Raw genomic sequence first — 120,376 nt, forward strand, 5'->3', positions numbered from 1 at the left:
TATATATATTTCTTTTTTACCAGAAAGCCAACCTGGTATTTCTGGAATGCATGCTACCCTAGTTGGTCATGGATTAATGTTCCTGTAATATACGGTTGGTGTTGATTTGTTCATATTTCTTTTAAACTTTTGAACCTCTTATTCTTACTTTCTTTGACAATTTTTGGTACTGGGTTCATGCTATCTGTATAAAATGAATGTTTTTTCCTACATTCTGGGCTAGTTTAAATAGCTTTAAATAGTTCCTCTTTGAAATGTTAAAACAATTCACCTGCAAAACATCTGGAATTAATGTCATTTTAAAAATTAATTTTCACGCTTCTGTAAGACTTAAATGATTTTCTGTTGCAGATTTCTTGAGGCAATTCTGAAAGTTTGTCTTTTTCTAGAAAACTGTCCATTACATCCAGATTTTCAAATTTATCAACATAGGGCAGTACGGAATTTATTCGTAATTTTAAAAATCTCCCTTACTTATCCTAAATATATATTTTTATTCTTCACATGTTGCTGGCTTTCTATGTTTTGCCATGTCTGTATACATATTTTAGTTTTCAGTTAAAAGCAATCTCTTCTGCTTTTAATAGTGGTTACTCTGACATTTTCCAAAAGCCTTCTTTATCCTTCATTCTTCTGTCGAAGTCAATACTGAGATGGACGGTGAAAATGCAGAAAGCTGCTTTTTACTAGAGCTCCCGCTCTCCACCTAGATCCCAGGGCCCCCGTTAATTCTGTTTTTGACATCGATTAATAGAGTCTCATCCAAACACTCTTAACTATTGCTTTCCCCATTATTTACCCTTTTGAGGAATTTAACATTTCACTCCATTTTATACACAAATTACACCAAAACTTTAAACCTATTTACATTTCAGTGGTTCCAGAGCCCACTACAGTCTTTCGGTACGAGGTTGAGTTAGTAAACTCAATTTTAAGTTGGTTACAGTAATCTGTGCAGTTTCTTTTCTCAGGAATGGTACGTAAGTGGATAACTTCTGAACACCTGTAAATCTGAAAACACCAACGCCAGGCATGTTCACTAGGTGTGAGTCCTCCCGATTGACCTCTGGCACCGCAGGAGCTGGCTTGCTTTTCTCCTCCTGCAGGTAGCGGCCCATCACGCCTGGCATGCGCTCACGGGCCTTCAGTCCCCACTCGACTCGGGCTCTCAGCTCGGCTTCTGCTCGGCCTGTGCCCCGTGGCCCCTTCGGAAGGAAGCGCCAGCCCCACTGCCGTGCGCCCGCCGCCCTCTCCCGGGACCTCCCCTGCCCCCCAGCACTGGCTCCGCCTCCTCAAGCACTGGTGATGGGTTTGTTTCTCGCGTTCACTGTCGCTTCTGCATTTTTAAGTGCCTGTAAGCCTCACCATCACATTAGCCAGCTCTTTATGGGTTTGTTTCTGCTTCACAAACAGCACAGTCTCTTACATTCTTTTGAAGGGGCCCAAGTTTCCTGAGACTTTCTTCCAGATCCTGAAAATGAGATTAAATGCTGATAGAGGATAATCTCTGTGAGTCTTCAGGATGATTTCTTCTGTGTATCAGTTTTCTGTCCTACGCCCCGAGCTCTACCCAGACCTCTGGCTACGTCACTCACCTTTGATGGCAAGAGAGCTCTCTGGGTGCGGGAACTATGGCAGCTGAAGTGTGTGTACATACGCTTCTAGAAGGGGGACTTTTAACATATTAAGAAAACAGAACGATGACACGCTCTAACCTTGTTCCCACATGAACGCCAATTTATTCCAAAGAATTTTCCTAAAACATTTTTACAAAACGTAACTCCAGGCTCATTAACCCTGAAAATTCCATCGTGTACATTAGTACCACCTTAGCTGAATGGAAAAAATCCACATTCCACAGCTTCTACAGGTTCCATTTTAAAGGTTAAAAAATTTTTCCATCTTTCATGATAAATGATGCTACTCGTAACTTTACTTGGTCGTTACTTTGGTGATTTTTACAATCTTACAAGTAGCAACACATAGGTAATACCTATAAATAATAATGAGCCAGCCTAAGGGTTTGTACTGGCGGTCAGGGAGTTGCATTTTGTTAAACCCAAATTGAACAGAGTTGAATTCAGGTTAATACAGAGAAATGCATGCTCTGGATGTGTCGTCCTTTGTATTTCTTGAAGCATCAGATGAACTGTAAAGAGTTCAAAGAGCTTCTTATTACTCCTGTAAGAGAATGAGCACATTAATTTAATTACACACACTTAGGAACAGTGAGAGATACGTTATGTGTAAGTGTGGGGAAATGGCACCTGTTTTTAAAAATAATGGAGGAAATGGATAACTAAAGGATTAACATGCCAAGACAAACAACATAGCTTGTATGAAATGGCCTAAAGTGGAAAAGTATTCAAGGAGAAAAGAGAATATTTTATCATCCTGAAACGTGCACCCTATTCACTACTGGAGCGGACTTTTCCCTCACAGCCGGAAAGAGTGAAATACTTGACCACCTTATTTTAAGTAAGCTGGGCTTTCTAATGCAGCAGAGTATTACCTGGCCTCTTGACTTGGCTCCAAAATACCTTTGCAACCATCCTCTGTATAGTAACCACTCAGTAACTTCACTTTCGATCAGTGAGAATGACACCTGGTAGCATATTTCCCATTTCCTTGTGTACATCTATCTGTTTGCCTCTCCAGTAACCCACGTGACCACCACCCGATACAGAAGGGTTTACAGATTTACCCTGAGACTTGCTTGAGCGTCAACTTCTCCCAACTCCTCATTCAAGCTTCGTTCTAGTTCTTCATCTACGTCTGAAATGAACACGGACTACAAAACACATTGCCAGCCGTAAAGCACTCTGGCCCAAGGACACAGCTGCACTGGGCACTACTTCAACAAAGCCCAGGGATTAAAAGCTGAGAAGGAATTAAACCTAAGTGACGCCACTGCAGCCTTGTGCCACCACAGAGGGTAAACGGCAACAGGCCTCCTCGAGAATTTACTGATTACAAATCGAGACAATCACAGCCAGTCGGCCTGCAGGCAAAGGAAGACAATGAACTGACAAGTTTAGCTGATACCAGAGCTAAACTCCTAAGTTGGTGAGTTGCGTATGAGGTTACAATTTGACAATAATTCCCTACAGTGCAGTACGGTGTGCGACACCAAACAGAAGAGACGGACCTGCGGTCACACAACCACAAGGAATTTCAGGATGCGTTGTATTCACCATCCCTGCATGCTGAGGCGTGGCGAGACACCCAGGTTCGCTGCCATGGAAGCCACAGGCGAGGGGACGGGGGCGGGGCGGGCAGAGGAGCTGAACCAGCCCAGCGCTGCACTGTCATAAAAACGCAACGGACAGAAGGTGCTCAGAGGTGCCTCAAGGGAAACACTGGCATATACAAGACTCCAGGAAAACACGGCTTAAAGCCTATGTCCTTTTTTTATAATTTATAAACTGGTTTTACCGATGTGTGCATTGGGGAAAGAAGAAATATGAAAAGAAAGCCCTCAATTCTTGCAATAAAACCAAACCAGTGGCAGGAGCATGCCCATAAGAGTTTGTTACCAGCAACATTTAAAATCTTTTCTGCCTGATTCATTCTCTTCCCTAAACTCACTGCAGTCAATAATAAGGATCTACAAAATAGTGTTTTATTCTCTCCCTTATTTTCACCTGTTGCATCACAGAATACCAGTGTGCAGGAAGCTGTTCGAGGGTTCACTCTGTCCCTAAGCGTGTGGTCTTGGATCAGTGTTAATATTCTACACACTTATTGGAAACTTTGATTTAGTCATCACAGTTGAGCCACTACAGGATTCGGAAACATCTAAATGATCACAGTAAGATACGTCCTAACAAAAAATGTTAGAAACACGAAATTCTTACTTGATTTTGGACAGTTTCTGTAGGATGATGCTGAGCTTCTCTAGGACGTGGAGGTCGAGCTTCGGGCCCCGGAGCAGCACCGAGCAGGTTCGGAAGAAGAGGGAGCAGCTGCACACCTGCAGGAAGGGCTGCAGGAACCCTGCGAGACAGGCGGGTCCGCGGTGAGGGGCCAGCGCGCCTGCGGACGGGGCTCACCAACACTGAATTGGGTGTTCATTCTTTCCCCTCCTAAACTATGGGGAAAAGTACCATCATCTGAAGAATTAAAATACTACTGGCTCTTGTTGAATGATGCAAACCGAAGGTAAGACCATTTCCCCTGGTGTCAAACTTCCATTAAGCGGAATCTAGAAGAAAGTCCGTAAGAGGAGGCTGTTTAAATACTTAGCGGTAAGAAATTCTGTTGGGGTAGTAATTTTTTAAAAACCCTAAATTTAAGAATTTCATTTACGTGCTAATGACAACTTACATAATCGCTGAATAGGAAAAAAATTTTAAAGCATAAAAGCAAAAGTGGGAAAGATTCATAAAAGAAAAGATTGAAAAATTTTATAAGGTAAAAAACTTTAAATGTCTATGTAAAAGAAATGAGAACAAATTAAAAGGCGAAACTCTAAAAAACAAAACAAAAGGGAAATGCCAAACTTGGTGAGGCGGGAGTTGGGGGCAGAAATCTCCTCGTAATATATTTGCCAGAAGAATTGATATTTTACTATAAAAAGAGCTCCTATAAATCACTAAGAAAAAGATGGACCTAATATTTTTAGAAATGAGCAAAGGGTGCAAGCAAGCAACTCACAACAGAACAAAAGCAGTAAAAATATTCAGCTCAGTACTGATGTAATGAAATAACTGGAATTTGCCAGATTCGTATGAAAAGACTTAAGTGTGTATATCCTTTGACTCTGACAGAGACGTATACAAAGGTGTATGAAAAAGAGTCCCTGTAAAGTCTGTAACCGTGAAAACTGAAAGCTCCACTGAACAAAACAATGTGTAAAAATGCTTTCCAAGGTGTAAATCACTTACATTTGTAATTAGGGAAGCTTGGACAGAAACAAAAATCATACAATAACATTAAACTGTGGCCTTTAAAATAGTTAAATTCCCCTGTAAAACTCAGGGGCTCCCAAAATGGAGACAGAACTTTATTTCAAGCACAAATCAGTGACTAAAGGACGTAAGAATAAGAGAAGTCTGCGCTCATCATTCTTTTTGAGCACATAAGCACAGCCGGAAAGACTCTATGTCAGTATTTTGATGGTGAACTGAGGAAAATAAACTATTAAGTAGTGAAACTGGCAAACCCCAAAATAACAGTCGGAGGAATGTTTTGGTAACAGGAAGTGAAAGCTGGTGCATGGAAACAAGGTTGTGCCCTTTGCACGGGACCCCGCGGTGAGAAGCTGGAGGGGAAATGCACACCTCCCCACGGGAGCCCACCAAGTGTCTACATGTGTTTCGATCTCAGACACACAGACTCTTTCTGAAGAATGAACTTTAGGTTATGAGTATGGTGCACATAATCTGCAAACAGATTAAAAATACACCCAGAGTTCAAGCAGCTTCGTTAAGCAATTGTATACCTTCCTCGGTTCAGATCCTGAGACCCGTGGTGCAAGTCACTCTCAACTGGAAGGCTGACCACTGCACGGCTGACGAGTGAGGTCCGGGCAGAGGGACAGCCCCCAGTCACTGCCGGAGCCACCTCGGGGGGTTCTCAGCACTGCTACAGGCCACAGTATCAATGCTTTCCATTTAAAAGCCCGCAGAACACCTAAGCAAGGTATGATAGTTGTTTGTAAATTGCAGAAGTGTGAGAGAGTGCATCTCCCTTTATTTTGCTTTACTTTATGTGTAAATCAGGTCCTGGCATGAATAAAACACAGATATTTACAAGTAAGCACTTCCAAATAAAAGTGAACTTCCTTGTATGACCTCTGTAATGGAAAAAGGCCAAGACCATGCAAAGAGTTTAATATACCTGCATATTTTAAAAGTAACGCTTATAAAGGTCTTTTAGAAGCAGAAGAGGTTCACTGGCCTGACTTCCAATCTCTCTTCTGACCTGTGAGACAGACGTCAAACAAGAGAAAGGAAACGCAAAGATTCATATATGCATTCGGTTAGGTTTACCTATAAAGGTGAAACATTATAGTCAACATTTTCTTCAGTACTACCGTGTTTAAATTAATTATATATTTTTTAAGCTTAGAAGAATTTCAATTTGAATACACGTGGCCCGTACGAGAGAGGAAAAGAAGAACCAAAGGCCCAAAAGGCCAGGTGACTCCTCTTCTAAACTTCACTGATGTCTTCACTGATTAAAATGGGAAGATAAAAGTGCTTGAGAGAATTTCTCTCCCCAACACCTAGTCGTATGGATCAAAAATTGTAAAACAAATGAAACAAAAAACCTCATTTACAAAAACCAAACCCACACACAGACACAGGAAGGGCAGAAGTCCTCATCACAACCTTAAAACTGGCAGCAGGCAGCCCAGGACAGAAGCACGAAGTTCCAGAGCAGGGCCTGAGCCCACCTCGACGCCCCTCTTCCGCAAGACACGGGGGAGGGGACACAACCTCGGGAATTCTCACCACCACCCCCCCCCCCCTCCGCAAACCCGCAGGGGAGCCACTGCCGCCTCTTCACTCCTCTGACAGGGAATCAACTGAAAACAAAGTCCCAGAGCGAACTGTACTGGGAACCAGCTGAAGCCAAGAGAATTTCTCTCTGGGAACAGGACACCCACGCCTCCCACTAACTAGGTTAAATGAACCCAAACGAGATAGTTTAGCAGAATCTGAGAAGTGAGAACACAGCCCTGAGAATCTGGCAAAGAGCACGTCACCACCAGAGCCACCGGCTACAGGAAAGAATGGATACGTTAGGAAAAAGGGCTTTCAAACTGTGGCACGGAAGGGAGAGAAAACCTGGACTGGGACGAATGGTAGGCCCGCCCCGTCCACAAGGACAGGGAACCAGAGTCATCAGAGACAGATGAACCGGTTTGCAAGGCAGAAATAGAGACACATGTAGAGAACAAATGTATGGACACCAAGCGGGGGGCGGGGGGGGGGATGAATTGGGAGATTGGGATTGACATATATACAGTAATATGTATAAAATAGATTTAAAAAGAGACAGCACGTCAACTCGGTGAGCATGTTATAGCAATCAATCAACCAATCAATCAGAAAGGGATATAGCACACACAAGGCAGAGTCAAACCTAAAAGAAAACACAAAGAACAGAACAGTTTTCCATAAGAGTTCTGAGGTCTCAGTTAACCTAATAACAGGGCTAGTCAATAAAATAAGAAAGAAAAGATGATAAACAGGATTTAAGAAAGAGAGAATCAAAACACCACCATTAAAGAAGTAATAAATTAAAACATCAAGAAACCGAAAGGACAGAGCTGAAAATTAGATTACTGTCATAACAATCCGATCATCACAGAGAATGAAAACAAAAATGAAAGGACCAGAAAGAAGCCAAGATATGGAAAACCATCAAAAAAGATCCATGAGGACAACTGGTGTTCCTAACGATATAAAGTTAATAAAAGAAAAATATTACATATTATGTTATATGTGAAATGCTAAGTGGACACAGAACAGCAACCCAGGCAACATCCAAGGGCTACACCGTGGGCTTGAGGGAGGAAGCAGCTATCAACCACCCAGGAGAGCAGCGGGGCACCACTGCTGGGAAGGCCAGGCTGCCCTCTGGCCTCTCGAGACAGCCGCGAAGCACCACGTGCGACCCAGCATGAGCACTCAGACGGGACCTCCTTGAGTGTAGGCGCCCCGGCAGCGCTTCCAACGCAACACGAAGCAGCCTCCACAGCACCTCCTAAACTGGGGGGTGCACACAGGCGAGGGAGCAAGATTAAGAGATCGTTCAGGGACTTCCCTGGTGGCCCAGTGGCTAATAATCCGCCTGCCGGTGCAGGGGACACGGGTTCGAGCCCTGGTCCGGGAAGATCCCACGTGCCGCGGAGAAACTGAGCCCATGCGCCACAACTACTGAGCCTGCGCTGTAGAGCCCGTGAGCCACAACTACTGAGCCCGCGAGCCACAACTACTGAAGCCTGCGCGCCTAGAGCCCATGCTCTGCAACGAGAAGCCCGCACACCGCAACGAAGAGTAGCCCCCGCTCGCCGCAACTAGAGAAAGCCCGCGTGCAACAACAAAGACCCAATGCAGCCAAAAAGAAATAAATAAAATTAATTTTAAAAAAAGAGATCATTGAGGATTAAGAACAGAAATGCAGAGGTTGCAGTCAAAGGACTAATCCTGAGCGCTGAATGTGACTAAATGTAAAACTAACATAAAGCAAATAAGAAGAAGACGCTAGCATGAAGCATGTGCAGATTCTGCCGTCACAGGAAAGATACAAACTAAACAGCCGGGAAGTGGAGGTGGGGAGAAGGAAAGAGCGGTGGTGCCAGTGCCCCACCTTCCACGGCTGGGTGTCAGCACTGCCTAAACCGAGCGGTGCAACCAACAGGGCACACTTAAAATGGGAGATTTTATGTTGTATATAGTTTACAATAAAAAAGGTAAAAATAGACTCGATGTTTTTCACCTTCTTTCTTTTTTTTTTTTTTTTTTTGTGGTACGCAGGCCTCTCACTGTTGTGGCCTCTCCCGTTGCGGAGCACAGGCTCCAGATGCGCAGGCTCAGCGGCCATGGCTCACGGGCCCAGCCGCTCCGTGGCATGTGGGATCTTCCCGGACCGGGACACGAACCCATGTCCCCTGCATCGGCAGGCGGACTCTCAACCACTGCGCCACCAGGGAAGCCCTCACCTTATTTCTTAACAGAAGGAGCTTGTGATCATTTTTGACTCAACTCTGCTTCATTTTTCCTGTTAGATTAAGCACGTCTCACTAAATAACGTGTGTAATGAGCCCCCTGTGTTACAGCATCTCCACCTGCCACCCACTCACCCGCCCCCCTCCTCCAAGGACACACGCACAGGACGGTGTCTGCAATTATATCCACCGAACACTGTTGATGGGTATTTCCAAATGACAAGGTTTCCGGGGATTTTTTTGGAAAAAACACTTAATGCTCTCTACAGTTCTGCCTTGCTTGAATGGTTTTTTTTTTTTTTTTTTGAGTACTAAAAGTTCATTGATGTTTAATTTTCAAATTGTGGTTAAACATGCATAACATAAAATTTACCATTTTGACCATTTATAGAAGTGTAGTCTTTGTTAGTGTGAAGTGCATTCACGCCGTTGGGCAAACATCCCCCCCACCCCCCCCCCCCCCGAGCTCTTCATCTTCCCCAGCTGACTCTGTCCCCGTGAAACACCAGCCACCCCTCCAGCCTCTGCCCCCACCATCCTACTTCCTGTCTCTATACATCTGATGATTCTAGGGCTCTCACATGAGTGGAATCATACAGGATTTATCCTTCTGTATCTGGCTTATTGCACTGAGCACAATGTCCTCAAGGCTCATCCAAGGTGTGGCAGGTGCCAGCATTTCCTTCCTTTTTAAGGCTGAGTAATATTCCATTGTGTGCAGACCACACTTTCTCTTGCTGCCTTCAAGATTCTCTGTCTTTGACTTTTGACAGTTTAACATCATGTGTCTCCGTGTGGGTCTGTCTCTCTGGGTTTATCCTGAACTTCACTGAGCTCTGGAATTTGGTTAGCTTCTTAGATTTGTAAAACCATGTCTTTCCTCAAATTGGTAAGCCTTCAGCCCTAGTTTTTCATATCACCTTCATGAATTCTCTTAGCTGGATCTTCTGGATAACTTGCTGCAGCTTCTACACCAGCACTTGCTGCTTCCTCTTGCTCTTTTATGTTACGGAGGCAGCTTCTTTCCCGAAACCTCATGAACCGACCTCGCCGGCTTCAGACTTTTCTCCTGCAGCTTCCTCACGTCTCTCAGCCTTCAAGAACTGAAGAGTCAGGGCCTTGCTCTGGATTAGACTTTGGCTTAAGGGAACGTTGTGGCTGGTTTCATCTTCTGTCCAGACACCAAGACTCTCTGCAATCAGCAAGAAGGCTATTTTGCTTTCTTATCATTCCTGTGTCCACTGAAGCAGCACTTTTAATTTCCTTCAAGAGCTTTTCCTTTGCACTCACAGCTCGGCTAAGTGTTTGTTGCAAGAAGCCTGCCTTTAGGCCTATCTTGGCTTCCGACATGCCTTCCTCACTAAGCTTCATCACTTCTAGCTTTTGATTTAAAGTGAGAGACATGTGAGTCTTCCTTTCACTTGAACACTTTGAGCCACTGTAGGGTATTAACTGGCCTAACTTCAATACTGTTGTGTGTCAGGGAACAGAGGCCAGCAGAGCAGTCAGAACACACACATTATTAAGTTCACCATCTTCTAAGGGTGCAGTTCATGACCCCCCCCCCAAACCATTACAAGAGTAACATCAAAGACCACTGATCACAGATCACCACAACAAATATAATAATAATGAAAAAGTTTGAAACACTGTGAGAATTACCAAAATGTGACACAGAGACAGGAAGTGAGCAAATGCTGGGGGAAAAATGGTGCCAACCGGCTTGCTCAAGGCAGGGTTGCCACAAACCTTCAGTATGTTTAAAAAAAAAAAAGTACTTGGAAAAAGCACAATAGAGCAGGGTGTGCTTGCAAATGTACATATTTTTGGATACTAAGACTTTTTGGTTTTTTGCCAGTTTCCAAATTTCTATTACTTTTATAATAAAAGTAAATTATACTTGAAAAAAACAAGGTGTGCAAAATGTACTCAAATACATTGTTGCCATTCAGGTGTGTCACCTTGGACAAGATGGTTTCTGGGGCACACAAGAGAATAAACTAACAATACAAACACAAACTTCAATGTTCTATTCAAACTACGTCTGACGAGAAAAGGAATGTATTCTTTAAAATAAAACTACATCTGACAAGAGAAGGAAAGTATTCTTTAAAATAAAGTAAGACTCATGTCCTTACACAGCTAAACCTAGATAAGTAACAGCTTTTACCACTGACAGGAAGAAAAAAAACCACCGAGTAGTTTTCTAAAAGCACATTGCTCAATTATTGTATGATTTACATTCACGCCCAAAACAGATAATCAGAAGCCCTCAATCTAAAAATAACTGTGTGCTCACAATACGTATGTTCAGGTAAATCAACGCACAGACCTCAATTTACACTCAAGGAAATGCGTCACAGCAGCTTTCAAAGAACTCTGCCTGCGCAGCTAAGGGCAGCCCTCACGCCTGGGGAGCAGCGGGGCTGGGCAGAGAAGGGACCCTGCGGCCGCAGGGGCCCAGGACGGACGGAGCTCCTACCACTTCTCCACCTCCGCAACAAGGATCAGTCTTCTTGAACTTGCCACCCAGTGCCAGGAACCCAGTACACTTTCCCCAAATACTGTCACGACAGTCAGTAAACAAGGCGGCCACCAGAATAGGTGGCTCCAGTCCCCCCAGGTCACAGCCCACCAGACAGAGCAGAACCCAACCAGAATCTGAGAAACCGAACTCAAGAACAACGATCCTAACAGCCAAATAAGGCAAACATTATATTAGACACAAATACACAGGTGCTTCGCTTTGCTTCTGTGTCTTGCCTACAAACCCCCTGCCCGAGGCCGGCCACCGGGCACCCGGCCTCGCGCACTCACTCCCAGGCTGAGCTCCCGTCTGTGGGCTCCGCTTCCTGAAAGGCATAATCAGAAATGCAACACAGGGAAAAGGAGCAGCTCCACGTGAAAAGGAATGACCGAAGCTAAATGGCTGCTTCTTACAAGTCGAGAGCTCACCTGGGGTCCAAACAACAAGGCAGCCAAAGCGAACCAGAGCACCCGGGCTCGGCAACGCCGTCCGTATCCGGGCTAGGTGAGGGGCCACCGCCCGCAAGTCAGAAGAGCGCGTTACCCCAGCACGACCGCCGGAGGAAACCGGGTCCCCACCCCCCCTGCAGGTGAGGACGTGTCTGAGGGCCGCGCTCCCTCCCAGCCTCAGGGACAACACGGGACACAGAGCGCAGAGAGAGGCTCGAGGACGGGAGTGACGCCGCAGAACGAATCCACACAACCGGGGCCCCCTGGAAACTGCACCGAGTTCGTGGAAATGTGGACGAAGGGTCAGGGGTGGGACTAAAGACGCTACCACACAGCATTTAGGGTATAAGAGGCACCAGGGCCTGACCCGCAGAGTCACACTGTCAGAAGAGATGTGACACTCACTGGATTCCACTGTCGTCTGCGGCAGGCTGTCGACGACGCAGGACAGGAGCCCTTTGCTGGGAACCTTCAGGTGGCTCAGCACCACCGGGACAGCCTGGTACTCCAAGAACAGGCTCTTCCCTTCATCCGCCTTCAAGTCCAGACACAGAGAGTCAAACGCCTGCGCCAGGTAGTCGGCTGAAAGACGGCGTCAAACAGCGGCTGCGTCAGTGGTCCAGCTGGTAACAGACGCAGACGGCAGGAAGGGAACACCGCCACTTCCATGGATCCAAGAGGAAAGGAAAAACTGAACGACCAGAGGCGACAGGCTGAAGGCCAACGGGGAGGGACATTACATTATGACAGGGCAAAAGTCGTTCAGAATTTCCCTACTGTAACACTTAAGTCACAATAAACACCATTCCTTCTTTACATCAAGAAAGAAAACAATGGATGCTTAATAGTAAACACCACAAGTAATGTTAGTCCCCATATCTGACTGTAACTACCACATGCTTCCACAGATCTCAACAGCATTAGTACCGTGATCTTGACAAGGCTCCTGAGATTACATTTTCTTGCTACTGCTGCCACACGGTCACCTGTTTCAAAATGCAAGTTCATACAAACGTGCTCAATGGGTTTTAAACCAGGGTTTCTGCCCTCTGATCCAGACCAAACAGGAGGCCCTCAAAGAGCCTCAGGAGACTGACCCGCCCGGAGTCTCCTGCGATGCCTCCACCGTGACGAATGGCTGGAGATCCGACCACAGCCGACGCAGGGACGGCACCCTGTGGTCAGGAGCCCTGGAACGTTCTCCAAGATGTTCCACGGGTGACTGGGAAGCACTGATGTGACCGGGATCAACGCAGATGAGTTAAGATACTTCAATGGCTACAACAGTTTACACCGTGCTTTCAAATGTGCAAGAACATTCCGGTTCTCTAAAACTCTTTCAACACACTATTCGAAGCAACAGAAACTGTTCATGCTGTTCACGCACTAGTGAGTTAATTTTTCTGCTGAAAGTTCTGTTTAAAGAAGGCTCAGAAGTGTTCTGAAACACACTGAAAATATGACAGGATCACCACTAAATTCCTGTCCTCTGGCCTCAGGTTTTGTCTCTTCTTTGCTGTCCATGCTACGTAAACCAAAGAAATAATTAGAGCCCTAATTACTAAGAATGAGAAGCTGCTGGGACTTCCCTGATGGCGCAGTGGTTAAGAATCCGCCTGCCAATGCAGGGGACACGGGTTCGAGCACTGGTCCGGGAAGATCCCATATGCCGCAGAGCAGCTAAGCCTGTGCGCCACAACTACTGAGCCTGCGCCCTAGAGCCCGCGTGCCACAACTACTGAAGCCCACGCGCCTAGAGCCTGTGCTCCACAACAAGAGAAGCCACCGCACCACACCGCAACGAAAGTGGCCCCCGCTCACCGCAACTAGAGAAAGCCTGCGCGCAGCAACGAAGACCCAACACAGCCAAAAATAAATAAATAAATAAATAAATTTATTAAGAAAGAAGAATGAGAAGCTGGGAATAACCTGTGTGAAATTAAAACACATGTGAAAGCATTTTTAGAACTTAAGATCTGTGCCTCTGCGTCAATTTATAACACACTTCATCTTTACTTCTGGTAGCATCTAGCCCAAGGCACACTGCTGCACTTAACTTCTGAGCTTCGCAGAGCACTGCAAAGCGGCCGTGTATCTAGGTCGGCAAAGCTGCAGCCGCTCTCCGGAGCTGCCTTGCTGAGGCAGGAGAGCGCTGACGGCCGCTCCCGGGTACAAGCACCACTATGGGCGCTGCCCTGCTGCATCTGACACCAAGTCCTCTCCCTTCTCACTCGGCATTGCCTCAGATTAAACAGGCCGAAGGCTGCACGATACAGCAGGTTTGCAAACTTAAAAAGTAGTCCTTTATTAATTTGGAGGGGATACAAAGATGGTATTTGGTTATTTTATTTTTATTTTTTATTTTTTCGGTACGCAGGCCTCTCACTGCTGTGGCCTCTCCCGTTGCGGAGCACAGACTCTGGACGCGCAGGCTCAGCGGCCATGGCTCACGGGCCCAGCCGCTCCGCGAAATGTGGGATCCTCCCAGACCGGGGCACAAACCCGTGTCCCCTGCATCGGCAGGCGGACTCCCAATCACTGCGCCACCAGGGAAGCCCTGGTTATTTTTTTAAAGTGGTCTAATCTTTCGAGGGGAAATTAAAAGTTACCTCCTTACTTTAATTTCCCTAATAATGAAGATTTCCTAAAAACCAATTTAACCTCTAAAAGAGTATTCTAAAAAAGTTTAGTTACCAACTGTGCCAAACCTGGTTTCTTTCTATACACATGCCGTACTACTGAGTGTCTAAGAAACGTCCCGACGTTCAACAAGACCACCTTTTAGTCCTGATCAGAGGCCACCGGTGGGCGACGGCCGGCTCGAGGATCGGATCGAGTCTCGGCAGTGACTCCGCCTCTGCGGCCGGGCCCACCTGGGACTGTGACCGCAGAAGGCGGCAGAGACCTCCAGCCCGGCAGCCCCTGGTGCGGTGTAGACAGGTGCAGGCGAGGGGCCGCATGGGGGAGGAGCCCAGCCCAGCCCAGCCTCCCAGCAGAGCTGAGCCCAAAGAACCACGTGTTTACGTGGTCCATTTGAGCAGCGACAGAAACCCAACGGCATCCAACAGATCGATTCTGTCTCAGGGAAAAACAACCCTGAGCGGTTTAATAACAGCAAACAGTAATGACGGCCACAAGGAGAGTGGTTAGCGTACTGCTTAGGGGCCTGCTGGATGCCAGAACGCCGCGGTGCAAACACAGAAAAGGGAGGGGCCCACGCTGCACACCACTGACGGGGCTGAGCCTGTGGCTGCAGAGCTGAGCTCTCACCTGCCGGTCACGCTGCCGCCTCCCCAGGCCAAGCCTTTCTGCCCCTGAGCACGGCAGTCACACCCCGCACCCCTCTAAGCCTGAGGGGTGACAGCATAATCACAAGCACACAAACCTGTGTAGGTCGAGGGCCGAGAGCGGGTAGGGCAGGACTACAGAACAAGCCCTGACGCACACATTAAGTCAAACAGGAGAAGGCTGCCCCTTAGACAGGTAATCCCATCAGGTAAGATTCTTATCACTTCTTCTAATCCTCGTATCTTTACACGGATCAAGTGTAAAGATCAAGTGTGCATGCACAGAGAGCTGTATTAAAATGTTTCACGCTGATTCCCACATCTATGCAGTATCATTGTTGATGACGCATGACATTTCTCTGTCCTCGAGAAAGATCTGGCTCCCTTACAGTTTGTTCTTCTGTAAAAATGACAACCCCACATCCTTCCTCAGGTTCCTGTGGGGAGGGACCCTGAAACCACCGAGTGTGGCTAGAAAAAGACCGGCAACAGCACGAGAACCCACCCACTTTCTCCACCAGTGCAGACAGCACACCAGCAACCTGGGACTTCCTTCCCTTTTGAACTGTTTCCTTACAATAAGTCTTATTAAACGTTAGGATACATCTTGGTGGCTCCTGAAACCAGAATGCACTTCAAAAGTGATCATAAACTACAGTGCAATCAAAGCTGTACATGTCCCCTCCGGTGGCACATCCCCCGATCACTTAGCTTTGTGTGACAGGTCTGAGGTCGCAGCTCACAGTGAATGTCGGAGAGCTGCACAGCAGTGATGGAGGGCGCAGGCCTAGCCTCCACGTATCACCTGCAGGACGGAGGTGAGAGAATGCTGACCCCTCGCCACCCTGCTGGAAGGGTCAGAGCAGCCAGTATGCAGCGCTTAGCCCAGGACAGCAGGCACTGTGTAGGTGTTTGCTATTACTACCTCTTTGATGGTCTCGGGGAGTCACACTGGAGGGTCAAGAGGTGGGCTTTAGAAACAGAGCTGAGCTGAACCACGCTGTCAAACACTGCTGTGTGGCCCTGGCACAAAGGTCTAGGCTCTGTGACCTAATAACCACTCAAATGGGGATAAACCATGTTCAGACAACATACAAAGGGCTTGACATGACAGTGTCAAATCCACACCAAGGATCACTACCTGCGTCGATTCTCAGCAACAATCTACCCGCACTGTCCAGTCAATGCAACAGGGAATCACCTTACAGACCCACATATTTTTGGGTTATTAAGCATTTAATATTATGTGTATCATCCAACCCATCTATTCTCCATTGTTTCTACGAAATTTACCGATCTTGTAACAGACACTTCTATTTCATAAGTAGGAAATGTCCTCTCACCAAGTCTACTGTTTAATTTAAGAGCTTTTCTTACGTTTACTTTTTTACTTCTCCCGGAACTTGCTGCAGCGCGTGGCAAGACAGCGTGTGCCTCAATCCCCTTTCCCCACACTTGCACCACCGCCCCTAAGGGCGCTTCCTAGATGCCCTCCCTGCTCTCCTGGCTCTTCCTCGGCTTTCTGGCTGAGACCCAACGGCCCCCTTCCTGCCCTCAGGACCTCTCTGGGGCACCTGACAAGTGAAGGCTGACAGGGGACCAGGGGACCAGCTCCACAGGGACTGGCTTATGATTCTACGTTCTTAAAAAACTGACTTGGACCAGGAAGCAATCAAATTCATTAATTCAGTAAGTCCACATGAAGTGCCAGTTGTGTGTCAATTCTGGACTATTTTCCTATTATAATGTTTTATATCAGTATTACTCATTTTTATTATTACACATCACAGTTGTTTTACAATCTGCGAAGGCAAAGCCTCCGCCCCAGGGCTGCTATCTCACTTGTTTCCTTTAAATTAGCACACTCACTGCAAATATTTTTTCAAATAAACTTTTCTACTACTCTCTCAACTTACACAAACCATATTGGAATTTTAATTGGTACCATTAGATGCAGCCACCTGGGGTGTCTTATAGATTCTAATAATACTCTTGGTCTTCCCGGGTAAGAAGAACGAAAGTCCTTTATTGCTGCCCTTTAACTTCGGCGATAATCTTTATCAACCTGTTCATTCACCCATTATTTACCAAATCTTTACTTATGTCCTGTTATATTCCACAACAGATGAGGTTTTACAGATCCCATGTTAGATTAATATCCACATTTTTTACATTATTTTGTTTTGCTTACATGAACAAGATCTCTTTTTTTCACACATTACAGCTGCTTGTTACTGATGGTCACGGTAGTTACGCTCTAGGCACGACAGTAGTCAAAATCAACGGACTTTTGTGAATTTCCTCTGGAGCCCGTTTTCTGAAACCCAGATTAGGCCTTAGACCACTCGGGCTGCTGTAACACAATGCCAGAGACTGGACGGCTGGGAAAGGACAGAAGGTCCTGCTCGCAGCTCTGGGAGTCTGGGGTCGAGGTGCTGCCGGTTTGGCGTCTGGCGAGGGCCCTCCTCCCCCTTCACGGTCTTCTTGCTGTGTCCTCGCGTGGTGGAGGCCCGAGGGAGCTCTGTGGGGTCTTGTTCATCTGGGCACCACCCTCACGACCTGAGCGCCTCCCAAAGGCCCATCTCCTGACACCACCTCCCTGGGGATTAGGGTCTCCTCAGGTGAACTTTGAGGGGGACACACACTCAGACCACAGCACACTGATCTCTCAGCCAGTTTCTCTGACTGTCTGACTTACACAGAGTACCCATGAGTTGCCAGTTTTCTCTATTCCTTTCCAATGTTCATTCCCACTTGTTTAAGGTCACCACAGGTGGTCAGCACGGCCAATACTGTGCTGCACAGAAGGGGGACGGGAGGCACCGAATCCCTTCCTGCTTATTTCTCCTTTCCATTCGTTCCATCGGTAATGAATATCACTTTGTATCAAATGACCCTATCATGTATGCTGACATGTGGTGGACTCTGGCTTGGCTAATAGCCCTTCTCACAAACAACCTTTCAGGCAGATACCACCCTATCTGTTAAGAAAATAAGAGTCACAGTTTGGTTTTTCCCTTAAATTCCTTATAATCAGGAGAATATACTTCAGAGAAAGTAGTCAAAATAATTTACCACCACTGTGCACTTAAAAAAACAACCAACCAGACTGAGTTATATAATTTAACAGGGAAGGAAGAAAGATGGTCTATTTATTGTTTGACTACATTGGTATCACTCACCTTAACACAAATTCTCATATTTAATAATCCAAAAAAGATAACTACTTATAGCTGTATATCAAAACTGTACTAAAAACGGCCAACTTCGATGGAAACTTTTTTTTTTTTTTTTTTTTGGCTGTGCGGCATGCAGGACCTTAGTTCCCCGACCAGGGACCGAACCTGCGCCCCCTGCAGTGGAAGCACGGGGACTTAACCACTGGACCACCAGGGAAGTCCCTGAAGGAAACATTTTTAATGCATTCATTTCCTCGTTCCCTCGCATACATCAAGCACCAGGCTGGGTGCGGGGTGTACAGTGGGCAACAAGGCAGTAAACTTACACACGAGTGTGGGGGCTGAGAAACTTTTTCTGTGAAGGGCCACGTAACAACTTTATAGGCTCTGGAGGGCAGGCTGTCTCCGTTGCCAGCTACTCAGCTCTGTTGTTATACAGCAAAAACAGAGACAACAGGAAACTAATGAACATAACTGTGTTCAAATAAAACTTTATTGACAAAACAGGTGGTGGGCCACATTTGGCCCATGGGCTCTAGTCCGCCAAGCCCTGCTCTAGTGGGGATCAGTAAACTATTAACAGCAATCTCAATACCACGCGGGAAACGCAAGGGCAGCGGCAGCAAAGGTTGCTACGGGCACGTGATCTAAGAGCATCAACAAGGGCCTCTGGGAGGGGCAACAAGGCCAACCCACCACTCATTTTTCTCAAATTCAGCAATTAAAGTAGTTTTTAACAATGGGTCACCAGTATAAAACAACTTAAAAGCGCATTCTGAAAATGTAAAATATATTCAACTATGTAAGAACTGCTCCACTACAGAGGATTCTCTTCTGGTTACTGACAAGAAATTATAGCACAAGCACATCTGAAAGCTTACCTTGTGTGACTGTTTTGAGAACAATTAAAGTCGAAAAAAATCTCAGTGGTAAACTGGAGCTCTTAAAGAAAGCAGCTGTCTTTGGTTTACTCTCCACAGAATGCTCCAAAGAATTACCCTGAAGGCCCTTGGTCACTACTCCTTTGAATATGTCTTCACCCAGTCGCCTCAATGTTGACGTCATAGTCGAATGCTGTTAAAAACACGTACTGTCTTAGTACACTTACTCATGTTCAGAAAATATGTATTTTAAATACTACAATCCAATATATGAACTAAAAATAAGCCAATCTTTTGCTAACTAAAAACAGATCAAATGGAGCTGAAAATATGCAAGACTGGAAAGCAGTAATTTCATAATCAACTTTAAAAAATTATTTATACTACATATTCCTCTAAAAGAAATGGGTACAACTAAGAAATGAGAAACAGTAATTTCCAAAGAATTAAATTAGGAGAAGCACTATGACAAAATTCCATTTCAAAACATCTAAGAGCAGATCGTGAGAGATCTCTGGCACAGAGCAGCCAAAGAAACAAGGGGAGGCTTGTGGGGTCTGTGCTGCCCGCCTCCACCACTGCCGGTGAAGAGCCCAGCATCCCCCAGTGCCCGCTCACACGCGATCATCTAGCGCCTCGCTGCTTCACAGCCCAGTCAGATGGTAAATGTCACCACGATTGCAATACATTTTATCCATTTCAGAAGAAAAAAATGCTGGGTTAGAATCACGGACAATTCTCAGGGCGAATCAACTCAAACAAGAAAATGAGCAAAACAGAAATGATGGCATATTAACTCCCTCTAAAACAACACAGGCTCTGATGGTTTTCCACAAACGCGGTAAGAAGCCAACACAGGAAAAGCGTTCAACCTGCTGCAGACGGGAGTGCCGAAGCCACACTCAGAAATAACTGAAAATTCCCTTTGTTATAAACCCATATCACTGACTTTTGTAACGGCTTCCCCCATCTTCTGGGGATTTCTGACCCATCTGTACCCAGATAAGCACTGATCTTGCAATGTGGATAAAAAGCATCAGCTCTAGAATTTCTGCACATAAAATCAGAGACAGATATACTGAGATTTTATGAGTGTCAGAGGCCAAATGATTTGGTGGTGAGTCGCACAAGCAGTGCCATCTAATTCACATATATTATCAATAAGCTTTTTGATATCATTAGGAAGAGATAATACATTTGTGCTTTAAAGCCTCAGTGTGAAAAGGTAACAGAAGAAAATATTTCAAAATCCTACTCAGAATAATGCATTAGGAAGACAGGATTAAGGGAATTTTGCTTATGTCTAAAAATAAGCTTCTTGTTTTCTTAAACGTGTGTTGATACTACTTCCCTCTAAGTGGAAACAGAAGAGAAACCAAAGTCTCTGCTGAAGAACGTGGTGTCTCACGCATCTGTGCTCAGTGCGGCCCAGGACCCGCCTACGGGGGTCGCTCGTCTCAGAACTTCAACCATATTTTGTAGGACAGGTTGCCTTCTCTACTATAAGGCAAAAAACATGTCAAAAACAACTTTGACCCCCCCCCCCCGCCAGGTTAACAAATTTTTTTTAATAGAAAATAAGATTTCTGGCCACAAGACTGAGCAGGTATTACCTCCCCCCAGTCTTCCTGCTCTGAAGACAACTAAACCCCCTGGACATTGTACAGAAAACAAACACCAGATGACTGAAAGGCGGACAGAAGAAAGCAGGCTGGCTGGGGCCCCAAACACCCAATACGGCTTCAGACTTCCCAGATCTGGAGCCGAAAAAGCGGCCACCAAAGGATAGAGAATGCCCACCCTAACGCCAAGCGCTGATCTCTGGCCACAGGGCGGGAAAGGGCAGACCTGCGAGACAAAAAACGTGCAGACAAAACTGCGCTCCAGCCAAACACCACAGAACAGCCCGTGGCCCAGCCCCCCAAAGCCAGCAAGGTCGTCAGGAAGGCGGGGACTCCCACCCCCGCCAGGCGGAACGGCAGCGTCAGCGGAGGCCACGTGGGAGCAGTGAGGCGCCCCCAGCCCCACCCCGGGTAGGGAGGGGCCCAGACCCCGCCCCCCCACCGCCTCCCATGGCCACACAGGCTGGCGGGGAACCAGGGCTTTGACTGAGGAGGCCCCTCGTCTGCAGAGCAGCGCCAGCCAGGCGAGACAAAATGTTTACTAACATCCGGAGTCTCGTGACACAGTGCCGGGATGTCCAGTTTCCAACAGAGAATCACTAGTCACACCAGAAGGACCTCAAACTGAATGAAAAAGGAAAACCAGTACTTGCCAACACCAACATGACAAACACGCTAGAGGAGCTGTGACGAAATGAGAAATTATAGACATTTTTGAAACAAATGAAAAAAACAGAAAATCTCATCAAAGAAAAAGAAAGTCTAACCAAAGAAAATGTAAAGAACCAAACAGAAATTTCCTGACTGAAAACACGACGACCAAAACTAACCCCTCAGTGAACAGCCTGAACAGCAGAACAGAGAGAACAGAGGGAAGAGTCAGCTAAGTGGGAAATACAACAACAGAGATTACCCAATCTGAGCAGAAAGGAGAACAAAATAAGAGACTCAAGAAGCTGAGGGACCGTCACAAAAGCTGTGACAGCAACGACAATCAGAGCCCTGAAAGGAGCAGAAAGCCAAGCAGGGCCAAAGGAACAGCTGAAGGGACGGCGGCTGGAAGCCATCTGCAGAGGCTGAGGCAGCTGAGCAAGCCCCAAGGAGGACAGACCCAGAGATCAAGGAGACACAGCGCAGCCAAGCTCATGAAAACTGAAGAAAGGGAACAAAACCAAAAGCAGTGTCAGAGAAATGAACATATACGGGAAAGCAATTCAAATTGCAGCAGACTTAACAGAAACCACAGAAACTGACTAAAAGGAATTGGCACAACATTTTTCAAACGCTGCAAGAAGAGAACTGTCATGCCCAAATCTGATATCCAGTGAAAATATGCTTTAGAAATGATGGGGAAATCAGAGCATTCTAAGATGAAGGAAAAGCTTCTGCACAGCAACGGAAACTGTAAACAAGATGAAAAGACAACCCTCAGAATGTGAGAAAATATTTGCAAACGAAGCAACCCACAAGGGATTAACCTCCAAAATATATAGACAGCTCAGCAACTCAATAGCAAAAAAACAAACAACCCAATCAAAAAATGGACAGAAGATGTGAATAGACATTTCTCCAAAGAAGACATACAGATGGCCAAAAGACACACGAAAAGATGCCCAACATCGTTAATTATTAGAGAAATGCAAATCAAAACTACAATGAGGTATCACGTCACACCGGTCAAAATGACCATCCTCAAAAAATCTACAAACAATAAATGCTGGAGAGGGTGTGGAGAAAAGGGAACCCTCTAACACTGTTGGTGGGAATGTAAATTGGTACAGCCACTGTGGAGAACAGTATGGAGGTTCCTTAAAAAACTAAAAATAGAGCTACCATATGACCCAGCAATCCCACTACTGGGTATATATCCCGAGAAAACCACAATTCAAAAAGACACATGCACCCCAGTCTTCACTGCAGCACTATCTACAATAGCCAGCACATGGAAACAACCTAAATGCCCACTGACAGAAGAATGGATAAAGAAGATGTGGTGCATATATACACAATGGAATACTGCTCAGCCATAAAAAGGGATGAAATAATGCCATTTGTAACAACATGGGTGGACCTGGAGATCACCACACTACGTGAAGTAAGTCAGACAAAGAAGAACAAATATCATGTGGAATCTAAAAAAAAAAATGGTTGCCAAAGGGGAAAGGCTGGGGGAATAAACTGGGAGTTTGGGATTAGCATATACACACTACTACATATAAAACAGATAAACAATAAGGACCTACTGTATAGCACAGGGAACTCTGCTCAATATTCTGTAATAACCTAAATGGGAAAAGAATTTTAAAAGGAACAGATACATGTATACGTAGAACTGAATCACTATGCTGTACACATGACAATAACACAACACTGTCAATCAACTATACTCCAACATAAAATAAAAATTACATTAAAAAAAAAAAAAAGAAAAGACAGTTTGTCATCAGACTGCCTAAGGGAAGTTCTCCAAATAGGAGAGACGGAAGAAGGAGCCTTGAGACATCGGGAAGGAAGAGCACGGTGAGCTCAAACACAGGTGAGCAGACAGACTTCCCTGCTTATCTTGAGGCATGTTCGACAGCTGAAGCAAAAGTGGTAACACTGTCCAGTGTTAGATTTGTCCTCAAGAAAACTACTTTACCAGAGCCTAACCTACTGGAGTTTTATCGGAGTCCAATCAGCCTAGGGGAAGGGAAATGACACCCAACTCCAGTGAACTCTACACTCCTGCCCCACCTCAGGGGCAGAAGACCCGAGAAGCACCTGTGAAGTTCACAGGCCAGGGACACGCGCTCCCTGGAAGACTGAGACCTGCTCACACAGCCAGAGCACTCCCCTCCACACACCTGCCACCACAGCACTGAAGGCCTATCTGCAGCAGCTCCAGGGCCCAGTGCAGCACGTCCAGGTAGCAAGGAAGACACTAGGCACACAAAAGGCAAAGCACAGTTTGAAAAGCCAGAGCAAGCAACAGAATCAGACCCGAATACGGTAGGAATGCTGGAATAATCAGCCTGGGAATTTGAAACAACTATGATTAACATGCCAAGAGCTCTAATGGAAAAAGGAGACAACACAAAAGAACAGATGGATAAAATAGGCAGAGAGATGAAATTCTGAGAAAGAACCAAAAGGAACACTAGAGATGAAAACCACTGAGAATGGAGAAGAGCTTTGCTGGGCTCATTAGTGGAATCTACGGGGCTCCAGAAACAACCTCTGAGCTTGATGATACCTTCTACAGAAACTTCAGAAACTAAAAAGCAAAGAGAGGGACTTCCCTGGTGGCGCAGTGGTTGAGAATCTGCCTGCCAATGCAGGGGACATAGGTTCGAGCCCTGGTCCGGGAAGATCCCACATGCTGCGGAGCAACTAAGCCCGTGTGCCACAACTACTGAGCCTGTGCTCTAGAGCCCGCGAGCCACAACTACTGAGCCCGTGTGCCACAACTACAGAAGCTCACGCGCCCAGAGCCTGTGCTCCGCAATGAGAGAAGCCACCGCAATAAGAAGCCCGTGCACCGCAACGAAGAGCAGACACTGCTCACCGCAACTAGAGAAAGCGCGTGCAGCAACTAAGACTCAACGCAGCCACCCCTGCCAAAAAAAAAAAAAAAAGCAAAGAGAAAAAAAAAAAGACTGAAGAAATGGAACAGACTATACAAAAATTATGGGACAACTACAAAAGGTGTGACATACAGGTAAGGGGAATACCAGAAGGAAAAGAGAAAAAGAAACAGAATACTTGAAGCAATAATGACTTGAGAATCTCCCTCAAATTAATGTCAGAAACAAAAACACAGAACCAGGAAGCTCAGAGAACACCAACTAGGATAAGTAGCAAAAGAAAAAATAAAACAAAACACTACACCAAAGTGTAACATAAACTACAGAAAATAAAAGCTAGGGACTTCGCTGGTGATGCAGTGGTTAAGACTCTGCACTTCCACCGCAGGGGGCACAGATTCAATCCCAGGTGGGGGAAGTAAGATCCCGAATGTCGCGCAGCTGGAAAAAAGAAAGAAAAGAAAAGCTAATGAAAAGAATCCTAATAGAAGCCAGAGGAGAAAACAGCTCACCTATAGCAGAGCAAAGATAAGAATTACATCGAGGTTCTCTTCAAAAACCACATAAGCACGAAGAGAGCAGAAGGAAATATCTAAACTGTTGAGGGAAAAAACCCCGCCAACTTAGAATTCTATATACTGCAAAATTATCCACCAGAAATGAAGCGGAAATAAAGATTTTCTCAGATCAACAAAAACTGAAGGAATTTGTTACCAGTAGACCTGTCTTGCAAGAAATACTAACAAAAATTCTTTAGAGAGAAGGAGATTATATATCTTGGGAAACTTGGATGTACATAAAGTAAGAGCATTAGGGAAGGAAGAAGTGCAGGTAAAATAAAAACACTTATTTTTCTTATTCTTAATTGGTCTAACAGATAAGAGTTTGTTGAAAATAATAGCAACAATGTATTTGATTATGTATGCATGTGTGTGTTTATATGTGCATGTGTGTATAACATATATACACACGTGTGTGTGCTTATGTATAGGGGTAATGAATGACAGCAATGATACAAAGGAATAAAACACAGAAGGAAAGAATTAGGAATATTTTGTTCTAATAAGGTACTCAACCACTAAAAAAAGTTAAAAAAGTAGTACAATTGACATGCTAAAAAGGATGGAAAGTAGACTATCATATGTCCAGTTAAAGCCACAAAAGAAAGGAAAAGAGTAGAAGAACAAAGAACAATGTCAACAAACAGAAAACTGACACCTTGGGTAAATATTAACCGAACAGTATCAATAATCACTCTAAATAACAACAGTCAAAACACACCAAATACAAGAGACTGTAACAGAAGATCCCTATACACTGTGTACAAGAAACCCACTTGAAATCTAAAGACACATACAGATTAAAAGTATTCAACAAATGGATAAAGAAAGATACACCATGCTGACAGTAATCACAAGGAAGCTGAACAGCTTTGAGATCTTACTTTCAGACAAAACAGGCTTCGGAGCAGGGAAAGTTACCAGGGACAGGAGGGGCATCACATAGTGATGAATGGGTCAATTCTCCAAGAGGGTGTAACAACACCTTGGGCACGGTGATCACTTTTTAGATACAACACCAAAGGCACGATCCGTGACAAATAACTGATAGGCTGGACTTATGCAAAAGTGTGTGCAAAAGACACATCTGATACAAGACTGTTATCCAAATATACAAAGAATTCTAAAAACTCAGCAATAAGAGAATACACAACCCAATCAGGAAGTGCACAAAGGACCTGGACACCTCACCAAAGAAGATGTACAGACGTCAGGCAAACATAAGATGCTCCACATCATACGTCATCAGGGAGACGCAAATTAAAACCACGTGAGATACTGCTACACACTATTAGAAGGGCCAAAACCCAGAACACAAACAACACTGAGTGCCGGCGAGGATGCGAAGCAACAGGAACTCTCATCACTGCTGGTGGGAATGCAGAATAGCGCAGCCACTTTGGAAGACAGCTTGTAGTTGCTTAAAACAAAAAAAAGAGTATATTCTTACCATACTATCCAATAATCATGCTCCTTGATATTTACCCAAAGGAGTTGAAAACTTATATCCACACAGAAACCTGCACATGGATGTGACAGCAACTTTATTCATAATTGCCAAAACTTGGAAGCAACCAACATATCTGTCAGTAGGTGATGGACAGATAAACTGTGGTCTATCCAGGCAATGGGATATTATTCAGGGCTAAAAAGAAAAGGGTTATCAAGCCATGAAAAGACAGGGAGGAACCTTAAACACATATGACTAGGTGAAAGAAGCCAATCTGAAAAGGGTACACACTGGATGGTTCCAGCTCTATGACATTCTGGAAAAGGCAAAACTCTGCAGACAGTAAATGGACTGGTGGTTTCCAGGAGTCAGGGGTTGGGGGAAGGCAAGAATAGGCACAACACAGAGGATTTTTAGGGCAAACGATTTTTTGTATCAAATTATTCTGTACAATGACGGTTACATGCCCTGATACATCTGTCAAAACCCAAAGAACGTACAACACCGAGACTGACCCTGATGTGAACCTCACACTGTGGGTGATGATGACGTGCACGTGCAGGACCATCGACTGTGACAAAGGTCCCATCTGGTGGGACGCTGGTAGTGAGGAGGCTGTGCACGTGTGGGGCAGGGGTTTACGGAAACCCTCTGTGCTCCATTTCGCTGTGAACCTAAATTCGCTCTAAAAAATAAAGTCTATATATTAAAAAAGCAACATAAGAAACCTTCATGGTGATGAAACTGTTCTGTTACCTTGACTATAGCCATGTCAGTATCATGGTTGTGGTACTGCAACTAGTTTTGGAGTATGTCACCTTTGCGGGAATGGAAACAAGTGATCGCTCTATTATTTCTTATGAATACAAGTGAATCTACAACTATCTCAAAATAAAAAGCTTAATTTTTAAAAAAGTACTTGCAATTAGACAATTGTTAAAACTAAAATGTTAAAAACCCATCAGTAAATGTTGACCAAACGAACGGGAGAGTGGCAAGAATGCTACTTTTCACTAGAAAGTGGGTGCAGGCTGGCAGTGCACACAGAGTGGTGCTGGGTGGTGATCTGAAGACAAGAACAGAGTACAAATTATCTGAAGAAAAATGAGAAGACTCTTCTGGAAGGAAGATAAAACAAAGTTTCACTCAATTCTGCGAGTCTAGCCTTTTGCGGCTGAAAGCAAGCATTCAGCCAACCTTTCTCAGAAACCATCACATGAACAGCAAAGTCAACAGTGACATTAACCGACCAGATAATTTATATAACTTTGGTGAGACACACAGTTAAGGTCAACTGTGTGTATATTATGTATGTGCTTGCACGTGTGCGCGCACACACATGCTCACGTACTCACTCACGTGCGCCACGAATATTTAGGAAATCCTCAGAAAGCCATTTTCCCTAAACCTCAGCCATCCCACTACTTAACCACCAGTCCTGCACTCAGCAGGTTAGCCGTGTGCTTCCTGAGCTCCACAGGACCAAGAGTAAGCTACCCGAGCACTAATCTGTTTTTCTCCATTTTTAACCAAATGAAAGCTGTAACAGCATTTATCAATACTAACTGGGAAAGTAACATTTTACAAACCTACTACAACTCATAGCACAATTGGTTATATATGCACGTCATATTTGGATTAAATAACCCTTACATGAGCTGGTAACACCTAGCCTTCATTTTATAAGATGCTGGAATAATTTTCCCTCTTTGATTAGGTTATCCTAATAATCACTGTTCCATTTAGCTAGTGTGTGTTTACCGGCATAAAGACAAAAAACCAATTTCTGTTACCTTCAGAAGAATATGAAAAACTATAAAATAAATAATGAGGCGGGGGGGGGGAGCAGTTGGTTTCAACAATAACCTAACACAATGAAACTCCTTATTACACAATTCTGAAACTCAAAAACAATGTTACACCTTGAATCCGATCTACAGCATTGAGAAATAGGATAGTAAAAGGGGAAAGAAGAGAAAGTGGTGAACAAAGCAAGGGAGGTGAGGAAAAGTCCCAAAGCAGAACAGGACGTGTGGGGAAAGCTGTGAGAGAGTAAGATCAAGAGCAAAAGGGTTTTACTTGCAGACAGACTCCCGTTCACCAATGACCTGTGTTCCCGCATCGAGCTGCCTTAGAGACCAATATATAAACTTTACAAAAGGCTCGTGAAGCTTGGCATTCACAAAAGGCATCCACTGTAGCTGCTCTGTCATCACAGGCAAAAGCTAAAGATAAAATGATGGAAAATACAAACACACACTATTTTTAGAAGCCTGAAATCAATTACCACAATTTTCCAAAAATGATCTTTTTCCAAAAGAAAAAAAAGAATTCTCTAACAAAAAATCTTCACTTTAAAACCGTATGTAACACAATAAGGAAATATGTGTTTGAAACATTACATATCTATTCCCTTGACCCAGCAATGGCACATCTAGGATTTTAAGATTAACCTATAAAAACACACTCTGAATCTTAAATGGTTAAATAAACTTATGGTGCATATATAACCATTAAAAATGATAATGGCATCTATATTTATTGCCTTGGCATATTCTGAGGTTATAAAAGCAGGTTACAAAAAGTGTAATAAGATTCCACTTACATAAAATATGTCTGTATGAATTTATATTGAAAAAGAGATAAGATATTTTTTAGAAATATTAACAGTGAGATTTCAGTAACTGGAGTGATATTTACTTTCCTCTTTATATGTCTGTCTTTCATAAATATCTTAATTAATGTCAACTTATAAAAATAATGCAAATCTTTAAAAAAGGTATTTATGAACGCTGCTTCAACAGTATGTCATTTTGCTGAAAGATTAAGACCATAGCGGTACATTCTAGTTCTGTGAAAAATGCCAGTGGTAGTTTGATAGGGATTGCATTGAATCTGTAGATTGCTTTGGGTAGTAGAGTCATTCTCACAATGTTGATTCTTCCAATCCAAGAACATGGTATATCTCTCCATCTACTTGTATCATCTTTAATTTATTTCATCAGTCTTATAATTTTCTGCGTACAGGTCTTTTGTCTCCTTAGGTAGGTTTATTCCTAGGTATTTTATTCTTCTTGTTGCAATGGTAAATGGGAGTGTTTCCTTAATTTCTCTTTCAGATTTTTCATCATTAGTGTATAGGAATGCTAGAGATTTCTGTGCATTAATTTTGTGTCCTGCTACTTTACCAAATTCGTTGATTAGCTCTAGTAGTTTTCTGGTGGCATCTTCAGGATTCTCTATGTATATAGTATCATGTCATCTGCAAACAGTGACAGCTTTACTTCTTCTTTTCCGATTTGGATTCCTTTTTTTTCTTTTCCTTCTCTGATTGCTGTGGCTAAAACTTCCAGAACTATGTTGAATAATAGTGGTGAGAGTGGGGAACCTCATCTTGTTCCTGATCTTAGTGGAAATGGTTTCAGTTTTTCACCATTGAGGACGATGCTGGCTGTGGGTTTGTCATATATGGCCTTTATTATGTTGAGGAAAGTTCCCCCTATGCCTACTTTCTGCAGGGTTTTTAAATTGAGTTATTTGTAGTGAGGTTGATGGACCTAGAGTCTGTCATACAGAGTGAAGTAAGTCAGAAAGAGAAAGACAAATACCACAGGCTAACACATATATATGGAATCTAAGGGGGAAAAAATGTCATGAAGAACCTAGGGTAAGACGGGAATAAAGACACAGACCTACTAGAGAATAGACTTGAGGATATGGGGAGGGGGAAGGGTAAGCTGTGACAAAGTGAGAGAGTGGCATGGACATATATACACTACCAAACGTAAAACAGGTAGCTAGTGGGAAGCAGCTGCATAGCACAGGGAGATCAGCTCGGTGCTTTGTGACCACCTAGAGGGGTGGGATAGGGAGGGTGGGAGGGAGGGAGACGCAAGAGGGAAGAGATATGGGAACATATGTATATGTATAACTGAGTCACTCTGTTATAAAGCAGAAACTAGCACACCACTGTAAAGCAATTATACTCCAATAAAGATGTAAAAAAAACATGCCAAGAAAAGAATGTTTGAAAAAAATTAATAAAAGCTAGGATATAGAACCATATGTAATTGGACCCCAGATGTGATAAATAAGGTATAAAGATAAACCTCTGAGTCTGGAAGGACATATATGACCTACGCACTCCTCCGGAAACACCCCACCCTGGCTTCTGTGTCACCAACTTCTCCCGCGACACCCAGCTCTCCCCTACTTCTCGCGCCACTACCATTCTCTCCTGCTGGCTGGTCCTCATTCACCTGACCATTAAATACCGGAGTTCCTCGACTCAGCGCTAGCCAGTCCGGACTCACAACCCCCACGTCCACACGCCCAGCTCAGGCCTCTCCGCAGAGCCCCAGCCCCCAGAGCCACACCTACACCCACACCCACACCCACACACGCACTCCAGTGTCTGCAACTCAACTCGTCTAAAACTACCTTACCAACAGTGGAAGCTCAAACCCAGATCTCGTGTAGTATTTCCTACTTGCAGTGAACGCGACCAACGTTCATCCCGGTGCAAAGTCAGGAGCCTGGGTGCCAACCCTGAGAGCCCACCTTTTATACGGGATCCATCACCAGTCTCGTCAATCTTCCCCCCTAAACATTCTCTAGATGGCCCATTTCCAGCTCACAGCCACACTGTCCTTCCCCTGAACCACCTGCGTTTCCTAAGTGTCCTCCAGACCCACTCTTGCATCTCTTCGACCCTCTTGCCGCATCACAGAAGACACGACCCTTTCAAAGCATAAACCTGACGCTATTTTCTCCTGAAAGCTCTTCATTAATTTCCTCCTAGTCTTAGTTATTTTCTAGAATGAAATTTCAAGCAAAACTGAAAACTTACAGACACCCGAAATTGAGTACTTTTGTGGATGAACAGAATTTGATAACCACCTACTCTGTTAAGGTCATAATCACAGGAACATTTTGTATTCTTAATTCCACCACCCTTAAATTACAGTATTTAAAACTGGTAAGGAAGGAAAGTCTTCCGTTGCAGAGAGAAATCTTTCAACTGGGACCACACATAGGTATACAAGATAAAGTACACAGAACTATGTATAAAGTGCTTCTGTCACAAACAAGGTACATAACACGAGGAAGCACGCAGGAAAATCAGAAGTGTGAGATATTCAGTAAGTTCGCCAGGTTACCAGCATGAAGCTGGGGAGGGGAAGCGAGGGGAGGGGGAGGAGGCAGGCGGAGTGTCCCAGGTCTAAGGACCCAGGGGACGCCAGGAGCAAGAGCGCCTCCTGCGGACCTGGTGTCTTTCCCGCCTTTCACGGCGGCGGTGGTGAATTTGCTGGTAATCGTTTTAGTGAGATATAATTCACACACCATACGAGTCACCCATGTAAAGGGTACAACTCAGTGATTTTCAGTATATTCAGCGAGCTGTGAAACCATCGTGAGAATCCGTTTGAGAACATTTCCATCACCCTCCCCCCCAAGAACCCCAACCGTTAGCAGGCATCTCAGCATCCTGTCCTCACAACCACTCGGCTACTTTCTCTACACTGATTTACACGGTTCCAGGATTTTCATATAAATGGAATCACACAATATGTGGTCTTTTGTGACTTGCTTCTTTCACTCCCAATATTTTCAAAGTTCACTCACGCTGTAGTATGCATGGATACATCATCCCCTTTTACCACCAAATTATATTCCACAATCTACATACACCATTTTACTGAGCCATCTGTCAGCTGATGGGCATCTGGGTTGTCTCCACGTGTTGGCTATCGTGCGTCATGTTGCCATGAACATTCACGTATGAATCTATGTGCGCACACGTCTGCGTTTCTCTTGAGTACACACCTCAGAGTGGAACAGCTGACTCGTCTGGTAAATCCACGTTTCATCTTCTCAGGAACTGCCAGGCTATTTTCCGAAGTTCCTACTACACCTTTTTACATCTTCACCAGCAGCGCACGAGAGTTCCGATTTCTTCACATCTTGGTCAATGCTTGAGAATCTCTGGCTTTTTTACTTTAGCCATCCCAGGGGGTGTGAAGTGACAAAACAAAGTGACTCGGATTTGCATTCCCCAAATTACTAACGTTGCTGAGCATCGTCGGACACGCTTATCGACCACTTGGGTGAGTGTTAGAGAACCGTCTGTTCAGATGCACTGAGCATTTTCAATTAGGCTGTCTTTAATTACTAAGTTGTAAGGTGTTTTTGTTTAAATACTCAAGATGGAAGTCCCTTATCAGATCTGATTTGAAAAATATTTTTTCCATTCATTGGGTTGCCTTTGACTCTCAAGATAGTATAGTTTGAAGCATAAAAGTTTAAAAAAATGTTTTGACTCAAACTTCACTTTTTTTTTTTTTTTTTTTTTGCGGTACGCGGGCCTCTCACTGTTGTGGCCCCTCCCATTGCGGAGCACAGGCTCCGGACGCGCAGGCTCAGCGGCCATGGCTCACGGGCCCAGCCGCTCCGTGGCATGTGGGATCTTCCCGGACCGGGGCACGAACCCGCGTCCCCCGCATTGGCAGGCGGACTCTCAACCACTGCGCCACCAGGGAAGCCCCCTCTTCCTCATCTTCAAAGCCACTGAGGATGCAAGGATGCACCGAGTGTCTCACCTACTCTTCTGCCTCTTTCGTCTGGCCTGAAGTGCGCACGTGATGACTGGACCCACCCAGATCATCCTGATTAATCTCTGCTCCAGGGTCAGCTGATTAGTAACCTTAACTTACTTTTTCCTTGTAAACGTGACACACTGACAGGTTCCAGGGCTTAGGTTATGAACGTCTCCGGGGCCATTATCCTGCCTAGCACAAAAAGCATTTAGAAGAAACTTTTTAGGTAAGGATGAAAACCGGAAATAATTTCCTCAAATGAAACCCTGGCCTGTATTTATTAATTCGTTAAACCAAACAAACAACTTTAGATATCCACTCTTCAGGGTTCTAATGTATTTCTTGTAGAATGCAACCGTCAACCTCTAATGACAATTTATACTGACTGAAAATCCTGAGTATCAACATCCAAATTAATGTCTGTAATTTAAGAAAATGGTCATTGCTCTTTGTTAATGAGAAGCCCCTTGAAAATACTATTTAACCCTTCATGACAAAAGGCAAAATAAAATTATTTTAGTGGGATTTGGATCCTAAAATGATGTGTATCAGGAATTGTTCCTATCACTGATTATCTGCCTAACTCTGATACACAACTATTTTGCCATTTTTGGAGTAGGTTTTCAATTTCTGGTCTGCCTTTAAAAAGAAATTCCCATCATGTTACAAAAAATATAAGTATGAATTAATTTGAATTAAGTCTGAAATGAATCTTTTTAGAACTGACTATTGGTATAATCAACTTTCTATCAAAAATACTTTCAATATTTTTTCTCTTGTAAAATGTACCACTTTTTCAATTTTCGTGTCTACTGAGTCATATATTTCAAATTAAAAAACAAATCTTCACACACTTCTCCTGAATATCATTTCTCTGAGAAGCAAATGTGGGTAGTGCCTTTTCACCATCCATTCTAGATTCTTCATGTTTCAATTTGCTAAGGTGATGATCTGAAATCCAGTCCATGAAGACAGTTAAAAGTTCATAAGCTTGTCCATTAAGTGGTACCTATATGCAAAAAAACTAAATCAAGCACTTCTTTCAATTCACAGCCTCCTAAAACTTCAAAGGCAAGTTTTAAATTTGGTAGGTGATTATGGCATCATTTATCTAAAACACTAAAACATGTATTGGATGACAAATCTTCTACAAATGAAAGAAATTCCAAATCAAATCTCTCTAATTAATATTAGAAACATGTTAAATGCTGGTTGACAGAAGGGGAGAAACCCACCATAACAAGGAAATTGAAAGAACTGCACCTTGTAACCAAAAGAGAGAATTTTCATTAAAATTCTTTACCCAAGTTTGATAATGGAGAAGAGTAAAATTGGCCTTAACTCAAGAGCATGAGCCACCATAACTAATAGATTTTAACAAATTTAAAGGTCTCAAAAGCCAAACCATTTCCACCATGAAACTTCATATCTTCTTTTTCCTTTACACCGTAACATTCTACAAATAGGGTATGAAAATGTTTCCTGGAAATCCTGTTCTCTGAGAGTCCACCAAAATGGGAGGAAAACAAGAGCAAACTGCCATAAGAAACTATAAATTCAACTAAGCTGATTTCCGTGTTCCTTCAAATCACTTTCAGTCACTTCAATTCAACATTTATCACACATGTTCCTTCAACGGGAGCTACGCTAGATTTAATTTTAGACAGAGAAATACAAAAGCAAATTAATAAAAGGCAAAATTAAGCAGACAGCGATCCACAAAAACAGAATCAGATGAATGAAAACAAAGTTATACTATTCTGACCAAGAGTCACTTTTAACCTTCTCAATTTTCCTCAAATAGGAACTTTTGATGAAAACTGCAATCATCTTGACTAACCTGAGTATAAATCTCCACTTTTTCCAATTTACTTTATTATTTGTTTTTAATTAAAAAATGTTTTTCATGGCACTTCCCTGGTGGTGCAGTGGTTGGGAATCTGCCTGCCAATGCAGGGGACACGGGTTTGAGCCCTGGTCTGGGAAGATCCTACATGCCGCGGAACAACTAAGCCTGTGCGCCACAACTACTGAGCCTGCGTGCCACAACTACTGAAGCCCGCATGCCTAGAGCCTGTGCTCCGCAACAACAGAAGCCACTGCAGTGAGAAGCCTGCACTCCGCAACAAAGAGTAGCCCCTGCTCGCCGCAACTAGAGAAAGCCCGCGCGCAGCAACAAAGACCCAATGCAGCCAAAAATAAACTAATTAATTAAAAAAAAAATTTCTTTTTCACAGCCAGCATCCATGACAGGAAAAAGGAGGCGGGGGAGTTAAATACGATCTTTTCCAACCACTAAACCCTCTGTGCACAGCTGGGGCCTGGTAGAGGTGAGGGCAGGCGGGGCGGCCACAGGCTAGGGCAGCCCCGTTGGGAGCACAACGTGGGGCCCAGGAGGGGTCCCTGCAGGTCAGAAGGGGGCCCTGGGACTGGAGCCCCCGGGAGAGCCATGCGGCCGGTGCTGCCACCCTTGCTGTGATTGCCGTGCTCCTCCTGGACGAGACGCGGAGGCCGGGCCAGCGATGCTGTGGGCTTGGCTCCCTATCCGCCCCACGTTGACAGCCCGCCCCGAGCTGACCTCCCACCGCAGGTGCCGGAGGGGACACAGGCCGGGTCCCCTGTGCTCTCGGCAGCACGGCCCAGAGCCGCGGCACCTCCCTGCTGACACCCTGCAGCACCGCCAAGCGAGGGCCCCGAGAGCTTGGCACAAGCAGCTCCCCCAGGCCTGGCCCTGTGGACGGACGAGGTCCCCGGCCTTCCGTCGATGAGGTCCCGTGCGTGGACCCCTGCGCAGGGCTAGGAGCGCGGTGGCTCCTGCTTGATCCGCGCCGGCCCGTCACAGGCCAGACGTTGCCCGTCCCACGGCAGCTCCTGCCTCTGCTGCTGGGGCTCCCGTTGCCATCCTTAAACAAGGCCATCCGCCCAGTTCACTTTTTGAAAAACTACAGCATTTATCAAAACCACTGAAGCCCAGTGAGGTATCACTACCCACCCACTGGAAAGGTCAAAATAAAAAAGACTGAAAACACCAAATGTTTTTTGGTGCCATAGAACCTGACAGCAAACTTTTTAGCCAAGTTGTCATACACACATTGCTAGCAGGAGTATGAATGGTAAAACCACTTTGGAAAACTGGCAGCTGCCCCCCAAATTAAATATACCTCTACCTTATGACCCAGAAATTCCAGTCTTGGCTATATTTCCAAGAGGAATGAAAATACATGTCCCCAAAAAGCCTTATACATGAATATTCTTAGCAGCTAAACGTTCTGTTTTTGCAAACAAAAGCATATCTGAAATATTATAGCAATACTTTTCTACAAGGAAATTATCACAGTGAATCCTTTCACACTAAGAAGAATGTTTGCTAAAGGGAAAAAAAAATAAGGAAGAGAAAAATGTCCTGGTTTTCCAATGGAGAAATCATATCATGCCTTGTGAGGTTTTGAAACTGGTACTTTTTCCTGTTTTAAACTTTTTGCTTCGTGAGCGGCGTGGGGATTTCCTTTCAATCTCTGTATTGTCATAAACTCATACTTCCTCTGTGACAGTACATCTCCGTGAATTAAAAGAAAATTATATTAAAAGTGAGAAAGTCCAAAGGCAGTCATTTTAAATTTCACTTGTGTCTCAAGAGAAGAGCAGGTACCTTACCTGTAAATTATCTAAACGAGCTTGAACTCTCTTAGCCTGAACCTCCAACTTCCTGTTTTCTTCACTTACTTCATTTAACTAAGGTAGGAAAACATTAGATATTTCAATAGAAACCTCAAGCCGATTTCCTACTGAAGTTTTCCCAGTGTACCATCTTATCTAGTCTGTGTTACCAAGCAACATAACGTAACAGACAGAAGTAGCGTCCATGATTAAAGATCACAGCTAAAACCACCATTTGGTCCTAAAACATTAAGAGCTTCTAAGAAAGTTTACTTCATTCTATGAAAAATGTGCAAGTCTCCTAACATCTTACACGTATGCATTTTAATAGGAAACGTCTTTTAGTTGAACTTTTTATTGAAGTATAATGTATGTACAGAAAAGTGTACCAATCATTAAATATCACCATAACGAATTACTGCGATTGGAGTAAATGTATCTGTTAATTTAGGAAAACTGACATCTTTACCATATTGAGTCTTCTCATCCCTGAACATAACATAGCCTTCAACTTATTTTGGTCCTCTTTAGTTGCTTTTAATTAACATTTTGCACTCCTCAGTATGCATGTTTTATACATGTATAATCTTTCTTTAGATTTATTCCTGGATAGCCAATGCTTTTTGATGCTACTACCCATAGTAGCTTTCAATAAACATTCACTACTTGATTATTGTTGATATACAGAAATACACTTGATATTTTATATACTGAACTTATACCCAAAGATTCTCCTAAATTTGTTTAATAACTTGTCTGTATGCTCACTTGGTTACTTACTACATCTGTGCGTAATCATGTCATCGGAGGATAATTCTTATTTCTTCCTTCCCGACCCTGACTTTCCTCTCCTCACTGCACTGACCAGGACTTCAGCACAAAGTTCAACAAAACAGTAACAGTGAGCACCTTTATCTTGTTCTGATCTCAAGGGAAAAGATTTCAATAACTTACATAAAGTGTGATTCAGAAGTTGGTTTTTTTTTTTTTTTTTTTGTAGGTACTCTATGAGAATTAAGTTCTCTTCTATTACTAGTTATTATCTTTGGGCTCGTGCTGAATTTTAAATCAAGGAATTATACGATTTTTCTCCTTTTATCAGATGATGTGTTAATTTTCAAATGATAAATGACCCTGTATTCCTGGACCAAGTCCATTGAGTTGTACTATACTTTTTGTGTACTTCTGGATTCAATTTGCTGATATTAAAAATTTTTGCATCTGTACTCATGGGAGACTGGCTTGCATTTTTTTTTTCTTGTAATGTTCTTGACAGGTTTCGTTTCAAGGTTATGCTGGCCTCATACAACAAGAAAGGGAGCATTTCTCTTTTTCTGTTTATGTAAATAAGGTACATGATATTTCCTCCTTAAAAGTTAGCCAAAAGTTAGCCAAAAGTTAGTTACTGCTCCTTCTTTGAAGGTAAGGTGTCTTATTTTTCTCTGATTTTATCTTTATCTAAAATCTTCGTGTCTTAAAATAGCGTGCCTATATGGTTTTCCTCAATATTTACCCTGCTTAGGGTTAACAGAATTTCTTAGAATCTACAGGTTGGCATCTTTCACCAGTTTTGGACATCACCTCTTCACATATTACATTTTTGCCTTATTAACTACTTTTGGAACTCCCGTGTTAAACTTCTTCATTATGTCCCACATGCCTCTCTTGTGAATTTTCCAACCTTTCCCCACTCCTATCAATAGGTTCAAACTCGTAATAATGCACACTTCCCGTCTCCACACACTCATCAAACACACGCAAGATTATCAAGGGTTATATCCACCTAAGAGACAGGTATGGGCAACAATGCACCTATACTAGCAGTTAAAGAAACCCTTCTCAAAAAAGAGTGCTCGCCTGAGGCTGTGATGGGAAAAGGCAGTCTCTCCAGGATAAGGAGGCTTCCAGACAACAGTGAGTCAAGTTCACACGCTAATTGTGGGAGGTTAGACCTGATTCAGAGAAGCCAGGTCATCAGGTGAAGTGAGAAATGGGGGACCTAGTTGTCACTGCCAAGGGGAAAGGTCGTAACAAGTAGTGAAGAGCACACAGCTAGCCAAGGGATTCCAGGAGCCCAGTTCTCTCTCAGAGTACGAGCTCACCAACATGTTGGAACCCACGAAGTTCCCCAGCCCAAGGCCTTAACCACTAAAGTGACGAGCTTCACCTGCTTCTGCTCATCTATGCGTCCCTCCCCACGAACACACACAATCACTCTCCTGTCCCTCTTCCACAGAGCCCGTCACTTTCACGTCTTTCAGGCAAAAACTGGCAAAGGGAAGTGAAAAAAAAAAGTACAACTCCTAAGAATTTGGTGCAACTTGAGTATTATTAAGCACGGAGCTAAACCACAGTACTTACAAACGTAAGGGTAGTGCACCGTGACACAGTGGGCGTGAGCTCACACTCCACTTACACACGTAAGGGCAGCGCACCGTGACACAGTGGGCATGAGCTCACACTCCCCAGCACAGGATCAACACATCACAGACACTCCAAAAACAAAGAGTGGTGTGTAACAGCAGGTGCAAGAACAGCACAAAGCTACAAACCAGCGCCTAAAGTACCCAGGTTAGCAGCTTTTCTTTTGCTTGTTTTTAATCTCGTCATTGCTATTAATAGTTTAAAAAATTTCAAGTTGTCAAACGTCTCAGCTGGTTGTCAGAATAGATGATGAGAAACCAAAAGCTTAATAATACTTTATTTATGTTTGGAAGTATTTTATAATAAAGGTAACAAATAAAGGTAATCCAGGTTTTCTCTAGCCAGAATATGTTCTAAGATTTTGACCTACAATTTGTTAATCTATATAGTTCTAAGAATGTCTTAGAATCTAATATAGATAAAATAGGTCTTACCTGTTTTTTTAAGCTATCATTCAATTCTTTCAATGCATCAAAAGAGGACCTTAGCCTCCTGCTTTCTTTATTTCTTTCCTTAAGAACTTCAGTTAAGTGCTCAACTTCTGCATCATGTTGCTAGGAGGGAAAAAGTACAGATTCTACGTCACTAATGCCACTGAACATAAATTAATTAAAAATTAAAACTCCTTGAATCACATGGACTTTAATCAGTGTATTTAAGCATAACGACTAATAATGCAAATGATTTATAAAAACTGTATAATCAACCAAACTAATAACAAAGCATTAAAAGCACATGTTAAATACCTATTAAAACATATTACACAAATTAATTAGCAATAAGGCTACTTTCTGTTTCTGCTCAGAAAAATCCACAACAGAAACACACTGAAATAATTTCTATTTGACATCATGGAATGATAAAACAATGAAGGATTTCTGATCCTTTTCAGAGACTAGCTATTCATAGCTTTGTGAATTAAAATTTAAGGTTTAAATTACCCTTGTGGAGTAGAAGTAATATTCCACAGACAGAACAAACTAATTTCTTGTTCTCAGAAATTAGCTAAAATTGTACATCTCAAGAAACTTAAATACATAATAAAATTTCCTGAGCCCCAAACTATTCGACTTTCCTTAACCAGTTTTATAAATGATTAAAATCAATTTCCCCTCTAATTCCATTTAAATGAGAGCACTTTTAGATTTAAATTGTGAATACTTATATAGTTTCTTTCACCTTTTACTCTCAAATTTATGCGTAATGTATTAAAACAAGCAAGTTTCCACAGGAAATCAAGAAACTGAGTTAATTTCCTTCTTTCAAGTAATCATCTAGTTCCCATTAAAATAAAGCAGTTAGATTTATACTTATTACAAGTAGCATACAAATCCAAAGAGAAAAATATCAAGGCTAAAACTGGGATGGAGAGCGCTGAGAATCCAAGCATTCATTCTTTTGCCCTGTTTAAAAATCCAAGCTTGTGAAAAAAATTAGCTTTATGCAACTTTATTATTACATTAAATGACTCCTTAAATAACTTAGGATATGGTCACATATACTATATGTATTTTAAAAATTAGATTAACATTCTCACTGTACAAATCTTCCACCTCCAGAAGAGATTAAAAATGTATGACGTGGGTTCCATTTCCGGATAAGCCCCAGTGCACTCTGCCTCTCTTACCGATTACAACTAATTACAACTAAAAACCGTACACAAAACACAAAAAAGCAACTACCTAAGGAATGTCAAAGGGAAACAAAAGCAGGGAATAGTAGAAAGGAGGGAAAACCTGGAGAAGAAACCATCAAGGGGCTGAAGTTTCCTGGGTTTCGTTTTCCCTTGCAGTCTTGCCCCAGGGCAGGCCCCAGACACTGCTAATTGGAGAGAAACTGCTTTTCAGGGCTGGGAAACCAGGAAGAGGGGACCCCAGGAGCCAAGGAATGTGCTCAAATCTGGATCAGCCCTGAGTCGGCGAAAGCAGCAGAGCAAAGGGGCAGAGACAGGAGTTCAGTTTAAAAACAGCCCCACTGTGTGTAGGCACCTTAAAGACCCAGAGCATCACAGCAAAGGCTGAGAACCCCCAGCGGTGCCTGCATGACAGGCTCCAGAGCAACAGCACAGGCTTTGGAAACCGAGCGAGGGGGGCACAGCCCACACGGTGAGAAAACACTCAGCCTCAACCCACCGGGCTCACTGCTTAAGAAATGAACACATACAACCAACATTCTCCAGAGTGTTATGAAAGGATCCAGAATCTATACAAAATTAATAATATCCAAAAGGTCCCAAAGACAATCCCAAACTCACTGCACATACAAAAAACCAGAAGAATGTGATTAGGTTTCAAGAAAAATGCCAACCCTTAGGTGATCTAGAGTGGGATTTTTAACTGAATTCCAAATGCCAATGAATGCAAATGGAAAGACAGAAATTCTCATGAGAAAAATTAAAAATAATTGGAAAATTTAGAACTTTAAAATGCCAGAAATAAAACAATTCTCTAGACAAGATCAACTGCAACATGGAAATGAAAGAAGAAACTGTGATCCCGTGATCAAATCTGAAGGGCGCACAAGAAAAGGACTGGAGAGAGGAACAGACTCAGAAACCTGCGGGGTGACAGCAAAGTGGGAGGGGGGGGAGGGTGCTTGCTGGGGGGTGCGAGGAGGTGGGGGGGACGGATGGCTACGAGGAGCACGTGGGAACCCTGGGGGCCGGGACTACTCTTTTTCTTGATCACGGCGCCCATCGCGAGACTGCATGCGCTTTCAAAACAAATAGTAAATTCTCCTCTATATAAGTTGCACGTATAGTAACCCATCTCTCGATAGGAAACAAAAAACAATACCGTACAACCTACCTGACAGTCTCGATAAAAATATTTAATCTGAATATAAACATTAGGAAACAATCAGGCAAATACAGAATAAGACACACTCTTTAAGACTACAGGCCAAAAGTCTTCAAAGAAAAGCCTCAGAAAAAGCAAAAATGGTGATGTGGATTGCTCTAGATCCAGAGAAATCAATGAGATTTGCCTGCATTTTGTCTAGTTCCTTGATCAGAGAACAAAACAAAAAGCAATAAAAGACAATTTGGGGACCCACTGGGAAAGTGAGCGTGGACTGTGTATGTATTTTAAGTTAAATTATATAATTAGCATGCATTTCCTGTTCAACAGTGGTGTGGAGAACACCCTCATTCTGAGGCAATTCACAGCACGGAAGAAGGACTTAGGGTGCTGGGTCTTGATTTTTGCAACCCACCTTCAACTGGTCCAGGAAAAATGTGAGGGCGGGAAGGCTGAGCAAATGTGCAAATGCGAACGAGCAGGGAGCCCAAGCCAGAGGAGGAGGGCCCTGCCCGCTAAAGTCAGCGCCATGCGCTTACCTCCTTCAAGATCTGGAACCTTGTAAGAACCTCTTCTTTGACACCTTTAAGTTTATTCAAGGCACTTTCATGTCTGAAAAGCAGCTCTTCTCTCTCAGCCAGAAAACGTTCTCGCTTTTGAAGCTCTTCAGCAAACTCCTGCTGTGCTGCAGTTCCACACTGTATAGAAAGGGCAGTTTAGTGTTTTTCAGAAGCACACGTACCAGCGGTACAAGTGAGAGTCTCATTCATTGAGATGGCAGCTCAATCGAACGGTGTTCCGGACGCATGGGAACCAAGTGAGCGCAGATGCAGCAACAACCAGACCGGCATGCAGGTAACCCTGTACTTTGCAGGATCCACCAGTGAGATTCTACTGTGAGGACTCGAGAGAATTTGGGGTGCAAGCAAGGTGAGCACCGCGGAGCTCCCCGTGCCCGCTGGGATGCCCACCACCCCTCCCCTTCCCATCGCCTGGGATGCCCTCCAGCCACCTTCCCTGCCCCGACGCCAGCTGAGCTCCCCTGGAGAAGAAAGCCTCATACTTGAAGAGGTGCTCCCGTGCGGCCCAGAAATCCTCTCCCACCTCCCCGCATTCCCCACGGTGCCTATGCAAACCTTCTCCACCCTCCACCCTGAATCCATCACCTCCTCCAGCCTCTGTGCAGGTAGCCTGGTCTCTGCCTTCATGGGGGAACAGAAGACAGCGCGAGGACGCAGCCTTACAAAGGGAGGCCAGCCTCCCACTGCCTCTGCCTCCTGGGGAGACTGCTGCCACTCAGTGCTCTATTATTTCCAACACTCCCGTCGCGCCAGAAATGAAATCTCTCTGGATCCTGCCCACTGGCCGCCCCTCCTCACAAACTTCTTTAAAATGTTGTCTACGTTTGCTGAGCCCTCTTGACATCCCAGTCACTCCTCGATGTACTGATACTTTCATCTGGCCTCAACCCACGTCCCCTAATGAACCAGCTGCCCAATCACTGAACCCGCAGGTCCCGCTCCAGTCCTGGTTTCACGCATCGCACACTCTGGTCCCTTCCTTCCTCGCCTCCCTGACACCACCTCCTCCGGGTCCCCCTTCCCCACCACGGGCTCTACTCCCTCCACTGCCCTTCAATTACTGCTGCTCCTCAAGACTGGGGATTAAGCTGCTTTCTTCCTCCATACTTTCTCTGCTTGGTTCCATCCACCCAGGGGCTAAAAGCACTGCGCACGCAACTCACTGTTTCCAAACTGCGGTGCTCAGCTCTTTCTCCCAAGCTCCAGACTCAAGTCCAAACTGCCTATTAACATCTCCACCTGTGTGCTTTCAGGTGGCACAAAATACTCATGTCCAAAATTGAAATCAATTAGCCATCAGGGGAATGCAAATCAAAACCACAAGACAGCACTTCACATCCACTAGGATGGCTAGAATCAAAAAGACAGAGAAAAACTGGAACCCCTGTGCAGCACTGGTGGGATGTAAAATGGTGCAGTCGCTTTGGAAAACAGTTTGACGGGTGCTCAAAAAGTGAGACATGGGCTTCCCTGGTGGCACATGGTTGAGAGTCTGCCTGCCGATGCAGGGGACGCGGGTCCATGCCCCGGTCCAGGAGGATCCTACATGCCGCAGAGCGGCTGGGCCCGTGAGCCATGGCCGCTGAGCCTGTGCTCTGCAATGGGAGAGTCCACAACAGTGAGAGGCCCGCGTACTGAAAAAAAAAAAAAAATATATATATATATATATATACATATATATATATATAATATATATATATATATATATTTCCAACTAGAAGAATTTCAAACACAAATTGTCATTACATATACTTCTGCTTCCTTCTGTACTCCCACATAGAGGATGCTGGAGAAAGACGTGAATTACATCCTTTAGAGACAAAGAAGATAAAGGCCACTGTTCTGAACTGAATTCTGGTGAGAGCTGACAGGAGAACTTTTTACATATAGGTATTTAAAACAATGAATCTAGAACACCTACTTCAAAAAGCATACTTTACTAGCAAATTCTGTTTTATTTCTTCAGTAAGGATGGGATGGAAATAAACACTTAACTAACACAAAATGAAACAACTGTGTTCGTGTTTCCTCAATGTTCGGCGCTGACAACATCAACATTTCTGGACGCTCGGTTCGGCCTGAGGGCTCACCTGCAGTTTCTGGTATATCTGGAGTAACTCATCGTAGATCTGGTTGACCTGACGTGGAAGCACACCCTGCTTGTTTGAGGCTCTGGATGCTGGGGAGCTGACACGTTTCGAAGGAGACTCACTAGCGTCATTGCAACAGTCAGTCCAGTTCCTTGAATCTGAGGCCAAATTAGTTCGTTCAGCAACTGCTAAGAAAATTAAACTTAAATTAAAAACTTAATTTATAGTTTTAAGTATCCTCATAGTATTGTTAAAAAGTTTCAAGGACTGTATGCAGAGAGAAAGAATGATATAGCAAACAGTGAACATTTAGAAAATTTGGATGAAGGCCACACAGGAATTCTTTGTGGTCTTTTTGCAATTTCTCTGTAAATCTGAGATTACTCCAAAAATGAGTGCGCGAAAGCACTTATGGATTAACTACCTAGGCCAAGAAATGGAAAGTTACCTCAGAAACTCCAGAGCACATTCCCTTCTCTCCCTTACACCAAATTAACCGCTAACCCAAATACAGTGCTCATCATTGTTTCACTTCTTTTTAATTTTTACTACTTATGTTTAAAAAATTATTTGTTTTGCCTGTCTTTAAACTTTATATAACATCTGTAGTTAAATAATCATATAATTACATAACCTCTATAACCTCCCCCGTTAAATAACACGTTCCTGTATTAACGATGGCGGCAGGTTCACCACCCTCCACTGCTTCACCTGTGCTGTGTTTTTTGCGCACGGACACCTGAGCGGTGCTGCCTGCACAGAGGCCAGGCGGCCCTGCACCTGGCTCCTGGCGCCCACGGTGAGCGCTCCCCTGGGTCACACGATCAGCAGCAACGCTGCAGGGTTGCTGGGTACACGTGCAGAGTCAACTGCACGGTGCCCAAAGCTAGCCAGCTCCCCTGACAGCAGTGGAGGGCGAGGTCCTCCTGCTTCGCTCCTCCTGCTTCGCTCCTCGCCAGCACTGAGCTATCAGAACTCACGCTCTGCTAATCCTGAGCACGCTGGTTTTCCCTTGCATTGGCCTCCAGCTGGGGCAGCGCCCCGGCTTTAAGATGGGCTCTCCCACAGTACTCCCCATCGTGGACAGACTGGGGAGCCAAGACAAAAAGTAGGCACGTTTAGAAAGGAAAACGTCTCCCTTCCCTCACTCAGCAGACGCCCTTCAAGGGGAGACATCCTCTTCGGGCTCCCTTCCCCCCAGCACCAGCCTGAAGACGCCTTAGTTCTGTCAGCCTTTACACACACTCAGCACTTGTTCAATGGTCATCCGTGGGAAAATCCACCGCACAGCAGGAAACACAAGCCGGCAGTATTCTTCATGCTCCTCGCACACTGAGACGAACGATGAAAAGGACGGAGCAGCGAGTGTACTGTGTGTGCGGGAGACGCAGAGGCTCCCAGGGGCAGCTGGGTCCTGCAGCCAAGAGGGGAGGGCACCACCCCAGCTGCCTCTTTTCCTGAAAGCCTGGCAAAACTAGGATAGGCAGCCAGGTACATAAAGAGCAACTACTGGCTCAGGGCCAAAGGAAGCCAAACCTCAAGTGATCTGGACCATTCTCCTAAAATGTTTAAGGAATAGCTACCTACTACCATAATTTTACTCACTTCCTAACAAATACTGACATGAAAAATAACTGAAGAAATTATAAAAATATTCAGTTGATTATTAAGCGCTTTTGATAAACTTTGAGAGTGTACAAATTCTACTGGAAAATCATGAAGTTTATTTTTTCTTCTCCTTTAGCTTAATGACAAGCACAGTAACCATCTCATGGCTTACAAAAATCCAGGACACAGAAATACAGACCCCTGAGAACCAGGGTTATTACTATGGGGTAAGCTTTATGTGCCCTACTTGACAGAGTTACTGTTTAAATGACTGTTCCAAAATGAGTATTTCTCTTACCTTTGTTTATCTGTTTAAAAGACTGCTTGTTTATTTCGGAGGTACTAACCCTATGATCATTCCCAATGAACTCTTCTTCTGTTTCCTGTTGTTTTAAATCTTGAAGAGAATCCAGTTCCTCATCTAGGCTTTAAAAAAAATTCTATCACAGCATTCTGGAAGATTTCTATAGCATTTAAAGCAGGTGAGACTGCTTTTCAAATATTAACAGCGTAACAACTGTGAAAAACGTAACAAGTAAACACGTTTAAAAAAGCAAAAGGAAAAAATGTAAAGTACCAATCACTGATGCTGAAAACTCACTACAAAGATCCTTCTACACATTCAAACAGGCTCAACTGCAAACTGCACACCCTGTGGATGCTCCACACTCCTCCTTCTGACCCTGGATGCTGCTGTGTGGCAGATCTGACAGGCACTGCTTTCTCTAATTGTAACTAAGAGAAATAGTGTTTAAGGTGAGAAAACGGAACCCTGAAGTTCAATTAACTGACAGGTGATATAACCAGCAAAAGGTGAAGCAGAACTAGAATCCCAGGTATTCTCTCCAAAAAGATCATCTGAACGTTGACATTTCCAGATCAGTGCTGTTCAAAGAGAATATACTGCAAGTCACAAAAGATAATTTAAAATTTGGGGGAATTCCCTGGCAGTCCAGTGGTTAAGACTCTGTGCTCTCACTGCCAACAGCCCGGGGTTCAATCCCCAGTCGGGGAACTAAGATCTCGCAAGCCCCTCGGTGCCACAAGAAGAAAAAACAAAATTCTAACAGCCACATTGAAAACATAAAAAGACATGAAATTTTAACAATATGCTATATTTAACCCAGTATATCTAAAACACTGTCATTTTAACATACAATCGATATATATATATATATATATATATTTTTTTTTTTTTTTTTTTTTTTTTTTTTTTTGCGGTACACGGGCCTCTCACTGCTGTGGCCTCTCCCGTTGAGGAGCACAGGCTCCGGACATGCAGGCTCAGCGGCCATGGCTCACGGGCCCAGCCACTCCACGGCATGTGGGATCCTCCCGAACCGGGGCACGAACCCGCGTCCCCTGCATCAGCAGGCGAACTCTCAACCACTGCGCCACCAGGGAAGCCCAATCAATATTTTAAAATAAGACGTTTTACAATCTTTTATCCATCTTTAAAATCAGCTGTGTATTTTATACTCACAGCACATCTCAATTCAGACCAGCCCCATCTCAAGAATTCAAAAGACACCTGCAGCCTGTGCTGGGCAGCTCTACGACTCCACCCTAGATCACAACTAGGGACTGTGGAAAAACTGTCCAATGTTAGAAACATTCACAGTCCACAAGCTTCAACTTGTAACTTGAAATTACACCCAGACTGCTTACCTTAAAGATGATAAAACCATCAGTTAAATATATGAAAATAATTTCCATGAATTCATAATTAACTTCCAGCAATTTTCTCTTTCCTTCCTCTATATTCGATCAACCCCATGTCCAAATCTTGACTCCAGATCAACTAGGTGACTTTGTGAGTGCCAAAGGAAACAGCAGTAACAGTAATGATGATAAATAGCGGTGCATCTGAGTGCTTCTCTACGTACTGAACACTGTTCTAAGTCCTTTACATGGATTAATTCGTTTAATCAGAGAATGAAGCAATTCAAGCTCCAAAATATCAATCACGTTAACAGATACTTTAGGCACAACTTTCTTTTTTTCTCTCCACAATACGCCAACGTTTCATTTTGTATACATACACATCTTTATGGTTTAAGGTTATTTCAAAATGTCTGCTCCCTCTCCAAACCTAAGCACTTCCTTCTGCCACATATTTTTGGCATTAATAGTATTCAACTTAGAACTTTATTTCACCTTAGCTTCCATTGTTTTTACAGTGGTTTTACCCAGAGTAAAATCTCTTCTGCAAAACTGCTGACCCCTCACAGCCCAGCACCACATCATACATATACTGTAGGCATTGATACCAGCTCCCTGGGCTGACTTCTTCCATCTCTCTCTCTGCTACCTGGAACACAGTGCTCACCGCACCAGGAGACACACGACACAGACTGAGTTAATACCGCCGCCTAACAAACTTATACTCGTTTTTACCCTAATTCCTTATTTAATAAAAAAAAAAAAAAAAAAAAAAAAAAAGGGGGAGCTTGCCTGGTGGCGCAGTGGTTGAGAGTCCGCCTGCCGAGGCAGGGTACACGGGTTCGTGCCCCGGTCCGGGAAGATCCCACATGCCGCTGAGCGGCTGGGCCCGTGAGCCATGGCCGCTGAGCCTGCGCGTCCGGAGCCTGTGCTCCGCAACGGGAGAGGCCGCAACCAAGAGCGAGAGGCCCGCGTACCGCAAAAAAAAAAAAAAAAAAAAAAAGGGAGGTGGGGAGCAAGGTCTTCATTTGGGTCCTGGATGAAGAGCCATCTATCACACAGTGTAAGTAACTTTGCATTATGCCAGCAAACACGATGCTAGGTTTGTGCTTTTATCAAATTCTCAGTAACAATCACTCAGTTTCTCCAACCACTCAGCAGGCTCCTCTCAGAGAAAAGCAAACACACAGGCAGCCCCTGACCCTCCTTAGTTTCCCGAGATGCCCAGGGGAGGCCCGAGCAGGACTCGGGCTACCTTGCCAACTGACGGTCCCACGCTTGAGGGCACCACGGGGGGATGCGGGGCCGCGCCTCCTCTCATCAGAGTAACATCTCAGCGACGGACCAGCTTCATCTCCACGTGAGCAGAAACCGAAGTCCTCTGTGAACAGGAAAGACGACTGCAGAGGCTGCTCACTAAGGTTAGATATCAACGACCTCATTCTCGACCCCGAAACGTAGGAGAACAAAGCTACGTACCGATTTCCTGTCTGTCTCCCTAATGCAGACTTCCAGAAAACAGGCATCGAGTCAGCTCTTCAACAAGCACTGACGTTCATCACCGCCCCCCACCCCAGCACGTGACGCCGGCAACGACGCGGGGAAGCAAGCAGAGCAGGTGCCTCTAACCCCTGTTCTATGGGTCGGTACCTAAGGACCGCAGGCGGTAGGCGAACTCCCCGAACGTTCAGAATCCGCCCTCCTTCCACCTCGTCACGACATCCCGCCAGTGCCGAAACGTTCAACACTTTATTTCTCCCCTTTATGCACTTCAAGCATTAAACGCTGCGCAATAAACTACATCTGCTGCGGTGAAAAAAGGAGCGAGCGCCTCCCCAGCCGCGCGGACACCCGGCCCGCCGCCCTACCTGGGGTGCGAGGAGGCCGCCGTCGCCGCTCCGCCACGTCCGGCCGCCGGCGCCCGGGCTGAAAGAGAGCGACGGAGCGGTGACCGGGGCTGGCCGGGCCGCCCGGCGCCCCCGCCCCGCACAACCGGCCTGATCCCGGGTCCCCGGCCCGGCGCAGCGCCCCCTGCCTGCCGCCCCGACACGCGCGCCGGGTCCGCGCACAGAGGCGGCCACCGCGGATCCACCAGGCCGCGCGCCCGCACCTTTCGGCTTGAAACCGGCTCGGACTCGCCGCTATGGGGCGGGACCGAGGCGGTTCCAACCCGCACGCAAGTCACAGCCGGGAACGCCTGCCACGCATCTGCGCGCTGACGCGCACGGCCCCTCCCGCTCCCGGTGCCCGCCGAGAGCACCCTCCTCACAAGTGCATGCCCGCCGCCGCCGCCAGGGGCCCTGCCTCGCGCCCACGCTCCGACCCGCAGATCCGGCGACCCGCGGACTTGGCATGGGCCGACAGGCAGGGCAGGACCTCACCTCGGCGGGGCAGCCGCCCCCTACGCCGTAGCGGCTTTTGAGGCGCTCCACCATCAGGTCCTGCCCGAGCGGCCTCACCACCCTCGGCTCCATGGCGGCCGCCGTCGTCTCCCTGGCAACGGCGCGCGGCCGGGCGGGGCGGGCGCAGCGGATTTGCGCCGTGACGCACGGCGCGCCGCGCCCCTGTCGTCTCCCCGGCAAAAGCGCGGCCGCTGGCGCAGGTCCGTACTCGCGGGCCGTGGGGGCGCGTTGCGGGCCGGAGCACGGGTCTCTCCTGTTTTCCTTTCCTTCCCGAGGGTCGCGCCGAGGGGCAGCCCGCGCGGGTCCGTCTCATAAGCGCTCGAGCCCATCGGAAGCAGCTGTGAGACACTAATCTTGGAGAAGTCGGTTTCGGCCAAAGCATTCGTTACCAAGCTTGTGAGTCCACAGTTGTAATCTTCAGGGCGCCTCCGAGTGCCTCCCGCAGCCTGGAATCCCTCGGGAGGCGCCCGGAAACGTGACAGGCACCAGTGTCCCCGCCAGGCAGCCGCGCGCGGGGACCCGCATGCATCCACCCACCCACTCCCCGCCCCCCGCATACACACGCAAACACCCCCACACTCGGAGGGTCGGGGCCGTCCGCCGCTCCCGGCACACGGACCCCACATGACCCCCGCACTACAGGCGGTCAGCAGGTGCTGTCCCAGGACTGCCTGTTTCCAAACCCCAAATGGAATGGCGCGACAGCCCCACTGCCTCACTACCCGAAATGAGGCGGCTCCGCTGGAAAGAACCCCGGAGGGCAGAAGGCACCGCCGGCAGTGGTTGGAATACGCAAAACGTGCTCTCCCGGGGTGCTCTGTGGTGCCACACGAGTAAGCTGATGAGAACGTGCCCCCTTTTTCTGTCGAACTTTTGACACTAGCCATTTCCAAGTAAGTTTTCAGTGTATGCCCAACTGGAAAACAGTCCTCTCCTTGGGAGCTCTGGAAATTAGGTGGCAGTTTAAGTTTACGGATCTTTATCTCCTTACTTTGGTTCCAGAATGAAAAAACAACTAGATGCACAAGTAATGAATATTTTAAATGTCATGGCTGTTAACAATTGTCACTTTATTTTTGCTACAAAATTCACCAGAAAAAGGTACTGCAACAATCTAGTATAAACCAAATCTTTAACCAAAGAACATGGTATAGACCTTTTTAAAATACTCATACTTTATCACAATAACTGCAAGGAAAAATTCAAGTTCTATCAGAACCAAATGCAGTTTGAGGTAGTAGAAACAGATGACAGGTTTTTTAAAAAGTCTAAATACTCAACTTACTTAAAATGTAAAAATTAATTTAATACCTTGGGAAGAGCACAGGAAGCTACATAACATTTTAAGGAAAGGTACTCTGTTAGCTATACAGGAGGTGCAAGAATTTATAGAAGAGCACTTTGGTTAAGTCTCTACCCTCTGGCTCTACCCACTCACAAGTGAATCTTTATTCATAAATGAGCACACCAATAGTGAAAATTACCAAATATATTCCAAATCTGAAATAAAAACTATCCAAGTCATGGTCCCTTTATCCAAACAGTAAGTATATCCATGCAGGAAGTCTAATATCTTAGAAGAAACTAAAATTGCATATATCGTATTTCTTCAATAGTTTGAGAAGGTCTATTGCTTTTAACAAGATTAGTATTACTCCATTTTAATACAAATATGTCAGGAGTACATAAACACAAGTACACCTGAAATACACCAGTGTTTAAACTTTTATTTCACACCATGCAAGGTCAATTGTAACACATTAAAAAGTGACAACAGCTATAAGCTGCAATTTTATATTTATACATTGGAAATGTCCATTTTCAAAAGCTGAACATAATTACCATGTTGTCATAACAGCTAGGCTTCAATTCAACTGTTTATACAGGTAAAATCTACTATGAAAAACAATGAGTTTATATCTGTCCACATTCTGTGATAACAATTCTTCGACTAACAGACCCCTCAGGAGAACCAAAGGATTCAATCTTTTTCACAGTATCCATGCCATCTTTAACAAACCCAAATACTACATGCTTAAAGTCCAAATGCTCTGCTTTTTTCAGTGTTATGAAAAATTGAGAATTATTGGTATCCTGGCCTCGATTGGCCATGGATAGTAAGCCAGGTCTGGTATGTTTCACGTCAAAATTTTCATCTTCAAATTTATCTCCATAAATGGACCGTCCTCCTGTTCCATCGTGTTTGGTGATATCTCCCCCCTGAAAAAAGATTTCAATTAACAGGAATCCCAAATAAAATGTTACAAATACATACAGAACTAGCCACTAAAGGGTAGGTCCTCAACACCCAGCTTCTTTGAGAACGCAGTCTGAAAACTAAGAAACACCCACTTGTGAAAGAAGACAAACAACGAAAAGATCTTTTTCCCACCCTTGATTTCCAGCAGGTTCAAGGCATTAAAAATATGAACCGTTTTAGGCTGAAAGTTCTTGTGGGGACAGAAGCTGGGGCTGTGGAAATGCTAAAGAAGTCTAAAGAAAATCATAAGTAAGGAGAAACACCCAAACTCCCCAAGTTGGTGTGCTGCACTTTTCTAGACACCCATTGTGATGTACACTTAAGACTTACTTGGCAAACAAAATCTGGAATCACCCTGTGAAAAGTGGAGTTCTTGAAGCCAAAGCCCTTCTCCCCAGTGCACAGCGCTCTGAAGTTCTCAGCGGTCTGAGGAACGACGTTTGAAAATAGTTCCATGGTTATGCGTCCCAGAGGCTCATCATCTGCGCAGACATCAAGAAACACCACAGGGTTCGTCTCCTTTGCTCTCAGTCCTTCCTGGGCTTTCAATAAATTCTGCTGACATTCTTCAAATTTTTTCTTAAAACCATCAGCCATTTCTTTAGTTTTAAATCTCACTGCAAGCTGTTCCACTTTGGCTTCTCCATCTATTAAACAACAAACAACACAGTGACCTTTGTGTTGTAATAACTGTTACAAATTGTTTTATGTATTTGCTACCAATTTTAGAAAAATCCCCAAACCGGAAAGTAGCATTTGAGTGTAGAGCTCACCAGCATAATCTGAGGCAGTCCAAACTAAAGCATTGTTGGAAACATTCAAGGGTTTCAGTTCCATTGTTTTGGTGATGACGTGGTTTGCACACACTTTGAGCACCTGGTCTCTTCTCATCAGGACCCGGTAGTAATTCTTCATCGTGTGCCAGAGGATCTTCATGTCTCCAACCCCACGCTCCTTCCACTGACTGGCCTCTCGATCCCACCTGTAAAGTTTGGCTCTCTCTTTAAATACAATTTCTTCATCTTCTTCTCCAGATTTTACTTCTACCTGTGACAGGACATGAAATTATCTCTAAGATGCTGCTTATAAAATATTCCATAACAAATTCCAAGATCCAAATTCCTTAAGACACTGGCATGAACAGAATTTGAAAACAGTTAACATCCTAGGGTTACAAATACATCTGATTTGGATGAGGCAGGAAAAATCTGTCATTACACATTTTCCCCTTATGTAACATTCTTCCTCATTTTGGAAACTAAATACTTTCTTTTACAAGAGAGGTTTCAAAAAAATGCTTGTTCTTAAATATTATCTACTGATTGAGGTTGAAACTGATAAAAGTAATTTGCCTAAAACAACATTCTTGTCCAGAAAAGGTACAGTTTACTTTTTATTGAAAGGACTGTGGCAAATATGAGATTAGATGTTGGTTGGGTTTTTTTCTTTTGCCCCTAGAATTACGTTACTGAAAACAAACATGAAAAAATTAAGTTCTTCCCAAGGATTTCATATAGAATTTACCAAATAACATTTGTATGTAAATTTCTTTAAAAAGACTTTGAGGGCTTCCCTGGTGGTGCAGTGGTTGAGAGTCCGCCTGCCGATGCAGGGGACACGGGTTCATGCCCGGGTCCGGGAGGATCCCACATGCTGCAAAGCAGCTGGGCCCCGTAAGCCGTGGCTGCTGAGCCTGCGCGTCCGGAGCCTGTGCTCCGCAACGGGAGAGGCCACAGCAGTGAGAGGCCCGCGTACCGCAAAAAAAAAAAAAAAAAGACTATTTGAACTTAAAGGCTGAACTTCTAATAAAGAGCTTCCATTTGAAACGGTCAATGTTCTGAAAGAAATGCAAACAAGGCCAGCCCTACAAATCAAGCCCATGTCAAGTTTTAAACTTAAAATGTGAAGTTATTAGTAAGGTTTTCACTCTTTAATATTTACCTCTGGTAATGACACTATTGGTTCAAAATGGATATCTTCATTATGAACTACCTCTTCATCACTACCATCTTCATCTTCGCCAACTTTACTGGTTGACTGTGCTCCGAACACAGCTGCTCCAGTATTTGCCCACTGGAAATTTTTATCTGATGAATAAATTAGGATACTTAAACAGTGGTATCTTTTTAATAAGCTCTTAATCCCAGTTAGAATGAATCTAATTTCCAATGAATCTAATTTCCAATGATGTAACATACTTCTAATGAAAATGTTTAAACTTGTACTATTCTGGCATATTAAACTCACGTGGTGAGTACACAGGACTTTTAGTAACATTTATGCCTGGATATACAGATAGGGTCTAGGATCGTCTGAGCCTTAGGTCTTCATGATACTGAACTACAGAAGAACTTTCAGTAATGAAGCAGGTTCTTAATTAAAAGTATATACTTTGAAACTCTGAAAACCCAGCTCAGCTCCAAAGGTAGTTCATTTCATAAAACATTCTATCACATGAAAAATATAACTTTTGAACCTAAAAATGTTCTCAAAGAAGCCAAATCTGCTACTTCCATATTAGCCGAAGCAGACTAAACATGTTTATAACTTCTCTACCTCAACTTCCTCCTAAGGTAACTAGAGCTGGAGCTTAAACTTCTTGGCCAGGTGGCACTGGCAGCCTTGGGAGAAGCTGACCCCCACTGTCTTCAAGCAATACTAGGCTTAACTTAGTTAAGGGGTGAAAAGGCTTCCCACTCCCACGCAGAGGAACAAAGACTTTTACTCCCCCTCACAGGGAGAAGGTGAAAACTAAAAGCTTCTTCATCCACATCTCAAATGTGAGGACCCAGCCTGCTAATATATTCCCCACTATCTTAGAGGAAAGAAACCTCTCAACTCTTCATCACTTGCTGACAAAATCACTGCTCTCTAAACCTACATCTGATGCAAAAACTCAGGAGAAGGCAAAAATGTCACGGATCAGTTAAAAACAGCACCCTGAAGAAAGAACAAAATTAGTGTCTAAAGCAGTAACTCCTAAGTGAGGTTTAATGGGGAGAAAAAAAACAGGAAAAAAGAAAAAAGAAAAAAATTCTTAAGAAGATAAAGCAAAAGAATGCTCTGAAACAAGAAGAGCACAATCTCAGGTTGTGTGGGGGGCTTCCTGAGAACAGTAACCACAGATCTACATGATACACAGGCGTAGGGCTCAAAAATAGCTGGCTCAGGAACTCCCAAGCAGAAAAAATTTTTAAATTACCCCAATACCCTGAGAGGTATGGCAGAAAGTCTCAAAATTCCTCTGAAGCAATGGTTCTTAACACTGGGTGCATATTAAAATCACACCAACAGCTTCTGTAAAATACCAATGCCTGGGCCGCAGGCCCAGAGAGCCCAACATAACTATCAGGTGTTTCTTTTTTCTTTAAAAAGCTCCCAAGAAATTCTAATATGAAGCCAAGAGTTGAAAACCACTGTTCTAAAGGGACAGGAGAAAGAACTTATACAGTAAGAGTATAAAGATGTGCACGTCAGTAATATCAACTTAACAACAACTGTGTTCTAGATAATAGTACCTAGGAAGCTTCCACTCTGAGTCCGGGTTTAATGAAAACATTACAGAATCTCAAGGAAATAAGATAAAACGTCAAATCACGGACAAAGGGGAGCAGCAGATAAACATGTGTTCCTTGCGTTCTCTTAGTTTCCATATGAAATATTACACAAAAGACAGGGAGTGACTGACAGACCTGCCTGTGAAGAGGACTTTCAGGAGAAGACAGGAAAAAAAAGGAACAAAAGAAAACGTGAAACAAAAATAAAATGAACAGATGAAGAAAAAGTAATCACCACAGAAATAACACATAACAGAAAAGGAGGAAAGGATTAAAAAAAAAAAAGACTCCTCGTAGCTTAAAACCAACCAAAACAAAAAGTTTAAGATCAAAAAGGTCCACACAATGCCAGAAATAAGTTTAAAAAACAAAAAAACATTCTGGTGAAACTGATTACCTTAAAAAAAAAAAAATTAAATCCCACAAGCTCTTAATCAAAGAAGGCAAGGTGAAATTCTAAAATATTAAAAAAACTTACAGTAGTGTGAAAATTCCCCATGAAAAGCTATGAAATTGATTCCAGGGGAATTTAGTTTCAAAATGCTATTCTGTGCTTACTAGCACAATCTAAATTAAATAAAGCAGGCATTCAACACGCAAGAAAACCAATGATAATTTAAAGGAAAGTAATGACAAAATCTGAAGATAAATAAAAAACATAAACAAAAGAACTGATAAAACCAAAAGCTACTTCTTTGAAAAGACAAAGCACAAATTCCTGTGAGATCTAAGAACAAAACAAGAAATGTAGTTTAAAAAAGAGCTTGGTAAATAATCTCATGGAAAAAGGAGTGAACGTCAGCAAATAATAGGGCGAGCCTCCCACGTGGCATGAGTCTTGCCTGCCTCACACTTGATTGTACAGTACTGATGGAGTACTTTGAAAAAGGTATACCAAGTATCAAGCAACCTAACACATCAATTTTTATTTGGCTTTTTATTTGTGGATAATTATACCCACTATACACTGTTGTATCTGTTGACCTATGACCCTGTGACTTCAGGCTACTTATTAATAAATTAAAAATAAAGCAACCTGACATCAGTGAAGCTATGAATTCCAACATAACGTAGCATCTGAAGGTAATTTCTAAAAGTTTTATATGTGTTTCCATAAATGACAGGAACTGTTCTGTTTTTGTTTTTTTTTTTGCTGATTGGCTAAACCCAGTGTTAGTGAAACAAGTAAAAATATGAGAGGGAATTCTGAATTAGATTAATCATGTAAGTATGTATCTTCAATAAAATTTATTCGACAATTCAAGCATCTTGTTCAATTTAGGTGGTGCTATAATCAGATACATGAAAGCTACCTCAAGAATAAGAAAACATGCTAATTTTTTCAAGCTTCTGAAACAAGGAAAAGGATTATTTTCTACAAATGATACCCAAATGGACCAAAAATAGAAAAAAATCACTGGAAAAGGTGGGAAAGCTCACCAGTTATAAATGAGCACAACCCTTATATTAAAAAGCACAATTAAGGATATTGCAAAAATAAAAAACTGCAAAATCATCTCCTTAAAAATTACTGATGCACAAATCTTGAAATATTAGTAAATCAAAAGTATAACTAAAAGAACAATGTGCCAATCCCAAGCTTATTCCAAAACTGGAGTGACGGTTCTGCATTTCAGGATGGGGAAGACTAGCACCATGAGTTACAATGAATGACGAGAAAATTCTTATGGTTATATTAATAATAGCAAAAATAACAATAAAACAGAAGCCCTTCCTTTATTACAACACTAGATAGCTGGAGGGCAGGGCTGGGGAAACAAATGGCCAGGTGAGTGACAAAGGGCTTGCTCCCCCCAGGTGTGCATATTTCTGTAATACAATCATTAAAACGGCTCCTCCTGATCTTACCTTTGGACCCAAAAGCAAAATCCCCAGAATTACTGGAAGCCAAGTCTGCAAATGACAGCCCTGTGCTACTTCCAAATCCAAATGAAACTGTTTTGCTTTCCACTGGCAAAAGGAAAAGAGCAATTTAATATTTCATTTAATACATATTGAACATCAAAGCTTTACTCAGGACCCAAAGAGAATGGGGGTAGGACCTGCTGTACTACTGAGAGGGATGGGGTGGGATGGGGTGTGCAACATTTATAATCTGGTTATCTCTCTGAAGAAAACTTATAAAAGACATCCAAGTTCTGAGCTTCTTCATTGTTACTACGTTTTCAGGTACTATTCTCAATGAAGAATATACCAAAAGCATACCCAAAATCATTTTTTAAAAATGAGATGTAGATCTATACTAAATCAGATAGAGAGCTATACAGTTTCTGCTTTACACAATCTAATATAATCTAAAATATTCATTCAAAGGCAGGATTTCAGGAAATATCTATAGATTTTTTGTATTCTCAATTGTAAAAAATTAGCTCATAAAAGCGAAATATTTCATGCCCCTTTATAAATCTCAAATTTTGTTTTAAGAAAGGGAGTTTCTGGATCTGCATTTAAAAGTCTATCGTCTCAAAATCACAGGTGTACCTTATGTAGTAATGCATGCCTAGAAGGTTTTTATAAACATGTATCAAATTGTACCTTGGCTTGTAGAATCTGCATCATTTTCCTTTCTAGTACATAAATCCACAGGTTTATCGACAGTTTCAGAAGAAATAGGTGGTGAACTAATACATTTGGTAGCAAACTCTGGTTCTTCAGATTTACACAAAAATGGTAGGGTCACTTTACTGCCATCTGTACACACACTGTCAGCCGTGCTAGTTATGTCCTCATTCTGGGATTTCTGCAAAGAGGAAGTAACAAATAACTATGACATTAAGTACTGACTGACAAAAAGGATCATATACCCTATTTTAAAAGAAATTGAGGACTTGGAGTTCTGGACAAAATGGAATAAGCATACTTTTCTCTCTCCCATTCCACCTTTCATCCTACCTCTCCCAGCACCTACAGCTGAATTGGACTGAAACAGATAAAGCGACTAGAAAAAGCCTCTGAAAAGTGGATGAAAGCAGAAGGATTAAAAATCTCAAGACATGGGACTTCCCTGGTGGCACAGTGGTTAAGAATCCACCTGCCAATGCAGGAGACACGGGTTCGAGCCCTGGTCTGGGAAGATCCCACGTGCCACGGAGCAACTAAGCCCATGCACCACAACTACTGAGCCTGTGCTCTGGAGCCCGTGAGACACAACTGCTGAGCCCACATGCCACAACTACTGAAGCCCTAGCGCCTAGAGCCTGTGCTCCGCAAGCCACCGCAATGAGAAGCCCGCGCACCACAAGGAAGAGTAGCCCCTGCTCACCGCAACTAGAGAAAGCCCGTGCGCAGCAATAAAGACCCAACACAGCCAAAAATATATATATATATGTATATATTTATATATGGCCCACTGGTGAGGAGCAATGGCTGAGATGCAGGTGGCAGCCAGGCCTGGTGATGAGACCACGGACAACTTGGCCTCCACGGGCCAGCCTGTCGGGGTCCCCGCACCACAGCCGGAACCCAAGGAAGTGCTGGCCTGAGCCACGTGCCCCCGTGCACACTGCTGGGGCGTGGGGGCACCTCCAGGCCACATGGCCCATCATCCACAGCTGCCTGCCCCCAGCCAATGAGGGCAGTCCCTGCCTCCTGGACACAACCTCCTCCCAAACCCCTGCGGCAACCATGGGTTCCGGAAATGGACTAGGCTGAGCCGACGAGGTCGTGCCTGGGCCCCTTTCCTGACCTGCTTCCTACCTGCCTACAGCGGGTGTCACAACAAGAAAGTACTAAACCTGGAGGAAGAGGGTTTCTGGCCCGAACTGCTGGATGGTGGCAAGAGATTTGAGATTTTCTCTGACTGTCCCCCAGTTTTACAGAAAAAGAAAGCCCCTCACTATGGTAGATGGTCCCCAGGTGTAAAGACTACTGGAGAGACAGGCAAAGTGACCATCTGAAATTCTGGCCTTACCAAATTCACTTCCCATCAAGACACCACAAACATCCCCCCTCCTAAGAGCCATCTCATTAGAAGATGTATGTATAGTAAACTTCTGTTTTTTACTTAGGAAAAAGAGAAAGAAAAAAGAACAAAAAAGACTCTCAAGACCTGAGGGGTAATCTTGGTGAGAACCCTGTGGGAAATTTTTCCTGCCCCCACCCACTAACCCACATCCCAGGCAGGGTAACACAGCTGTCCAAAACTGCAGCTGCCGACGGCACAGATGGAAAAGGGTCCAAGAAAAGTCAACTCTCCTTGGCCGAGGGTGGGGAATGTCATGAAATGATCCGTGTGCTGAATGATCAGAAAAACTTTGAAAAGCTGTTCTAACCATGTTCCAAAAAAGGACAAATACTCTTAAGACAAATGAAAAGATAGGTGTCAGGCAAAAAAATATAAAGCACAAAAGAAAATCAAATGGGACTTCACAACTGAAAAATACAATAACAGAAATAAAAAAATTTACAGAATGCTCCATCCAACTGCAGCAGTATACATGTTCCTCTCAAGCACGCATGAACATTTATGAAGAAAGACCACATTCTAGGCCATAAAACAAACTTCAGAAAGTTCAAGAGAACAGAAACCATACAAAGTATATTCTCAGTCCATAGTGGAATTAAACTAGAAATCACTAACAGAAATATAGCTGAAAAAAACTCTCCAAATATCTGGAGATCAAACAACACATTTTTAATACACATGTCAAAGTCTCTGGACACATTAAAAATACTATGAACTAAATAGAAGTGAAACTACAGCTTACCAAAATTTGTGGAATGCCAACAAAAGCAAGGAAGGGGAACTTTGTAGCACTAAATGCATACATTAAAAAGAAGATCTAAAATCGATAAACTTTCACCTTAAAAAACTAGAGAAAGAAGAGCAGTATAAACGGAAGGCACAAAGAACTAAAGAAATAATGAAAAGCAGAGCAGAAATCAATAAAACAGAGAAAAATTAACAAGATAAAAAATGGATTCTTTGAAAAGGTCAATAAAATTTGATAAGCCTCTAGTCAAGCTCACCAAGAAAACAAAACAGATGACATAAATTGCTAATATCAGAAATGAAACAGGAGCTATCAACACTGATCCATGGACATTAAACGGGTAATAAATTTCAATGAACTTCACACACTTCACAAACACTGTTATGCCCACAAATTTGATAATGTAGAGGAAATGGACCAACCAATTCCTCAAAAGACACAACCTACCAAAACTGACATAAGAAATAGATAATATGAATAGGCCTATATTTATTAAAGAAAATGTACCATCAATTAATGTCCTTCCAAAAAAAAATAAGTACCAGGCCCAGATGGTTTCAGTAGTAAATTCTATCAAACATTTAAGAAAGAAATATTACCAATTCCTACACTGTGTTCCAGAAAACAGAAGCAGAGGGAATACTCCCTAACAAAGTACGTGAAGCAAAAACTGAGAGGAGAAAAACAAACATGCTCAGCAACACTCCTCTCAATAATCAACAGAACGAGCAGAAAAAAATTAGCAAGGATAGACTGGACTTGTACAACACAGCATCAACTGATTCGATCTATTTAGAAACCTGTTTTCCCTGCAGAAACAATAAGGAATGAACTGTGGTACGTCCTCACAAGGGAATACCACCCAGTGACAGAAAGAAACACACTAACACTACACACAGTAACTGGGCCAAATCTCAAAGGCATTATGCTTTTGAGCCTAATGAGTGAGTGTAAAAAGCTAGTATCAAAGGTTACACAAAGTATGATTCCATTCATGCTAGTCTGGAAAAGGCAAAAACGTAGAAACAGAAAACAGATCAGCAGTTACCAGAGGTTCCGAGTGGGGGAGGATCTGAACCGAAAGGGACAGTAGGAAGGAATTCTTTGGGCTGTTGGAACGGTTCTGTACACTGCCCGCCTGTGGTGGGGATTACAAGAAGCCAGGCATGTGTAAGAACTCACACAAAACACACACACAGGGAAAAGTGAATTTTCCTTATGTAAAATTTAAAAATTAATACAAATGAAAAAATCATTATTTCTTAATGACTGAAGCACAAGAAGACAGTCCATTCTGTTCGTGTCAAATGATTTAGGCTAACACAGCAGTATTATTCATAATAGCCAAGAAGAAGAAACAACCCAAATGACCATCAACAGATGAATGGGTAAACAAAATGTGGTATGTTCATACACTGGAATATTATTCGGCCATAAAAAGGAACGAAATACAGATAAATGCTACAATGTGGATATACCTCAAAAACTTACTAAGTAAAAGAAGACAGACACAAAGGACCACACATTATTATTTGTTTATATGAAACGTCAGAATAGGCAAATCTATTTTGTACAAAGTACATCACTGGTTATTCCGGGCCTAGAGAAGACGGGTGGAGATGGGGAAGGCTGGTGACTGCTAGAGGTTAACAGGGCTTCTTTTGGGGATGATGAAAATGTTCTAAAACTGACTGTGGTAAATATACAAAAACCCACTGAGTTGTACATTTTAAAATGGGTGAATTATATCACAATTAATGTTACCCAAAAAATGTAGGCTAGATTACTTGGGGGAGGGGAGTGTGTAATCCAGCGCCTAATACATTCACCACCTAGGAGTCCATGGATGAACAACTCTTGTACACAAATCAAATACCGTATCCCCAATGCTGAGCACAGTGCCAGCTCATACTAAGCACTTACACATACAGTGTATGTGTACACTTAGGTGTTTTATGCAAGGGATGCCTATCTGAAGATCTCGCATAGTCCAAGATGAATCTGAGTGTAAAACAGGAAGGGTGCATCCTAAGAAGATGTATATCTACACCCATTACACAGCACATTTCAGCTTTAATGGTTGTTAGTTCTCTGTTTCGTCTCTGTGTATTAAAGGGTGCTCTCCAAAATTACAATTCATCTTGGCAATTTTTTTCCAACCCTTATAATGACTTATCACGTTTAATTTCTGTACCAAAGGTATTTCTGAACAGCTCTTAGGACCGCTATTTAATGAACATTATGAGAGTGTTACAGAATATTTTACAAAAAGATTTTAAGTTATAACAATGATAACACAATAGTCACTCAAATAAGCCATTTCAACGTCTATAAACAGCACAGTTCACAAAAAACTGACAGAAGATACCAAGTCCTGTGTGCACCACAGGTGGGAAAAGAATAAACAATGTACAATTCAGTCGGTGCATCAGCATAGAGATTATTTTTCAGTGTTCTAAGTTTTGAAAAACATAAATTTTAAATAAATAATTATTTTTAAGTTTTGCACACGAAAGAGTGAGGCCAAATTTAAAATGCATTGTTTCAATTTGCATAACCCAACTTTATATTATGACTGTCCTGTATTTGCTGAATGAAAGACTGGATGCTAAAGCCTCCAGCAGGGAATTCCCTGGTGGCGCAGTGGTTAAGAATCTGCCTGCCAATGCAGGGGACAAGAGTTCGAGCCCTGGTCCGGGAAGATCCCACATGCTGCAGAGCAACTAAGCCCGTGCGCCACAACTACGGAGCCTGCGCGCCCAGAGCCCAGGCTCCACAACGAGAAGCCACCACAATGAGAAGCCCGCGCACCGCAATGAAGAGTAGCCCCCACTCGCTGAAACTAGAGGAAGCCCGTGCGCAGCAATAAAGACCAAACGCAGCCAAAAAAATTTTTTTAATAAATAAATTTTTAAATAAATAAATAAAGCCTCCAGCAGCAGCAATTAGAGAAGATGATTAAGAGAAATCGCATATTGTGTACTTCCACTGAGTCCAGGGAAACTGCTGAGGGATTTAAAATATACTTCAGATTTAGTATAGCAAGGCCGCTGATGGAAAAACTTCAGATAGGGCTTCCACAAATCTACTTGGTTATAAAAAAGGAAGTAATGTCTCTACATCAGCTGATGGCCACTAGCTATACGTGCACCGATGAATAAGCTGAAGCCTGTGGAACAGGCGGCATATCCTAGGTGGACAGCTAAAAAAACAGGCCACCTAGACTCCTCAGAGTCAGACAGACGGTGAAGGGTAGTAAGTCTCCTACAGACTCAGGCCACGTGTTGGGCCACGTCCCTCTCTACCCACGTATCCTTTAAATAAAACACTGCATTCATAACTAACTCCAGGACTCTGTTTCATTTTAACCATCTTTCCAACAATTTTTAAAAAATAGTATTTCTTGAGAGGCAAGGAACCATTCTGAATATGTCAAAATTAAGATTGTAAACAATTACAAGACAGGGACCTTGTCTTCTAGTTTCTGTGGAATACAAATTAAGACATCAAGGTGTTGATAGCTGCTAAAATGACTACACCTAAGCTAAGAAAGTAACCAAATCACAAAGTTATTGGCAAAGCAAGGTATACAGGTCAGGGGAACTAAGTTTCAAATGCTGCTATTTCCTATCCACTCTGCCCACTCCACAATCAGTTAACTTGCACAGAAAATGAACTACTTAACACCGTTCTTTGCAGGGCGTAGACCTTCTTAGGGACATCTGCACCGCCATGCTGCCGCCCTGACTCCCCAAGCCCAGCACACGCACCGGTTGCAGGGGTGCCTCCGGTCCTCCGGGCAGAACACAAGTCCTCCTCCTCTGGGCCAGAGTTGCCCGAGGTGTCCGACCGCTTGCCAGACACACCCCATTATTACCACGTGGTGAGGACCTTCTAGCTTATTGCGTCAACAGAGGCAACTGGGCCAGAAGGAGCACACAGAGACGGTCTTACTTGAGCTTCCTGAACTTTGTGAAGCTCCGATTGAAAGTCTTCCCCACTTCCATTGTCCTCATCAGTGTCACTGCAGACTCCACAAAAAAATGTAGGTGGAAGCTTTAACGTATCTGCTTTTGCCTTTTCTTCAACTGTTGGTTTCTTTTCCCAAACAATAATACATTCTTTCTCATTATCTGAAAATCCCATACAACACAAGGAAAAGAAAGTTAAGACAAAAGTAGATGAAGTCCAACTACTCTACAAACAATGGCCCTCAGTGTCATCTACAGATTATAGACCCAAATAACAAGACCTTGGATGCTGATGGAGAACCACCACCACCGGGAGCACAATGTTTTTCACTTCACGTTATTTTTAAATATTTTAAGTCACCAAGGCAAAACTGGTAATTACAGAGGTGACCAGATTGCAAGATTCCTTTTAAACAGAAGATTTTTAAAAAACATTGTAACTAGTAATTTTACTGTTACATACCTGTTAGATTTTCTTCTAAGAGTCTACGTTTTTCTGAGTCATCCAAATACAGTTTTCCATTAAGCTTCTTGACAGCTGTGTCGAAATCTTCATCTTAAAGTATAATTTGATTAAATAAAAGAACTTCCAGTAAATTTCAGATTTTCCAGCCAGGAATCTAGGAAAATTATCTCCAACTTCACACTTTCCCTTACTCCCCACATCCAAATAGCAACCAACTTTGCCTATTCCACACCCCGAACGCCTTGTCTGAGCTGCGCTGGCATTCTGGCTCCCCTTCCCATCTCCACTTCCCACAACCCAGTCCTCCACACCACTGCCCAACTGTCCTGCTGAGATTATTCTGAGCACGTAACTCCCCTGCTTGAAAACTTGGACAGGGCCCACAGAGCTTTCCCCAATAAGACCCTGTCTCTGCCTCACAGTTCACCCACCCCTCGGAGACCCCAGGGAAATGAGAATTGCTTTCAGTCCCCTCAAAATGCCTGCCCTGTTCACGGCAGCCACCCAGGGAATGCTAATAAATGAATGCAGCTCTTTCAGTCGTGACGTCCACTGACTGCTCACACATACATTTAGGCTCAATACCGGCCTGCAGGGCAGCAGGGGTGGGCTCCAGGAAGCAGGCTGAAAGCAATTTCATCACCCCACTCACTACGAGGACCGTGAGCAGAACGCTTTAAAGCAACAGGAGGCTTACCGTCCTCCTCCTCTTCGCTGACGTAGTCTGGCCTGTTTTTGTAACAGAAGAAAGTGGGAGGAAGCTGAAGTTCGCTTGCAAGAGCTTTTTGCTCAGGGGTCGGAGTCAGCTCATACACAATGAGAACATCGTCATCTGAGGGAAGATCTTCAGGCTTTTTCTTCTCTTCCACTGTAAGACAAGTCAAAAAAATTTATAAAGACAAGGTGTTAAGTAATTAATTAATGTCAATATTCTAACTGAAAATAAAAATCATGGAACTTAATCTTTAGGTTAAAACAGCATGCTGATAAAAACACACATACTTTGATTTGGACACAGCTCATAATAACCATGAATTAGAATTAGAAGCCCGAGGTAATGTTCTATCAAAAACCCTTAGAGGACACAGAATCTACTTAATAACCGAAAAAAAAAAAAAATCCTGCTTTTACTTACTGATCATTGAAAAAACTACTATTAACAACTATAAATTAAAAAGGTATTTAAAAAGTGCAGCCACAATCATACTTGGAATACTAAACGGTTTAGCAAAATATCCATACATTTGCGATAACTGAAACATTAAAGAAATCATAAGCAAAGATTAGTATAAATACAAAACTAAAGCAAAGCCAACCTCGATGAGACCCTACAAGGAAAGTTAACAATTGCCAAGGATGGTGGGTGATTAGAATTACATCCAATTTTCTGTATTTCCAAGCATAATAGATAAAATTAAATTAAACCCGTTATCCTCTGGGTAAATAATCCTGTAGGAACCTAAGACAATTTCTATTAGCTGAAAGACCAAAAACAACAAAAAGACAAAAGATGGAAAGAAAAGGAACTCTTCGTACAATATGTTCTGGTCTATAAAGAAGAATTTCTGGCTAAAGGAACTGATAAGAGTAAGCAAACCATGAAGCATGCTCTGTACCAACTGGCACTGTCCAATATAGCCGCCTGACCACACTTGGCTATGAAGCACCTGCAGTGCAACCAGTCCAAAGTGAGATGTGCTGCAGGTGTAAAAATACACACTGGGTTTTGAAGATTGATAAAAACAAAAAACAAACCAAAAAAACCCCACCAAAAACAAGGGGGAAAATATCTCATTATTAATTTTTTATACTGATTAGAAGTTGAAATGGTATTTTGGACATAATGCGTTAAGCTGAAGAGAGTAATAAAATTAATTTCATCTGTTTCTCTTTTTAGTTTTAAATGTGACTACTAGAAGCTTTCTCATTACACACAGGTTGCATTTTATTTCTACTGGATGATGCTGATCCAGAGAACAGCCCTTTTGCAATACTGAACTTGCCTTTCACCCTCCTTTGTTACAAAATCGTAGCATTAATTCCTAGCCAAGGACCACAAAAAGACACTGTGAGATAGAGATTCTTGTTTATCAGACAGCCTCAAGTCTTCATCTCTACGGTCCTTTGAAACCATGACATTCTCAGACTTGAAACAGAACAGGACTCTTTGTCCTGCAGCAGTATTTTGGTAAATTTGCTCTCAGCCCAAGGACTCTTCACCTAGGGCCCACAGAGTCTGTGTACAAGTATGTACCCTTTATAGAAAAAAGTCCACACTATTCACATAATTTTTCAAAGAATGAATCCTTAAGAATAAAGGCTAAGAGCTGCTGTAGCCAGCAGTACGACTGATGTACTTTAAAACTGAGGGTCCCAGAACTCACAGGTTGTCATGTGGTCATTGTAGTTGTTTGACAACTTGTAACTCAGCTGTGTTGCTCAAGATACATTATTAAACCCTAACAGTGAGTTTTCCTCTCCACAACCTACTCCTGACCGTCTCTAACAGAGCCAGCTGCCAAGTATTCCATTACAGCACCAACGCTTTCTCCCACAAGTAGTCTGTACTACACCGGGAACCACCAGGATATAATGGTAGCTCTTATACGTGGGGCCTACTTTCAGACACAGCATCTTCCATGTCCAAAAAGAAAGCGCTAAAAGAAACACTCGGTTCCCTGTGGTACATACGCTGCTGCCATCATGTTTGGACACTGGCAGACGATCAAGGTTAGGTAACATACAGGTCTTCATTAATCACAGTTGAAAACAGCATCTGATGTGCAAAACAGAGAAAGGGGAAGACCACACGGATCTACCTCAAAACAACGTTGTAGTAAAGCAATTATACCCCAATAAAGATGTTAAAAAAAAAACAAAAACAACGCTGTACAACATGTGAGAAAGCATGACATCCAAGTACACGAGAGCAGCATTAAGGGGTCACGCCGGCATTCTGTCACATGCATGCTGCAGTGTTAAGCCCTTAACTGCACACAGCCAGTTACTCTGCTGAGGACCAGCAGCTGCTGAAAGACCGATGTCCTCTCACACTGCCAGTGCCAGCTCTGTACCTTTATTCTCAGGCTGGGAGGAAGGAGTGCTGCTCCAAAATGCCATTGGATTAGATTTAAAAAGGCTAAAATTAAATCCTAGAAAATAAAGAGTATTTCATTTTTGAACATACGGAGAATCAAAATGAATATAATTTTAAAATATAAAAGCCAGAGTCCATCCATTTACACCAATGTGGCCGTCTCACGTACCCATTTATCCCGAGGGCTTCATTCTTTGCTCATTTAACAAGTGGTGGCAAGACTGCCTTACATAAAATGTGAACATCTCAGTACCATGCTCTCTGAGTGACAAGAACATAAGGATAATAATCTGAAGAACGAACCTGCTCATGATTCATGCTCAAGGCCCTAAGCTGGACCCAGTCCTGAGCTGAGTCCTTGTGCTCTGCTCGGACAGATGCATCTCCCAGGAACCAACATCTCCTAAACAACTTACACACAAGCTCTCTGCTGCTGTTTGAACATTTGAACACTCACCAGTAAACTGCTTTAGGGAGGAAAAAATCCTGCACAAGTGTTTTTTGGCTGTTCACAGAGCACTGTGTTTATGAGCCGACTTTTACTAAAACATTAGCCTGCTATAAAGAGTCCACACCAAGATAAACGTTAAAAAAAAAAAAATGAGGGAAGAAGAGAGGGAGGGAGAGAGGGAGGGAGGGCGAGAGAGAAAAAAAGAAAGAAAGAAGAAGGAAGGAACGGAGGGAGGGAGGAAGGAAAGAGACAAATTCTGCTTAATCTAAAAGCTAAGTGCTTACCCTTTTCCGGTGTTTTAAACGTGTGACTGGTTGAGGACTGCTCCTTTGGAAAAGCAGGAGAGGGGTTTTTGACTTTGCTGTTGGAAGATGGTGTGAGATCAGAGCTCTGCGACTCTTGGTGACCACCAGGCTCCGCTCTTTTTTCAGATCCACTCTGGGCTGCTGAACTGGCCTCACTACTGTTATTTTTCAAAGGTGCATTAAAACTAAATCCAAACAAAGACCCGGTAGCTGAACTGTTGCCAAATGCAAATGGTTTTGACTTTTCACTGCTAAAAATGCTTTTAACAGACTCAGAACCAAATACAAACTTTGGAGGTGAAACCACTGCTTTTGTTGTTGTTTCAGGTGTGCCAGACACCCCGCCAACTTCTGAGGTTGCACCTGCCACATCATCACCCTGTGCCGAATCCGTCCGTTCTCTGGTGGTTTCCTCTAGCACAGCTACGGCGACTTTGCCGCATGGTGACTCTCTGGGAGTAGTCGAACGAGAAACATGAGGTGTTATCAAAAAATCTTTTTCTTGGGCTAGTTTTGCTTCATCAAATATTTTCTTAAACGAGTCTGCAACATCCTGTAGTTTAAAACGGACAGCTAAATGCTCTACTTTTCTTTCTCCGTCTGCAAAATCACATGCGGTCCACACCCACACTCTTTCTGTCCCTTTCATATTTTGCAAAGTCATGTCTGGAGTTATTCTGTGGTTGGCACAAAGCTTTAATACCTGGTCCCTTCTCATCACTATGCGAACTTGCTTATTATCATAATTCTGTAAAATCTTTATGTCGCCAATGCCTCTTTCTTTCCACTGCCCAGCATCTTTATCATACCTATAGAGTTTGGCTCTGTGACTAAAAACAACTTGTTCATTTTCCTCACCACTGGACACCTCGACTAGATCAGGCAAAGGGACGACAGGTTCGAAGTGCTGTCCATCTCTCTCCTCCTCCTGAGTGACATCAGAGTCTTCATCTGTGCCCACTGAGGCCCCACTGTGATTTAACTTGGCAGGAGACTTAGACGGGCTCAAAGCAGATTTAAAACTGAAGTTAAACCCGGTGGTTGACTCACCAAAGCGGAAGAGATTTTTCCTCACGGGGCTGCTGGCCAGCGGGGAGGCGTGCACTGAGCTGCTACTCACGCTGTCGTCCAGAGCGTCTTCCCTTAGGTCATAGCTGTCCCACTCGAGGGTGGGCCCGGCGGCCTCAGGACTTGGCATGCCGCTCACGGCCGCAGCACTGGCAGCTCCTGCTCCTGAGCTCTTACTCTCTTCGTCAGTGACTTTTGCTTGATCATTCGTCAAAAACGTCTTGAAATCTTTCAGTCCGCTCTTCATCTCTTCCGCCCTCTGGATTAGCTTGGCAGCTCTGCCAGTATCCACAAGCTTATGGGGAGTCTGCAGTGGAATATCTAACAGAAGTCGCTGGCATTCCTCAAATTTCTGTTTGAATTCTTCAGCCAGCTCGGGTGTTTTGAATTTTGCTGCCAGCTGCTCTAGTTTGGCATCGCCATCAGAAAAATCACTAGCCAACCACATCCAGGCCCTGTCCGACCCGGAGAGGGGCTTCAGGTGCATGGTGGTGGTGATCCAGTGGTTGGCACACACCTTCAGCACCTGCTCTCTCCGCATCAGCATTCTCAGTTTACCGTTAACTTCATTTTTGAGAATTTTTAAGTTCCCCAAACCCCTTTCTTTCCACTGACTTATCTCAGCATCAAACCTAAACAATTTTACCCGCTGTGAGTAAAGAACTTTCTCATCTTCTTCTCCTGTGACAAGCTCCACTTTCTCAGGCATCTGGACGACTGGTTCAAAATGGATATCGTCACTGTCCTCAGTCTTATAGGCGTCATCATCTTTCTCAAGGTCAGCGCAGGTGTCGGCTTTATCAGCCACTTTACTACTTTGTGAGGAGAATAACTTCTCTCCAGCACCCGAAAAGCCCTTGAAATTGGGGTCTTTTTTGCCAAACTGAAACCCTTCTCCTGAATTTGATTTTGCAAGATCTGCAAAGGTAAAAGTGCTGCCAGTTTGACCAAGAACCACAGCACTCCCGTCTTTCTGACCGCCAGCATCCTGAGCCTGACATCCAGCGTCATCTCCAAAGGGCTTTTCACTCTGACTTCCCGGCTCCTGAATGCCAAATTTAAACCCGTCAGCAGACACAGGGACAGAAAAACTAAATCCTTCTTTTGTTGACTTAGAGTCTGTATTAGAAGAACTCTGAAATGTAAATGAAGGTGTATTTTCTTGATCCACACGCCCAAATTTAAATCCTTGTTCTGTACTGCCAAACTTAAAGGCTTTTTCTGAAAAGCTACTTTTAAATCCTGTTCCCACCTGACTTCCAGAAGAGTCATTTGCCTTAGCTGTTGAGCCCAAAGTGAAAGCTGAAGGTTCTTCTGCAACAGGTTTATGAGCTGGTTTAGAGACATCACAAGCCACACATTTTAAGGAAGAACTCTCATTTCGCACAAAGCAAACGCTGCAATCCCACTGTCCTTCCTTCTTGGTGAATATCCCTTCTAGACCACTCTTTGGAGCCTTGCTTGTCTCTGAGGCGCCGAACTTGAAAGAGGCAGGTGCTGGGACAGCAGAAGCAGGTAAACTCTGTTTTCTTGGATTCTGACAAGCCACACATTTTGTAGAACTTCCTTCATTTCGTACCCAACAAACGCTGCAATCCCACTGTCCTTCCTTCTTGGTGAACATCCCTTCAAGTCCACTGTTTGGAGCCTTGCTTGTCTCTGAAGACGCAGGTGCTGAAGCAGCAGAAGTGGGTGGATTCTGACAAGCCACACACGCGGCCGCACTTGCCTCATTTCGCACTAAGCACAGACTGCAATCCCACTGTCCTTCCTTCTTGGCGAAAACTCCTTCAAATCCACTCTTTGGAGCCCTGCTTGTCTCTGAAGCACCAAACTTAAAAGAGGCAGGTGCTGGGACAGCAGAAGCAGGAAAACTCTGTTTTCTTGGATTCTGACAAGCCATACATTTTGCAGAACTTCCTTCATTTTGTACTAAGCAAACACTGCAATCCCACTGTCCTTCCTTTATTGAAAAAACAGATCTGAAATCACTGCTGGCAGATTTAGGAAGATCTCCCTGGCCAAATTTAAAGGAAGGCTGCTGAACAAATGAAGATCCACTTTTGTTAGCAGATTTTGTATTCTGACACGCAATGCATCTAGATACAGTGGGTTCATTTCTTACTAAACAAATACTACAATCCCAGTGACCTTCTTTCTTTGGAGTAATCAATGTAAATCTATCTGGAGTATTTTCTGAGCCAGATTTAGGAGTGGAAACAGTTTCAACTAATGATGAGCCAAGGAGCTCTTTACTGCTTGGGTTTAGATTTTGGCAGGATACACATTTCTCAGCAGTTGCGGCATTCTTTAATGAGCAGCTGTTACAATGCCACCAAGACCCTTCTTTCTTTGCAACCTGAAATTCAAAGTTCATGTTTCCGGCAGCAGATTTGCCAATATCCTTGTCATGACCCGTGGGTTCTTTTATAGTTCTCGTAGACTGACTGGAAGTTGTGGCTCTGTTTGTTCCTGAGGCTTTTAACATGCTCTGGGCCTCTTCAAACTTGCACTTAAAAAGTGCTGCCTCCTCGGGTGTCTTGAATCTAATAGCAAGCTGTTCTGGTTTGGGCGACTCGTCTGCATAGTCCAGAGCGTACCACACAAAGGACCTGTCCGAGCCGGCGTTGGGCGCCAGGGCCATGTCTGGGCTGATGTAGTGATTCGCACAGATTTTCAACACTTGCTCACGTCTCATCAGTAGGCGGATTTTACCGGAGGTTTTGTGCCTTAGTATCTTTACGTTCCCAATTCCACGCTCCTTCCATTCTCTTGATCCCGCATCAAAACGATACAACTTGGCACGATTGCAGAAGAACTCTTCCTCGTCCTCCTCACCAGTTCTCACTTCAATCTTATCAGGAAGAGGCACCACCGGCTCAAAGTGAGGGCCGTCGTCATCCTCGTCCCCATGCGCACTGCCCCCATCAGTATCATGACTCTTGTTGGCCGGCTCTGCGGCAGGAGTTCCAAACACTGATTTCCCTGGACCATGGAAAGTAAACATATCATCACTGCGTCGAAAACCAGAATTCTTCTGCTGATTTGGGCCCATGTTTTCAGTAAATGAAATTCCAGGCACATTTTTGCTTCCAAAATTGAATGTATTTCGAGGTCCAATGGTCTGAGCAGCTTTTGTTCCACCGTAGCTATCTCCTTGCAATGGTTTGTCTGAAGTCAGGAGACCTAAAAGGCTTTCACTATTAGTGTAAGTCGTAGAAGGGGGCTGTGCCACAACCTGTGGTGAGGAAAATGTGAAGTCGCCATCATTTGATTTGAAATTTGAATTAAATTTAAAAGGAGTTGGCTGTGATGTACGCACAGGTGCTGCCAAAGATGGCCCCATGCCTTCACCTGGCACGGGCTGGACAAAATTGGTTTTTCCAAATTCCATACCCTTAGATTCTGCAGATCTTGAAGCATGAGCTGCAACTGGAGGTTTTGTAAAATAACCTGGTTCTGGTAAAGGTGGATTTGTGCTTGTCTGTTGAACATTGTAATTAAAGTAATCATCACCCCTAGGTGACAGAATTCCTGTTGCAGGAGACTCAAAACGCAATGGGGGACCATACATCTCTTGAGAGAACATACAAGCAGACGAACTCTGCACTGGTGGTGTGTGCATCTGCTGTGAGTAGGCGTAGATATGCTGCTGAGGTGGAAGCCTATTCATGCCATAAACTGGTCCCTAGGAAAAAAAATAAAGAGCACATTTTTGTAGGTTGTCTATAAAACTATAGCTTAACTAGATACAACCCAACTCTCATAAACCTCAAGCATGAGTACAGGGTAAATACATCACTAGGGCATACAGTGCATCCTTAAGAGAAGACACTTCTACATTACTGCAAAGATACTTACAGCTCTAGTCCTCCTTGGAATATAATGAAAATTGCCTTAACTAATGACAGCACCTTAAAAACCTAATTCTCCTACAACAGATCCATAGAATAAATACCCTCCTCACTCCTAAACAAGGGGTCCAATGATGTTAACAATGATGATGATGACAATGAGGACTAACGTTTGTTAACGTGCCAACTGGGCACAGTTCTAAGCACTGTACATATGTTATCTCATCTTAATATCCTCGAACACCCTATGAATTAAGGCATTATTAACCCCATTTTACATATGAGGCAACTAATGCATAGAGAAGTTAAGAACTGAAGAGCTAGAGGCACCCAAGCCCGGTGTCTCTGCCCGGCTCTGCTGGATGCCGGTCTCCGTGGACACCTGGTCACAGCGCCCCAGGCCTGCAAGTTACACACAGCACTCCAGTGAGGATATCACAGTCCTGCTTCTGTCACGACCGAATGACGAAGGACCCACCACCACCCCAATTTAAAAATATTCTAGATGTTCACATTTATTGTAACATAGAAATTAACTAACTGAGAAACATACTTCTATATCTGAGAGAAATTTAAAATATCTGTTATCTGGTGGGACATTTAAGTTTTAATGCTGAACTACTTCTTGAATTTCTCTGTAGGAAGCCTGGACAGTTAAAAAGGAGATACTTATAAATGTATAAATTATTCCTTTGTTACCTTTGTGGGAGTAACATTAGCTGCTGGTCTGAGTAGATACTGGGAATTATATGCTGGTGACTGACTATAATACATTGAATGGCCAGTAGTTGCAACTAAAAAAAAAAAAAAAGAAAAGAAAAAAAAAGAAAGAAAACACTGTTAAAAAAAGTCTATGCTGCAGTTAGGACTATCTAGGCAAGAACTATAAATACAAAAGCAGTAGAAATCAGAGAGAGATTTAACTACATATTTTTTTTTTAAATTTCTATACATCAAAATACATCATCATAAAGATTACCAAATGACAAACTAGGAATGACCGCTAGGTGTGACACAGGAGGAGTGAGAGCAGCAGCAGGGTGTCAGCAAGAGCAGTCCCCACAACAAGCACCACAAGGAGCCAAGACGAGCGGTGGGGCCGCGCCCTGAGAAAGAGGGGCACGACGGGGAGGCACAGTCATGCCGCGTCAGAGACACAGGGGATACACTAGCCACAGGAAGGACTTAAGGAACCAAAACGCACGTCATGGCCTCAGGGCCACATTTTTGAAGTGAGCCTTGAAAATCTGCAGAATGACATGGCTGCATTTTTTAAACTCAACTGAGAACGTTCAGGTCAAAAATCACCTAACAAATTCATGCAAAGGATCTCACAAGTAACACAAAATGTGTTCCCTGGCTAATAAAAAGGGCACAGCATGACTGACACTCATGCTGGTGTCCAAACTATCTGCTCCATCTGTTTTGTGTGCGTGTTATCAGGAAACAGCAACTAGAAGACACTCCTGTTGATGGTAAGAACAACCAACAATCATTTACTTGATCTGTTTTAAGAAAGTTTTAACAGAAAACAAAACAACTTAAAGATCATTTATACCTTTACACAGAAGAGGAAGCAGAAATTGTGACCCAAGAGGTGCTGGGCAGCTGATTGTAGAAAGCCCTGAAAAAGACCCAGTAAAGGCGAGCCAGGCTGTCTGTCCTCTATGCAGTTACCAGAGAAACAGAGCCACTGCAGAGGCCCAAGCCTGAGCGTGGAAAACTAACGGGCTGCCTCATGATGGCTACCATGACATATTCTGGGGAGAAAACAGGCAAAGAACACAGAACAAGATGATGGATATAAGCCAAGAATCATAAAGTCTGAAACTTAACTGGTGACTTTATCAGGGATAGTGAAAAAAAGTACTAAAAACATCCTATAGAAAAAAGGCACCCAATGAACAGATAACTCATGAAATATAAAGGATTATAAAGTGTTGAGCATGCCTAGTACTAAAAAAACAAAAACTTAAAAGCTGGTATTATTTTTGTTTTTAAAAATAGGCAAGGTTTTTATAAACTGGTAATAGCAAACACTTGGCAAGAGTGCAAAGAGACAGGCACTACCAGATACTGGTGGTAAGAGTGTAAAACCGGCACAGCTTCTCAGGAAAGCAATTTCCCAACACAAGAAATTTTACAAAACCCTAAAATCCTAGGACTGTGTTCACAGCATTATTTACAATAGCAACAACTGGAAATTTAAAAATAAGGAAATAAAATCTGCAGAGCTTCCACTCTGCAAAAAAACGTTGAGTAGAAAACTGCTCAGAACTTAAATATTTAAAAACAGGCTACTCGTCTCCATACAACGTGATAAAGTTCTCTAATATACAAAGAGAAAGGACCAGAAGGAAATGCTCCAAAATGTTAGCAGAACTCTGTGTGATATGGTTAGTGTTTACTTTTCTTTACACTGGTCAGTACTTCTGAATATTTTATTATAAGCTTATTGTTTTTTAATCATCTTCTTTTAAAAAGACAATGACTATCTTGGCACATCTGCACCTTCATTAAGAAAAACAGTCTGTGAACACAGGAATGGGAATCAGGAGACCTGAGCTCTCCTCTCAGGGCCACAAAGCTGCCTGCGACTTTGTCAAATAGTCACTTGGGGTCTCCATTTTTCTCACTTGTAAAATGAGGATGTGCTGCTTCTACCTATTTCATAGAGTAACTGCAAGAATAAAATGAGACAATGTGAATGTTATGCTTATATGTGTGTGTAACAAACAGAAGACCTGTTATGCCTGTACAAAGAAGAAGAAAACAGAAGTTGTGACCCACAGGTGCCAAATGATGACTCCACACATCACTCGGAGAGCCAAGGAGAAAGCCAGCCAGCTTGCCTATCTTCTGTAGTCAAGGCTCTACGCAGTGCACAGGGTTTAGGTAAACAATGTTTAAACTCTGACTTCTCATGTATTTATCTGTGACTTACATACGACATTTAGTGAGTTTGACTTCACAAAGATTTTTCTATTACTTTGCGCGCACTTGGAGGACACTGTTACGAGAGGACCATGAGTTTGCCTTAAGTATGGCCCTATGGACCATCACACAAATGTGTGAAACTAGGCCACACCATTCTGAATCAAAACCAATTAATCTAATTACCAACATTTCAGGAATCTGTCTCATGTGAAAGAAGCCTATTTTCCCCATCACTCTGGCTGCCTGGGGACAAGTGGCTTTAGCGCTAGAGTTTGAACCCCGGCTCTACCAATAACTATCTGTACAGTAATGGGTAAGTTACCTATAACCCTTCCAAACCCATTTCCTCATCTAAAAAATGTGGATTCATGATGGTACCCACCACTCTGGGTCACTGTCAGTAAATAAAATTACATACACAAGCACCTTGGCACACAGACAACCACAGGAGACACAGTCCGTACCCTTTGGTTCATTAGGTGTTTAATGCATATTCTAAGTAAATGCCTAATGCACACCACCCACACACAAATGCTCACAATAATCATGTGATGCCAAGTATTAGTTCCAGGTTTCAAACAAACTGGCTCAGAGAGGTAAGTTAAGAGAGCACAACCGAAAACTCCAGTATGCTCTAGCTCCACACTCTTTCCTTCTACATATGACCACAGTATTTCAAAATAAAAAGTTTCCCAGGACTGTCATACCTCTCAGTATGTCATCAAAATAATTCCCAAGACGTTTAAGTTCTTAACTAGCCATCTCTTAATGAATAACGCTGTCAGTTAACATTTTTTCAATCATAAGGCATAGCTCCAACTCAGTCTCAGCTCCTCTGAGATGTGCATTAAAAGGTTCTTTAAGCCTTTAGCCTTTATATAAACAGGATCAGATAAAGCTTGTTTTGTTTCTGCTTAGAGTTATAGAAATCCTGGTAATACCAAATACAGCTTAAGTAACATACAGGCAGACACAGACAGACATGTATATAGATAAATGTATACAGACAAGGTGATTTCACAAGTTACCTGTTCAAAGGAGGAGAAAGTACAGACTTCACTAATACCTGGGAGTATCCAGTTGCCAACTCACCTGTTAGTGGGGCCCCATGAAAATTCTGTGACCCCTGATATCCATCAGGCACTGAATCTGGTCCATAATTCTCTGTAGGCCAACGATGAGGGGACCCTGAGTTACCACTATTTAGTTTCAACTCCTGCATTTCTTTCTGTTGGAAGAGGAAACAATTTTAAGCAATTATATCATGGCAGACACCGTGCTAGAGCAAACTTAATACTTGATGATGCCTTTTAAGAGATTCTATACTCCAGTAGGATCTGAGTACCAGGTGCTGATTTAAAACATGATCCTTAATTTGTCAAAGCTTGTTATTTGCTCCCATTCTTTCACTCCTTAGCACCATTACCTAATTCATTCATTCTAGAGTCAGCTCTAACCTAACAATGGCCTCATCTCCCTTTCCATTCTGCATTAGCTTAAAGTAATCTTTCTAAAGTTCAGCTCTAGCCAAGACACTTACCTGCTCAAAATAACAAGTACCTACGAAATGAACTTCTTTCTCTGACACTGCCAGTGCTCAGCTGCATCGCCCCAAACGCCCTTCCAGAGCCTCACTGCACCTGCTCTGCTCTTCAGTCCACCTGGACTGCTCTACACCCCACATTCCCTCCCAGACTAGCCTCCCACTCAGCCGCATACGCGGTGCCAAACACTGCCAACCTCTCAAGGTAAAGCTCAAATGCTCTACTGGGAAAGGGAAAACTGCTAACACTTGCTCGGAATATATTACCTATAGTATACTGTATATATTATGTGTATACAATGACACATTCCAGACAATTTACTTACGCTCTTAGCTCTTAATTCTTACAAAGTTCCAAACCGGCAGACATAATGCCTTCCAATGACAGCTAGTGGTCAGCAATCAGATCCATCACTTTGTAGACAACCAAATGACGACGCCCTCCCCAACCCAGAACCTACAAAGCAGGCACTTTTCAGGAATAGTAAAATTAACAAATGAGGTCAGAGACAAATCCAGAATGTCTGCTCTCTTCTCCTAGAAGTATTTTAGAGGGAATTCCCTGGCAGTCCACTGGTTAAGACTCAGCGCTTTCACTGCCGTGGCCCCGGGGTTCAATCCCTGTTCGGAAAACCAAGATCCCACAAGCCGCACAGTGCGGCCAAAAAAACAAGTGTTTTAGGAAAAGAAATTGTCTGAAAACTGTAACTCTTGAGGTGAAAAATATCTTGAATTTTCAAACTAAAATTTTCCCCGTTCGTCTATCTACTGTGTCTAGTCCAGATGCTACACATCCAAAAATAAGAAACTGATGGAATCAACTGGAAAACTTTATTGGTCACTACTGGTATCTGGACCATAGATTTAAATATGCAATTAAAGCTATAAACATAATTTTAAAAATTCAAACAACTAGAACATATGATGAAAACCGGTTTCAACAATTCTCACTCAACTTTACAGATGAGAAGCCAGACAGACAGAAAGATAAGGAACTCCCTGATCTGAGATCATTCATCAATGGCAGTTAGTACTAGAACTCAGCTTTCTAGGCACACGGACTAGACCTCCACTACTAGTGCTTCCAAGAATACAATGTTGGGTACCAGAAGCCTACATGGTAAGTATGCAATATCATAACAAGCCACGATTATAAAAAATTAACATACAAAATCTTTGTGCAGGGACTTCCCTAGTGGCACAGTGATTAAGAATCCGCCTGCCGATGCGGGAGACATGGGTTCAATCCCTGGTCCGAGGAGATGCCACATGCCGTGGAGCAGCTAGGCCCGTGTGCCACAACTACTGAGCCTGTGCTCTAGAGCCCTTGCGCCACAATTACTGAAGCCCATGCGCCCTAGAGCTCACGCGCTGCAACTACTGAGCCCATGAGCTGCAACTACTGAAGCCTGTGCGCTCCGGGGCCTGTGTGCTGCAACTACTGAGACCAAGTGCTGCCACTACTGAAGCCGACACACCTAGAGCCCGTGCTCCGCAACAAAAGAAGCCACTGCAATGAGAAGCCCGCGCACCGCAACGAAGAGTAGCCCCTGCTCGCCACAACTAGAGAAAGCCCGCAGGCAGAAACGAAGACCCAACACAGCCAAAAATAAGTTTAAAAATTAAGACAAAAAAACTGTGCAAAATCACAAGTGCAAAAAATACAAATAGTATTAAGTCTCACAAATTGCTGACAGCAGTGCAATAGTCACACACATAGCAATACTTCCTTGCTGTAACTTTAGAAGTATGAATGACTTAGTTCTTGTCAATGAGCGTGAAACAACTTACCTGTACTTCCAACTTCAAAGAAGTAAAGCTCCTTTGAGTGTTATGGTTAAGGTCACTTCCATAAAGTTAAAATAAAATCATATTCACGTAACTATTTCTTTACATAATTAAGTCAAATTCATATGAAATATTAAAAAGATAAAGAGACCTTTTGAAGTTTAGACCACTTGTGAAGTCCTTAAACTTAACATACAACCACAGTCAGTCTGAGACAAACTCACAGACCAAGGTATGAAGAGTATATTTCACTAGTTCAATTCAATCACCTGGGAACCTCCTCTATGCCAGAAACAAGGCTATGTTTTGGATATAGGAGTCTCTACCTTTGAAAGATTCATATCTAGTGGAGGACGCAGACACTTAAGTAGTTTCAAAAATATGCTAAGTGTAGGGCTTCCCTGGTGGCACAGTGGTTGAGAGTCTGCCTGCTGATGCAGGGGACGCAGGTTCGTGCCCCGGTCCAAGAAGATCCCACGTGCCGCGGAGCGGCTGGGCCCGTAAGCCATGGCCGCTGAGCCTGCGTTTCCGGAGCCTGTGCTCCGCAACGGGAGAGGCCCGCTTACCGTAAAAAAAAAAAAAAAAAAAAATGCTAAGCGTCAAGATGAAAGCACGTAAAACACAGTACGATTCTACAGTCACATGGCAAAGGAACATTTTGAACAGTTTTAGAAATAAGTGAGAAAGTGGACAAGGAAGGAATCTAGGAATAAGAGAGGCACAGTTTAGAGAAATCAAGTGATTTACCTTAATGGCCTCTACTTGTTGGCAGATCATTTTCAATAAAGAATTTTGATCTTCTGCCCATGGAGGTGGTGTTTTGGGAGAATACTGAAAAAATAACAACAAAAAAGTACTTAAAACATTTAGAACAGAAATGTATTCCACAGTAGAGTGACTCATTTCTTCCCCACTTACCTTGTAACTTTTATTTGGTGATAGAGAGTATTTGGTGGGAGACGGTGTAGAATGTTTTATTTCTGAATCTGCATTTCGCAAAGAACCATTTCTATAAAGAGGCCCTCCTTCACTGAAGTCATCGAGCTCCTGCATGACTAAATTAAGCATCTCTTTTACAGATTCCAGGGGCACGGGCAACTAAAAACAAAAGGCATGAATCAATGGCTTTAGCCTGCAAATTTACCAAAGTAGAACTCTCTCTAAAATAAACACAGATTTTTTTTTCTTACTAATTTACATTTTTCACTTTTATGTAACAAGCACATTATACTTTAGGTAACAACAAACATGAAACTGCTGTGTAATCAAAGGCTTCCAACCCTCAAGTCCATGTTGTTTCTATCCCTCGTTAGCCACAGTAATGGCAGAGCAATGTTAACTGGGGAAGCTTTTCCACGTGAACAAAATTAAGTTACTGACGTTTACTAACTGATTTTTTTTTTTTTTTTTCGGTACGCGTGGGCCTGTCACTGTCGTGGCCTCTCCCATTGTGGAGCACAGGCTCCCGACGCGCAGGCTCAGCAGCCATGGCTCACGGGCCCAGCCGCTCCACGGCATGTGGGATCTTCCCGGACCGGGGCACGAACCCGTGTCCCCTGCATCGGTAGGCAGACTCTCAACCACTGCGCCACCAGGGAAACCCTAACTGATTTTGAATATGAGGAGAAACACAGATGTTGGAATGCACCAAACATAAATCCTAATCCAAGAGCAGCAACACAAACTAATCAACAAAACAGGTGGAAGGTTGAATGTAGTTAAGGTTAATACCATCACAACAGCCTCAAACTGCTGACAGGTGGAAAAAGGTAGTCACATCAGATGGTCATGATGAGAGAAACGCTCTCAAGTAGTCAGCAAACCACCTTTGATTTCAGTGACATGTTTAACTGTGAAGTCCATGCAGAAATAGTCCTTAGGTGGCAATATTTGTTGATTTCATTGCCAAGATAACAAAAATAAATGCGTACCTTGGAAACCTTTTCTAATTCCCTAACAAGCATTTTTTGTAAGAGTATAAACTTAAATGCCCAAGTTTAAAAAAAACACACACACCCCACCTCCCCAAACCTAAGGCAAAACAATGCTAATTAAATATTTAAACACTCTCCATTTTCCGCATTAATAAGGCACCACTAAGCATTTCTGAAATTACCAAAATATAAAACCAAGGCAAAAGTACTTATCAAAATAATAAGAAAGTACAAACAACCTGCAACTTACTTTCTTAACCACTGAGAGATCTGAATCACTGTCATCTAAAATCTTTATCAGGTAGTCTCTGGTCTTTCTCAGGTAATTTTTGCATTCTTCTTGTTCTTCAGAAGAAAGTGCATCATTTTCAATGTCTTCTGCTTTTCTGTGAAAAATCTATACACAGAGTGCTTTTATGAAACAATTATGTTTTAAAACAAAAACCTTTTAATTCAAGTACCACACTACTTACCAGTGCAAGATTCCAATAAGAAACGACATTATTAATAGATTCAAAAGCAGCCACAGCATCGTCTATATTTCCATTAACTGCATCCAATATAGCACATGTTATGTGTGCTTCCTCTTCATATTCACCCATTTCAGATGCCTAAACATATTGGATAACTTTTAGTCAAATTGCCTCTACCCAGAATATCAAACCCAAATGATTTCCCAAAGATTTTACACGATCTAATGAGATTAGCATCTCAGTACTCTTTTCTGCCATACTGTATTTGTGACAGCTAGTGGACTTAGAAAACAAGACTTCCATGAAATAGCCAAGCAACAAATTTAAGCAGTTTATACTCCCACTTCTTTGTTTATAAATTGGAAATCCACATTTCCAGTTAGTTCACAAAGGGATCCTCCATTACCTGAATGTCTGCACTATGAAAATGTTTAAACAGAGGGTCAATAGGTTCAGGGATACTGCTCTTCTTTTTAAGTATCTTCAACAATGGCAAAACCTTCTTCCAGTAATGAACACTTCTGCCTATGTATTCTCGTTGATCATAAAAAGAATTAAGACCACTGCCCTAAAAAAATACAAAGTCAGAAGAGACACAAACAATCAGATCCAAAAATTCATTTATAGATGGTCTGAACAACCGGTTAAAATTTCAAATCAAGGCAAAATAGAATCTCAAAAGCCATACGCTCACCTTTCCAAATACTGGAATAACTAACCACTTTAATACCAGTGATCATTCTAGAACCAACTTTTACACACTTTCAATGACACTAACTAATCAGGCAGCCCACTTTATTTTTTTAAAGTTGCTATTTTTAGACAGCCGAAATCTGCCACTCTTATAGGTGCCACAGTTTGGTCAAGGGGCTAAACTAATCTAATCTTGCCACAGAACAGACCTCAACTACTTAGCAAGAGATAATGCCCTTACCTACAGAGCCTTGTGCCACCAAACACGTAAAAAAATCTTCAGGCTGGACAATATTTATCGTAAGGTAATTATAAGTAATAATAACAATGACTAATACTTATGGAACATTTACTGTGCCAGGCACTGTTCTAAGCACTTATGTATTAACTAGACTAACCACTCTGTGGCAAGATTAAGAAAATACGTTTCACCCGACATAATATGAATAAGCTGTTTTTAAAACTGAAAGGCTTTCAATGTAAAGTCTGTGATTTTAAAAAATGACAGTAATGTTCTTAAAAACTGCTTCCACTTCAGTGAACTCACCGTTTTCTGAAGGCACTTTGCCCAGTGCACAAGTAGAGCAGGCTGAAGGCCATGTTTTTCCTGGCCCCTTAGAGTGTTTATGTCATGCTGAACTAGAAGTCGCAATTTTGCTGAGGTTCCAGGTCTAAAAAAAGTTGTATTTAATAAAATTGATTTATAAACATGCAGTTCAACACCTACACGTATGTAAATCATCACATGATAATTAAAAATTAAAACTTCACATGAGAATTAAAGTCCCTAGGCAATAAGTCAAAGGAGTATTCTTATTTGACTACTTACATTGCTTTTCTGTGGATTAGATTACAAACTGCATCCCACCAAGATTTCTGTCTTTCTGTGCAAAGCTGTTTACACACAGGAAGTGGCAAGCACAGAGGCTGATAGAAGCTGTAGTGAGAATTACACTTCTCCTTTAATTGTAAGTGGCTGGTATATATTACTCCAAGTAGAAATACCTGTTTTTATTTAAAGAAAAATCAATTTAAGTAGAAAAAAATCAAACAATACTCATAATGTTTAAGTTGTTAAAATCTCTGCTTACTTCAAGATCTAAAATACATATTGATTCAGGTGCATTTGTTTCAAGTCTTGAGGTTTCCTGGGGCAAATGATGAAAAAGCTGTTTTAGCCATTTTCGAATTGCAGGTAAGGCAGGCAATGAATTCCACTGTAAGCCAAGCCAGGTGAGGTGCTGAAGACTACCATTATGTGCTCGAATGGCACCTGAAATACAAAAAAAAATGGGCCTGAGGTTTTGGAAATCTTTGTGTCCCATCAGTTTTGCCAACATAAACAACTGACTCATAATAAATATACCTTAATTTTATAACTGCTTTTCTATATCAGAGCACAGGAGAAATCTATGATAAGCAAAGTCTTATGTTCTTATTAGAAGTATTCAAACTCCATCTAGGAACTTTAATAAAGACAGTTATAATGGAAAACGTTCTTTTGAAGTCCATCTAAGAAGAAAAAAGAGCCTCACTAGAACTCAATAAAACAAAATCTAATGACAGAGGTAAAATAAAGAATAGCCACCAGTAAGAAATCTTGAAACAATAGATTTTCCTTTCAGTAAAGAAATATTAAAACAATGGGATACCACTACATTAGTCCATTAGGATAATAAATAGATCTTTTCCTCTACAAGAAATTCAATACTAAAAAAGTTATGGGCTTCAGAAAGCATAATAAATAGGTACAAGTTTTCTTGTAATATGGCAATTTGCAAGAGACTTAAACATGTTCATCAACTTTATCCCAGTAATTCTGTTTTTAGGAATCTCTACGGAAAAAACTGAAATAGAGGCACTTTATATTAAAGTTTTCATCAGCATTTTAATATAAGTGAAAAAACTGGAAGCATCTTCAATACCCAACAATAAAAAGTGGCAAACAAATTATGGCTACTTCACTAAAAAGATCATATTGCCACTAAAAGTGATATTTAGAGAGACAGGATGAGAAAGAATTCATGAGACTAATCATGTGTACAGTATAAACAACTATTTATAAGAAAAACATATGCCACCACTACGGCTACCCCAACCCCTCATACTACCCCAACCCTTCAAAAAACTTGCAAGGAATATAGGAAAATATTAAGCCATTATTTCTGGGTAATGAGATTATGGGCAATTTATTCCCCTTGTTGCTATTATTTGTCTCCTAGTATAAAAGGATTAAAATGCAGAATGTTTCCTTAGAAAGATACAACTTACCAACATCATATCGAGCCAAATCCTCAGGATCTGGCGCTTGCACATCAAGGTTTCCAATATCATCGCTACCAAGGAAAGATCTATCCTTAGGTGACTGACTAGAAAACAGAGCATCATATACAGCAGACTGCCCACTTTCATTGGCAAAGGATTCTACAACCTCTTTTAAAAAGTCTTGCTTGTCACGACTTAAGTTTAGCAGCATATGCCCTGAAAAACAAATTATTTCCATCATTTAAAAAATAGATTGTTTTTGTTCATCTCTCTCAATAGTTTCATTCACATACCCTAAGGGGAAATAACATGACTATCTCAGACCCAGCCCTCCAGCCCAACAACCACAGCTGGACCCAAAAGGGTGCTGATGTGAAAAATGAATAGACTACAGTGTAACAGTATCTGTATCTACATACTAGAATAAAAGGAAAGAAAAAACTGTGTGCGAAAAATACCAAAAGGATTTCCATTTTAGATGGAAAAGTGTGGGATTCAAGTGGCCACAGGAGAACAGGACCAAGCTCAAATTTTCTGACCTGATAAACCTAACTTCTAAACCTGGCTGGTCAGAATCATCCTTTAAAAAGCTTAAAAATTTTCTTTTTTTATTTCCAGGCCCCACTCCCAAAGATTCTGATTCCACAGATTTAGGGTGAAGAATCTATTTTAAAAACGCTCCTTGGATGAAGTTCTAGGTCACATTACAACATGGATGCACCTTGAAAACACTATGCTAAGTGAAAGAAGACAGTTACCGAAAGACCACACTTTGTATGATTCAATTTATATGAACTGTCCAGAACAGAGAGGTATAAAGAGGCAGAAAATTAGTGGCTGCCTAGGACGAGGGGGTCTGGAGGAATGAGGAGTGACTGCTAACGGGTACGAGGTTTCTTTATGAGGTGATGAAAATATCCTAAAATTGTGGTGATGATTGCACAACTCCGTGAACATACTAAAAAACCACTAAACTGTACACTTAAAATGGGTGAATAATATCATATGTGAATTTTACACAATCAAGCCATTTTAAAAAAAAGTGGAGTAATTCTGCTGGTCAGTCAGGTTTGGTTACCGCCAGACCATTATCTCTCTGAAAATTTGCAAAGACAAACCCAGTAAGGCCCAGATCAAAGATAGTAAAATAAGTTCATTTTACAAACTGTGCAAAGGTAGAAGGGACACCTAAGAGAAAAACAGAAGGTCACTTCTTCAAGGACTCAAAGTCTGTCTCTCACAAAAAAGTAAGCTGTGGGACACAGGGGCATTAATCAACAGTCTACCCACAGACAACAGCTTATAGCTACTATGATTTAAGTCCACTTCTTAACTCTTAACAAAGTCCTTTCAACTTTATATGAAAACTTCTTACAGAAACATTTCCCCATGGAGTCTTCAGTTCACTGCTTGATTCACTGCCTGTGTGAACACCTGCAAGTTTCTGCCTTAACAAAGCCAGATAGTCTGTAACAGACCTTTAGGATCCATCCCAAATAGTCAAAACTGGGAATAAATCTAAAAATTCCAAGAGCCTAACAGAATGTGAATATATACCTTCTATCTCTTTTACTATGATGTCAGTTCCTTAAGAGAGAGATCCAGAACTTTTTCATCTTTATATCCCCCATAGTAATGTCTTAAGCATCTGATGAGTAACTTATTCTTAGTTTAGGAAGTGCTTTAAAATATTCTGGATGGAGGGACTTCCCTGGTGGCGCAGTGGCTGAGAATCCGCCTGCCAACGCAGGGGACGAGGGTTCGATCCCAGGTCTGGGAAGATCCCACATGCCGCGGAGCAACTAAGCCTGTGTGCCACAACTACTGAAGCCCACGCGCTCTAGGGCCCGCATGCCACAACTACTGAGACCGTGTGCTGCAACTCCTGAAGCCCATGCGCCTAGAGCCTGTGCTCCGCAACAAGAGAAGCCACCGCAATGAGAAGCCCACGCACCACGACAAAGAGTAGCCCCCGCTTGCCACAACTAGAGAAAGCAAAAAATAAAATAAACATTAAAAAAAATTTTTTTTTAAAAAGGAAAAAAAGGGCTTCCCTGGTGGCACAGTGGTTTAGAGTCCGCCTGCCGATGCAGGGGGCGCGGGTTCGTGCCCCGGTCCAGGAAGATCCCACATGCCGCAGAGCGGCTAGGCCTGTGAGCCATGGCCACTGAGCCTGCGCTTCTGGAGCCTGTGCTCCGCAACAGGAGAGGCCACAACAGTGAGAGGCCCGTGTACCGCAAAAAAATAAATAAATTTTTAAAAAATAAAAAGGAAAAAAAATATTCTGGATGGAGGCTCTAGCAGCTAGATTAAGGGGGGGAAGGGGGGGAAGCAGTTTCTCTACCCGGGAGCGAACAATATTTGTTCCTTTTAAAGAATATACAATTTCTTATCATTCTTTCTGTATCTTGCTCCCTAATCCAATATGGCAAAGAGAAACAAATGATTATGACAAATTATCTCCTGGACAGAGAGAAGATACTATCATAAGATGTGCCCAAACAGAAATTTTCTTTTCTTTTTAAAATAAAATCAGTTAAACATTACTATTACCTGATTGGCTCAGACGATCACAGGCCATCATTTCCAGTAGATTTTGTCCAGCTTCTCCTTTTATAAATTTAATCTTTGGTCTTGGAACCTGATCATTTTAGAATCAAAAATCTTAATTTAGTGATACTCACATTTTTAACAGTAAGATGTTCCTTTCTAGTACACTGTACTTTTTCGATAAAGAATAAACAGTTAGCCAATGTTAAACAGAGTTGGAAATCTAACTGCAAAACACTCAGAACCAAGAAATTTAGATAATCTATAAAAGATGCCTACAAAGAGCACTTCTGAGAAATTACTTTCTACTAAAAGCACATTCAAGTTACAGCTGGGGAGTACTTGGTTAGAGACCTTTTCTACCCTGCATAACAGAATGAGAGCAGTGGAAGAGATGACAGCTCTCCATGATCTGGCACTGGTGGGCCCATACTTGGAAATGCCACACTGTGGACAGCACATTTCCAGAGAATAATCTGAGATACCACTGGGATAACTGGGACAACCAAGAGAGTAAAAGGGCTCCAAGCCATATCCTACGAAGAAGAGCTGGAACAATTATGAATAAACAGAATGGTGAAAAGACGACAGCTGCGTTCAGATATTAGGAAAAGAATCTTGTAAAAGAAGGGCTAGACTTTTTAATAGCACTAAAAGGAAAAACCACCACCAATGGGTAGCAGCTTGAGAAATATTTTTACTCCATATAAGGAAGCACCAAGAACCAAATTATCCAAAAATGCAACAGGCTATCTTGAAAAGCAGCAAATGTCCATCGCTGAAAATGTTCACTTCGACAACAAACACTTACTGGAGATATCCTAAAACTTAACTATATGGATGGTGCGTGTAACTGCTCTTAAACCTCTAATGACTTTCTTAAATTGGTAGTGGGAGTATAATTTGGTACAACCTCTGTGAGGCTAGAAATTTGGCAATAGCTCTAAAACTTATAAATGCATAGATACACTTTGATCCTGCCATTCTTCTCTCAAGCATTTATTCCACCCGCAAATTTTCACATGTGAAATGGCATAAATTACTCGTTGCAGAATTATTTTGAAGTAGCATAGCAAAAAAGTAAAACCTGGTATCTTGGTTTTAGGGCACTGGTTTAAAGAAACCCAATCTATGGTACATCCATAGAATGAAATAACATGCAAACGTCAGAACAAATGAGGGTGCTGTACTCATGCCATGTTTTCTGGGCTGATATGGAAATATCACCAAGATATATTTCATGGAAATAAAGCAAAATAAATAGAATGTACAGAATTTCTTCTTTCTGTATTTTCTAAGAGTGTGTGTGCATAAAACATTTCTTGAAGAAGTCATAAGAAACTAATGACATTAGTTCCTCCAGGGAAGAGAAGTAAATGACTAAGGAACAGACACAGGAAGGAGTTTTCACTGTATATTCTTACATGTCACTACAATATGAAACCATGTGAATATAACCACCTCTCCAAAGATAATTTTTCAAAATAAATATATTACTTATGAACCTAAAAACTTCTGATTCTGAATTTTAGAAACATTAGTTTGACCTATGCTTTTACCCAGAAGTTTTTTAAGCCAAACTTAGTCATCTATAGATAGATGTTGAAGACCACAGAAAATAAGAAACAAAATGTGACATAATTCTTTTTGCTTTCAAACTGACCACAATTCATAACACTGGCACCTTTTCCAGAACTACTCAACCACTATCATTTGGGACCAGTAAATTAGTTATGAATGTACTCAGTCACATCATCTCAAATCAACATTTCCTCACCTTAATTAAAAGGTTTCAAAAGAGGGAATTCCCTGGCAGTCCAGTGGTTAGGACTCGGCGCTTTCACCGCCGAGGACCCCAGTTCAATCCCTGGACAGGGAACCAAGATCCCGCAAGCTGCACAGTGCGGCCAAAAAAAGGTTTCAAGAGAGAATTTGCTTAACTAGCTGAAACACAGACACGCAGATCTTCTACTTACGATGGGGTTATGCCCCAATAAACCCGTAAGTTGAAAATATCCTAAGTTGAAATGCATTTAATACACCTGACCTACCTTCAATGTGCTCAGAGCACTTACATCAGCCTACAATCGGGCAAACTCATCTAACGCAAAAAGCCCATTTATTGTAAAGTGCTGAATATCTCATGTGATTGAAAACTGTACTAAAAATGAAAAGCAGGACTGTTCTTGTCTGGGTACAGATGGCTGTAAGTCTTCATGGGTGTGTGACAGATGGGGGGTGCAGCCTGCTGCCACTGCCCAGCGTCACAGGAGAGTATGTACCACGTATCGCCAGCCCAGGAAAAGATCAACATTCAAAGTACAGTTTCTACTGAATGTGTAGCACTTTCACACCGTTGTAAAGTTGAAAATCTATAAGTCGGACAATCGTAAGTGGGGGACTACCTGGACTCACTAGAACTACAGCAGTCCCCTAAGCAAGGGTCTGAAAACCCTACCATTAAAAAAGTTAGCCTCACGCAATCAATTAAGAGGGAGATTTAGTTTTTACTATTTAAAAAGGTCAAAGTTTAATACAATAAACTAATGAATACAAGAAAAAAGAAACAGACTCACAGATATATAAAACAAACTAGTGGTTACCAGTGGGGAGAGGGAAGGAGGGAGGGGCAAGGTATTGGTGGGGAGTTAAGAGGTGCAAACTATTGTGTATAAAATAAGCTACAAGGATATACTGTACAACACAGGGAATACAGCCAATATTTTACAATAACTATAAATGGAGTATAATCTTTAAAAATGGTGACTCACTATATTATATACCTGTAACTTAATACTGTACATCAACTATGCTTCAATTTTAAAAAGGCCAATGTTTAGGATGGTTGACTGTGTGTTAACTTAAAAATACACATTTTTAAAAAATTTAATACATTTTAGTTTCCATTAAAAATAAGAAAACTGTCAGCTACTTGAGGATTCTATATTAATCATAAGTACCTTTTAGTGCTTATATAAATCAGCAAACTTCATTAACTTCACTAATTTTCACTAAAATATATTCCTTATGAGCCAAAATGCTTCCACTGAGCACACCATAGCACTGTGGACCACATATCAACAGGTTTTTAAAAGATCTAGGTAATATGAACTAGAAGGAGGAACAGTCTCTAAAAGTAATTCTATAGTGAACCCCTTTTTCTTTCTCTCAGGCAAAAGATTATTCTCTAAAGCTAACAATAATTTTTACAAGCTGGGCTTAATTCATTTTTTGGAAGACTGCTTATTTCTTTTCACTTCAGAATTACTAGAAGCTCACTAAAGAAAACATTAAAACTACAAAAATGAATTAGGGAAGGGAAAAGAGCCAGCATCTCATCATCTAAAAATAATGGTTAATATTTTGGCATATTTTCTTCATGTCATGTTCTATGTATAAAGAAGTTTCATGTTTCCAAAGATAAGTAAGTATACTGCTGTACATTAAATATACTATTAATGTTGTATACATATCACATGCGCATGTTTTCAATTAACATGTTGAAATGCGGGTGGTAAACACATTCTTCGATCATAGCTTACGCAACCATACCCCAAAATTTACTTACTTAGTTTTTCGTCCAAGTTATGCGTATCTTTTTGAATCAAGTTTTACCCATACTTGAGACTATTTCCATACTACAGGTTCCCAGAAATGGCAGAGTAAAAAGATCAAATTCTTCAAATTGATCTTCCAAAAAGCCATAGCAATGCCAACTGCCACCAGCAATGCGTCAATGTACCTGTTTCACCAGCCTCACCAGTACTGTATAAATCTTGTTACTCTTCACCCATCAAAGTAACTATTTCATTTTAATTTTACATATTTACCCATATTTTCATTACAGACCAGGACACACCTCCATGTGAAATACAACAAAGTCTCACTGAAATGTCAACTGCATGCAAAACTGGGAGTGGATTACCTGAAAGGCTATGAGATAGCACAACGCAGCCAGCTCAGAGAGCGCTCGCCACTGCACGTCACTATGCTGACCCATCTTCAAAAGCAGAGAACCAGCATGCATGTAGAAATGTCCTCTCACTTCGAAGCAAGTAGCTGAGAGTTCATCATTTCCACCCACACAAGATTTCACAGACTGAAGAGCACTATCAAAACTGTAATATTAACGTATGAAACACACATTAAACTACTGCATTGTAAATAATCAGTTTCAGTATTTAACTCAAAATAAAACAATTTCTTTCAAGCTTCATCTTCCACATTCTAACTCCTAATAATCCATATTCTGTTTTATGCATTATAAATCATCTAGCCTTATTGTTATTCCACACACTTCCTATACTTCAAGCTTAACCTCTAGAATGTCTTATTCCAAAACATCTTCTCCATCATATGGTTTTGTTATTTAATTCAAAGTTGAAATTTCTCAAATTAAACATGCCATTTTCAAATTATAATAATTAAAATATGTGCATTATCAATACCATAACTGCTCTTCTTACTATACACATAACTAGAGTTAAATAAATTATATTTCTCACTATTATTTGTAATCTATGTATTAATTAATGCTTTTGAATCCCCCCGCCCCACCCCCAGTCCCTGGTGCCAAAAGGCTTGGGGACAGCTGCCTTAGAGGGTCTTAACACCCCTCCTCCTATGGATCCATGAAGTTAAAATTATTTTTTAGTACTACTAAAAAATTGTCTCTTTCTCCTTTATTTCCTCATGTAACCAAGTTTTTAAGTATATAACCACACCAAAATCAAAAAAACATAAAAACCTAAATATTTTCTAAAATGATCTAAAAGTTCAATTTAGTTTTTTTTGGATACTCTCTTACCCTACCCATGTTAAGACACTAAGTATTTCCTCAAGAAAACTAACTCTACACTTCAGTGAAAAGAATTACTTTTCAGACAAATGGAGAGTGTAAACCAGGGAATGTCGTCAAACTTTTCCTATAAAGGGCCACATACTAATGTGGCTTTGCAGGCACACCACCTCTGTCACAAGTGCTCAGCTCTACCACTGCAGTGTGTAAGCAGCCATAGATAACACGTAACAATGGCTGTGGCCAGGAAAACTTTATTCATACAATCAGGCTGTAAGCCTTGTTTGGCCCACAAGCTCTAGTCAACCCCTGCTCTCAACTAACACACAATTCCAAGTGATGTTTCTGTTCAGCGGAATTTATTTTAATCAAGTGGAGATACTGGTCCTCAAAATTAAAACGTGGAAAACAGAAAAATCATGTATTATATTTTAGTTATCTTGTTTCTAAGCTAAAATATTGTTTTCTGAAATATCAGTCACGTTAACAGCTTATACTAGAATATCTGACAAATGAAGTTTATTCTCTGATTTTCAATCAAGATTGTATCATTTTTTTTGAAACAAAATATGGAACAGCAGTTAGAACATTCATTTTCAGGCTCAACTCTTTAGTAAGTATGCCAAAACTAAATATTTAACTATAATTTAATAAAGCCTAAGCAGTAATACAGTTCTCTAGAAATCAAAGTCACACAAAACCAATTATAATATCCCCACAAAAGAAGATTCCTTCTAAGTAGTTCATTATGTTAACTATTACCTCTGGATATATTACAGAAAAAATAATGCCATTAAGATGTTTAGACCAATGAACAGAATTACCACAAACAGAAAATCTGTAGTTGACACCAAAGTACTGTCTCCGTAGGTCAACATACCTCTCCAACAATTCCCTGCTCTCATGCACATCTCTCATGGACAGCGTGAGAAGCATAAGGTTAGCATAGGCTAGAAGTAAGTCCTGATTGGTTGCTCGCCAGTTACTTTTATCAGACTCCAAACACTGTGAAGATTCCAGATATTCCTATTTTGCAAAAAGAACTCCAAGTTACAAAACTTTATCATGTGTTACAAAACTGAGTGCTTTATGCCTACATATTCCTTTGCCCATTCCTATGCTGTAAAACCATGTCGATTTTAAATCAGCCTATAAAAACACCAAAAAATATATAAACATATTTCTCATATTTATTTCTCCAATCCACCCATTATAAATTGAAATCATGGTAGCAAAAATCTCATTTCACAGCTGCTATACATAAATGAAAGAAATTTAGGTCTTGGAAGGCAGCACTTAAATACAAAGGGATATATGGTAACTGTCCATCAAGAAGTGTGAGACCCAACAGTTTTTACCTACCTTAAGGGTCTGTACAACACAGGAATTCCACTCTAAACTTGAACGCAAGACTATGTTTCTCTCTGCCTGGTGGCAGTGGGCCACAGCATCCTTCAGTCTATTGTTTGAGCGATACAGCTCTACTAGTCGGATGTTCATGTGCACATCATCAGGTCTTGCATAAAGTTCTGACTGAATCAAGTCGAAAAGTTTATTCCATCCATCTTCACCTTTACAATCTAAAAGCTGTTCCTATTTTTAAAGAACCGTTAATTAGAGAAACATCTGTGCAACTTTAAACACATCATGGCTCCTATGAGCGTCATCCCACTGTGTCTGGCTTTAGTAAATTCCCACTCTACCTACCTCATTAGCCCCTCAGAGTCACTTCCAGCCTAGAGGCTAAACCTCAAGAAATGTACGTGGGGAGAAACACCTGGGATGACACAGCAGCAGTGGCTGCCCATGCTCACCTCAGAGTGTGCCAGGACGACCGGCCTGCGTCCCTGCACACTCCGGTCACTACCAGACGCCTAGCCTCCCAGGAACCCTTGCACCAGGGTCCTCACCCTCAATGTGCTCTGCATCTCCCTAAGGCTGACTCATCTCTGCCCCCTCTGCTCCCACTGTGGAGCTCCTACTGCTCTGCTATCTTCTCAAAGTCTTCACCTTCTGGCCTTTCTGAATGGAGTCCCATTCCAAGACAGCTGCCATCACTTCTCTGCTAGCCTACGCACAAGTAGAGGAGGTGGGGGTCTCCCAGCGTCACCACCACATCCCTGCTCCTAACTCTGTTTTCTAAAGGACTTGCTATCCGGCTACTCCTGCCAGTCCCCCCTCATTAGTAACTGGAATAGAACCGTCTTCCTTTATCCCTAACAACTGCCACTGTCAGTGGCAACTGAGAAGTGCACAAGACACACAATAGCCTGGGCATTCTGCTCTTTAACGACCTCATCTCCACTGCTCCACACTCCAGCCTCAGCCATCCAGTTGGCAAAATCTGTATTTTGATCAAAGCGCTCAGACCACCACACCCTCTCATTTTCCCACCTCACAGGCGCTCACATACCCTCACTGCCACATCTCTTTGCCTCTACCACCTGAAAAGCTTTCAGTACACTGACATCACCAAGTTTTAATTTTCCATGAAATACACACATACACTTTCCTTCCATGTCAAGCTGAAATGCCACAGTCCCAACATCCACAATTACTCCTTACTTATAGGTGCCTTCAATTAACTCCCTCCACCTTTCCTGGAGACCCCACCACCTGCTTCCTCTGCGCCCATACACCAACAGATGAACAAGTGAGTGTAGGGCATTCGGGAATTTGGGAAATCACAAGCAAGCTAACTGATTTACTTTCATAATCTCAAACTGCCAAACTGGTAATGCCTAGAAAAAATAAAGCCCTATTTTACTTCTAATAAACTCACTTTCTCCATTCCCTGAAGAGTTCACTTCATACTCCTCTTTCCTCCAACTCTCACTTTCAACTTATGATCACACCTCATCCCCCGCAGAGAAAATGGAAGCCATCACCCCTAAGCTCCACTCGACCTTCCTGCACTCACCTCCCCACCCCGCCACCTCGCAGATCATGCTCGCCATTAGTGCCCTTTCTCCCTCACCAAGCTCTCTCCTCCTGGATCAGTTCTGTAACTTACACTTGGTGTGTCTATAACTGCAAAAAAGCCCTAGACTTCAATTATATGTTTAAAAATAAATAAGTAAAAAATCAACACCATTATGGATGCTTTTCAAAAATTCTACTCTCAGGACTTCCCTGGTGGCACAGTAGTTAGGACTCCACGCTCCCAATGCAGGGGGCCCAGGTTTGATCCCTGCTCAGGGAACTAGATCCCACATGCATGCTGCAACTAAGAGTTCGCATGCCACAACTAAGGAGCCGGCGAGCTGCAACTAAAGGAGCCTGCCAGCCACAACTAAGGAGCCCATGAGCCGCAACTAAGACCCGGTGCAACCAAATAAGCAAATAAATAAGTATTAAAAAACAAAAATTCTGCTCCCATACCCAAGAGAAAATGCCCTCTCATTAATAATATTGAGTAGTTTTGTTCATTAGAGAAATGTCAAAAAGCTATTTACTGTAAGTAAGCCTTAAATTTTAGGAGAAATAGAATTACATTGCTAAATAGCTACAAATCTCATGGATTTCTATCCAAAAGATGGGGGGGGGGAATCTGACATAAGATTTAGTTTTAGACAACACTGTCTTTAAAGAGTCATTAAAGGAAATCAGGATGCTTCAGAAACATTTAACTTTGGTTATACTGCAAGAAAAATAATCCCCTCCCATTTATACATGGTCCATAATGTCACAATGGAATGGATTGTCATGGCCAATAAGGAAATTATGTTTGAGGCATAAAACAAAGATAATAAGGTAAAGAAATCTACACACTGAAACCTAACATTTTAGATTAATTTTTTTTTTGCAGCATGCGGGTCTCTCACTGTTGGGGCCTCTGCTGTTGCAGAGCACAGGCTCAGTGGCCATGGCTCACGGGCCTAGTCACTCCACGGCATGTGGGATCTTCCTGGACTGGGGCACGAACCCGTGTCCCCTGCATCGGCAGACGGACTCTTAACCACTGCGCCACCAGGGAAGCCCCTAGATTAATATTTAAAATCCAGGTGCTTATCACAGGGAGAAAAACTTAATGTTACTAGTATTTATCTCTAGGGGTTTTTAAAACACTTTTGATTTAAAAATCTGTGCACAATTGCTCATGCCAGATTTGTAATCACTAAAAATTGGAAACAACCGAAATTTCCCTCAAAAGTAAATGGTTAAACTGTGGAACACACCCATATGACGAAATACTACTCAGCAATAAAATGAAGGAATCAACTACTGACTGATACAACCTGAATGGGTCTCAAGGGCACTGTACAGAATGAAAAAAGCCAACCTCAAAAGGTCACCCGATGCCTGATTCTATTTATACAACATTTTTAAATTACAAAATTATAAAGACAGAGAACAAATTCCCAGTTGGCAGAAGTTAAGGACGATGGGAAGGAGAGGTGGATGTGACCACAGAAGGGCAAGCATGAAAGACGCCCTGTAGTGATGGGGCAGTTCTGTCTCTTGACTGCAGTGCTGGTTAAGCAAATTTACACACATGATGAGATGAACAAGAACTGAACACACACTGCACCAACGCCAAAATCCTGGTGTGATATTGTATTATAGTTACATTAAGAGGTAACCACTGGGGAGAGCTGGGTGAAGTAAACTCAGGACCTCTCTGTGCAATCTTTACAACTCCCTGAGAAAAATCTATAATTATTTCAAAATAAAAAAGTTAGAAAAAATTCTATCGGAAACATGTATAAGCCGGGATGGAGGGGGTCCTGTTAAAAACAATGTACACTGGGACTTCCCTGGCGGTCCAGTGGTTAGGACTCAGCACTCTCACTGCCAGGGCCCGGTGTTCGATCCCTGGTCGGGGAACTAAGATCCTACAAGCCACCCAATATATTGGTTACAACCCAACATACACTTAAAATTCTGTTTGCCTAGTATATTTGGAAAGACTTTCTCCAGAAGAGTCACTCAGTAAACTCTATTTTACTCAGTAAAGAAAAGCAAGCAGAATGAGTTAATATATTAGCAACAAGTTTCTATCATTTTTAGAAATTACCTATAACATGCTAGAGAAACTGTCTTTTAACTTTTGCTTGAAAACCTCACTATCCCATAACACAGTCCTTTCCAAATTTAGATAACAGTTCTTTAAAAACTTTATAACTCTGAACTGCCACCCTATGGGTAATTTTCACCCAATGAAGCAAAAATTTCATATCAGATAGAAGTCAGTTTAATTTTAGCTCCACCATCTAGCTAACAAACCGTAAAATCCCCAAAAGATTAATCATTCCAAAGGGTAAATGAGATGCCATGTGTGAAGCAAACTCGTACCTAATGAAAAAGCATATTGCCATAATGTATGTACTGTGAAATGGCTTCCACAATAAGTTAACGTCCATCACCTCACCCAGCTACAAATTACTTTTTCTTGTGATGAAAACTTTCAAGACCCACTCTCAGCAACTTTCAAATGCACAGTGCAGTACTGTTCCCTATAGTCACAAGCTGTACTTCACATCCCCAGAACTTATTTATCTTATAAGTAAAGGTCTGTACCCCTGTGACCCCCTTCACCCATTTCCCACACTCCCCATCCCCACACACACCGGTTTAAAGGTTACTACTGAAATCATTTAAACTCGAAATATTAGAAATAGCTGTGTCTTAAGTTTTCCCCAACTGCTTTTATTATATGCTTTCTTTTGCTTAATTTTTTACCTTTAGTTTATAAATTGCAGGACTTCCTGGAAAAAGTTTAGCTGCTCTTTCAACCCAGTATTTAGCTCTTCCATCACTAACATCATTTTTACAGAGCAATTCTGCAATCTTCAACACAAGATCTTTTTGTGTTGGGTTTAATTCCACTGAACGCTGATATCAAAAAAGAATTAAGAAATTAGTAGGATTCCTAAAGTCCATACACTCATACACAAGAATTAAAAATTTATCAAGTGACTCTATTAAAACTCTATTTCTAAATGACAGCATGTTATTTCAAGGCTGTTAAAGTGTCTGCAAGTAAAAAAAAAAAAGTGTCTGCAAGTTTTCTGAAGATGAATTTAAAAAAATTATCTTTTTATTTGGTAAACGCAAAAAAGAAAAGGAAGGGAGGGAGGGAACCACACACATAAGAACAGCATTTCTGATCGTGGTAAACTTGAAATTTATAGGTGTTAATCTTCTTCTACAATTGCTAATCTCTTAATGATAAAATACAGTATTCTTTGGGCTAAGTACTTCAAAACCTGTTTCAAGCTGTTTCACTTAATAGTACGATGATACCAGTGCTTGTTGTCAAGACATCCATAAAATATATGTGAATTATTTACTACATCAATTAACCTGGGCATTATGTGTGTTTGGCTATGCGAAGGCTACGTTTTAATCTTATATAGTTTACCTTGTAACATTCAACTGCTTTCTCTATGTTTTCCTCCACTTCATAAAGAAGGCCGAGAAATCTGTGAGCTTTGGGATCCCTTTCTTGTACGTTAATGTATGTAGATATATATCTGTTTAAAAATAATAATAATATAAAAACAATCTTTAAATTATCACATTTAGAACTGCATTTAACTGCTGAGAGAATATCTTAAGCCAAGCAACCACTAAACTAATTTATATTGTTATTCTAATTCTTGACTACCACTATTTAAAGTAGAATATGCAGATAACTGAAAAGCATCCACAGATAGAAATAATACTTAAACACAAACACATGTACAAAGTTGACAACATACTCATTTTACCATTAAATGGTACATTTACCAAATTTTTTTTTCTAGTGCTACCCATTCTTAAGAAATGAACACATAAATTACTTTTTTTCTATTATTACACTTTGGGAATAGCACTAAGTTTTGCACAGACATTCGAAAGTGATTACAATAAATCTTTAAACTATCATAATGCAAAACACTAAAGAGCAACAATTTCCAATAACAACTAAGAGAACGTATTCACCTTTTAAACAAGAAAATAACATCTAACGGGACTGTACCCAGCTAAAACAGCACAGAAGAAAAATCACTCACTACACCACCAAATGCCGGTGACTTCCATTCTTTAACTCAAGTGACAACTAAAAATAAGCATATTCTAGGTCCAGTGAATGTTATCACAGGAGATATTAGACCAAAGATCAACACTGGAGGAAAAAGTGTCATATTAATAAGGAACAGGGTTAACAGGCCCAATGCTGCCAGTTAAATAAAGGCGCTAACACTTTCCTTATCAGATTTTTCATCTTCCCGTCAATGCCTTTAATAGCCTGCCTCCCTCAGAGTTTCCAGCTTTAAGTCACTATAAATCAGGAAATCAGACCACCAAGCTTCTTGGCTCTATGGTGAGACAAAGCCTCACAGGATCAACTATCCAGTCAATTAAAGATCTTTTACACAAGCTATTCTCCTGCCCAGGAATTAGTTTAATTTTGTATTCACTGCCATTTTTTTCCAGCTGATAAAAGTAGCAGATATCTAACCAGGAAGAAATTAAGATATAGGCATGGTTCTCTTTTATTCTAACCCAGGACAATCTTCAGCGAAAATTTAATGCCAAACGATTTCTTGCCCTGGGTGTAAATAAGCAGCAGGCATGCAGAAAGTATCATTCTAGGCTCAACCTGCAGATGGAATCCAGACTAGTTCTTATCACCAATCTGAGTGATGAATCCCTTATTTCCAGGACATACTTAGGAAGAACTGCTAAAAAAACGTGTATTTATCCATGTCAAAGAAGAACATGAGGTTAAAGCACTGGTTGTAGAAAATTAAGGCATGTTTACAGTTTGGTACTTACTTTTTAGCAAGATCATATTCTTTAGCTTCGTAATACAGCTTTGCAAAATAGAATCCTTTCATTGACTTCTAAAAAAAATTAAGAACTCTTTTATTTATCATATTTTGAATTCTGCATATTTTTCACAAGAGCTAAAATCTGTCCTAGTGAGGTTAATATTAATATATTTGATTTTTGTTCACTTAAAAGATTAAAAAAAAACTGCCTGTAGAAATCCACATGTTCTAAAAGTCCTGAGTCCATGTTTTCTAATTTTCATGAAACAAAAAAATAAATTTAAGAACATCAAGACAAGATGACATCAGAAATTAAGAATTTATATCAGCAAGAAACCTTAGAAACCGTGTGGTGCCCCTCTCTCACTTTACAGATAAGTAAACAGACAGAAGCCCACTTTTCTAGGGGAGGAGAGGTACACGACAGACTTCACTTCTCCTGCCGTGTGTAAGCCTTTATGGGGAGAGTACCAAAGTACTTCAGACCCATTAAGGCACTGGGGATTCCCTGGTCCAGTTACTGACGGCTCCACAGATCATTATTCTACACTGAAGGAGCTAAAGAGGCAGAAATAAAAATTGAACTCTTCTGGTAATAATCCAAGTCCACACCCTGGCTCTTTTATTTCTATAAGCTCCAAAGTCCAGCCTGCTGAGACACACCAGATGATGTTACACACATGTGATAGAAGTACACAGCCATCAAGCATCTTATTTTTGAAAGCTATATAAGGACACAGAAAAACAAAAATCAACATATACTAAGTGAAAAAGCAGCCTACAAAGCAATGTTTTCTTTTATTGATTTTATTCCTAAAAATACAGGTGTTAGATTTGTTTGCTGTGCCTGCTATTCACCAGGCACCATTCTGTGCACTGGGGAATGGGCAGGAAATTAAGTCTCTGTCTTCAGGCACGAAGGCTGCAGTTCAGGAAGGGTGACAAGCACAGAGGCAGGAGACAGTGCTATTTTACAGTATTTCACCAATTATGTACAGTGCCCTGCATTTTCACAAGGCTACAATCAGATTCAGCCCATGAAGCACAGGCACCCTAACGCTGTGCCTGTCCAACTCGCAGAGCCCCAGGAGTCGGTCCTAAGTCCTCTTCCCTCTCAGAGCATCTCATCTGGGATACATAATCCATCTCACCCATGACTACGCTGACTCTCAAATGTGTATCTCTGGCTCTCAGCTCTCCTGAGCTCTAAACTTATGTGTAAAATATTAAGACCTGTCAGTTCTACCTTCTGTGTTACCTCAATCCATCCATTTTTCTGCATCTCTACTGCTACTACCGAAGTACAAGCCTGCTATGACCTCTCTCTGGGACTACCAAAACGACTAATTCCTTCCTGTTTCCCTCCCAAAATTAATTTGCCAAAACATAAGACAAACCACATTGTGCCTTTCTTTAAAATTTTAAATCCTTTTATGGCTTTCATTACATTTTGAAAATACCCATATTTCTCACCAAAGACTAGCATGACACGGCACCTGCCCAGCTCTACAACTTTACTTCATCTGCCCCTTGCATACTATTGTCTAGCCTGTGACTAAAACCGGAATGCATCTCTCCAACTGGGGCAGCCGTGAGGAGTCTCACTGCTTAATTTAAACAAAGGCAGGGCTTCCCTGGTGGCGCAGTGGTAGAGAGTCCGCCTGCCAATGCAGTGGACGCGGGTTCGTGCCCCAGTCCGGGAGGATCCCACATGCCGCGGAGCGGCTGGGCCAGTGAGCCATGGCCGCTGAGCCTGCGCGTCCGGAGCCTGTGTCCCGCAACGGGAGGGGTCGCAACAGTGAGAGGCCCGCGTACCGCAAAAAGAAAAAAAAAAAAAAAAAGAACAAAGGCAACTGTAGGTATTGATGTGATGTGATTTCTGCCCAGTACATTCAATGTCAGAGTAAAGAAATTCAATGAAGGTAAATAAACAGCAGAGTAACTATGAGTCTCTTAAGGTAGTCAGATGCCTTATCATCTAATTAGAGATTTACGAATTAACGACCAAGATTCTCACTAACCTAGTCAAACAACAGCTAAGGGGAAATGACTTGAGAGGATCAACTGACAAGGAGGACCATGTTAAGCATGACTCACGTCTGGCACATAAACGGATATGAAAAGTAGAGTGAGTGGAAAGCCCTCAGTGCCACTCACCTCCCTCCCCTCTACACCTTGGGGAGGCAGAGCTGGGTCCAGTACACCTGCCAAAAGCATAACACAAGTATATCCACACATTAAAAGTGCAAAAGAAATAAACCACAAGATCATCTCAAATGCCACCAAAAGAAAAAAAGCATGTGACCATATCCAACACCCAGGCTTCCCTGGTGGTACAGTGGTAAGAATCCACCTGCCAACGCAGGGGACACGGGTTTGAGCCCTGGTCCGGGAAGATCCCACATGCCGCAGAGCAAATAGGCCCGTGCGCCACAACTGCTGAGCCTGCGCTCTAGAGCCTGCGAGCCACAACTACTGAGCCCGCGTGCCTAGAGCCCGCGATCCGCAACAAGAGAAGCCACAGCAATGAGAAGCCCACATACTGCAACAAAGAGTAGCCCCCGCTCGCTGCAACCAGAGAAAGCCCGCACGCAACAACAAAGACCCAATGCAGCCAAAAATAAATAATTTTTTTAAAAAAGGAATACATCGTAGGAAATTAAACCAACCAAAAAATTAGAGCAATTATTATTTACTCTAGGAAAAATAAAACTACACAATAAAGGTGACTTGAATACAAAAATATTTACCTTACCGTAATTATATAAACACTAGATATTCACTTAGCTAAAATTTACAAGAACAGAACTGAAAAAAGGAGGGGAAAAGTAAATACATCTGTGGACCGGTCTGGATGAAAGGTGAAAGCCAGTAGAAGGTGTCTAAAATGAGGAAAAGGAGATAAAGAAATAAAAGTACAGTCGACCCTCGAACAAAGCAAGGGTTAGGGGCACTGACCCTCTACCCAGTTCAAGATCCACATATACATACAGTCGGCCCTCTGTGTACACACTCGGTTCCTCCATACCCAAGTTTCCACATCCTAAGATTCAACCAACCGTGGATCGCGTAGTACTCTAGTACATATTTATTGAAAATAAACCCACATTTAAGTGGACCTGTGCTGTTCAAACCCGTGTTGTTCAAGGGTCAACTGTACATATGTATGTTATTCAGAAGTATGAAATACAGATGTTAAGGGTAGAACAAACACCTAAGAGCTGTCAAGTTGCCTCTAAGGAGCAGGAAATCAGGGGTGTGGAATAAAAAGCCAACTAGACAGAAAACTAGGAAAACTAAATAGAAGCCATCTGGAAAAAAAAATTGAAGAAACGTTAAGTGACATTTTCAACAAGAACAAAAACAGATGTAAAGGAGTAGAAAATGGCAGAACAAAAGATGAGGTGAACAAATGAAAGCACAGTGGAAGCCTGGGAAGATGGGAGACTATGGACCCATCACGGCACCTAGAACTTGGACATCCTGGAAAGCCTGGTCTGTTCACACATGGCCAGTCTCTGCCAAACTGGGTACCAAGTAGATACCAATCTCTTCCTACTCTTCACAGCTGCTGTCTCTGCTCACTCCACCATCTCCCTCCCAACCTGTCCACAGCACCCTGTTTCGTCATTTCACTGAGACCCAAGTTTACAGAATTACTGTCACATGTTCCAAAGTTACGCACTTTGCTAGTCAATATTCCACTGAAGGCTCCAGGTTCTAAAATCAATGATTTCTCCTTGTCTGAAGAAAAACATCTGCTCAAAATACTCTTTTATAAATGTAAAAGAGGTGAGAGTAATAACCAACCCTTAAAGTTTTGTCCCCACCCTTATTTATTTGACAGAAAAGTTCCTTAGTTCAGAGAACATTCTAACTCCTGTCTAGACAGTGGTTCTTACTCTTTTGAGAGCCAGGGTCCCCACTTAGAATCTCATAAAAGCTCTCAACTTGCTTTAGAAAAAAAAGTTACACCGTTTTCAGGGGTACAGAAACGTTCAGTGAGGTTCTGGTTTAGGCTCTGGTACCACATTTGTATTCATGAGTACGCCAGCAGTTGGGAATCACAATCTGTACGTAGGCACCTGGTCCCCTCCTCCGGAGGGATGGGCTGTCCGCCACTCCACTGGTCCTAAAAGAAACTAAACCACACCCACTGCCAAAATCCTGCCGAGCCACCTGCGTCCCCAGTACAAGTATCTTTCATCTCTCCAGGTCTCAATATCCACAGGGTCGTCGGCAGTAACACGACATACACCTAGTATGTGGTTAAAGACACAGTTACGGTGCCATTATATTCCTGTCACTCGGTTTTCGGTTTTTAACTTTCTCATGCATCTTTATTCGCATAGGCCCCTGCCCAGAACACCTTCAACGACCGTCCCTTTAACAGCCACATCTGAGGGCTCACCAAACGCGCCGAGCACTGCCCTCAATGTTTAACAAAGACCCTCCTAAAACTCCTGTCAATACCCTAACGCCGCCCTACTAATGAAGTAAGCTACACCGACCTCAAACCCCACAGCGTGTGCATGGCAGAGCTGCGATTCGACCCCGGACAGCAACCAGGGACCCGACCAGCGACTGTCGGATCCACGGTGCACCCAGCTCGCTATCTGCCTCCAAGGAGGAAAAGTACCTTGAGAGGCGTCGCCGGAAGGCCACAGAATCTGCCCCAGACACAAGGCCTGGGAGAAAATTCAGACCCCACCAGGGCTCCGCTGAAAAACAAAATGCCGGTAAAAGCAGCTGTGAGGAGCGGCGAGGTGTGAGGGGCGGCAGGGCGGCCGGGCCTCGGCGCGGAGCCCGGGCCGTGGGCGCAGCGGGGCCGCCTCCCTGGCCGCCCGGGCGCCGGGGACGAAGAGGAGAGGAAGTGGAGGAGAGAAAAAAAGGAGGAGAAGGAAGAGAAAGCGCCAACGCCCGCCGCCCGCCCCGCCGCCTCCCCGCCCCCCGGCCGCCGGCCGCGCCTCAGCGCGAACCATGGCGCCGCCGCCCGCGGGCCCGCCTGGAGGCCGCGCGCCCCGGCCCGCTCACCTCCCGGAGAGACGGGGCGGAGCCCTGCACCGAGGCGATATACCGCTCCACGTCGGCCTTGTTGCGCCTCATAGCGCCGCCGACCAGGGTTCGCGCGCGGGACGCCAGCGCCTAGGCCGCAGTGGCCGCAGTCTCGGGAGCGCGGCGCCCAAAGCTCTGTGACGCAGCGCCGTCGCCGGCGAGAGGCCGACGTGCCTGCGAGTGTGCGTGCGTGCGTGTCGCGTCAGCCCTGTGCGCCGCGCAGGCCCGTGGGCCCCGGCGCGCGGAGGTGACTGCGCTTGCGCGGAGCGGAAATAAGAAGCTCGCGGGCTGTGTGACGCGGCAGAAAGTGCATAGCGACTACGCGGGCCGCGAGAAGCAACGTCCGTGAATAGCCCGCCCCACAGGCGCTGGAGGCGGACGGGGTGTACCCGGTGCCAACGTCACTCTTCGGCGCCAATCGTGTGCGTCAAAGCGCTCGTTTTCGGAATTTGAATTTTTAGGTCTTAGCTTAAAAGAAGTTTCATAAAATGTTTTCAGTAGGTTTTAGGATTAAAAAGATCACATCCGTGTATACAGGGAGTTTAGAATTTATGGTTATGGATAATTTTGATCCTTTTTTTATAGACTTAAAACAGTTTTATCCAACACATGGAACTAAGCTGGCCTCTTACAGCCTATCCTTTTTGATTTTTCAGTTTTTCCAAATTTTCCACAATGAGCAATTATTGCCTTTATAAAGAGGGAAAATAAAACAGAACATTCTGGTTCTGTTTTATTTCAATCGTATTGGATGTGAATAAGGGTGGCTGGTTTGGAAGAGCCTACCTTGGGTAGTTGATCTTCCTAGTATTGGGTGGGCCAAAAGTGCCTTCCGTTTTTTAAGTAAAAATAAAAGACACACTTTTCGTTTTCGCCAAGAACTACATTGAACAACGTATTCACCCTTTTGTTCCACTACCTTCTGCCATTTTTCAGGCAACTTCGTAATCCCATCTTACCAAAACTTTTTATCTTTTTGAGCAAAGAACTGTTCCAGGTGCCTTTTACAGTCTTTCAGGGAACTGAATTTTTTTCCATTAAGAGAATTTTCTAAAGACCGAAATCAATGGAAATCCCTAGGAGCAATGTCTGGTGAATATGGTAGATGAATCAGAACTTCCCAGCCAAGCTGTAACAGTTTTTTTTTTTTTTTGCCTGGTCATCAGAGAAACACGCAGTCTTGCGTTATCCTGATGGAAGATTATGTGTTTTCTGTTGACTAATCCGGACGCTTTTCGTAGAGTGCTGTTTTCAGTTGGTCTACTTGGGAGCAGTACTTGTTGGAATTAATTGTTTGGTTTTCCGGAAGAAGCTCATAATAGAGGACTCCCTTCCAATCCCACTATAGACACACCACCACCTTCTTTGAATGAAAACTGGCCTTTGGTGTGGTTGGTCATGGTTCATTTTGCTTGCCCCACAATCTCTTCCGTTCCACATTGTTGTACATATCCACTTTTCATCGCCCATCGCAATCGGTTTTAAAAATGGAACCTTTTTATTATGTTTCAGTAGAGAATCACGTGTGAAAATATGGTCAAGGTTTTTTTCGCTTAACTTATGTGGAACCCAAACATCAAAGTGATGAACATAACCAATCAGGTGCAAACGATTTTCAGTGCTTGATTTGGATATTTTGAGTATGTCGGCTATCTCCCGCGTGGTATAACATTGATTGTTCTTAATTATTGTTTCGATTTGATCGCCATCAACTTCAGCTGGTCTACCTGACCATGGAGCATCGTCCAGCGAGAGATCTCCAGCACGAAACTTCACAAACCACTTTTGACACGTTTGATCAGTCACAGCACCTTGTCCATACACTGCACAAATCCTTTTTTGCAATTCGGTTGTGTGTGTGTGTGGTTTTTTTTCCGGTTGTGTTTTTACCTTTCTTGAAATAATAGAGCATAATATACCAAAAATGCTTTTTTCCTTCCATCTTCAATATTAAAATGGCTACACAAAAATTCACCAATTTTGATAAGTCTTTTTTTAAATGCACGCTGATATGACAGCTGTCACATACAGTCTAACAAAATTGTTTCGAATGAAGTTAAAGACCACTAAGTGCTGCTAGAGGCACCTTATGGAAAAAACCAAACGAACCTTTGGCCCACCCAGTACTTGCCCCAGGTCCCAGCTAATGACAGCTTATCAAGGGAGTGGTGAGGGGCCTGCCCCCTCTACTGGTTTCCCTGGTAACTAATGAGCCCACCTGAAGTCAGTTCCCCTATAACTGGTAATCTCTCTTTCCCCGAGGAAGTGAAGACGCCACCCTGTCCTGCCCTCAGTCCACTGCACACAGTGGGGTGTTGCTCCAGGATCTTGCTTCAGACGTGTAAGCTCCCCCATCCATTAAACCATCGATGTCTCTGTTGCTGACTCCGGGCTCTTCTGTCTTGAAGCTGGGCAAGCACAGGGCTTGTAGGCCTGCGGGGTGCAGCCCAACAGCTTCACGTGTATTGACTCATTTGATGCTTCCAACAACTTCGTGAAGGTAATGTTGTTTGTTATTATGCTCAAGTCGACAGATAAGGAAACCAAAGGAGTGGACAGGAAAGCAACTTTGCCAAGCACACCTGGTAAAATTACTACCTTTAATCTGTTTTACTAGAATATATTGAAAAGGAGTAAGCCAAAGAGAAAACCTTGAGGCACTCAAGAGGCTTTTCTTAAATACATTTATTAAGCTTTGAAACTTAAGTTTTCACCAAATGGGAGGATGAGTCTGTCCTGCTGGGCTTTAAAAATAGACATTCTTCTCCAGGAAGATGTCCATCCTAGCCCACATCTTTTCCCAGCATGGACCAGATCCATCCCAACTTGTTCTCACAAGTAATTATCCTTCCCCCAAATCACACAGCTAACTGTAATGTTCTCTACGAGGACCACCTTACCGGTGGGATGGATTCCACTCTAATGGCTGCATCACTCATGTTGATGCATTGCAAATTTAATTCAAATGAGAGTTGAATCCATAGAAATAACTGACTTACGACGTCTTTCATCAGCCACAGTTTTACCTGATTAATCTGAGTCCTCAACTTCTGAATTAATTGAACTGACAGGCATCCAGCATTGATGCTGATCAAAATCAGGAGCTTTTTCATCTCCTCAAGTCCACCTGTCCTCTGCGGCTGCTTATTATCCCTGGCAGACACCTTGTCTTTCATGTAATCACATGACTCTTTCTTTCTTCAGAATCACTCATACCGTCAGTTCCTCCCATCATTTTCTCAGCGCTCTTATTTTGTATGATTCCACAGTAATCCTAAACTACTCGTAGGTAGCACTGGGAATATTCTCATGACATTTTTTTTGTTTTTCTCTTTTTTTTTCTCTTTATTTTTTTCTCATGACTTTTGAACTTAGTAGACACGACGAGGTTAAAATGTTCATAGAGAACCTCAGAAACAGGAGGAACCAACAGGACTGCACGTTGCCACCGATGCTATCTTTTGTTCTTGGACAAAATTAAGTTTTCATTTTAAAACTTTTGCTTTCATCACATCTGTAAAAACAGAGGCTTTTGTACATGCTACTCTCAATGTCTGTACAACCTAAACTGCCTTACAGGTGCAGAAATGGATCTTTCACCCATGAACTGAGGAAGGATTTAGAGCTCTCACATGATAGCACAACCCTGCCTGGGATCATGCAGGCAGAGCTTGCACAAATCATAAATTAAGAAATGTGTATACACACACGTATGTATATGCATTTGTATGTGTACATCTATATGCGTATACATATATATGTATGTATATGCACGCACATGTGTGTTTGTATGTATGTGTCTCTGGAAATTGAAGTCCCTAAATCAGTGCTGTCTAATATAATGTGACCCAACATGGATTTTAAAATTTTCTAGAAGCCGCACTTTAAAAAATAAGAAGGAAAAGGAGAAATTCATTTGAATAGCCTTTTATTCAACCCAGTATATTTAAAACATTATAATTTCAGCATGCAATTAATATGAGCAAATTGTTAATAAGCTATCTTACATTCTTTTCTTTGTACCAAGCGTTCAAAATTTGATCTGTGGAAATTGAATCTGTGTTTAGATTTCATAAAATTTAGGGTTGAAAAGATAGATTCATATACCCAAGTTGTTCCGAACATACTTAGAAGTTACCAATAATTGAATTGAATAGCAAGTTTTAAATTTTAAATTAATTAAAATTAATTAAAAATCCAGTTCCTCAGGAGGACCAGCTACATTTCAAGTGTTCAATTGCCATGTGTGTCTGGTGTGTTGGACGGCAAAGCTCTCATAGTTCTATTGACGTCAAACTTAGAAAGGAACAAGTTGTATTGGAAAATAGATACTACCTGTAGCAGTCAGTGTGGCTGACAGAAAACCCAAAAACTACAGCGTCCCAGAAGCTAAAACAAAGAGCTTTAAGGAGAGAATAATCAACAGTGTAAAATGCTGCAAAAAGATCAGGAATGATGACTGAGGAAAACTCTTTAGACTTGTTTCCTGTAAGTTGATTTTTGAAAGAAATGGTGCAGGCAAAAAGCAGCCTGCAAACAGTTGAGGGATTAGGTGGTGAAGAAATGAACGCACCTAAGTGATGATTACTGTCTTTTTATTAGGGAAAACTGACGTTGGTATTTTTTGGTAGATAATCACATAGAAAAATTGCCCATTGGGGGGTGTATAGTTTCATGGATTTTAAGGCATGCATAGATTCATGTAATGACTACCACAGTCGGGATACAGAACAACTCCATCATTCCCCAAACTGACTCACACGACTGCTTTAGAATCACACCCTCCCAGCACTGATCACTCCCCGCACTATAGTTTTGTCTTCTCAAGAATGTCTTATGGATGGAATCATACTGTGTGTTTTCATACTGGCTTTGTTCACTCAGCATAATGCCTTTGAAATTCATCCAAGTTTTTGCATCCTCAATAGTTCATTCTTTTTCATTGCTGAGTAACATTCCACAGGTGAACGGACCACAGGGTTATCCATTGACCAGTTGTGGGGCATGTGGGTTGTTGCCAGTTTCTGGTGGTCGTGAAGAGAGCTGCTGTAAACATTTTTTTACCAGTTTTTTCTTCAATTAACACAAGTTTTCATTTCTCTAAGGCAAGGGTTTGCAAACTATGACCTGTGTGTGGACTGGCTGCCTGTTTTTTTTTTTTTAATAAATTAATTTGTTTGTTTTTGGCTGAGTTGGGTCTTCGTTGCTGCGTGCTGGCTTTCTCTTGTTGCGGTGAGTGGGGGCTACTCTTCGTTGCGGTGCGCGGGCTTCTTATTGCGGTGGCTCCTCTTGTTGTGGAGCACGGGCTCTAGGCGCGCGGGCTTCAGTAATTGTTGACACGCAGGCTCAGTAGTTGTGGCTCGTGGGCTCTAGAGCGCAGGCTCAGTAGTTGTGGCGCACGGGCTTAGTTGTTCCGCGGCATGTGGGATCTTCCCAGATCAGGGCTCGAACCCATGTCCCCTGCATTGGCAGGCAGATTCTTAACCACTGCGCCACCAGGGAAGTCCCTGGCTGCCTGTTTTTGCAAATAAAATTTTTCTGCAACACGACCATGACCATTCGTTTATGTGGTGTCTTATGGCTGTTTTGTGCTGTGACAGAGTAGTTAGTTGTGACTGAGACCTATGTCCTATAAGCCTAAAATATTTACTCTCTGGCCCTTTAAGGAAAACTTTGTTTATAAGTCCTCTAAAGAAAGACTCAGGCCTCCAAGCCAGAGTCTCGCCCAAGCCTCTCACCTCCTTCGTGCCACCTCCTTGCCTTTCCAGCATCCACCTCTCCCACGCCCTCTTCTCTGTGTGCCTCAGTCTCCTGCCGGAAGAAATGGGTTGAGCCCCAAGGAGGCTGAGGAGGGATGGGGGAGGGCCTGGGGTGGGTTCTACCCACCGCCCACCCCAAGCCATAGAGGCTCTAGCCAGGGCCTAGGAGAGGAGGGCGCTGGCTCTGGGGGGTAGCTGCCCCCGTTACTGCTGATGCTGTCTTGCTATAGCCACCTGTCCCGTCCCCTCCCTCTTTCCCACTGCTGTCCATGGTGAGGAGGGAGGTGCAGTCCCCAGTCCCTACCCCGCAGGGCTGTGTTACTTGGTTTTTAAACGACTGGTTGGGATAAAATCCTAAAGAAATAAAACTTCCAGTGGATTAAAAAAAAAAAAAAAAAAGACTCAGGAGTGGGACTGTTAGGTCCTATAGTGGGTGTTATGTATAGCTTTATAAGAAGCTGCCAAGCTGACAGAGTGGCCGTCTCAATGCTGCATTCCCATCAGAAGTACGTGAAAGATCTGGTTGCTCGGCACCCTTGTCATCACTTGGTATTGCCAGCATTTTTAAATTTAAGCCATTCTAAAAAGTGTGCAGCAGAATTTGTCATCGTTCTGTTTTAGCCCCTCACAGGTAATATTGCTGGACATTTTTTCATAGGCATATTTGCCAGCCATATATCTTGTTTGGTAAACTCTGTGTTTTACTTGTTGCCCATATTTTAATCCGGTTGTTTGCTGTGATGAAATAAAATCTACATTTTAAGGCAGGACAAGAAAATTTAAACATCAAGTTCTCTGTCTGTGTCCCCTGGGCTTTCCCCCTCCTCCCTAATGAGCAGTGTGCATCTGCATTACACATTAACCAGACCTCCTCAAAGATGGGAGTGCCTGCTCCAAGGTAAAGAGCTTTCCTTTTTCCTTTCTTCTGAGCTAGCAATGTGACTTCTTAAAAGAATCGTGCTCTTTCCCAGCTCTGCAGGGGGTCATGGTGACTTGCACCTGGGCTATGTATCCTCGGTGAACTTTATGCAAAATAAGTAAGTCATTTTGATTTACGATCCTTTGTCTTGAAAACTGTTTATGACTGTGCCTTCGACATCTAACAGGTAGAACAGTTCTCAGATCTTCCGAGAGTCGGCTTCCCAGGTTATAATCCTCAGTTTGGCTCGAATAAAATTCCTTTTTTTTCTTCTTACCTTGATTGTTAATTGAATTTTCATCAACAGTTGTCTCACTGTTGAGTTTTGAGTGGACTTTATGTATTCTGACTGCAAGTCCTCTGTCAGACATGTAACTGGGAAACATTTTCTCCTAGTCTATAGTTTATTTCATTCTCTCAACAGTGTCTTCCACAAGGCAGACATTTTTTGATTTTGATAAAGTGCAGCTTAGCAATTCTTTTGTTTTCTGAATCATGCTTTTGCTGTCACATCTAAGGACTTATGACCCCTGGTCATGAAGGTTTTCTTCTGTCTTACACTTTATATTTAGATGTATGACCCACTTTGAGTTAATTTTTTCACTAAGTGGAAGGTTTTTGTCAAGAGCCTTTTTGCCTATGGGTGTCTAATTGCTATAGCAGTAACCTTTTCCATTAAATTGCTATGGCCCCTTTATAGAAATCAAATGACCATGTTAGCATCTGTATCTGGACTCTCCCTTTTGTTTCATTGATTTATGCATCGAACTTTTTACAGATACCTCACTGTCTTGATTGTTGCAGCTTTATATACGTCTTAAAATCAAGTAGTGTGATTCTTCCAACTTTACACTTCTTTGTCAGAATTGTTATGTTCTAGTTCCTTTGCCTTTCCACATCCATTCTACAGTCACATTTTCTGTATCTATAAAATATTCTGCAGGAACTTGATTGTACACGTGTTCAATCTGTAGACTAGGGCAGAGAGAATCACCATCTCTACCATGTCTTCCAGTCCACTGCATGGTTATTCAAGGTCTTCAGTTTCATCAGTGTTTTGTGGTTTTAAGTATACACATCCTGACATGTTTTGTTAGGTTATAGCTATTTCATTTTTCATAGAGCTGATGTAAATGTTATTTTTTAGATATCAGCTTACAATTGTACATTGCTCATATAGAGAAATACAATTGATTTTTGTCTGTTGACCTTGTATCCTGTGACATTGTTAAAACCCGCCTATTAATTCAAGGAGTTTTTAAACATTTTTTTTGTAGGTTACTTGGGATTTTACACATAGACAATCATGTTATCCAATCTGTATGCCTTTTATTTCTTTCTCTCGCCTTACAGCATGGTCTAGGAATTTTAGTAGAAGTTTGAATGAGACAGGTGAGCGAGGACATATTTCCTTGTTTCCAGTCTTAAGGAGAAAGACTTTCACCAATAAGTACAATGTTAGCTATAGGTTTTTTGTAGATGCCTTTATCAACTTAAGGAGATTTCCTTTTATTCCTGGTTTGCTGACAGTCTTTATCATGAATGGACATTGAAATATGTCGAATGCTTTGTCTGTATTAGTTGATACGATCATGTAATGTTTTAAGTTGTTAATCTGATTACATTGGATTTTAGAATGTTAGGCCTTCCTTGAATTCCCAGGATATACCCCACACGGTGGTGTCGTGTTTTGCTTGTTTCTTTTTTTTTTTAAAGATAGAGAGGGACTTCCCTGGTGGCGCAGTGGTTAAGAGTCCACCTGCCAATGCAGGGGATGCAGGTTTGGTCCCTGGTCCGGGAGGATCCCACATGCCGCGGAGCAACTAAGCCCACGCGCCACAACTACTGAGCCTGCGCTCTAGAGCCTGCGTGCCCCAACTACTGAGCCCGCGTGCCACAACTACTGAAGCCTGTGTGCCTAGAGCCCGTGCTCCACAACAAGAGAAGCCACCGCAGTGAGAAGCCTGCGCACTGCAACAAAGAGTAGCCCCAGCTCGCTGCAACTAGAGAAAGCCCGCGTGCAGCAACGAAGACCCAACGCAGCCAAAAGTAAATTAATTAAGAAAAAAAAAGGTAGAGAGAGAGAGAGAGAGAACATTTTATTCTTTCCATAATGAGCAGCAGCAGTCAATTAAGCTTCACATTCTGGGTCAGACTTTTAAGTATGATTTGTTTTTCATAATGTATTTTATTTTTAAAAAAGGAAGCACAGGGGCTTCCCTGGTGGCGCAGTGGTTGAGAGTCCGCCTGCCGAGGCAGGGGACACGGGTTCGTGCCCCGGTCCGGGAAGATCCCACATGCCACGGAGCGGCTGGGCCCGTGAGCCATGGCCGCTGAGCCTGCGCGTCCGGAGGCTGTGCTCCGCAACGGGAGAGGACGCAACCAACAGCGAGAGGCCCGCGTACCGTAAAAAAAATACATAAATAAAAAGGAAGCACAGGTGTATTTTGAGACAGAAGTAAAATATAGAAAATGCAAAATTTGTTTTGACAATTGGTATACCATATTTTGAAACAGTATAATTATTTAAAAATACAGCATAGCCAACAGCCTATAAAATTTCTTTTGACATTTCATTTGGTAAAGTAGGAAACCTTTCTTAAATAAAAGTTAGCTATCAACACAGTCCATAAGTTAGATTGTATGTTTTTGGGTTTTTTAATATTTTATTTTATATTGGAGCGTAGTTGATTAACAATGTTGAGCCAGCTTCTGGTGTACAGCAAAGTGATTCAGTTCTACATATACATGTATCTATTCTTTTTCAAATTCTTTTCCCATTTAGGTTATTACAGAATATTGAGCAGTATTTCCTGTGCTATACAGTCGGTCCTTGTTGGTTATCTATTTTATAATTTTTTATTTTTTGATATTGCTTTTTTTAAGTTATTTATTTTATATTTTGGCTGCATTGGGTCTTTGTTGCTGAGCGTGGTCTTTCTCTAGTTGTGGCGAGTGGGGGCTACTTTTCGTTGCGGTGCGTGGGCTTCTCATTGCGGTGGCTTCTCTTGTTGCGGAGCACGGGCTCTAGGCGTGCGGACTTCAGTAGTTGTGGCGCACGGGCTCAGTAGTTGTGGCTTGCGGGCTCTAGAGCACAGGCTCAGTAGTTGTGGCGCACGGGCTTAGTTGCTCTGTGGCTTGTTTCTTTATCGTGGTAAAATACACAGAACATCAAATTTACCATTTTAACGATGTTTTAGTGTATAAGTCAATGGCATTAAATACATTCACAGTGTTGTACAGCCATCACCACTATCCATCTCCTAAAGTTTTTTAATCATTCCAAACAGAAACGCTGTACCCATTAAACAGTAACTCCCCATCCCCCCATCCCCATCCCCTGGTACCCTCTACTCTATGTCTCTAATGAATTTGCCTATTCTAGGAACCTCATAGAATGGGAATCATACATTATTCGTCCTTTTGTGCCTGGCTTATTTGACTTAGCCTTATGTTTTCAAGTTTCATCTATGGTACAGCATTTTACAGAATTTCATGACTTTTCATGGATGAGTTTGTATTAACCTTTTATATACTACTCAATTCAATTTGCTAATTTTTCTTGAGGATTTTGCATTTAAGTTCATGAGGGATATGGACATTTTCTAATTTCCCTTGACTTTCTCTCTTTGATCCATCGATTATTTAGAAGTCTGTTGTTTAACCTCCAAGTGTTTAGAGATCCTCTTGTTATGTTGGTCTTATCGACTCCTGGTCTACTTGCACTAAGATCAGAGGACTAACTTTACATGATTTTAGTTACTATTTTTAAATGGATAAGGTTTGTTTTATGACCCAAGATATAGTCTACCTTGGTGAATCTGCCACGTGCACTTTAAAAGGATGTGTATTCTGCTGTTGATGGGTGGAGTGTTCCACAAATGTCTGTTAGATCCACTGGGTTGATGGTCCTGTTCGGTCTGTGTCACTATTGATTTTCTGTCTCCTAATTATGTCAGTTACTGAGGGAGGAGTATTGAAGTCTTCAGCTATAATTTTGGATTTGTCTATCCCTCCCTTTAGTTCTGTCAGTTTTTGCTTCATGAATTTTGAAGCTCTGGCGTTAGATGCAAACACATTTAGGATAGTTGTGTCTTCTTGGTGAATTGACCCTTTATTATTGTGTGATGTCCTTCTTTATCCCCGATGATCTTCTTTGCTCTGAAATCTACTTTGTCTGATACTAATACGGCCACTCTAGCTCTTTTGGTTAAAGTTTCTATATTTCTTTTTCATCCCTTTACTTCTGATGTATGTATGTCATTATAAAATGACAAGAAAAGCTAAAGCTAGTTTCTTGTTCAACATATAGTTAGGTATTGTTTATCCACTCTGACAATGTCTTTTAATTGTTACGTTTAGTCCATTTATATTTAACGTAATTATTGATGTTTAGATCTATGTCTCCTATTTTATTATTTGGATTCTGTTTATTCCATTTTTAATTCCTCTGTTTACTCTTTTCTGCCTTCTTTTTGGTTATTTGAGTATTTTGTATAATAATATTCTCATTCCGTTTTGATTTATCTATTGTTTTTGAATATATCTCTTTGTATAGTTGTTTTTTAAATGGTGGCTCTAGGGCTTCCAATATAGATAATTATTCAAAGAGTACTCAGAACGAATACTTCACCATTTCAAGTAGAATGTATAAACTTTATGGCCATATAGATAGCTTTACCTTGCACCCTTTATGTTGTAGATGTCTTATATTACATGTACACGAACTGTAAATGCCACTGAACAGTGTTATAATTTTTCCTTTGTCATCAAATATATTTTAAAAATAGAGGACAGATCCACTAGACAGAGATCACCAAGGAAAGAGAAGACTTTAACAATACCCTAAACAAACTAGACCTAAACGACATCTATTGACAACTCCACCCAACAACAGCAGAATACACGTGCCTCTCAAGTGCACATGGAACATTCTCCAGCATAGACCATATGCTAAGGCATAAGATAAACCTCAATAAGTGCAAAAAAAATGGAAATGATACATACGAAGTATGTTTTCCCACAACAGTGGAATGAAATTAGAAATCAACTACAGAGCGGAATTTGAGAAATTTACAGATATGTGCAAATTAACAGCATACTTCTAAATAACCAATGAGTCAAGACATCACAAGGGAAATTAGAAAATACCTTGAGATGAATGAAAATGAAGAGGCAACATGGTCTGTCGTAGCACGTAAGTGTCCCAGGGCCAGTTGGGGGCCATGGGCGCTGCTGCTTCTGAGCTCTAGAAGTTCTGATAGCTTTGTGGAATGCTGGAAGCTGCTCAGGGTGGAACGTGCTTTGCCAAGTACCCAGCAATCGCCGAGCTCCTCCTGTGAGTGGCAAGGGTACAAGGACAAAACGAGTCCTTCCGTTGGGAGCCATCCTTCTGGCAGGAACACAAACCAGTACATACAAGTGCTCAAAACAGCTACTGAATCAGAGGTGTGAGCAGAGGATTTGCGGAGCAAAGGACAGTGACTAGTTTTGCTTGAGGAAGTCAGGAAAGGTTTAAAAAATGGGGTGAATTTGATGTGAGTCTCAAAAGTGAGGAGGGTATATGGATCTCAGGAGGGCAGGTGAAGGTCTGGGAAAGATAGTCCTGCGTGATGGGCATGGCCATTGGGAGAAAACAGACTCAGCAATAGGTTGGGACCTGCTTGTTCGGTGAGCCTAATGAGGCTGGTAAACAAGGGGGGTCGAGTGATGGCTGCTTGGAGGTCAGAGCAGAGTGAGGAAAGCGTGGAGCCAGCCAGGGCGCCAGCTGGGAGGAAGAAGGGCTCTGGGACCTTCTGCAGCTGAACGGCTGGACTTTGGGGTCCTTAGCTGTGGGGATGGGAGGGGTGGGGGAGGGGAGAACAGACGGCAACTCGACCTTAGCCTGGGAGCCTGGAGGGATGGTGACGCCACTAAGGGCAGTGGGAAAATGGAGGACATGGGAACTGGAAGAGGGCCAGGGCCCCTGCTCCCAGGCCGGGCTAGTGGGTATTTATTCTCCTTTCAAGATCCAGCTCCAGGAGACCCTCCCCCGCCACCTGCGGGGTGCTGCCCGTGTGACCTTGCAGAACCTTATGCTTCCCCCCATGCTGTGCTGTAATCGCCGGTCTCTCTTTCTTGGGCAGGAGGAAGCCAAGGCCTGCACCTGCCCAGGGGAGGACACGGCGTGCAGGACTCAGGTCAGACATTTGAGGAGGGGAGGAGGGAACGATAGAGCCCCAAGAGCACGGGGCAGCTGAAGCGTGTGAAGATAAAGAACTGAAGCAGCTCAGAATTCAGGGTGAACGGTGGGAAGACTCCACCAGCAGCCTACATGGTTCTCAGATTTGCCTTATGTACAGCAATCAGCCCATTTGCTTTTATTCGTATACATGAATGTTTCTGTGATATACTCAAGAAGACTTGAATTTTTCACACACACAGACATCCACCAAGTAACAGGGTAGAAATGTGCACGAGCTCGGAAGCACAGGAACCACCTGGGTTCAGGTTCTGGACACGCCACGTCTTGCCGTGCAAGCTCAAAGGGCCTCCTTGACTTCACAGCCCTGGGGGATTGTCAGGATTAAATAACACGGTGTTACCTACAAGGTGGCTGCCCTGTGAATGCACAGAGTCTGACTGACATTTTTACATGGTTTTAGATATCGTACCACTTAAACTGTTTTCCAGAAAAAAACTACATACAAGTAAAAGTTTAAAATGGCTTTAAAAGAAAAAAACGTGGAACTCTTTTTAAAATTGAAGTGTAACTGACCTATAACATCAAGTTAGTTTCAGGTGTACAACGTAATGATTCCATATTTGTACACATTGCAAAATGATCACAATGTCTAGTTAACATCTGTCACCATGCAGTTTTCTTTTCCCGGAATTTTTAAAAAATTAATTTATTTTATTTATTTTTGGCTGCATTGGGTCTTCGTTGCTGTGCGCAGGTTTTCTCTAGTTGCGGTGAGCAGGCCTCTCATTGCGGTGGCTTCTCTTATTGCAGAGCATGGACTCTAGGTGCGTGGGCTTCCGTAATGCAGCATGCGGGCTCAGTTGTTGTGGCTCACAGGCTCCAGAGTGCAGGCTCAGTAGCTGTGGCACACGGGCTGAGTTGCTCCGCGGCATGTGGGATCATCCCGGACCAGGGCTCGAACCCGTGTCCCCTGCATTGGCAGGCGGATTCTTAACCACTGCACCACCAGGGAAGTCCCCACCATGCAGTTTTAACATTTTTTTCTTATGATGAGAACTTTTAAGATCTATTCTTTTAGCAACTTTCAAACGTGCAACTCAGTATTAATAACTATAGTCACCATGCTGTACATGATGCCCCTATGAATTGTTTATTTTATAACTGGAAGCTTGTATCTCTTGACCCTCTTCACCCATTTTGCCCACCTCCACCCTCCCACCCCACCTCTGACAACCACCTATCTGTTCTTGTTTTTTTTTATGATTCTTGCTTTATGATTATTGGGGTTTTTTAAAAATGGTTCCACATATAAGTGAGATCATAAAGTATTTGTCTTTCTCTGACTTATTTCACTTAGCATAGTTGTCCTATCCACGTTGTCATAAGTGGCAAGATTCCCGTCTCATTTCTGGCTGAATAATATTCCATTGTTATATAGACCACATTTTTTCATTCATTCATCCGTCGATGGACGCTTAGGTTGTTTCCAAAACAGCTTTCTTAAGCACTAGTCCTATATTCTCATGGTTCCATGTCTCAAAGCCATTCAAGTTAAGCAAAACACAACAGTTATTTTTAACAATTATGAACATTTATTAAGCACCAAGAGTATACTGCACTGGTTGCTATATAAAAACACAATTATTGAAATAGTGTCCCTGCCACTGAGCTTACAATCTAAAATGAAATACAATAACAATGCTGTAAGCCGACCTCAAAATTTCCTTAATTTAGAAATTGCTAGTTTGGCAAATAAATGAGGCAAAATGATCTACCATCAGTTACAATGTTAATAAGGCTTTGAACATGATCCAAAGAACGTTTGACTTGTATCCAAACGTCTTCCCAATTATCTTAGGCTTGATAAGAAAAAGACCACCTAGAAGTGGTAAACAGTGAATTATTTCAAACGGCCTTGTAGGATTTTAAGCCAAGAT

At 42.5% G+C, this 120,376-nt stretch overlaps 2 protein-coding genes across 13 annotated transcripts; both read right to left on the bottom strand.

Annotated features, from left to right (window-relative positions):
* Window positions 1-1,711: 1,711 nt before the first annotated feature.
* Window positions 1,712-50,099, bottom strand: CCDC138 (coiled-coil domain containing 138). 7 transcript variants are annotated; one of them, XR_003794868.1, is made up of 11 exons: window positions 49,999-50,099; window positions 49,486-49,543; window positions 48,873-48,998; window positions 46,254-46,376; window positions 44,348-44,535; window positions 42,216-42,374; window positions 39,313-39,432; window positions 19,004-19,196; window positions 3,858-3,996; window positions 2,705-2,775; window positions 1,712-2,181 (listed from the first exon to the last, which is right to left on the bottom strand). XR_003794868.1 is itself a non-coding variant. In XM_029231724.1 (10 exons), exons 1-10 carry the CDS (start codon window positions 50,089-50,091, stop codon window positions 2,016-2,018), a joined length of 1,362 nt encoding a protein of 453 aa, XP_029087557.1. In that variant the 5' UTR covers window positions 50,092-50,099; the 3' UTR covers window positions 1,712-2,015. The 7 variants fall into 7 exon arrangements, 4 of the variants coding, with proteins under 4 accessions (XP_029087557.1, XP_029087556.1, XP_029087560.1 ...); XR_003794867.1 differs by having other exon boundaries at window positions 2,705-2,791; XR_003794866.1 differs by having other exon boundaries at window positions 2,705-3,305.
* A 973-nt stretch (window positions 50,100-51,072) lies between these two features.
* Window positions 51,073-105,702, bottom strand: LOC114900576 (E3 SUMO-protein ligase RanBP2-like). 6 transcript variants are annotated; one of them, XM_029231789.1, is made up of 29 exons: window positions 105,557-105,702; window positions 100,527-100,594; window positions 99,127-99,238; window positions 98,445-98,597; window positions 94,125-94,355; window positions 93,643-93,788; window positions 91,890-92,082; window positions 87,968-88,055; window positions 85,421-85,630; window positions 84,241-84,422; window positions 83,979-84,154; window positions 83,697-83,820; window positions 82,863-83,024; window positions 82,457-82,594; window positions 82,234-82,380; window positions 80,968-81,147; window positions 80,797-80,880; window positions 77,811-77,946; window positions 74,481-74,575; window positions 68,839-73,615; window positions 65,704-65,874; window positions 65,004-65,096; window positions 64,524-64,702; window positions 58,393-58,597; window positions 57,706-57,807; window positions 54,221-54,366; window positions 53,053-53,326; window positions 52,610-52,926; window positions 51,727-52,239 (listed from the first exon to the last, which is right to left on the bottom strand). In XM_029231789.1, the coding sequence occupies exons 1-29, from the start codon at window positions 105,626-105,628 to the stop codon at window positions 51,934-51,936; spliced, it is 9,267 nt and encodes a 3,088-aa protein (XP_029087622.1). In that variant the 5' UTR covers window positions 105,629-105,702; the 3' UTR covers window positions 51,727-51,933. The 6 variants fall into 6 exon arrangements, with proteins under 6 accessions (XP_029087628.1, XP_029087622.1, XP_029087623.1 ...); XM_029231790.1 differs by lacking the exon at window positions 105,557-105,702 and adding an exon at window positions 105,162-105,295; XM_029231791.1 differs by lacking the exons at window positions 82,863-83,024; window positions 83,697-83,820; window positions 83,979-84,154; ... (8 more) ...; window positions 100,527-100,594; window positions 105,557-105,702 and having other exon boundaries at window positions 82,457-82,701.
* Between the last annotated feature and the right edge of the window lie 14,674 nt (window positions 105,703-120,376).

The sequence above is a fragment of the Monodon monoceros genome, unplaced genomic scaffold (assembly GCF_005190385.1).
Source record: "Monodon monoceros isolate NGI ecotype Baffin Bay Population unplaced genomic scaffold, NGI_Narwhal_1 Super_Scaffold_19, whole genome shotgun sequence".
NCBI lineage: Eukaryota > Metazoa > Chordata > Mammalia > Artiodactyla > Monodontidae > Monodon > Monodon monoceros.

Coding starts and splice junctions, on each gene's coding strand:
- CCDC138 (XM_029231723.1), bottom strand. CDS start 50,091: ATGGAGCCGAGGGTGGTGAGGCCGCTCGGGCAGGACCTGATGGTGGAG. Junction 44,536..46,253: donor TTTTAAACAGATAAACAAAG/GTAAGAGAAATA, acceptor TAATTTTCTTAG/CAGTTGCTGAACGAACTAAT. Junction 3,997..19,003: donor TCTCAAAACAGTCACACAAG/GTAAGCTTTCAG, acceptor CCTGTCTCGCAG/GGTTCCTGCAGCCCTTCCTG.
- LOC114900576 (XM_029231789.1), bottom strand. CDS start 105,628: ATGAGGCGCAACAAGGCCGACGTGGAGCGGTATATCGCCTCGGTGCAG. Junction 84,423..85,420: donor TTTGGCTCGATATGATGTTG/GTAAGTTGTATC, acceptor TTTGTATTTCAG/GTGCCATTCGAGCACATAAT. Junction 54,367..57,705: donor TTTTGCTTTTGGGTCCAAAG/GTAAGATCAGGA, acceptor TTTATTCATCAG/ATAAAAATTTCCAGTGGGCA.